The following is a 144,179-nucleotide window of genomic DNA, read 5'->3' on the forward strand; positions in this document are numbered from 1 at the left end:
GCTCAAAGTGATCAAAGAATGATAGACCAGCCCTGATTCATTTGTTACTTGCGTAGCTCGATGAAAACAAGCAGGACAGGCTTCCCTACAAAGTGGAGTGTTCACCATGTCCATATGAAGAAGGCAGGCTGGAAGGTTTATTTGTGACAAACTGTTTTTGTAACCAATTCAACACCTTCCGGCTGAGGCTTGTATTTTACCATCTCAGAGTTACAGAATGTACACATGTATGGCATTCATATTAAGATTGCTGGGTACAAAAGGGGGTGTATCAACAGACAAATAAATTTTTCGTAAAAGAAAAAGCTAAAATAGTCCGCCGAAGCTGAAGTGGACCAGTTGATTACAATGGTGACTAGACATGAGAAGGTATCAGGTTGTATGCAGCTCGTAGCACAACATGACAGTTTTGTTTGTTTGTTTGTTTGTTGTTTTACGCCGCACTCAGCAATATTCAAGCTATATGACGGCGGTCTGTAAATAATTGAGTCTGGACCAGACAATCCAGAGATTGACATCATGAGCATCGATCCACGCAATTGGGATTGATGACATGCATCAACCAAGTCAGCGAGTACAGGACTTGCCATACTGTAACACGTAGCCACATGACAAATAACGAAACAGGTCTTAATACAACAGAAAAGACCACTGATCTACACCATCATTGAAGGTAGGAATTTCCATCACTGTCGCCCACATGACGGCATTATGACAGCATGGGGCTGGTAACGGACTTAACCTGGGTGTGTCAAGCACTTATACTACTTGGCCATCTCAACCACTTGGCTGGCTTAAAGGCAAAATTATTCACTTCCCTCCTGAGTAGAAGTTAGACATGTTCAGAGGAGGGCACATTGTCACATGACACAACATTGATGTAATCAGGTATGTTCACGTATTGATTGTTACATTGTCACCTGGAATGACGTAGATATAAACAGGTATATATTCACATATTGAGTGTTACATTGTATTACCTGACACAATATAGGGCCACACATTTTTTATTTTCGTCTCACAAGCCTGCCGCCCCTACTGAAATGCAGCTGGGAAAGAAATAAATGAAACAAAAATATATTTATTTTATTGTTTCCTGCTAGTAATATAGACCTTCATATAAAAAATAAAATGTTGTATATAAATTTCATGTCTACATCACTATCAGTGATTCAAGAAGCCAGCTGCAGTTTTAACTCCATGGGAGAATGACTTTTATATAAATAAATATATTATTGACTTAACTCTTTATTTTCATTTTGACCGAAAATTTTGTCAAAAAGCTGGAATAAATCTGTGAAACAAAATAAAAAAAGAGTGGCCTAGATGTAATCAGGTCTATTCACATAGTGATTGTTACATTGTGTTACCTGGCATCATATATAAACCGGTATTGTCACAAATAGAGAGTTACTAAGGTCATCTGACTATGACGCCTATATAAACATACAGAAACAAGAGGGAGGTGAATACTACTGTACGATAGTTGAGTACTTGTTAGGCGACCTGTATAAGGCTCAAATGTTGAGAGTATAGACTAATATTGATATGACAAAATAATTATATAATATGATTATGAAAAAAATGTTACAAGTGACGCAACGATATTCAGTATCAAGACTCCTGTACTCAAGGCCTCTTGTAGCAGGCTGATGTTTGCACTATGACCAGAGATAGTCTGTCATGATTAATTCGACTGAAACTGCAAGGGCGTCCCGTGGCCCAGTTTCCAGCCCAATCTATATGCTGGCATAGTAATACATGTGAAGTAGTCAGTGCACGAAATACTTACAATACAGGCCACAAGAAGTCCTTGTTTAATGGAGGAGGCTTATGAAGATAAAGTTATGAAAGTCAAGGTGCAGTGCCCTGTGTATTATGACACACTAAATGTTCGCAGTCTAGTTTTAACAACACTTCAGTACCTTACAGGAGCGAAAAAAACACCTCCAAAAAAACTTTCACCAGGACATTTCAAAATATTCATATTCATATTCATATTAAATTTCCTCAATTAGTACGCTTTTTTCAGTCTTAATATTTTCTCTGCAAACCTGACCCATTATTTTGGCACATGTATAGACCAATTAACAAATGGGTCTGGCTAAAGAGGATTACAACTGGTATTTTGTTCCAATCTAACAATGAACACAAACATAGTTTGATTACACATTTTCATTTTGATAATAAAAATAATAAAAAATATGATATTATCATCAAATGGAATTACAAAAATAGATACTATATATGACACAATGAAATCTCAGCTCCCCTCTCGCCCACAGCCTCCGGAATACTGCCAGAACAATGTGTATCTCCGTCAATGCCTACCTGAGTTAATGAGCTTACACACAATTAAATACTAAGGTAAGTATTGATACAGTATATGACAATACTGATTAAGTAGAAAACAAGACAAAAATAAATAATAACTTGTCCTATATAAGGTAATTGTTCTCTTGAGGATCAGTTCTATAGTTTCATGACATTGCTTTGAAAGAAATCGTCAGATCTTGACAAACTAAAGCCAGTAGAAGGCGATTCTATCAAAATATTTCATGAGAAAACAACATAATAAATTTCTATTGTTAATGAAATATTGCATTCAGCTCAGGTTGAATCTGTTTTAAGCTGGTCACAATGTGGTCTGTAAGTGTGTCTCAAACTGGATCGAGCAACATGCTTGGAGACTAATATCAACTGTATGAGTATTTAACACTGTGACACACAGGTGCAATGATGCTACAACCCTCTACAGCTGCAGGGACTACAAAGTATCCACTCTCATCATCTCAAACAAATCGCAACAATCATTCTGTATGACATTCTTATTGAAAACTCCAGGAAATAAATGTCTTGTGTAAACAAAGGCTTACTACTTGTCTTATAACAAAGTTCACATCTGAATCAGTTATGGGTCAGGATGAAGATCAGAGTTGTGTTAATCTGTTCAAAAGCAAACTTCCTCATGCATGGGCCGGCTTGGAAAAGAGTTTATTTCATGAACAGTATGCCATCCTCCCTCTTAGGCCATCAGTCCTTTTGGTCCTAAGTACTGAAAGATCTCCTTTAAGTCCCTCAGTGTTCAAAGATGCCCTTTAAAGCCATAAGTGCTCAAACACCCCCTTTAAGGCCCTCAGTGTTCAAAGATGTCCTTTAAAGCCATGTGCTCAAACACCCCCTTTAAGGCCCTCAAGGTTCAAAGATCTCATTTAAGGCCATAAGTGCTCAAACACCCCCTTTAAGGCCCTCAGTGTTTAGAGATTTCTTTAAAGGCCATAAGTGCTCAAAGATCTTCTTTAAGACCTTCAGTGATCAAAGATTCCCTTTCAGGGCATCAGTGCTCAAACACCTCCTTTCAGGTCCATAAGGCTTATTAAATATGTTGGGTGCATCAAACCTACATCTCCATAGAGTCGATCTACAGGATGTAGCTGCTGGTAATCCAATACAGGTGTAAGGTTTGTTTGCCTCCAACTGTTGTCCCTGTTTGCCCCAACACTGAGACCTCAACCAATGTCCCCACACCAACTACCAGGTAGGACAATGTGGATGTGCAGGACTTTGGAGTAGATTTATTAACTGAATCTTCATGGTCCCATTATAATGCCATTGACAGTCATATTACAGATCAACGTAACATATGTATAAAAGAAACTCTCTCTATAAAGAGGATATGTAAAATACTTAACATTGTTACATAATTTTGCAACAGCTTAAGTGTAAGAAATAGCATCATTGAACATAACATTATTAACAATTAGGTAGGGTAGGGTAACGTGAGGCTAAGGCATAAATTATACTTAAGATCTTAACCTACAATACTAATTCCCAGTGTCTCCAACAAGTCTGGTATCATATGAAAGTTCATATGGATAACAGTCACAGTTCATGGCAGTTTGGGGTACACACAAAATCCAAGAAAAAGATTAAATGTTCATTGATACCGAAGTGACAGTTTGACAGTCCTCTCCCATCAAGATAACATCAGATTTTTGTTGGAAGAAACTAAGTCATTAACAAACAAGACTTCACATGCAAACATGCTTGGTCACCATAGTTGTGTGGTCACTGCCTTGCAAGCTGGCCCTTGTTGATAGAGATTCATAACATTGTACAGTTTACCAGTGGATTTGTCAAACAGTCCTGTCACTGTCTCATCCATTTTACTCATAAACATAACCAACCCAGAGCTTCAGCATTGTGAGAAGTGAATGAGTGAGTGAGTTTGGATTTATGCCACTTTTAGCAATATTCCAGCACTATCACGGTGGGGACACCAGAAAAGGGCTTCATACATTGTCCCCATGCCTTGTGAGACAGAGGGTCTACCGCACCACTTTGAAAAGTATTTAAACTGTCCCAGCATGGTATATCAGCTTGAAAGTCCAAACTGTCACATTAGATATATGTTTACCACTTTGTTCAAATACACAGTCATTGTGCTGACAGACCAACAGTCCCAATAAGAGTGAATTCAGGATTTGAAACCCACACCGGATTATCTTAGTGGCTAAGGGATGCTTTCCCCAGGCCAATGTTTCTCATAAAATATGGTAAACTATTCATTACTATGGCACATAGACATATACTAGAATACAGAAACACACCAGGCCAACAACCCCACTGTTCCTGATACACACACCAGCATGTACAATCTATTCCCCCTCGGAACCCACACATACTGAACATGGATATCTATTTGAAAGAAAATATATTTTCTTAGTGAACATTCCCATATGTTAAGTAGACTCTCCTGTCTAGGAAACAACCCTTTGGAACACAAGAGTAATTTTTGTTTCAGACCATACTTCAGAAAAAATAAATAAGCATCATGGATTTCAACTATATGTCACAAAGCAGAAAACTTCTTTTGAAAACAAAGTTTAAAAACAAAACTGATTCATAAACTGAATGAGGTAATAATTAACATGAATAGAATAATGTATTAATAATGACACGTATAACATAGCTTGCACAGCCATCTTGTTTCAAAATTATTTACAACCTTAAAACAATCAGCCTCAGATCATATTCTAATATACTTCATCGTGGACACATTTAAGTTTGTTGAACAATATGAAATGCACCTCCCTTTATAAAACCCATGAAAACATAACCCTCTGAACATATTCCAGTGGAGTTCACCGTGAACACATTCAAGGAGTTCAGGTGACAAACATGAAGGGCTCCACCTATGATAAAACCTATTAACAGTTGATCAGTAAAATGAACTTCAGCAGAACATGTAAGCCCTGTTTCTGCCGGAAGAAGAAGGCCACACCACTGTACAATGAGAGTGCCCAACAGGCCCATGGCTAGCTGGTCGACTCTTTCTTCACTATAGAGACTATTTGTTCATGGAGCTCATACAGCTCTGTGATTTTATTTCCCAGCTGATTTTGTACTGAAAGGAGTTCCCTGGTGTCTGTGTCCTGGTTGACCTTGGTGTTGTTCAGAAGTCTCTGCAGGTCCTGGACCTTCAGGGACAGGCTGTGGTTCTCCTCCTCCAGGTTCTGTTGAAAACAATGCACAGGACGCGAATTCAGAATATTGGAGAATACACAAGACCTAAGATTTGAGTGGGTCTGTTGGCTGACTGCGAGGATCTGAGTGGGTCTATGGCTGAGTGCTAGGACCTGAGTGGGTCTATGGCTGAGTGCTAGGACCTGAGTGGGTCTATGACTGAGTGGGTCTATGGCTGAGTGCTAGGACCTGAGTGGGTCTATGGCTGAGTGCTAGGACCTGAGAGGGTCTATGACTGAGTGGGTCTATGGCTGAGTGCTAGGACCTGAGTGGGTCTATGGCTGAGTGCTAGGACCTGAGTGGGTCTATGACTGAGTGGGTCTATGGCTGAGTGCTAGGACCTGAGTGGGTCTATGGCTGAGTGCTAGGACCTGAGTGGGTCTATGGCTGAGTGCTAGGACCTGAGTGGGTCTATGGCTGAGTGCTAGGACCTGAGTGGGTCTATGGCTGAGTGCTAGGACCTGAGTGGGTCTATGACTGAGTGCTAGGACCTGAGTGGGTCTATGGCTGAGTGGGTCTATGGCTAAGTGGGTCTATGACTGAGTGCTAGGACCTGAGTGGGTCTATGACTGAGTGTGAGGACCTGAGTGGGTCTATGGCTGAGTGCTAGGACCTGAGTGGGTCTATGGCTGAGTGCTAGGACCTGAGTGGGTCTATTGGCTGACTGCGAGGACCTGAGTGGGTCTATGGCCGAGTGCTAGGACCTGAGTGGGTCTATGGCTGAGTGCTAGGACCTGAGCGGGTCTATGACTGAGTGCCAGGACCTGAGTGGGTCTATGGGTCAGTGCTAGGACCTGAGTGGGTCTATGACTGAGTTCTAGGACCTGAGTGGGTCTATAGCTGAGTGCTAGGACCTGAGTGGGTCTATGGCTGAGTGCTAGGATTTGAGTGGGTCTATGACTGAGTGCTAGGACCTGAGTGGGTCTATGGCTGAGTGCTAGGACCTGAGTGGGGCTATGGCTGAGTGCTAGGACCTGAGTGGGTCTATGACTGAGTGCTAGGACCTGAGTGGGTCTATGGCTGAGTGCTAGAACCTGAGTGGGTCTATGGCTGAGTGCTAGGACCTGAGTGGGTCTATGGCTGAGTGCTAGGACCTGAGTGGGTCTATGACTGAGTGGGTCTATGGCTGAGTGCTAAGACCCTAGTGGGTCTATGGCTGAGCGCAAAGACCTGGATAGGAGGAATTGCATAACCCAAGAGAATGCTCAAAGTAAGATATTGTGAGTTCCCTTTCCTGTGAATTGATTCAAGCATCATAAGTCAAATCACAGATCCAGTTAAAGTACACAAAGATCACACAAGACTCACCAAGGCAGAGTATAACCATACACTAGCACAGCCAGAACATCATACCATCTCCAGAACCATCTGTGTGCTATCAGTGTTAAATGAAGGCCCATTGAGTTATATTGTTAAGTACAAGGCCTCCCTACGACTACACATACCTGTATTCAAGCCTCCCTACCATAACACGCACCTGTATACAAGCTTCCCTACGACTACACGTACCTGTATACAAGCCTCCCTACCATAACACGCACCTGTATACAAGCCTCCCTACCATAACACGCACCTGTATACAAGCTTCCCTACGACTACACGTACCTGTATACAAGCCTCCCTACCATAACACGCACCTGTATTCAAGCCTCCCTACCATAACACGCACCTGCATACAAGCTTCCCTACAACTACACGTACCTGTATACAAGCCTCCCTACCATAACACGCACCTGTATACAAGCCTCCCTACCATAACACACACCTGTATACAAGCTTCCCTACGACTACATGTACCTGTATACAAGCCTCCCTACCATAACACGCACCTGTATACAAGCTTCCCTATGACTACCATACCTGTATACAAGTCTCCCTACGACTATGCTTACCTGTATATGAGTCTCTCTACGACTAGAAGCACCTGTATACAAGCCTCCCTACGACTACACATACCTGTATACAAGTCTCTCTATGACTACACGTACCTGTATACGAGTCTCTCTACGACTACACGTACCTGTATACAAGTCTCTCTAGACTACACATACCTGTATACAAGTCTCTCTACGACTACAAGTACCTGTATACGAATCTCTCTACGACTACAAGTACCTGTATACGAGTCTCTCTACGACTACACATACCTGTATACAAGTCTCTCTACGACTACACGTACCTAGATACAAGTCTCTCTACGACTACACGTACCTGTATACGAGCCTCCCTACGACTACACGTACCTTTATACAAGTCTCTCTATGACTACACGTACCTGTATACGAGTCTCTCTACGACTACACGTACCTGTATACAAGTCTCTCTACGACTACAAGTACCTGTATACGAATCTCTCTACGACTACAAGTACCTGTATACGAGTCTCTCTACGACTACACATACCTGTATACAAGTCTCTCTACGACTACACGTACCTAGATACAAGTCTCTCTACGACTACACGTACCTGTATACGAGCCTCCCTACGACTACACGTACCTGTATACAAGTCTCTCTATGACTACACGTACCTAGATACAAGTCTCTCTATGACCACACATACCTGTATACGAGTCTCTCTACGACTACACGTACCTGGATACAAGTCTCTCTACGACCACACATACCTGTATACGAGTCTCTCTACGACTACACGTACCTAGATACAAGTCTCTCTATGACTACACGTACCTGTATACAAGCCTCCCTACGACTACACGTACATAGATACAAGTCTCTCTATGACTACACGTACCTAGATACAAGTCTCTCTATGACTACACGTACCTGTATACGAGCCTCCCTACGACTACACGTACCTAGATACAAGTCTCTCTATGACTACACGTACCTAGATACAAGTCTCTCTATGACTACACGTACCTAGATACAAGTCTCTCTATGACTACACGTACCTGTATACGAGCCTCCCTACGACTACACGTACCTGTATACAAGTCTCTCTATGACTACACGTACCTGTATACGAGCCTCCCTACGACTACACGTACCTGTATACGAGTCTATCTATGACTACACGTACCTAGATACAAGTCTCTCTATGACTACACCTACCTAGATACAAGTCTCTCTATGACTACACGTACCTAGATACAAGTCTCTCTATGACTACACGTACCTGTATACGAGTCTATCTATGACTACACGTACCTAGATACAAGTCTCTCTATGACTACACGTACCTGTATACGAGCCTGCAGGGCAGTTGAGTTGGTCTCCTTATTGGACAGATCCTCTACCTGTTGGCGGAGTATTCCCAACTCCTGTGGATGAATGGAAATCTTGTAGGAGGCGAAGAAAGTAATATCCGTAATATTGTCACAGTTTACCAGTAGGGATTCTTTATTTTAGAACCATATTTAATTTTTGTTTTTACTTCTTTTTACTGAAGCGTAACTTTCAAAACAATTAGTGAGTCGTTAATGTGGCATACAAAATTGTGTTTTCACAAAAAAAGCTTCATTAAAGGACTTAGAATTATGTGTGGGACACAGTACATGATAGTTGTGGTCCGGGTTTTACAAAAGGAAGCACTGAATAAAATCAACCTCATTAAAATCAGATCTTACTTCTTGCTACTGCTAAACAAAGACTTCAGGACATCCCATTACAGGTCATGTCTGAACAACCTTTTGCAAACTTTGACTGACCAATTAATTGTCTAACATGAAGTTGACATAAGCTTTTTCAAGCTTCACAACACTATAGTTTCAAACTGGCGACTTCCATTCCAGACCAATCTTTGAACAATAGACTCAAAATTAGAATATAGAACGAAAAAAAATTCTGGAATGTCTAACAGATTGCCTAGGTTGTATGGCAGTACTTCCCATGGAATATGAAATGTCTCTTCCGTTTCAAATGTTTATCCCATTGAAGTGGGCGATAGACGATGTTTTTGACAGAATCGTTTGTACAGCCTGTAAGTGTCGTTTGTAATACCCTGTGTTAACCTTTTGAGGTTACATGATTAGAAAACACATTCCGACTGTCACTTTCACGATCTGGTAAGTGATGCTCTGATTAGTGAGATGAAAGGTCATTCTGCAGTGACATGTAATGGGATGTCCTCAGATCTTTGTTTGATGATAGCAAGACATTTTAACTAGACTGTGAATAATTCAATTCATTAAGTCTACGTACCTTGTCTTTAATAGAGTTGTCTCCCCTTAGTTGCTCGACCTGTGCCTGCACCTGCTGCACTTCCTCTTCCAACACTTCCGCCCGATCATCAGCACCGCCACCGCCTTTCTGGTCCATCTCCGCCACCTGTAACACAACAACATCATACAGCATCCTGCCTAGCCATGGACGTGTCTGTACACAATAGTAATCTGCCTATCCAAGGATGTGTCTGTACACAACAGCATCACACCAAGCCAAGGACGTGTCTGAACACAATAGCATCACACCAAGCCAAGGACGTGTCTGTACACAACAGCATCACACCAAGCCAAGGACGTGTCTGTACACAATAGCATCAAACAGCATCACATCTAGTCAAGGACGTGTCTGTACACAATAGCATCACACCAAGCCAAGGACGTGTCTGTACACAATAGCATCACACCAAGCCAAGGTCGTGTCTGTACACAATAGCATCAAACAGCATCACACCAAGCCAAGGACGTGTCTGTACACAATAGCATCACACCAAGCCAAGGACATGTCTGTACACAATAGCATCAAACAGCATCACATCCAGTCAAGGACGTGTCTGTACACAATAGCATCACACCAAGCCAAGGACGTGTCTGTACACAATAGCATCAAACAGCATCACACCAAGCCAAGGACGTGTCTGTACACAATAGCATCAAACAGCATCACACCAAGCCAAGGACGTGTCTGAACACAATAGCATCACACCAAGCCAAGGACGTGTCTGTACACAATAGCATCACACCAAGCCAAGGACGTGTCTGTACACAATAGCATCAAACAGCTCCACATCTAGTCAAGGACGTGTCTGTACACAATAGCATCACACCAAGCCAAGGTCGTGTCTGTACACAATAGCATAAACGGCATCACATCTAGTCAAGGACGTGTCTGTACACAATAGCATCACACCAAGCCAAGGACGTGTCTGTACACAATAGCATCACACCAAGCCAAGGACGTGTCTGTACACAATAGCATCAAACAGCATCACATCTAGTCAAGGACGTGTCTGTACACAATAGCATCACACCAAGCCAAGGACGTGTCTGTACACAATAGCATCACACCAAGCCAAGGACGTGTCTGTACACAATAGCATCAAACAGCATCACACCAAGCCAAGGACGTGTCTGTACACAATAGCATCAAACAGCATCACACCAAGCCAAGGACGTGTCTGAACACAATAGCATCACACCAAGCCAAGGACGTGTCTGTACACAATAGCATCACACCAAGCCAAGGACGTGTCTGTACACAATAGCATCAAACAGCATCACATCTAGTCAAGGACGTGTCTGTACACAATAGCATCACACCAAGCCAAGGTCGTGTCTGTACACAATAGCATCAAACAGCATCACATCTAGTCAAGGACGTGTCTGTACACAATAGCATCACACCAAGCCAAGGACGTGTCTGTACACAATAGCATCACACCAAGCCAAGGACGTGTCTGTACACAATAGCATCACACCAAGCCAAGGACGTGTCTGTACACAATAGCATCACACCAAGCCAAGGACGTGTTTGTACACAATAGCATCAAACAGCATCACATCTAGTCAAGGACGTGTCTGTACACAATATCATCACTATTCTTTCCTTGTTTAACATAGACACAAGTTGGCTTCAATATCTTGTTTGGGAGAGACCATGTAGCAATAAAAATCTTGGCATATGGTTCAAAACAAAAAAATATTGTTGAGGGTTTGATCACAAAATTGAATTGTAATTGTAAGAATGTCTCGTGTGTTTGTTGTTTACCGCTGCACTCAGCAATATTCCAGCTACATGACGGCGGTTGTCAGTATGTGGTTGACCTTAGCATCATGATGTAAGACTCAACATAGAGCATGCTGCTCCTGGTTTTAACACATACACTGTTCTTGTCAGGCCTAAGGGACAATACATGAACAAACAAACCACTGTATCAAATTGCATAAAACATAAAACATAATTATACAACCAATCTGACCCCTTCAACATCAATTTTAAACAAATATCAAAGGTATCAAAATTTTAAAAAATAAGTCTTAAGAACTACTTCTTACAAATGCAAGATGTTGTTGAATGTCCCAGAACTTACCATCATATCTGTGTGGCTGGGGCAGTGAGGGACAGGGTGAGATGTATGTGTGGTATGTGTGTTGTGTGTGGAAGTGTGACAGTGTGGCGGTGTGACAGTGTGAGAGAAGTAAACAAGCCATGTCCGAGGAGTGTGGTGTGTTGTCCCTGGGTCAACCCTTCAGAATATTGTCAACACACTCACTCTCCAAGAAGGGGAAGTAACCCTGTGGTGATTGTCAATTTTCAATATTTGGAAATACTAAATGTTTACAATTTTGTGGAAATATCAGATTTTGTTCCTTTGGACATTTTGGAGGTTTTTCCCAGCTTTGGATTGACTTACAACTAAACAAAAGGACCTGCTTTCCTAGGAATGCTACCACCTTTCCTGGGAATGCTAGAACCTAGCTACTGCAGCATGTTAACTCTGCCTGTATGTATTTTCAATGCTGTCTGTGATGCACAGTGCCCGATGTGACTGTTCCGTCATCAGTACAACTGGAGAACACAATCAGAGTAGTGTTTTAGTGCCCTGCACAATAACATACAGTGCAACTATCCGAACCTGATTTCTAGCAGATATTAAAACCATGGACTCTGACCATGATCTAAGGAAACTGAACCATTTTCTTAAAGATTTCAGGTTTGTGAAATGTTTTCCCAGGTTTCATCATGAGTGAGCGAGTGAATGAGTATGGCTACGCTGCTTTTAGCAATATTCCAGCAATATCACGGCGGGGGACACCAGAAATAGGCTTCACACACTGTACCCATGTCGGGAATCGAACCTGAGTCTTCGGCGTGATGAGCAAACGCTTTAACCACTAGGCTACCCGACTGCCCCGGTTTCATCAAGAGAGCATGTCTGTGTATACATGAATGTAAATGATTTGTAGACTGTACAGAGACAGCTTGTTAACACAAACCCTTTAGGACATCTGTAGTGTTGATGTTATACAATCTTGTCACCATCCATGTCAATGTTTTACACTTATTGCTTTATAAATACATTCAAAATAGTTAAGGGTGTAACTGCCTGTAGTTTTATTCAAATTCCTTCACCACCAACGATACGTCTTTTCTGAAATATCAATGACGTTTATAAGACTTGCATCTTGGTCTGTAATTAAGTAATTATCCTCGATCTGTCAAATACTGAGGGTCACTCTCAGAATGCCTGATTCTTTACGCTGGGATACACTGTGCTGAGTGTCGCATGTCAACATGGAGATGTCGTTGTGTTTGCATGTAGGAGATCTCACAGCTCACGATGACCAATCAATATCCAGTGATCAATATCCCACAATGCACCACTCCACACTACATTGGAGTTAATCCTGACGTAAAGGCGTAAAGTAGCTGTCGTTGTCAGGTATTATACTTTCATGTGACAGGTATGACGGAGTGGATGGCATGAGTACCTTGACAGGTCTTAGATAGATCAATAGGACAATAAGTACCTGTAGAAGTAAACCGTACTTGACCAGATTGGGCGCTTCTACATGGTAGCTTACTGTGAGTGAGTGAGTTAAGTGAGTTGTGTGAGTTGTGTTTCGTGACTTGTGTTTATTGATTGACTTGTGATTATTGATTGAGTTGTGTTTATTGACTTGTGTTTTAGAGTCAGGTTTAGTGAGTTAAGTGAGTGAGTCTTGTTTAGTGAGTGATTTGTGTTAATGAGTGCATTGTGTTTAGTGAGTTGTGTAAATGAGTGAATTGTGTGTTGTGAGTTGTGTTAATGAGGAAATTGTGTGTTGTGTTAATGAGTGAATTGTGTGTAGTGAGTTATGTTTATGAATGAATTGTGTTCGTTAGTTGTGTTAATGAGTGAATTGTGTTAATGAGTGAATTGTGTGTAGTGAGTTGTGTAAATGAGTGAATTGTGTGTTGTGAGTTGTGTTAATGAGTGAATTGTGTGTTGTGAGTTGTGTTAATGAGGAAATTGTGTGTTGTGTTCATGAGTGAATTGTGTGTAGTGAGTTATGTTTATGAATGAATTGTGTTCGTTAGTTGTGTTAATGAGTGAATTGTGTTAATGAGTGAATTGTGTGTAGTGAGTTGTGTAAATGAGTGAATTGTGTGTTGTGAGTTGTGTAAATGAGTGAATTGTGTGTTGTGAGTTGTGTTAATGAGTGAATTGTGTGTAGTGAGTTGTGTAAATGAGTGAATTGTGTGTTGTGAGTTGTGTTAATGAGTGAATTGTGTGTTGTGAGTTGTGTTAATGAGGAAATTGTGTGTTGTGTTAATGAGTGAATTGTGTGTAGTGAGTTATGTTTATGAATGAATTGTGTTCGTTAGTTGTGTTAATGAGTGAATTGTGTGTAATGAGTTGAGTTAATGAGTGCATTGTGTTTAGTGAGTTGTGTAAATGAGTGAATTGTGTGTTGTGAGTTGTGTTAATGAGTGAATTGTGTGTTGTGTTAATGAGTGAATTGTGTGTAGTGAGTTGTGTTTAGTGAGTGAGTTGTGTTTTGTGAGTACTTCAGACAGCTCAGAGCTTACTATGCAGGGATGCAGTTGTAGATATTGACACAGCGGTGAAACCCACTATATGGGTATGATGCTGCCAAGGATAACAATCACTGGGAAACAATTCATGGTAGACATCTGTCAATTTATTGGTCTTCATAAATGATGTATAAGCAAAGTGAAAACATGTCTTGCTTTCCATGAAACAAAATACACATGATTAGGGTATCTAATCATTGACATTTCATTTTGCAACAGTGTTTGTACGGCATTCCTGGAAGCTATCTACACTCAACAAGATCAGTCAGATGAGCAATGGCTGGTATTACAGACACAACACACAGGAGTCGGCCAGGAGTTACCTCCCTCTACATCTGTGAACACAAGACTGACAAGAACAAGCAAAGCCTGCCTGACCTGGTATGTTCGACAAGATTCTCAATAAATTAAGATGAAAGTGGAAGTGTTTTGATACTCCCACACTGCAGGAGGAAAATGGATGATATTTTTTGTCAGTGCTTTATTTTCTTAATACTTGATGAAATGATTTTATTCATTTTCAGAAGAGATCTTATACGAACATAAGATCTCTGTTTTCAGAACTAGGTGTAACATTTATAATTGTCTCCTCCAAGTTGGACTGCTCGTCTTGGTGACAACATGCTACTTGACAAGACACACAAAGTAGGTAGGGAGGGGTAGCTAAATCAAGATAGTTTTTTACATGCAAGGTGAGCAGGTTATTGATGCACACAATAACCTCAACTGTCACTGGAGGAGCTAACAAGAGGAAGTCACAGATACAATGTGATTTAAGGTACAAGAAAATGTTTAGAAACAGACTCTACTGTCAATCCATATTAGTTTACAGATGAAGGTGTCCACTGCCAAATGATTATTATTAATATTTTACACATATACATTATATGTGAATTATGTTGTAAGTAGGGCTGTCAAAAAAGATCGATAATCGGAATTATCATTGATGGAAAAAAATATTTACAATTATCAACATAAAATTTGTGTCATCAATAATACCTTACTTAAACTACTGTAGTGAAATAAAGTTTAGATTTTCCAAAGCAGGCTTGTTATTGTCAATAAGGTCAATTGTCTCTTACTCTCCATGCTAAATGCAGTTTGGTGTTGTTCTGGAAACTTGTCCAGACTTGCACTCGGAAGCGTTTAACCTAGTCTCCGAAATGACATGTGAACGTTCTAGGTGCATACACGTCACCAACTACTGCATGGTAGAAACATCATTAAATCTTTCTACCACTGCACAAATAGCTGATCATCTTCCCAGCTGATTGACAGGATGAACTGAAACAGGCCCTAGTGCTACATAGCTCACCTATCATGAATATTTAAATGTTTTGATATACACTTTGATATTGTAATCATAAATGTTAAAGCACAAATCTTGTTGCACCGGTAGTTTTAGGCCACACCCGAAATAGTTTTGTTTTGGAATGCGACTGGGCTTAGTGTATCTAGGAAAATTGATATTTGCAAAAAAAATCACAATCAATTTTCAGACAATACTTGCACTTTAAGGCCTCCAAGCATGCCCAGAATCTATTTTTTATTCTTTTTGGATTATGCCTTGAAAAATTATGTCCCTTTAGAAAATCTCCCACGCGGGGATGGATCAATTTATATGAAATTGGGAGGTTCCACGTACACTGCTATTCCAGTCAAAGGGAAATAACTCATACCTTCCTTCCAAAATTCCTTCCACAAGAAAAGAAATGTGGGACTGAGTGAGTGTTAGTTGTTACATAACTAGCGTGATAATGTGAAATATTATCAACAGCATTTCTACCTCTTGCCTTGTCAACCAATTGCAGCATTTCACACAGGTTTAAACTGTGAGTGAGTGAGAGAGCAAGTGAGCGAGTGAGGTTTTATGCAGGTTTCAGCATTTTAAAACAGACTGTGATGACGTACATGTATACTAGAGACTGAGTAACATTCCACACTGAAATGTGTGTGTCTGTCATGTACAAAGACACTGAGCCTGACTTTCCGATCCGTTAAGTCACCTCTTATGACCAGCATCGGTTGCTAGGGACCAATTCAAACTCAGAATCCCTATGGTACACACTCACATAAATGAACATACTACTGACTTACAGTGTGTATTCAAAGCCCATGATGTGATGGGCATCAACATCAGGATTTACATATTGTACCTATGTGGGCGTAGATCATAGGAAAGAGGAGAGAATGAAAAAATCATCAACTGCAGGGTGAGAAATTGGCACTGGCACTAGTCCTTGCCAAACTGCCCAATAGTTAAGGTATCATAAGGCCTAGTAGATATTTGCCATTTTTAGGGTGTTGCTATATATTATCATTATAAGGACTAGTGGACTAAAAATGTTAGTTTCTACCGCTGTCAAGCAGTCCCACCACCCTAGAAACTATGATAGACACACAAAAGTGTTTTCTGACACCAGTTCTAAAGTTAGTTTTTTTCACATCCCTTGATACAAATATGGTTAGGAGTGCAATATTTCTGTCAATATTGTTCCTGGCAACTGCATCAGTCCAAGGGAGGTAACTCACCTTCTTCTTCATGACGGAGTTGTCCTCCCTGTATGCTGCCAGCTGTTTCTGCCATTCCTCCACATTGGAGGTGCTCTCCTGCAGTGCTGCTGTCAGACGCGCGTTGTTGTTCTTCAGGGTCTGGAGCTCTACCTCCCACTTCTTAGCATTACTGGAACTGAAACAACGACACAGATAGTTCACAGCTACAGCCTGTACACAATCCATGCCAGATCAGGGCAGATCAGAGCTTGATAGCATAAGCATTGATCCATGAAGTCCAATTTCATTAAAATCAGATCTTAGTTCTCGCTGTCGCTAAACAAAGATCTGAGGACATCCCATTAAGGGTCACGTCAGAACGTCCTTTCATCAAACCAATCAGAGCGTCGCTTACCAGATCATGAAAGTGACAGTCGGAAGGTGTTTTCTAATCATGCAACCACGAAATATTTAACACAGAGTATTCAGAACGACAGTTACGTGTTTTATGATTATATCCATACAATCCAGAATATTCTTCTTATCACTTTTAATTTTTTTAATCGAGACTACGTCAAAATATGTTTCAAAGCGTAGTTGCCAGGTTGAAACTAGTGTCGTAAAGCTCGAAAAAGCTGCCTTCTGATTGGCTAATGTCTATTTCTTGTCAGTCATTTCATTGGTCGGTCAAAATTTTGCGAAAGGTCATTCTGACATGACCCGTAATGGGATCTCCTCGGATCTTTGTTTAGCGGTAGCGAAAACTTAGATGTGATTTTAATGAGATTGCATGAAGTCGGGTACAAGGACACGAAACCTGCCAGAGCACACAGCATTACCACCAGATCCTCACTTTCACTAAGCATCGGGTACTGGGGACCTCTTCTGCCCAACTGGGGTACAATGATGGAACTATTGATGTGAACACCAGATCCTCACTGCACAAAGGATTGAATATTTGGTCTGTTTTTCTTCATTATTTATTTGTTTATAAGTAAACGTCATCATTTCAGAGATATGTATGTGTACTTTGTCCACAGATATGAGAATGAAAAGTTCAAAAAAAGGAAGAAAAAAAGAGAGTTAAATATTATGCAAATTTTAGCAATCACCTAGCCATACCTGGGGACAAGATACTTCTCATATCATACCCATATGGGATTTGAACCTAGGTCAGCCGTGAGCAGCCACAGCTACCCCACTCGACTACCCAACACCTTTTATTACACTAGTCTCCAGATGCCTGAGACCCTCTCACCTTTGAGCAAGTGCAAGTTTGAGTCTGTCGTTTTCATACTTGAGCTGTGCCTCTGTGGCACTGGCTTGAGGAAGATTGTTGCTGCCCTGGGTGAACGAGTTCCGGCGCTCACGTAAGCTGCCCACATCACCCTGCTGCCAAATACACAACACATCCAATAACAACCTTGTCCTTTCTCAGAAAAGCTTATTTCCAAAGCTAAGAACATTCAGTATTCAATATAGAAACAACAACTCTTCATCAGAATATTCAGTGAAGGGTTTTTTGTCTACTCTGAATGTTTAACAGAAAATACAGCTATGACTACACTAATAATGGTTATATAAAACTAATAAATTTGTGCCTTATAAATTGTACCTATTGTTCAGATTAGAATAATTTCTTCTCGTACATTTAATGAATACCATTTATCAGAAAGGCATAACTGGAATTAATCATTAGATATTCATCAGACTTAGGTTACTGCTGTATGGCCATCTATTGATTAAAAGACACAAGGAAGGGAAGCAACTCTTTTAACCTTAGTTGAATTAACTATAGTAACATGGAACTGAGTTACAGTACTGTCTGTGCGTGATTAGGTCAACTGTCAAAATAGGTATCAATTTCCCAGACACCTGTTGCTGGACTAACAAATTTGTCTTTATTTAAGTAGAGAGACTCTTTTGTGTTTAATGACTTGGTCAGCAACAAATCAGGTCAATCTAACAGTCATCATGCCTTGACTATGTCAAAGTTGTAGTTATCAATCCATTTACCAAAGACGTGATCATGAATCCCAACAGGGTGACAAGCATGGGACACTGGGAACCTATTCTACACTGGAATCCCCCCACATGGAGACAAGCATGGGGTACTGGGGACCTATTCTACACTGGAATCCCCCCACATGGAGACAAGCATGGGACACTGGGAACCTATTCTACACTGGAATCCCCCCACATGGAGACAAGCATGGGATACTGGGGATGTATTCTACACTGGAATCAACAGGGAGACAAGCATGGGGTACTGAGGACCTATACTACACTGGAATCCCCTCACATGGAGACAAGCATGGGGTACTGGGGATGTATTCTATACTGGAATCAAGAGGGAGACAAGCATGGGGTACTGGGGACCTATACTACACTGGAATCCCCCCACATGGAGACAAGCATGGGATACTGGGGATGTATTCTACACTGGAATCAACAGGGAGACAAGCATGGGGTACTGAGGACCTATACTACACTGGAATCCCCCCACATGGAGACAAGCATGGGATACTGGGGATGTATTCTACACTGGAATCCACACAGGGAGGCAAGCATGGGATACTGGGAATGTATTCTACACTGAAATCCACACAGGGAGACAAGCATGGGATACTGGGGATGTATTCTACACTGGAATCCACACAGGGAGACAAGCATGGGGTACTGGGGACCTATACTACACTGGAATCCCCGCACATGGAGACAAGCATGGGATACTGGGGATGTATTCTACACTGGAATCCACACAGGGAGACAAGCATGGGCACTGGGGATGTATTCTACACTGAAATCCACACAGGGAGACAAGCATGGGATACTGGGGATGTATTCTACACTGGAATCCACACAGCGAGACAAGCATGGGCACTGGGGAGCTATTCTACACTGGAATTCCCATTGGGACAAATATGTGATGCTGGGGATCTATACTGTCCTGGATTCCCAAGAGAGAGAGTACCTTGGGATTCAGGGGCTGTGGTCTGTCTTAGGAATATGGTCAGTCTAGGTCCCCAGTACCCCATGCTTGTCACCCTGTGGGGGGGTCCTCAGAGGTATAGGTCCCCAGTTACCCATGCTTGTCACCCTGTGGGGAGTCCAGAGAGGTATAGGTCCCCAGTAACCCATGCTTGTCACCCTGTGGGGAGGATGGGGAAGTATAGGTCCCAAGTAACCCATGCTTGTCACCCTGTGGGGAGTCCAGAGAGGTATAGGTCCCCAGTAACCCATGCTTGTCACCCTGTGGGGAGTACGGGGAAGTATAGGTCCCCAGTAACCCATGCTTGTCACCCTGTGGGAAGTCCAGAGAGGTATAGGTCCCCAGTAAGCCATGCTTGTCACCCTGTGGGGAGTCCAGAGAGGTATAGGTCCCCAGTAACCCATGCTTGTCACCCTGTGGGGAGTCCAGAGAGGTATAGGTCCCCAGTAACCCATGCTTGTCACCCTGTGGGGAGTCCAGAGAGGTATAGGTCCCCAGTAACCCATGCTTGTCACCCTGTGGGGAGGACGGGGAAGTATAGGTCCCCAGTAACCCATGCTTGTCACCCTGTGGGGAGTACGGGGAAGTATAGGTCCCCAGTAACCAATGCTTGTCACCCTGTGGGAAGTCCAGAGAGGTATAGGTCCCCAGTAAGCCATGCTTGTCACCCTGTGGGGAGTACGGGGAAGTATAGGTCCCCAGTAACCAATGCTTGTCACCCTGTGGGAAGTCCAGAGAGGTATAGGTCCCCAGTAAGCCATGCTTGTCACCCTGTGGGGAGTCCAGAGAGGTATAGGTCCCCAGTAACCCATGCTTGTCTCCCTGTGGGAAGTACGGGGAAGTATAGGTCCCCAGTAACCCATGTTTGTCTCCCTGTGGAGTTTTGGAAGTCCAGGGAAGTATAGGTCCCCAGTAACCCATGTTTGTCTCCCTGTGGGGAGTACGGGGAAGTATAGGTCCCCAGTAACCCATGCTTGTCTCCCTGTGGGAAGTACGGGGATGTATAGGTCCCCAGTAACCCATGTTTGTCTCCCTGTGGGTAGTACGGGGAAGTATAGGTCCCCAGTAACCCATGCTTGTCTCCCTGTGGGGAGTACGGGGATGTATAGGTCCCCAGTAACCCATGCTTGTCTCCCTGTGGGGAGTACGGGGATGTATAGGTCCCCAGTAACCCATGCTTGTCTCCCTGTGGGGAGTACGGGGAAGTAACCCATGCTTGTCTCCCTGTGGGGGGTACGGGGATGTATAGGTCCCCAGTAACCCATGCTTGTCTCCCTGTGGGGAGTACGGGGATGTATAGGTCCCCAGTAACCCATGATTGTCTCCCTGTGGGGAGTACGGGGATGTATAGGTCCCCAGTAACCCATGCTTGTCTCCCTGTGGGGAGTACGGGGATGTATAGGTCCCCAGTAACCCATGCTTGTCTCCCTTTGGGGAGTAAGGGGAAGTATAGGTCCCCAATAACCCATGCTTGTCTCCCTGTGGGGAGTACGGGGAAGTATAGGTCCTCAGTAACCCATGCTTGTCTCCCTGTGGGGAGTACGGGGAAGTATAGGTCCCCAGTAACCCATGCTTGTCTCCCTGTGGGGAGTACGGGGAAGTATAGGTCCCCAATAACCAATGCTTGTCTCCCTGTGGGGAGTACGGGGAAGTATAGGTCCTCAGTAACCCATGCTTGTCTCCCTGTGGGAAGTACGGGGATGTATAGGTCCCCAGTAACCCATGTTTGCCTCCCTGTGGGTAGTACGGGGAAGTATAGGTCCCCAGTAACCCATGCTTGTCTCCCTGTGGGGAGTACGGGGATGTATAGGTCCCCAGTAACCCATGCTTGTCTCCCTGTGGGGAGTACGGGGAAGTATAGGTCCCCAGTAACCCATGCTTGTCTCCCTGTGGGGAGTACGGGGAAGTAACCCATGCTTGTCTCCCTGTGGGGAGTACGGGGATGTATAGGTCCCCAGTAACCCATGCTTGTCTCCCTGTGGGGAGTACGGGGATGTATAGGTCCCCAGTAACCCATGATTGTCTCCCTGTGGGGAGTACGGGGATGTATAGGTCCCCAGTAACCCATGCTTGTCTCCCTGTTGGGAGTACGGGGATGTATAGGTCCCCAGTAACCCATGCTTGTCTCCCTGTGGGGAGTAAGGGGAAGTATAGGTCCCCAATAACCCATGCTTGTCTCCCTGTGGGGAGTACGGGGAAGTATAGGTCCTCAGTAACCCATGCTTGTCTCCCTGTTGGGAGTGTGGGGAGTGTGGGGAGTACGGGGAAGTCTGGGGTCCTATTCTGCCCCTCCATGGGTCCCTCTAGGCTGACCACTGTATGACTGGGTCTCATACCGGTAATGAAGATAGGCTGTTGGTCCTCTGATGAAGGAACTGGCGGTGTTGGGACGGTTGTGGTGGGGAGGAGTTGTTGGCGTCGACGGTGCCGTTGATTTCACAGCCTCCTGACTGAAGTTGGTGCTGAACAGCACTTCTTGTCAGGTCCTTGATTTCTTTGAACTTCTCAATGAACTGAAAGACAGGCATAACAACTGAAGTGACCCTAGGACCATGTGTCAGTATAGTCAGGATAATATACTACACAACTTGACAGGGATAATCAGACTGAAGTGACCCAAGGACCATGTGTCAGTATAGTCAGGATAATATACTACACACCTTGACAGGCATAATAACTGAAGTGACCAAAGGACCATGTGTCAGTATAGTAGTCAGGATAATATACTACACACCTCTTGACAGGGATAATCAGACTGAAGTGACCAAAGGACCATGTGTCAGTATAGTCAGGATAATATACTACACAACTTGACAGGGATAATCAGACTGAAGTGACCCAAGGACCATGTATCAGTATAGTCAGGATAATATACTACACACCTTGACAGGGATAATCAGACTGAAGTGACCCTAGGACCATGTGTCAGTATAGTCAGGATAATATACTACACACCTTGACAGGGATAATCAGACTGAAGTGACCCTAGGACCATGTGTCAGTATAGTCAGCATTATATACTACACACCTTGACAGGGATAATCAGACTGAAGTGACCCAAGGACCATGTGTCAGTATAGTCAGGATAATATACTACACACCTTTTGACAGGGATAATCAGATATGTCATTCCATTTAAATATACACGATACATATTATGAGAGTTATTCTTAATTTTATGTTTCACAGACTTATTCCAACTTTTCCACACAAGGAAAGTGGAAATAAAAACAAAAATAAATAACTATGTCAATTAATCATTTATATAAAAGTCATTCTGCCGTGGTGTTAAACTGGCTTCTAGAATCACTGATAGTGATGTAGACAAAGAATTTAAATATACATAAATTCTTTATTGTGTTAGAGGGTCTATATTACTAGCGGGAGACATAATAAAGATAGATATTTATATGTTTAATTTATTTTGTGGACCAGCTGCTTTTCAGTAAGGGGGAGGGGAGAAGCCACAAGGACAGCCACAGTTCAAAAGCAGGCCTCGAAGTTTTTTACCAAGTAGCTATATGGCTACATATACTTTTTCCAGGTAGCCACTGGTAAAATCAAGAAGTCGAGCCAATATTGTAGGTAGCAAACAAAATTTGAAATTATCTTTTAAAGGCATTTTAATCAAATTCCTATCATAATATGTACAAGTCATCAATAGCTTTAGTCTTGGAATCGTATATTAGCCATGCATACTGAATTAGACATTCTTTGTTTAATTGTCTTTTCGCAGCAGCCAATTTTCATTTACTTTTGAATGTCACCAGCATGGACGTTTTTTTCCCCATGTCTTTGTTTGTGTCCATCAGCTCGGACAGCATCAACCATCACTGTTACTACTTCCAAAGTTACTGTCATCATCGTTTACACTCACAACTTTCAGTGCTATGATTGTTTTTTGTTGTGTGAAGATAGAAAAGTATTTTGCAGTAAAACAGAACGGTCTACGCATGTCAGAAGTTCAAACTCGATGCACTGCACACAGTAAAATTACTTAGCATAACAGAATTCTTGCAGTGCTTCATGGAGTTATTGGAATGTTCATTGACACAGACGGTGAGTGCAGTTATACAAGTTCCATAATGCAATTGGAAAAACTGGCAATTGAGAAAAACGGCGTGCAAATGTCATGTTATTTACTTCTGTCTACTAATGTGAAGCAATAAGATTCAGTTGCCACAAGATATTTTTTCAAGGTAGTCATTTGACGACCTCAGATTTTTTTGTAGTAAACAAACAGAAATTTACGTCGCATTGGCAACTATTTTAGTCGCAACTTTGAGGCCTGTAAAGCTATTTTTCAGATTTGGTTATGATACAAAAGATTGTAAAAATTTGGTAAAATATCCAGTTGCCATTTGTCTCTAGCAAAATCATTGTAATGGTTACAATTTTCTAAGAGAATGAAATGCACTTTAAGAATGGTTCCTGCAGCCTTAGGCTTCTGGTGGCGCAACTGCCGCCTGTAGCATATTTAGACGTGTTTCCCAAAATAAAAGTACACTCAGAGCTTCTAAGCATGCCTTGTACGACTAGTTTGCTTGGAAGAAGGGCATGTTTATTCACCATGTTAACTGAAAAAAAAAACTGTGGCCAAGATGCAAAACCAAATAGGGTGTTCTTCCTTCCACAGACTTGTTAAAGTAACACGGCTGCAAGTAATTACTCCTACAAGGGGACCTTCCTCAAGACTCGTTCAGTCATGGAGACATGCCGAGGGCAACGCCTCCCACTCAACAAAAGTATCCTATTATAAAGAAAGCGAAGGGCGACATTGAACTTGATGAGCGAGAGATTCATTCACAGTGTGTGGAGTTCTCATTACACTTCTAAATGTTTAATTAACTGAAAGAATTTAATGGAGAGATTAGGTTTATAGACAGAAGAATCTGCCAGTGGTGTTCAAATCTATTGTTTGCCCTGCTGAAAGTCCTTGCTTCCCCCCTAGGGACTTGCTGTTGGTGCCAAAGTGGTCATCTCAAAAATATAAAAAACACATATAATTTCTACAGAAGGATCTGCCAAATTTCCATAGTCACAAAGAACAGCTTTAGTGGTTGAAACTTGCTTCAGTTACCATAAAAAGAAACATGTCAGCATACTGATTTGGAATATTTATCTCAAATTGAAATAATTCATATCAGTAACTTGACACACATTCCCCTGACAGATGTATTTACTGTGGACATGGTGCAAATACTTTCACTCTTGTCCTAATGGCTAGCTATGTCCCCAATGTCGTGTGTAAACACACAGAGTGACCTCCCCTGTAAATACTCTCACTCTGTGAAGTCAAGAAGGTCCAGTGCTTCATTAACTCTTCAAACAACCAGCTTGACAGTTCAGGACTAAGACTGGCAACAGCACATCCCCAACAGAACAAGTTTCCTGAACAAACACCACTTACATTCAAAGACTACTGGTGGAAACAAATGGTCACTATCTGAAGCTAGCTTGCCGTTTGTAGTCAGGCCATTCAGACCACCTGTGTTTGGCCCAATGACGTGGGTTGGTGGGACAGTGGTTCAAGCATTTACTGATCATGCAAAATACCCAGGTTCAATTCCTGGTTTGGGTGTACAGGGGTGAGAACCTATTCTTGGTGTCCTCCATCACGTGATGTGAAACTCACCAAGTAAAATAAGACATACCGTATTTGACATAATAAGCGCCCAGGGCGCTCTCAAAATTAGAAATAGGGGGCTCTTATTAGAATATATATTTTTGAGTTCAAAAAGCGTATCTTTCGTGGTTTATGCTGAAATGTTTATAAACGACCGATATATTTTTCAAGAATTTAATTTCCCATAATTAAGGGTGCATATAACAAACGTATTATGCATGAATAAATAGTCTTGTGTACATTTATCAATCAGAAGGGGTGCTAATTGGGATTGTTCACTAGCCAGTATATTAGCAAATATCGTGGGCGCTTATTACGTCGAATACAGTACTTCATTTGGGTCCAGCAAGTGGTGGCATGTGGTCTTGTTAGGTATGTGACTTAGTTCGACTGCTCACATCTAGCTGTGAGTGAGTGAGTGAGTGAGTTTGGTTTTACGCCGCTTTTAGCAATATTCCAGCAATATCACGGCGGCAGTCACCAGAAATGGGCTTCACACATTGTACCCATGTCGGGATTCGAACCCGGGTCTTCGGCGTGACGAGTGAACGCTTTAACCACTAGGCTACTCGACCGCCCCACATCTAGCTGTGAATGGGTACATGGTCGGATGCAATGGTTACAGGCAGCTTGGGTTAAGGTGCATGGTCAAGGTTCACACAGGCTTGAAAAGGCCTTCAATTAAGGTCCCTTTTGAAAAGCCTTGATTTTCTGTGTCATCCTTGAAAAGTCTTGAACATCCAAAAAATAGCTTGAAAAGCCCAAAATGACTTATATATAATAGTATTATAATTCATGACAAAGTTAATCTATTTTAATTGTTGTTTGCGAAAATAATTCTTCCTGGAAAATTTGTGATGTTCATACCTCTTTTTAGGTTTTATGACTAATATATACATGTAGTATGTTAGAATTAAAAAATATTAACAGACTGAGGCTAATAACCAACCCAAAGAAGCCTTGAAAAGCCTTGAATTTTAGTGCTCCAGATCTGTATTAACCTTGCAAGGAGCTGATCCATTAATTATTATTAACTAATAAGCAACTAATTCTTATCATTCGCACAGTACAATAACAGAATATAGGTTTTAACAAGTGTTGGATATAAATGGTTAATCTGGCAATAACTGGTCACATATAAATCATGACCGATGAGTTAGATTAATAGTTTCACCACAACTGTCGACTACAATTGATCTTGAAAACATTGCAGAAGTTTCACAAACTCAAGAGCCACTGTTTGCTATACAGAGATTCTCCCTCAGAATTGACCACAAAAACAATGTGACTGGTCCTGTAATGCTCGGAGTTAGGACACCCCAGTGTCTGACAAATCAGGCTGTTAGAGCAGATGCAAATACAGTGACGACAAAAGTGCCTGTATCTTGCTATATTAGGATCAGTTCCAAAAATGACTTTCTATTTCTGTCTTGCACCATCAAGGGAAGTGGTTTTGACAATATATACTCCTCAGGAACAGAAGGTCCAAGTGCCAGGACTATTGTTTGTTTGGTGTGTAATGCATACAGCCATATGATGGCGGACTGTAAATAATCAAGTCTGGACCAGACAATTCAGTGATTCATATTGTGAACAACAATAGTGCCAAGGGCACTGTAGCTCCCCTGAATATGTAGTCAATAGTTTGAAAGACAGACTCCTAAAAAGGGAGCTGTCAGTATTACCTTAAAATCGTTTCTGTATAAATACTGAGGACTAAAAACTAACACTCAAATCTAATGTTTGGAACAAAACATGATGCATATGTTCAGGGGAGATGTTTACAGAGCCTTAGTATTTGAGAGAATTTAAGAGCATGGCTAAAATAAAGTCCAGCTTTAAAATATCCCAAAATATGGAACATATATGTTGAGCCGTACTACTAGCTACACATATTCCAACTTTCATTCCATTTTGAACAAAAATGACTGAATAATGATAATAGCTTTTTCAAAATGTGGCCATATTGAAAATCGAATTCGAGCATGTCTAAACTGAAAAGGTAAAATCAATGTCAAACTATAAAATATCTTGAAAAACGGAACATATGAACCCACTACTAACTACACATTATACCACATTTCATAAAAGTTTGAAGAGAAATGGACTTGTAAAGATACGGGTTAGAATAGGTCTTCAGCAACCCATGCTTGCCGTAAAAGGTGACAAGGCTTGTCGTAAGGAGCGACAAACAGGATCGGGTGGTCAGGCTCGCTGACTTGGTTGATGCATGTCATTGTATCCCAGTTGCCTGGATTGATGCTTATGATGTCAAACACCAGACAATCCAGACTTGATTATTTACAGACTGATGTCATATAGCTGGATAATTGCTGAGCGCTGCATTAAACAACAAACAAACAAATTGAAGAGAAATGGCTGAGTAATGACCAGAAGAAGTTTCAGCTTGCAGTGTGCAATTTAAAATTAAAAATAATGATAAAACTGGAACACATATGGTGAGCCTCACAACTAACTAACCAGATGAATTTCATTCCATTTTGAACAAAACATATGTGAAGTTGGACACCAGATGCCTGACAAACAGGCCATGCATGTCTTAAACTCACTTGACTTTCAGTCAGGTGAGCTAAAAATTAAAAAAGTCTTTTTTGGGGTGTATATCAAAAAAAGAAATCTTAAAAAATATCTTTTTTATGTTTTTTTCACACACAAAAAATCACACATAAAAACATGGTCCTATAGATACCCAAATAAAAAATGTACCTTGCCAAGATCGGCTTCTGTTGGAAAGCCCAAGCCATATACTGTATTTGCTCTTGCATCTGACCACTGGCCAAACTTCTGGGAGGTCTTGGTGAATGTCAAGTTGGGGGTGATGGTACTGTTGACAATAGCCTGGAACAACAACACAAGGCACACACTAAATACATGGGCTACACAAGCTTCCTGCACACGGGACACTACCCTCCAGCTTCAGGAGCTACTCCATCAAGTGTTATTCTAGGGGTAAATAAGAATTGACTTCATTATTTTGTGAAGGTATAAATGTATAAACGGGCGTAAAAACTGTGTATTGTGTATTGTGTGCGTAGCAGATTTATGCAAAGCGTGCAGGGACGTTCATAACATATAAAAACATTTAAGTCAAGATGCGACTGCTTATTTAATCATTAATATATGACAACTATGCGATAAATCGCACAGGACAACGCAGAATGAAGAATGATTGATGGCACGATTAAACATTGTTCTATCATGACTCATTTCTGGAGATTTGAACATTCACTTGCAACTTGATGATGTCGTAAAGGGGACAATGTTATTTGTGAGAGGGAAGTGTTGGTGAGTTGTTCCCAAAGATGTAGCTGGGCCACGTAGATTATAAACACAATGGCCGAACAATCAAACCCAAAAGTGGGACAGACATGACAATCGGTTTTGGGAGAAAAGGTACAGATAAACAACATGCAAATTGTGAAAATGTCCGGGAAATAACCAACTTAACACCCTGTTCATAAAATGGACTTTACCGAAATTGCCAAGGTCGGATTGTATTCAGGGAGTCATCATTATTTAAATACGGGTATATATTTTTAATGCTTGTACGTGTTTTAACATCCTTAAAGAGGATGTACATCAGTGAAGTGTTTTATTGTACGATAATCAACTTCCCCTTGTTGTTTATTTCTTAAACATAATGAAACTATAGACAATACAAAATCAGTAACATCATTCACAGCAATGATCCAACAAAAGCCCTCACCATTCTAGTATCAGCCAATCAGGAAACAGTAGTCCGTTATTTGGCTGGCCTAATTTTTCTTCAGTTTATGGAAACAAATGCAAAGGGATTTCCTTGGTTATCCAATCAAAACTGCCATGGAGTCATTTACAATTTATTTATTACAGGATATTTGCTTAATAACTGTTATGCTTTCCAAAATCAGTGACCATTCTAAAAATTTATACAAATTCTTAAATTGGGAACTAGTGAGTGAAGTAAACCATTGGTTGACATGACCTGTTATCCCACTGCTGGAGTAATGTATAACACCCCATCAGCCAGGTGAAACATTGTAACAAATTGAGCCTCATTGTATCAAACATGCAAGGAATACTGCATGATTTCAAATATAACCTGAATATTACAAAGATGTTCACGATTTTTGGAGTATGTAGAGGCAAACAATCCCTAGTCCAATGGCTGTCATAAAAGTTCATAGAAGTGAATATAACAAATGTTATATTTGTGATAACACTTTTTTAGTAAAGTACAGATTCTTGTACTTTTTTGTGATGAGTTCCGTCCGGGATTCGAACCCAACGAAGTGAATATTGATATGAAAAAACGGATGTTGACTATCAACTTACAACAAAGCTGTTTGCCTTGACATATGACTTGACACAAACAACCATGAATTGATTAAGTCAAATAACAACTAGAACCTTACTCATAAACATAGTTGTCATGGCAACCAAATTGAGTTTGTAATTACCTGAGTTTTCAATTCACACATTCAAGTGCGTCAAAAAAATGACAAAATAAGTGTGGCATGGCCTCCCAAGAGGGCCTGTCTTTAGTACAGGTGTCCTTGTAGAGGTTTCCATGCAGTTGTACACGTTTTGTTGCAATGAAGATAAATATGAAACAAACCATGATACTGGAAGGGTGATAACATACGACCTATTGAGTTTTTGAAGTAATTCCAGTTTCATCCTAAGGAGGGATGAGAATGGATATTTTCCTTTTCAACTTCTTTTCAATGGAGCATGCTCCATAATTTTGAGGGGTTTATGGTAGTTCATCAGAATTTAACAAAATTGAGGTCACTAAAATTCGCCGATCTGCCGAAGATTCCCATCCCTGCCTGAAGCAGACAGATTTTATATTTTTCGTGGTCTTCCAGATTTTGTTGAGAAAAATCCTTATAGGAAGGTTGGAAAATAAAATAAAAGATATTTTAGATGATTTGTTTTGTTCTGCAAAATCAATATTTGAATATAATACCATTTGTGCAGTGTGAGTCTTAAACAGATCAGACATCTATAGGCACATCGTAGAGTCGCAACTTATTGGGAATGGCATCATTCCTCAATGTGCTGGCTTCATGATCTGAGCTGTTTAACAGGAGAAGTCCGTACAGGGCAGGAAAAGGTGACAGGGTATTAAAAGGAGTGACTAGTTCCTGGAGCCATGACATCATTCCTCAATATTTGGTTTCGTAAACCGAGTTGTTTTACAGATGTAAAAAGAACATCATGATTAGATTAAGCTCAAATCTCAATCTAGGGTCAAAAAAGAAAATACACGAAGAAAAGAATCATATGCTATTATGCATATCACGTAATGAATGGTTATACAATGGAAATGAATAAATGCTACGTCGTTGAGGGAGGATTTGCGAACAACCGTAGTGCAGTTAGAACTTTTGTCCGAACGGGATGCCAACGAGGGAGCAGTCGAAGGAGCGACAACCATCGTAGACACATTAGCATCTGAGAGAGGGTGGCAAGGACCAGTCAGGTATCTGAGGTGACCGGCACTGTTGTAAGAGATGAAGACGCAGGCTGATCGGTAATCTCTTCAGTTAAAAAGCTGTCAGACACCCCATCATCGGCCATAGATAGTACAGGTATTTAGGCGGCTATGGGGACAGCAGTAGACACGTACGGTGGCAGAGGAAGGCTTGTAGATCGATGAGTGACAACTGACCACATTTTCGGATTCTTCACATCTTGAGACTTGTTGTCCCAGTCACGGGATTTTGAGTGGCATGATGACATTTGTGGAGAGATATGGAAAATGGAAAATGCAGCCTCTAGAAGGTGCTTGCTATCCACACAGCGTGATTCAAGGCAGCACCATCTGTGACAATCACAACACTGTCCATGTGGGTCCGAGGTCCAATAGGTACGTCGACATTGTTAACAAGCAGGACACAGATTATCTGTCGCTTTTTCCTTCATCTTTCCCATTCCCCTTAGCGTGGTATAAGAACGGCTGCTAATGATCAAGCACATTACCATGGCGTGGCGATGAGATAGAATGAGTGAGTGAGTGAGTGAGTATGGTTTTACGCCGCTTTTAGCAATATTCAAGCAATATCACGGCGGCAGTCACCAGAAATGGGCTTCACACATGGTACCCATGTCGGGAATCGAACCCGGGTCTTCGGCGTGACGAGTGAACGCTTTAACCACTAGGCTACCCGACCGCCCCACATCTAGCTGTGAATGGGTACATGGTTGGATGCAATGGTTACAGGCAGCTTGGGTTAAGGTGCATGGTCAAGGTTCACACAGGCTTGAAAAGGCCTTCAATTAAGGTCCCTTTTGAAAAGCCTTGATTTTCTGTGTCATCCTTGAAAAGTCTTGAACATCCCCAAAATAGCTTGAAAAGCCCCAAATGACTAATATATAATAGTATTATAATTCATGACAAAGTTAATCTATTTTAATTGAGAAAGAATGAAGTGACAGACAAAGGAGGCACGTGATCAGGTTGTGTAGGTCGCTATGCACGGAATTACGTGTGTGACCCATTTGTTTGGGAGGTGACCATATTGATGATGGGGTGTGTTCGGGTGGATTGATTTTTAGAAGCTGGAAACTGTTCAAGCACGTTTCCACATAGGATCAAAGAGGAAAGAAGAAATGCATAGTGTGAGATAGGATAAGTTTAAAAATATGCTGTTTTAGATTTTTCTTTCAATTTCGGTTCGGATGAAACAGTCCCCTTTAGTTTGGTAAAGAAAACACTGTGGGTCAGGAAACCACGGCCTTGTGAATTTCTTCCCCTTACATGTGCACGTGCTCAACGAAACCCTCGCAGTCATGTTTTCTTCATATGAATTGATGTGTACGTATTCAGGAATACAATTATTGGATGAATTGATTATGTTGGAATTTAATAATGGTATTAGATGCTCACAGACAAAATGAAATGCATATGTATTATTATGATGAGTTTGGATAGGGTTTTCTCATTTTGTTTCCGATGACACAACATATCACATAGCAATTTAAGGGAATATCCTATGCAGACTTCAATGAATAAATTTGAATAAATGGCCTCTGCTCTAGATGGTTCTGAGATGAGATGAGTGAGACTAATTTGACAACATGTCAACGTACCGTGTACACTGGGATGGGTATTGGCCTGCCTTTCGCATTGCAATTTATGAGATGCCAACGATTCATGTATTGAATTGGTTTCAGATGCTGCTGTTAAAGTCAAATATTCAATGATACATGAATTCAGTTATGGGTGTCACTGACAGGAAATTGTAGTACATGCATACATAAATAGATTCAAAAACTATCATGATATATCAATAAAATAAAATTAATTATTATGTATGTATATACATAAAAATACCTATGTGGCCTGGCAATTAATCAATTAACATGCAATATATGAACTCGGCTGATCTATTAAATGTTAATAGTTGAATTATTGCCTTCACATTATTCAATCTTACCATGATATTTAAAACAAATGTAAACCTGTCCGGGGCGATGAATTATTAATTTAGTACTTATAATCTTAAATTTGTATCGATACAGCATCGGCATAAAAAATTAACAAATTCATCAATATCGCAATACACGATGACATCCCTAAATTCAGTGTTTGAATTTAAGCATGGAACTCACAGGGTCATTAACTTAAAATTACAGATTTAGTGGCCCCATTCTACAGCATAAAATCTCAAGGATCCAAGACATTTACAAACAGTGTTAATTGTGAAAGGAAGTTTTTCAATAATATTTTTCTGTGACACCATGTCATGTGGCTGATGCAATAAAAATAACACGAAGGCTTATTTTCAAGGTTCCAACTTAAGATACTACTATAGCGGTAGTGGATATACATATAAATACTGTGTAGATCCTGCCCAGTCCGAGACAAGAGGTGCCACTCCCGGAGGTGCGAGGCTACTGGTAGACCCGGTTCTCGCCATCACTGAGGGCCCAGATATACTCAGGTTGGAAAACAACACAGGATTAGCACAGGTTTTGTTCACCAGACTAAAGTTTGTATAATGGCTTATGATCAGGCCTTGGACTTTGGTGGTGTAATCTGGGTAATACCTGAATTACCTATTCTCCCTGCAGGTGATCGAGCATACATTAGGGAGGGGGCAGTAGGAGGGAGGCTGGAGATCATGAGTCTGTCTCGCAGTCCCTGGTGAACCATAATTTTATTTTCCCTTCTGCCATGCCCTTACTATAATCACATATGTGACCCATCAGGTTAAAAGGGACCTTACTGGTGCTAGGATACAAATGTGATGTGACATCAGAAAAACGCTTCATGTCAACTTACTTCAGTGAAGATTGCCATGTGTGTGGACTGTACAAATATGTCTAATTTCTCTCTCGTTAGTTTGTAGTGAGTGAGTGAGTGAATGAGTTGGGTTTAACGCCAATTTTAACAGTATTCCAGTTATACCACTTATTGTGGGAGGAAAGCCTGAAGTGATGCAGGTCTCAGACGTTTACCACTTCGGTGAAACCCACGAGCACGGGTATGGTGCTGACAAACCTAGAATCATAATCGGGGCGAACCAGGATTCGAACCCACAATCTTAAGTTTCTGGCGTGCCCAAGGGATGCAACTCTGCATAGCGAATCGTGGCGCCTTAGACGACTGGGCCACCCGTGGCCCCCGTTAGTTTGAAATGTAATAAAAACATTATTTCAAAACCATTCAGCATATATGTCCAAAAACTGCAATTATAACACAAACAGTTGGAAATTGAGCCCAAATGTTTGATGGCATGTATCTCTGTAATAAATATGAAATTGAATGAATTGTATTTTGGTGTGCCGAAGATACTGTAGTTTAAAATATTATGACAAGTCAAAATGTATTGTTTTCACCCATAAGGTCCCTTAAGGGTAGATGACAGAAGATACATCAAGAATATTATGAAATTACAAACTTTATTGCATATTCAAATTGTAAAATTTTATGCAAGTTCTCATGTCTCCTGGTCTTCTATACATGTATCATTTACAAACCCTGTATAAACTATGATATATGATCTGTCCAAGCTACGAACATGCCCATAATGTAATTTTGTTATTATTTTTTAATTTGATCTTTGGCTGGCCTAAATGGAATAACTATATCTGGCTATACAATTATGCAAAATGTAAAAACTATCCATGCACACTCTACGTATGGCATTGAAATGTATAATATGATGGGAAATGTAATAAAGAAAAACGGGGAAAAAAAGAGTGAAAAAAAGAGAAAAAGATACATCAAGGAGGGGGCAAAATAAAAGTACATGTACCTTGAAAAAACCTGCTGATACATCATGCTTGTCCTATAGCTCAGTTTGAGTCCTACCTTTGTGCCTTCCACACTGATGATCCTGTAGGTGTCTCTTGCCGAGTCATAGTAGTATGCAACGCTCACCGCTGTCTTGCTAGCCGGAATCCAATTTTTCTTAGTTTCGGGGTCAATTTGGAACACATGTGCCTTTGTTGCAAATATAGGCTGTTCCCTGAAAAAAAGATGACATCACCATCAATGGTGGGTACACACACTGACACAGCTCTTTTCTTTCAGAAAGAAACAACTTTTTCTCATAAATTACATTTCTTAAACAGATGTTGGTAATACATGATAGATTATCATCAGATAACATGGTCTGCAGGGTAGCCTAGTGGTTAGAGCGTTTGCTCGTCATGCCAAAGACTGATTCAACTCCCCTAACAATCACAATCAGATATCAAGATAAGCTTTTGGTTATTTAGGTACTTTAGGGTGGGGTTTGGTTTTGATCGGGTATCCACAAGTTTTAGAGGGTATTCAAATTTGTTTTATCCACCTGTTTCTTGACATCGGGTATTTTAACCTATTCGGTGACAATCCCTCTAAATCATTTAACATTACATGAATAGCAGTATACTATGGGTGAAACTATACACTGATATTCCGATGCATCGCGATACTTGACCCACGATACAATATACAATAAACCTGGGCCCGTTTATCGATACGCCACGATACGAAACGCCAATCTCAAGTACAGCGTTTCCTCGCTATTGTGCCTTTCAATAAACCGTGAACTTGGTTATAGCGTGTGGTAACGCATGGCTCCCAAAAACGTACTTACATTTTTAAGGTTTTACACTGACAAATGTTTTTCCCCATCTCAATAAACATTATCAGCTGATCACCGCAAGCACATAACACCGGAAATACCAGTCAGCAAAAAAGAACTGAAGTATGCAATTCAATACCATCATTATGCTATCTTGTTATTAAAACGTGTTCATTGTATATATGGACATGTGTTTGTAATATATTTTATTAATTTTATTTAAAATTTCATTTAATTTTGTTTTCATTAAGTTAGGTGAAATCATGTGTGAAGAGATACAGCAACCATGGTCAGATTACCGCTTTTGATGATTGAAACGAACTAAAGAATGGATATATATATTAAAATGCCATACTTTGACTCGTTAAAAGTCATATTTGTGGCAATTTGGCTAATATATGTTAGCATAACATTTTCGCAATCTAAATACCTGTCGTGCGGGAAGTCCCTACGGTGACTGGTCAAATTGTTCCATACATAAAAATATCCTGCAACAGCAATCACCAGTACCAAAATGCTACGCTTGTGGTTTTTATAATTTTAAATACATATATAGTAAAAGCTGCAACTACAGTAACACGATATTGGAATATATTATTCCTGATAAAACAATAATTTCAGATACATTATCTCGACCATTGCATAAAAATTCTTTGAAGTTGTATCACTGGTGAAGTACATTAATTATTTTCTGGTGATTGAACTTTGAATTGTTTTGAAGGAAAGTTAGAGAAAGTTCCACTTTGAAGCTTAACAACTTCAGTAGTCTTGTTATTATAAAATAATTTTGACTGTTCCAAAATCATGAAAGGTTTAATCTTGACATGCTTTAAGTCTTGTTTTTGTATCATTGCGTATCGAGACACGTATCGTATCGTGACCAGAATATCGAGATGCGTATAGTATCGTGACCTTCCTGTATCGTTGCAGCCCTACAGTATACCCTTCTGTGTCTGCTTGCACCCCTGTTTCTGAGAAGCCATTACTGTTGGTAAAACCTAGAATTGTAAGGTGCTATTTTTTAAATCACCAATCAGCGACTTTTTAAGATACACTGACGAGGCACAATGTGCTTTTCAATTGGCATCTATCGGTCTGATCCTACACAAGATGGTGCTGAGACACCCACTCACATCACCAGCAATGCTGTAACTAGATATGACAAAGTAAACATTGGGAAATCAGTCTGTCAAAAAAAAAAGTTCCAGTCAACCGCCTCTCAAACACATACCTGGGTCTCTTCATCCTAAACAGTTTCAAATATATTTGAACAAAATCACACCAACATAGCTGTCCCCTAGTAAGTAAAGGACAGTCCACCAATGTCCAGTCCCTATGAGTGACCTTCACAAATGCTAGCATACATACACTCCAAGCAATCCAGGTGCACAGGGAATGTCCACCCTTAAACCCCTACCGTGACCCCCATCCCCCCTGACTCTGCCCCTCCCGACAGGAATGTAGAAAGGTGGGAGGTGACTGTAGGGTCACGGGTGAGTGGTCACTGATCAAACACACACAAGGCCACACAAGGCCCCTTGTTTAATCAAGACTTGCACATGAAATTGAGTAGGTAGCAAAAGGATTAGGAGTTATAATCAATGTATACTTGTAGGCCTAAGGCTACTCACTGTGTACTGGCTGGCTGCAGCATTGACACATTCATAGTAATGGCTAGTCAGACATAGGGACATCACAACAGATTATGATTCCTGTCCAAATTGTATGTCAAGGATGATAGGTTCTTACCGACCAGTTTAATAAGCAAAATGACTGAAGGTTTTTGTACGTCATGGATACACATATAGTATGTCACAGCAAATGGTAATATGCAGGTATTGTCAAGTCCTGACACTGTCAGAGAGTACTACACACAAATGAGTAAAGTATTACAGTTAACTTGGAGTCATAGAAATCCTACCCAAACTAGATTACACTTTAATAAAGTGAGTGAGTGAATATGGTTTTACGCCGCTTTTAGCAATATTCCAGAAATATCACGGCGGGGGACACCAGAAATGGGCTTCACACATTGTACACTTTAATAAAAAATAGATTATACCTTAATAAATAGTTAATGAATCCATCAATCCTATCGAAATGAGGTGAGGTGAATGGGGTTAATATCACGTCCAAGATTATGTGCATGCACGTGTGTGTGTGTACGAGTGTGTGTGTGTGTGTGTGTGTACGAGTGTGTGTGTACGAGTGTGTGTGTGTGTGTGTGTACGAGTGTGTGTACGAGTGTGTGTGTATGTACGAGTGTGTGTGTGTGTATGTACGTGTGTGTGTGTGTGTTTGTGCGTGTGCGTGTGTCTGCTTGTGCTTAATTTATACTAATAGTGCTAGCCCACTGAGATACCATGCCTCAGTTTAACATGAATACCCCACTCAGACACAGTATACTAACTCCGAGCCGACCAGTCCTTGTTTTAGCCCCTTAATGCCGAGCGCAAAGCAGTATAACAATAAGTACCAACTTTTAACGTCTTTTGGTACAACACGACTGGGGAAAGAATCCCCAACCTTCCGCTCTCCGGGCAGACTCTCTACCACTAGACCATGGAGGCAGTCTCCTAACAAAATGTAAAAAGAAAAAGAAGAAAAGACACTAATTTTGTGTCCCACCAAATACAAACTTGTACAAAAAGACCCCATGTCTTCCATTTTTAATTTATACAAGTGAAAAGATAAGCAGGTAAAACCTGGTTAAAAAAAACTTGTTCATGTTGGCTTCCATCAGCCACAGGTACCTTGTGTTAACAGAAGTAAGGATTGATGGGGTTATTTCTTCGTTTCAGAATATTTGTGATAAATCCTGGTCCATGGCTGGCAAGGAAAATAGGATAAAATAGAAATATGAGATTTTTTACCTCTGCTGATAAGATATCTGAATGCGTTGCCATGACTGAAGTGTTTGTCAAATTGGTCTCAGTGGACATTGAAAAAAAGTGGTTATGTATCCGCTGACCAAAAAAGAAAAAAAAAAGAAAAAAAAAAGAAAAAGAGAAAATAAAATAAAGGAATTTAGAAACCAATATTTCTTTATTTCCTCAACGGCAAACTTTCGTGTTAATCACATCATATTTCGCATTAAATATGATAAACTGTAATATAAACATGACCAGCTTTTTAAACACAAATATGTTAACATATTCAGATAACCTACATGTTTGAATCAAGGCCACGTTCCACAAAGCAATCATAGCGACTGTCGTGAGTCAATGATAAAGTATGGGAGCTACAATTGCTATAGTGCTTAGATCACTGTGTGTCATGGGACCCTGGGCACAAGGAAGTTAATATGTCTTCAGCAGGAAAATCAAGTCTCCCTTTAGAAGTAAAGTACAACCATATTTCATCTATTTCTGGTTTCAGTTAATTCTCAGTCTACGAACCAAAACATTGATCTCTTCACAGGCCTCTGATCAGTAGTTGCCAAAGTAATTTACAATCTTATAAAATTCTGATTACTGGTTTACGATAGTAAAATAGGGCAAACAAAATTCTGTCAACATAACACACATTTCTAAGTGTTGAGTTACAACACTTGACATAGCCCAGCTGCACTCAGGCGTGACACATTGTTCCCTGTGCTCACGTACAATGAACAGCAGATATTGCCTCTCATTACAGGTGAACAGAACACATGGACACTGTCATTGGAGACACAGAACTTAAGAGTTGCATGTCCAGAGGACATTCAAGCCGAATCAATATTCCATTCCATACACTTGTTACTCTGTCTACCCAGTATCATTCCGGGCATGTATGACTGCTTTAAGTTAGTTCACAGATTCAGAGTTCAGAAGTGCTTGCAGCTTGAGTTTTGATATTTGAATGAGTTGGCATTAATGATGCTTTGAACAAGTTTTTCAATCATCACTACACTTAACAGCTTAATGTTGGATCTAATCCACAAATATCGCATGTGACACTCTGACGAAACCCACAAGCACATGTATGGTGCTGACTACAAATCTTAATCCTGGTAGCCATCCCACAACAGCAGATCCTGGTATGACCAAGGGACGCATCTCTTTACATTTCATATTTGAGAGAACTGAGAAGTTACAATGTTGACAGCATTTAAAAGTAAATAGAGCACTACATGCACTATCAACTGATTACAATATAACAGAAGTTATTTCATTATTTTGTTCTAGCCTGTAATACTACACTTTCTGGAAAACAATACACATGTCAAGACAATACACATGTCAAGACAATACATGTATGACACATGAGCTGGTGAGGTGAAACAGGCAGGCAAGGTAACAACAAGTACTATCTCAGCGTTAGAAATTGGCACTGGTCCTATAGTCCTTGCCAAACTGCCCAATGGTTAAGGTATCATAAGGACTAGTAGAAATTTGCCATTTTTAAGGGTTTTGCTATATGATATCATTATAAGGACTAGTGGACTAAAAATGTAAGTTTCTACCGCTGCCACCTTTCAACATCTTATGATATGATAGGGCCAGGGATTGAACCACACTATACACCAGACCACAGAGGTGGTCGTACAATGCAGGAACTATCTATGTCATTGCTGAATTCCTCCTCAGACTAAAACATTGAAAGTCATGGTGTCCTTCCTTGTCATATCCTCAATGTACTGCATTTGAAATATTCAGTGGGGAGCACCTCGGATTTTATCCAAAAAATCAGTTGTCCTCATAAATTCCTGAAAAACATGATTTTGATGCAGAACAAATTGCTCCCACTCCCAGAATATCAAAGGGTTGGTCCCTTAGTCCTCATGAAAAAAACCTTACAATTTAGTCAGGGGGGCCCTTCATTCATATACTCCTGCAGCAAATCTCAAGGACCACTTCAATGTTGAAAACAGCTTAGTAACCTGAAGTATCCATAAATACAAGTCATCATCAGACACTTGTATATTTCAGAGAATAGTGTTTTATGATTCCTACCAAATATCAAGTCAGTATGATATAAGCCGTATATTGATTCATGGCCCTAACTAGCCTATGTATTATTCTCAGACCAGGCGACTGTGTGTTTGTGTGGCCATCTGATATTTTAAGTGAAGAAACATGTTATTGATCTCAGCGTCAGCTGAAATAAACCTGTTCTGAATACATCGGAATGTCAAACATGCTTTTGTGATCTGAATACATTTATGCAAATATCACATCTCCTCAACCACTAAAAGCTACTTATTTTGTTTAACTTTAAAAAATAGGCGGTGAAAAGTCATAAAAGAACATTGTTTCCTTGACTTTATACTTCCAGTATTTTTTATCCCGCTGCTGTGAATCATAAAAAAAACCTAACAGGCAAAGCATAAAACTATGAATGAGGGCCTCTCACGACACTAGTATATAATGCTATAAGAAACAAGGTGTGAAACATTAGAGGGACTCTGGCAGACGTTCAGCGGAACAGTTAAAGTGTGCAGGAATGTCCACAGTAACACTGACAAGAAAGAGAGGACAATGTATTGATCCAAACTGTGTGAATCTAGGCCTAGAGGAACACAAAGTGCAGAGGCTGCCAAGCCTAGGAAGGCAACAGTATTAAAACTTGGGTTTTGAAAATTACGGTGAATGTCAGAATATATTTTTTCACAGACACCAGAAGTGGACACCACTGGTCATATTCAACTAGTCCACAGTTCATTTTGGACTAGTGGTAAAGTGATGGGATTTTTGAAGAAAACAATTGGTCACTTTAGATTTTCACTAGTCTCAGACTAACAGAGTAATGCCATTTTCAATTCCAGCCAGTTTATTGGTAGGGTAAATTTAGATTAAATTGATAATGGTTATTGTGTTAGGACTGGCAAAGTGTCTTTTTTGTTTAATCAACTTAGGACCAAACTGTAATCATTTTAGTTAAGAATTGTGCAGTGTTTCATTTTTAAATTTGACAAAAGGTCCTTCTTGAGTTTTAGAATTTTCACTGATCTGGAAAGTGATGGAGACATTGTTTTTGACAATGCATGGTCTTCAGATAATCTCACCAACCATATTTTTACTGTCATGACCCTGAATAAAAGAAAGTCACTGTTTAAGAATTAACTTTTGATGTCTATCTAATTAAGGTTTGTTAACTAGTGGCAATGAGAACTACAAGAATACAAATAGTGCCCCTACCAAGACTGATCAAGTACCTACATCATCATTAAGTCACCTTTTGACCAATCATGACATAGCTATGTGAAAGAGAATGGATTACCAAAGACAAATCACCTCATTAAGTGATCCGACATTAAAGAAGTATAAGTGAAATGATAAGCAGAGACGGATGAGATCGCACCATTGGGTGACACAAAGTCAATAATGTCAAATACCTCCCTGTCATACAGCTGTGACAAGGAATGCGGAGTCTACTTGCTATTATATCGATGACACAACCACATACAGGGAACCCTGTTGTATAGTGCTCTGCTATTATGTATAGCTACTGATGCTGAACCATATCAGGACACAGTAAACAGAATCTGACATTTAATGGCTGGAGTCACTAAAGGTTAAATCTTACCCAAGTCTGGTGAAACAATTGCCAATTCCTCCTTTAATGAGGCACTGAGTCAATGGGAGGAAGTAGTTATCATATCAAGGATAAAACATTGTTTCAAAAACCTTTTCCCATAAAACATGATAGACACGTAGCCTCAATGAAACATCATAACTTGTTAATTCCAGACATCTGAAAACAAACTAATGTCTAATGAGCAGGTATACACAGCATATCACTGGGAGTTCACATAACTTCGTGTTTTAAGTTGTAACCATTAACACAAAACATGGCAGATCACATTGTGTCATTAAATAATGTTGAAAAGGACACTTATCATTGCACCTGTGATTTTTCCTAAGAAAACAATGTTTTGTATCATCAACTCAATTATACACCCTAAAGCGCTTTACCTCATCTTGTAGTAAATCCGGGTCGGTCCAACCATCAATTGTATGATCCGCAGGAGTGTAGCATGAGAATGTCAAACTAATGATAGTGGAAGCCAACAGGTCAGCTTCCACATTGCTCTCAAGTAGATTCCCACCCGAATATGTCGCCAGTCAAATATAGACCACACTGAATTCAACACCACACAGAAACCGAAAATAAATAGATAAAAGCTGAGAAGAAATAACTACAGCTGACATTGCAGCAGCGCTGCAGATGAAGGCATCCCCGGGATTTCCATGTGGAAGACCTTCCACAGATACACTGCCTTAGGGATGCTAATTATCGAATAAGATCGCTGAGATGCTGTAAGTGGGATTTTTCTCGCATGGCTTCCCTGGGGCGCTCTGTCCGAGAGAGTGCATGGTGTCATTATCATGAAGTATTAGTGTCCGACATGAGGAGCCATGTTCCACCTGAGGGGGCACTCAATAAGGAACGGACTTTCACTCTGTGTGAGTTCATTAGAGTATGAACCTTCATAGAGTGAGGGCCAAACTGTATGAACTCACACAAAGTGAAAGTAAAATGTTATCATTTCTTATATCACTATTTTTTACCTTGAAGGATGTAGATCTATACACCCTCTTATTTAGTACATGTGACTTCATGTTTACACTGACAGCCATACAACAATGACCTGTATCGCTGAATGAAGTAGTTCCTCGAAAGGAGAAGTGACATGAGTGTATGTATGCTCACAGTGACATCTTTTGTAGTTTGCAGATATATTCAAATAATATCATTGTTAGATGAGAGAGGTCTGTTTAGAACTAGCTCAGTAAATCAGTCACAACGACAGCGTGTCATAATGCATTTACATCAAGTACAAGATGTCAAAATGTCCGACATGATAAACGTGAAGGGAGAGATTTCCGAAGTTGTTGATGAACCTGGGACAATTACAAGTGTTAGTCATCATTGATCAATGGACCATTCATTGAAAGGTGATTCCCAAGGTGTTAAATAGATACCAAATTAAATACATAGTCTGCTGTTGACTGTCACTGTGAGTCTAGACACGGAGTGAGTCGATATGTACTACGATACTTTGAATGTGCATTTCTTCATTTTGATCTCTAGGACTGGTCCCAGCGAGGATATCCTCCAAAGGGCATGCAATCAAACTCTCTGACTTATCCCAATGTATGCAAAACTGCTAAGTTCAAGATTAAAGGGTCTAAATGATCAGCAACAAGGCTCAATCTGTATATACTCATGCTAGGGAATTCCCAGGGGTTTCCCCAGGAATGTGGAAGTAGTCCATAAGTGTTGACATCATTTCAAAAATACAGTCACGTGAAAAACGCATGGGCGTCAAAAGGTGTCGTTCATATACTTATGAACTTCAACTTTGTGGTCATGTGATCGATCTCCTCTTTCAATGAAAAAGCTGTGTATAGTGTAAACTTCACATTAAAAAAATGACTTGCAGTTGTTGTTGTATAGTGTACTGGCTGTAGTATAGTGATCACCAATATTGTTTTAAAAAAATTCCTATTAAGTAGGAACATTTGAAGACACCAAAACAATATGAACTCCTTTGGTTGATACATATACATACAGGGTTTGCCCTAGACATTAAAAATTGGGAGTCATTATGACCCCCAACTTTTCAGATTAGGAGTCATTCATCAATTTTGGGGAGTCATATTAACTAATCTCAGAATCTCGCTATCAGGATGAAAAATTAAGTAAACATAAACAAGGTAAGATTTTAACTTTTTATATTCTTCATTATTTTAACTGTAACATAAATATCTTTGATTCACAAAGTCAAGTATATTGGGCCTAATAGTCGATAAATCTTTTTTTACACTATGAATCATAAATAACTTCTATTCTAATCTTTTTGGAAACTGTGAAAAGTGCAACGTAAATCGTGATAGGTACTAGGCAGAGCATGTATACTGTTGTGTTGGTCGTCTACCACCTGCGACTCGACCTTCGTTAACTCTTTCAACACCAGTCAAACAGAAGTGTTTACTGCTGGGACACCGAGTTCCCAGAGACTCTTGTGTGATAGATGAAGCCAACATTTATCAAAGAAAATACCTGCTTGTAAAATATATTTGCCACTACATGTTATACACCATTTGAAAGGTCTGATCCTATGGTTTATAAATATGAAAGTTATGTTTTTCACATTATATAAAATAATGCATTTACAACTTAATTAAGTTCGTTGTAAATAAAAAAATGTAAGCAAATACGTTGTTAACATCCAGATTAAGGACCAAGGAAGCGAAAACTTGACGATTTTCGGCAAATATAAGATTTCATAAAATCCACTTACCTATTTCTGTTTTATTTTCATTGTTTACGTAATTGGAAAATCATTTTAAAAAGAATTATACCCATTTCCCGATAACAGCGGCTGTCCGCTCAGTAACAAGAAGAAATACCCCCGTTTTCGAGGCTTCGTATGAATAACACGTTCGTCGAAGAATGGCAAATGACACATCGCTAGAAAGCTTATTCCTTTATCTACACGCTCGTAACATCGGCTGGTTTTTTTCGTAGTTATAACAAGTGATTTCATTGGAATAAAATTGATTTCCAATGACGCTTTCTTGCCGAAATCTGCTACAAGTTTCGCGATTGGTCAATTTTGAGCACGTGACCTAAGGCAGCCAGTCAAATTACAGCTGTGATACCAAGCTCGTGTTTGATAAATTTCAGAAGTTGGCGAAAGGTTTTTGTTAAATCGTTATTCTGAACGTTTTAAGCAGGAAATCACGATACATATTAAAAATATGGAACTTCGTGAATGTATCGTGCTAGGTTATGAGCTGTGACAAAGATTTTTCACGCATATATTTTTGCATTAAACATCGTGTCCGAGCCGAGAATTCAAGGCGACGAAAGCTGAGATGTCTTATATTACACGCGATCGCACAAAAAGATGGAAATAATAACTTAGATGTAAGCTTGATTACTTTTAGATATATTTTTGTTGATTTTATTTATTACTTTGTATAATATATTTAAAGATTTGTTTAACACGCCTTTATTTTGCTCTTTGACATGTTCGATGTGGACCCGTTGTCGAAATGTGTGTCCGAGAATTTTATTTTCAACAACATCGCGGGGAAATAGTGAATATTTATTTAATTTATCGATAAAAAATTATAAATTGAAATGGAATACGTATTTCAGACATTGTGAAATGTGATAGATTTAATAAATGAATGATATTACAGGTAGGTCCATAAAAATATATACTATTTTGACGTGACTACGGCTTGGCCGGTTAACCCGCTTACGGTGTCTGGGGACTCATGTTTCTTGGCCGAAAACCGGCCTACGGTGTTGAAAGAGTTAACCGCTGATCATCTATAACGCTCATCAATTATTTGGACCCCGAAGGTAGCGTTGTAACGAGGGATCACTGTATTTTCTTTCTGACAAACGGAAAGGTCCCAGTTTACTAATTGTAATGGCTGTTTCATTGCGTCAACACTGACGCAGTAGTAAATATTTTTAGCGTATTTTCAATTATTTATGCGTCAAATACGCAGGTTTTCTGCGTTAGGGCGAACCCTGCATTGTAACATATATATATATATCTTGGACATAAGTTAGTATTCAGGTAATCATTGAACTTCAAATACCATTTCATTTACAGCTATAGATATTATATCATAGATGCTAGAGCAATAAAAATGTTATATGATTTTGAGATTACCGTATTCGACATAATAAGCGCCCAGGGCACTGTCAAAATTAGAAATAGGGGGCTCTTATTAGAATATAATTTTGGTGAGATTAAAAACGAGGTTGAAAGATTGTAAATTTTGTGATTTATGCTGACAGCCTGAAATGATATGAAAGAAGAATCTGTGTATATTATACACGATAGATATATTTTCGAGAATTAAATTGCCCATAATTAAGGGTGCATATACCAAACGAGTGCGTATTATACACCATTAAATAAGTCTTGTGTACATTGATCAATCAGAAAGGGTGCTAACTGGGATTGTTCACTAGCCATTACATTAGCAAATAACGCCGTGGGCGCTTATTAGAGGGGGGCGCTTATTATGTTGAATACGGTAATCATATCAAACTAATAGAGTTCATGCTGGTTCATTGTTTCTACTATTTCTGACCTTTGGGGACTTATTTTGCAATCTGACCTACTATCAGCTAGATCATGCCGACATATTAGAAGCATCGAACAAACAAAGTGTTCCATTACAATGATTACTTCTTGAGTTTTCCTCATTTCATCAAACACACAACGGCTTCAACTGTCAGCAGAGAACCCGACAGAGCATCCCAGCCACCATTACGTGTAATCTTCAAAGATCTGCCAGTCTACATCACTTTGACACCATCATATTTATAGCCCCTCTTCAACGGCTACTGATCGCACAGACATGTTTCTCACAGGTCAACTTCCAGTTCAGTGATCAAAGGCAGCTAAGTTTAGTATCTATAACAAAAGACCTGTACCAAGTCTAGATAGTCTGAGATGAACTGGACACATCAGTCACAACCCCAATGTGCCTGTTAACTGACAAGTCAGTTGATCCATATTGCGATAAGGTCTCTCAGGTGGCAGATCAAAGCTTACAGTGACTTCAAGGTCACCTGAGTAGGGGGACAGTCTCACAGAGAAGATGTCCGTCCTTAAACTTAAGACATATGTCTTCATTCAGAGGCATTTAGAAGTTGGTGTGATGAAGAAAGACGAGTTCTATGGATGAACAACTTCTTTATTACAATTAGTGCAATTAGTTACAATTAGTGCGACGTTTCGGTGTAGATCCTAACACCTTTTTCACTTGCTTGATAAAGGTGTTAGGATCTACACCGAAAGGCCGCACTAATTGTAATAATGAAGTTGTTCATTCATAGAACTCGTCTTACTTTAAAGACATATGGGCTGATATCTATACCCCACTCCCCAGTCCCCTCCTCCTTGGCCATCAAACATCCTCTTCAGCCATCAAACAAACTTCAAAGACACTCCTCTGGTAAGACTGGACCTTTCCTGCTATCCAATAAGGGACTCTTTACATCCCCACCAAGCTCAACATTGACTTGATTGGTCTACTCTAGGAGCGTCTTGTTTCAGAGCTGTAGATAAGCTTTTGGTTATTTGGGTATTTTACCCAGGGTTTGATTTTGATTTGGCATCCACAAGTTTTAGAGGGTATTCAAATTTTTTTAGTGACCTGTTTCTTTACATTCGGGTATTTAACTTTAAATATGTTTCGTAACAATCCCTATATATCATTTAATACAATGTGAAAAGTAGTATACCTAGTTCTCTCCGGGAAGCCATTTTTGTAGGAAAGGCGCTATTGTTTTAATTACCAATCAGCGACTAATTAAGATACAACATGAACATTGACTAGGCACATTGTTTGTCGCAGAAGCTTTTCAGAATGTAACTGTCAGTAAGTGAATCTGGCAATCGTCTGATACACAATACACAAAAAGTTGTAATAGATGTTATTGTTTTATCAAATAGTTGTTATATACACATTTATTTATTTGAATAGCGTATTTATAGTTTTCATTGTGTATTTGATATGCTAGAATTTGATTTGTCTGCGTATTTCAGTTTATGTAATGCGTACCTTACGCAAATACGCAGCTTATCTCGAGCTCTGTTGTTTCTTAACCTTTTCTTCATCACCCTCATTTCATGACTTTGGCTCTAGCATTTATTCAATACACCTCCTGATTTATTACCCAAAGTCCCTGAGGGCTTCCTTCAACTACTGGTGCTGAAGACATCATTTTGAGGAGCCTTGCACACCCATTTCCATAAGAACCAGTCGAGCTAGTTTTTGAATAAATAATTGTCATGTAAGATTGATAGCTCCACAAAATGTTACCCTTATTACTTAAAGTGCTGATGATAAATATTTTTACAAAAAACTCACATCATAGAACTATCGATATGTTTAATCATTATCATAGCAGACTCATCAATATTACAGTTTCAGAATAGTCCTCCCAACTCAGACTTTCCTGACTTGTCAGTCTCAATATCAAATATATCTACCAGAAAGCAGTAAAAGCCTCATAGTGTTGCATGCAGTCCAGACTCCCATCAATCCAATGTCGATCACAAACAGTTTGACCAGACAGTACAGTTCCAGAGACCAGTGAAGCATCAAATCTACTTTCATCACTGGAGAGCTTCGATGTGTCTCGCCATTTAGATAGCCATGCTATAAATGTCATTAAGATGTTATACACATATTGGTGTCAACGTAGAGGGACTGGGCTAATAAGTCATAGATAGGGTCGAGTGAGTGAGTGAGTGAGTGAGTGAGTGAGTGAGTGAGTGAGTGAGTGAGTGAGTGAGTGAGTGAGTGAGTGAGTGAGTGTAACAAGGCTTGAAACTTTAAAGTTAGTCATTAAATATTTCAATTTTTTACCTACAAGGGCAAACATATCAGGGTCCATAAAAATCATATGTGCTCTTGGGGTCATACTGCACCCCGAAACAACAGTGTATTGTTTCTGTCATCCTGACAGCATTGTTGATGTCATTCAACTCTAATTTTGACATGAGGTCGGAATGACGCCACACTACAAACAACGTCAAAACTGAAGATTGTTGACGTCGTTCGACAAATTGTAGCTCCGCTGCTGTTGCAACTTGCTGTCCTTATGGATAAACACTAAAATTTGTCTTTGTATGTAGACATCTTCATCGGTAATAAATAGAACAACATATTCATGTTCATGTCATACTATGTTTACGACACTTGTGTCGTAAACATAATATGACATGAACACTCATATAATATCCTCTATATATGATTGGCAATTGTGTCTTTACTCTTAAGCTCATACAATATGCAATCACAAAGTCTATGGAATAAAACACAAAACTTGCACACAAATGATAAAAGGGAAACTAATGATTAAACTGAAAGGGTCATACACATCTAAGTGACTTCTTTTAAGCTGAATCGATCTGAAACCCTTGGTTACTAACAAATAGCTTACAATGATGTCCCTGGGCTGCCTGTCAGAAAAAGACATGTTAACAAGGAGGTTACCGGTCTTAGAGGTCAAGGACAGCCATTGTAACTAGCATAAACGTGAACTGCATGGGGATTTTCAGAAAGAACACGGAAAATGCTCACCCACAAGAAGTCTGTGTCAAGAACTAAGGAGTAAAATATGGAAAGTTTGTCCTTCAACATGTTCAACCTTAAACTTCATCCATCCATCCATCCATCCATTCATTCATTCATTCATTCATCCCGTGAAGATCCGGGGTAGATTAGGTCTTCAGCAACCCATGCTTGCCGTGAAAGGCGACAACCATATTTTCTGGAGTTCGCTTCACATACGATTTCGCCGAAATTAATTAAAGCAATATTAAAAGGAATTTATAAATAAATTTATGAAATAAGTTACAAACATAAGTCCAGATATACATAGAACACTTTTTATAGCCAGACTGTGTAACTATATGATTAATTTGCGTGCTTCAGTATGGATTTGTTGACATGGTATTTCCGGGGTTACATGCTCACGGTAATGTCTTTCTGTTGGGGAAAAAAAGACATTAAATCTCATTTATTGCGTGTATAACGCACACCCCCTTCTACACAACTGTGTTTATTGGGAAAAAAAGTGTGCACTATACTCAAGAAAAATACGGTATGCTTGTTGTAAGAGGCGACTAACGGGATCTTGTGGTCAGACTCGCTAACTTGGTTGAAGCATGTCATCGTATCCCAATTGCGCCGATTGATGCTCATGATATCAATCACTGTATTGTCTGGTCCGGACTCAACAAACAAATGAACATTCATTCATTCATTCATTCAAGAAAAAGGTAATAATTTGTAATTATGTCTTTACCCCTCAGCTCACACAACACACAGTCACAAAGTCTAGGGAATACAACACAAAACAATGTTCATTCGCACACAAATAATCACAACTGAAAATAACATCTTAAACTGAAAGGGTCATCCATATCGCTGTCATCTCTTTTAAGCTTAGCATCCAAAATTCTCTTGGAAAGCCCGAAGTTATGTAAACCTGAATTCAAACCCACAAACATAGGTTCCCGCAGGCCTGCCCAAAGGACACAATGCTGCACAGCAGATTGCAGCTCCTTAGACAACAGGGCCACCCGTCCTCCTTTGTTTATGTCAGAGTGTTCGGTTTAATAAATTTTGGGGGAATATTGATGGCAGAGTGTATGTTTGATGAAGAGTAGACCTAATGTGAAAGCTCATTAATGCTAAATGATATATTAAACTCAGCAACCAGTTGGGCTAAGGACAGTCAAAAACTGAACTCTTCAATGATCACATATATGTACTGCACGTATCGTCAGCATCACATGCACTGTAGCTTTAGTCTGTCCTCCAGGCACCCTCAAGAATAAACTAAAATTGAATAGACTCAAATCAGAATGATTTAGCAAGTCTAGATTGCCTCAGCTCTGAAGCATTGATCTGGGCTCCATTGGATTTTTACTTTTTTATTTTGTAGATATCAATTGATAAATAAGACAACTTTATTTCTGGGACTAAATGTCGGCCTAATGTCAGGTGTCTTGCAACTAATCCCAGGTATTAAGTTCGGATTCAAATGTAACATGTTTTGGGTAATCTTTATGGACTACATTTTCATCTCATGAACATGGTTAACATCAGAGGTAAACGCACACAAAAGCCTAAAAACCTGTTCCTTCAACAAATATAATTTATATTAAGTCTCAAGAAGCTGAGATTCCTTAAGGAAGGTTGCTTTCAGAATCTACACTGATTCAGATGCTGTTGTCTTTCACAGCTTCTATAAAAGTCAGACATAAAACATTCCCAGTAAAAAATAAAAAAGGTTCCATTTCACATTAAGTTCTCAAACAGCTTTTCAACAGAAAATATTAGCAAAACAAAATGTCATTTGAACTGTTTAAACGATACATGTCAAGATCTGCTGTGACATTTAAGTGTTCACAGTGAGACCAAGTGAGAAAGATGGCATGTGAGCGTCACCCCTTCCCAGCCCACCCACAGACGGCAAGAGCAGCAGGCACACGCTGACATTGCTTATGACCTTCACAAATAACCAGCATGATGTCCCATACAACAAACAAGGCAATTATTCTTGTTCAGGGTAATAAAAAGGAAACATGAAACTTTACTGCAAATATAATTATCTTTACAAAATTAGATAGGAAATACCAAGTGAGCAACACAGTTTTAATCAATGGATCCAGTCAGTGCACAAGGGAAAAAATGTAAGAAAGCATGAAACTTGTTGAAAACAAAAACAACTTATTAACCTGAACTGTGTTTACTCATTATCATCTTTCTGAGGCAAGAGAGTTAACTGACTTTAAAAGTCCAGTTTCCACCCTTGCCTAACTAGGATGGAATTCCTGGGCATGATCGTAGCGCCACCAGTGGTTAGTATGAGTTATGTCCCTTCTAAGCCTCTCCTATGGACCAATCAGATTCCACCTCTCACATCACTTCCATTTGTTTCAAACAAAATGGCAGCGCCCAGTCAAGATGATCTGATCAATAATCAAGATCTATATTGTGATAAAATGGGTCTTTAAATTAACATCGCATAGTGCATCAAATCACACGAGCACCTTAATTAAAGATATGAAAAGATTTAGAAAATATCTGTCCACATGTTTTGCAAATTCTGCAATCGACCGAAATCTGCTCAACAGTTTTTTAACCGGATTTCGATTTTGTTGCGCGATTTTGATTGGACTGTGCATCGACTCGTTAGTCCAGCCATAATGTAACTGCATAATACCAGCCTAGTTTGGCAAAAGTGGAAACTGGACTTTTATAGTCAGTTAAAGGGGCACTGATCTAACGGACTGGTTGTTGCCTTTGTTATTGTTTTTCCCCCGTGAGTACCCGGATGATACGCAACGCAACTGAGCGTGACCAGAGACTGGGGTACCGTCTGCAAGGACAGCTAAATAAACTTGGAGGCTGGAGGCAATATTTGTTTTACGCATTTTTGAACACTGATTGGTTAACTGTGATCTATAAAGATTTCGACAAAGGGCGCATGTTAATTCATTTCTTCAGCCTAAACAAACAGACAAAAAGAACAAGGGAGCTCATCGGATGTCGTCATTTGGAAATACCCCAGATGGTTATAGTTTAATACTAAAACAGTATCCATGCAGTGAAAGCATTTTCGGATTTCGGCTTGCGTCGATAATACGATTACTACTCCCTTGTTGTCATCCACGTTTTCTCGTATAACCCTACACTTGTGTATTTGTCGTCATTCACTTGATGCTCAGTTAATGAATTTATTACAGGTACAATTAGTGGTAGCACCACTTATATTACCTGACAAAGATTCCCATTTGGCATTTATTGTGTCTGGGGTAATTATTCAATCTAAATCCAGGTTTGAAGTGAGGTGAAATGTGTGTTATGTAATATGCACGTGGCAGCCCAGCAGGGGAAGAAGGATCGGTTGATTTACTTTCTTTGTAAATCAACTAATCGTTCCTAGTCATCAAAGGATTAAGAGAAAATACGTTGATTGATTAATCACTGTTATCTTGCACAGTGGATATGTCAAGAGTGAGTGTTTACATGTCTAGGTTTACTAAAACAAAGGGAATACACTCATATCATGGCGCGAAGTGCCGATGTAAAAACAACATACTTTGTTCAAAGGGTTAACTGATAATACGTTGATTGATTGATCATTGTCTTCTTTCACTCAATGGAATTTTTAGGAACCGTGGACGCTATGAAAATAGTTGTCACGTGGGCTTTCTCAGCCGACCATTGAGACTTGACACCTATGTAAAACACCTGAAACATATATATCTTTTAAAATATTTGATTGTTACTAAGACACGTGACATCGAATAAGTTTCTTTGTACAGCTGCAGACGAGTGGGATATTGTTCCTTTGTGTGGATATTCACGGATACATTCCTCGAACAAGGAAGCTGCCTAAAACTTATACACATAAATTTGGTAGGTTGTAATTATGATATCTGCATTTTGTTTTCCTTCATTTGAACCGATTCGTTCTTGTTTCTCTACGTCTTGGTTGGGAAATTCTTCAATGCGCGATAGACGTTGTTGTCACAGGTCTTTTCCTTTGTAAGCGTGTAAATATTACCGTCAATTTGTAAAATGTGATTCTCTCAGGCAATTTATAAAATGTGTAAATATTTCAGTCATTCTGACTAAAAAATCTGTCCAGATTGATCAAGACGATCAAAAGGGCCTACAAACATCACAACAGATTATTATGTAGGATTAAAAGCCAAACAACTTAGAAATGTACTTTTCAACGTTACATTTTCAGTCTCTTGGTGATGACATTAAAAATCAAAATGTTTGGAATTCGTTGTCATAATAATACAGATGGAAATGTTTTTCAGTCACTTTGTAAAATAACTGAATATTTAGATGTTTAATAAATTTGTTACACATTTGACAGTAAAAAAATATACACACTATAAAAAAAGCATATGCTCGGTGAAATATATACTTTATGTTGCAAGTCAAAATAGTGTAAACGAAAATCGCAAAATTACCAAGCAAGTGACTTATCAAAACTTCGTCACCATTACTGATGCTACTCACAAAGATACCTACATTTCCTTATTATCTCGAAAACTGTATTTCATTTTGTTGATCAATGTGACCATACGCCCTCATTACTACCCATAAAAGTGACTAATGCGCTTACGAATGGCACAGCAGAGGTCGCGAACTAGATACTACATCCGGGTATTCACTGGGAAAAAACAATAACAAAGGCAACAACCAGTCCCGGGGAATTGCGTTAGATCAGTGCCCCTTTAACTCCCTTGCCTCGGGAAGATGACTCATTATATACCGTAAGATGTTACTTAATGAATATGGCAGAATCCTTGTTGGCTCAATGATCTGATATCGGTACGCTTTTCTCAAACATCTAGTGCCTGTTGTTCCTGGTAGCAATCACAATGGATTGCGATCCCTACAGGGATGTAGATATTTGCAAGTCCTGAGAATTCTCAGTACTAGAATTTGGGAGTCCTTGGCATAACATGGGGTGCCCAGGGTGACCACTGTACCAACAACCAGGGCTGGCCCCAAAAGTCGATAATCAGAATTATCATTGATGGGAAAAAATATTAATGATTCTCGATATGAAAATTGTGTCATCGATGATTGTGATGAAATAAAGTTTAGAATTACCAAAACAGACTTGTTATTGCCAATAATGTTAATCGCTGTAGATAGAAAGTAACTGTTTTTGTTATGTCTCAAATTTCCACAAATTAATCCCTGCATAAATGTGCCACTACTTACCAGTGGAGTTGATTTCATTGGGAATTTATTTTCTGTGTATTTACTCAAAAATACTTCTCTGATATTTATTGATATTTGATTGATATTTGGTTAACGAATACCAATCTCTATGATCTGTATCGAAAGCCAGCCCAACCAACAACAAACAAGCATGAAATACTGAGGTGTATCCCTCACCAATAAGACATGTTCGGATGAGTGCAAGGCAAGAAATATTGCACATTTTTCAAGATCTGCTCGAGAAATGAGCACTACCGCCATTTGCAGTCTTAGTCAAAATTGTTGACATGGAAACTCAAACAATAAAGTTTTCAAAAATCCCAAACTATCAAAAGGCACCAGTTCACCACTAGACCTATCTATGTGCCAAGGTTGGTTAAGATATCTCTCATGATTTTTTAGTAGTGTTCCAGAAACAAAACGTGATGGATGGAAGGACAGAAGAACGGACGGACAGCACCCATTCCTATTCTTGGCGGGTGATAATAAATCACTTTGTATGTGTAATGACTTAAGCTTTTTATGGAATCGTTGTGTAATGTTTGAATCGATGTGAAGAATCTCTGTCATGGACTGTCCAAACATTGACTGTATTTCTCATGAGAACAGAAATATTACATAAGTCTTACCTACATAAGATTAATTTAGCCTCTGTCATTCCAACATCCATACTCATTTTGGCCAATGGGACTCGCAGTTAATATTATTTGCTTCCACTCCCCAGTTTTAGGCATCTAGGATGTGATATATTGCGTCCGGTAAGTCCCCCCAACCCTAGCTACTTCTGGTTTACATATAAAATTAACTCACATTTCATCCGGCTCCATGACCACATCGGTTTGGTATACAACCATGATGAAACTCAGATCCTTGGATAAGTTGAAGTCAGCTTTCTTGAGGCCAACAGGAGACAGGTCACCAGGCAACTGTCTGCCTGTCGATGGCTGTCTGGGATGTCCAGGCAACTGTCTGCCAGTGAATGGCCGTCTGAGATGTTGTGGGAAGACCTGTCTGTCACACACTGTCAGTTACGCAACTGTCACAAGCAAAGGCGAAATGTTTTCCCGTCTGCCCTGCTGCACCATCTGGTCTGCAGAGATCTGGGACGCTGTTTGAGAATGAACTGGTAAAGTGTCCCACTTTCCGGTCTATTTTTTGTAAGAGTAAAGGTGCATCAAGCATTAAATCAAATTTGTCCAAATTAGTCCACAAGTGATGTCGTTGGAAGCTCTAGGCATGTCTTCAAGTCATATGTATTCAGAGAGATTCACAGACTTCTTTCTATGTCATGATGGTACATGAACAGCAATCCAAATATTTTTTTAATAATAGTTGATGAAATTTACAAATAGGAAATAAAGGCTTCCTACACTTTTTAATGTGTGATGAAATTCTGGAATATGGTCTGCATATAGACTGAGGTAGCTGTTTTCAAGTATCCAGCAAGTAGGTCGAAGACATGTCAATCACTTTGTCCCAGAAGCAAACGTAGTTCAATTTCCTCTCTCTAATTCGCAAATGTTTGCAAATATGTTGAGCACTTTAGCCAGGTGGTCTCTTGTGACACTTTTTTGTAACACTGTTTGGGATATAATGGACCAAACAGCAACTCACCTCCACACCTGTCCAAATTGCAGTGAGTAGTCCAAACGTTTGGAGTGTTAGGCTCTGTCCTGTCACTGGCACACTGCCACACCACCAACCAGATCACTCGGTGTAAAAAAGAAGCGACAGAGACAAGTGAGTACCCGTCTTGCCCCGTCCAACTCAATGGTCACACCACCGACCAGATCACTGGGTGTAAAGGAAAAGATAAGGTCAAGTGAACACCCCTGTCTTGCCCCGTCCAACACAATGCAGATTTTACACAGCAGATATTTGATCTGGATAATCACCAATATTCACAAGCTGAAACTAATTTCCACAGAAAACAAAACTCCAAGCTTGTCACTGGCAATACTCCCAAGACAGAGTGGTGTCTGCATGGTCTAAATGTAGACAGTCAGGATCACAGAAGTTGACCAAGACTTGAGTAATATCTGTATTTTGGCCCACTGGCACGTTCCCGCCAGTTATGTTTGTACACAGTGGAGGTGGAGCTCTCGCTTGACACACTTCTGTCTTTACATTTTAGGCCAACGTAAATGATAGCAGATTCCAGGGCACTGTCAACAAGACTGCAAGCCAAGGATACCTGATATTATTCTGTTTCCTTTCCCTATTACTGAAGTAAAACAAGACAGGTTTGCCCACTCCTGATTGGCTGGGTATTGTTAGATAATGAACGAAACATGTCAAAACCGCCTCTAATTTCGCCTGTCCTGCACGCTTTGATCTCATGCCATATATTCCTTTGATGGATCATTAAGGACCAAGAGACTGATCTAACTTGTTGTAGCAGGTAATTTAGATAACCATACACAGGTAAAGCAAGTGCCATTCAAGATGAGCATATGTTTGCATATAATCAGAAGTAGTGGCAGTTGGAAAATTGTCTTGAGTTATAGGGACCTGATACCAGCCCGGGTGTCCTCCTGCCATGATAGTTCATGACCTTATAAGCAGAAGGAGAAATCACACTCAACACACTTCTGTCTGTCACCTTAGTGCCAAGAGTCAATGAGCACAGGCGAAGACAGAGGATTATATCTAGGCTACAGTAGCACCACTACACGATAATGTGCTGATTGCTGGAGAAGGCGTGCAAATATGACGGACACTCATAGATGTTCTTTCTGAATGCCCTGCTTCATAATACAAATAGAATAGATAACATAACTTCAGATGGTATGACATCCATGCAGGTAAACACTGCTTGAAGCCAGCTTGTTCTCCTGTTGATATAAAAGAAGTAGGTTGAAGAATGTATCCTTGTACACCTGTCTGGCACACCTGCCTGAGTGACAACTGCCATGCTACGTCTCTACGTACATTTGTCCACAGCGACCATACTTACATTGCCCACCACACGGGCGGGTCCTCCTCACAAATGGGCAACATAGGACTAAAGCTCAAATCATCAGGCCTCAAAGATTCCACCATAAAATCATATGATTAAAGTTATTAAAGCCATAGGTTAAATGACACCACGCCAGACCAAATCTGGGGATCAATACACATGACTTTATAAGTTAATAGTTTTCACATACAACAAAGGTAATGATCTGAAGGAAAATAAAAATATTATCAATGTTTTGTTAATTACCCTGCTTGAATCACATGGAAGATACACATACAGTCAAGTCTGGTTAATCCCACATGGTTGGTTGCTTATTATGATTATGTCAGACTAACTGAGTACGTGGGATAAACGAAAATATGTAGTATCAATGTTTGTGATCCAAAGAGGGACCCGTGAAGATTCGGGGTAGAATAGGTCTTCAGCAACCCATGCTTGCCGTAAAAGGTGACTATGCTTGTCGTAAAAGGCGACTAACAGGATCGGGTGGTCAGGCACGCTGACTTGGTTGATACATGTCATCGATCGCAATTGCGTGGATTGATGCTCATGATATCAATCACTGGATAGTCTGGTACAGACTCGATTATTTACAGACCGCCGTCATATAGCTGGAATATTGCTGAGTGCGGCGTTAAGCAACCAACCAACCAACCAACAACGTGATCCAAAGACGGACAACTACATGATAGATAACGATACTTATATGTTGTAATAAATTTTTTATAAAGAATATAATCATATTGTTATGTAATATTGTTAGGGGAATATGTTTTCTAATCATGCAACCGCTAAAGCTGAACACAGGGTATTCCGAACTACTGTTAGGGGCTGTACGACTGATTTAAAATACTTTTGAAAGTGTAGTCTAGAATGATAGTATGAAACAAGTGACACAAAGCTATGTGCATTGTGATATGCAGCCACTAGCCGACTTGTCTCTCATCAAAACACGGGCTGTGTACTCGCGGGCAGATGACCACAGAGTATGCTGATCACTGTATCAGGCTAATGAGATTGACTAATGAATGATTTCGGTAATTTGTTGCAAATTAGGTGTGTCGGAGTTGGAGAGCGAAACTGTCAGATTAACAGGTCTCAATAGAAATGACTTAATTGGTTCCCATCAATTGTGTTGGATAAAGTTGATTGTCAGATTAACGAGACTTGACTGTATTTCCTTCAGCATCGTGAGGTATTTCATGTTGTGATCTAAAATGACAATTTTTCAACTATATTACTATCATAAATTGTTACCCTATTTTCTTGTGTATACTTCACACTTCTATATATAGTGCACACTCTTATTTAGAATTCAGTATATGGAAATTGGAAATTAATAACTATCTGAACATACAATGCCCAGTCAAAATCTTAGTCTGTGTAAGTGTCATAAGTCACTTATAAACGTCACTTATGTCAGATATAGCACTGAGATCGTGTTTCCCAACTCACATACTTTATCCCAGACTTACGTCAGATAAAGCGCTGAGATCGTGTTTCCTCACATACTTTATCCCAGACTTATGTCAGATATAGCGCTGAGATCGTGTTTCCTAACTCACATACTTTATCCCAGACTTAAGTCAGATATAGCACTGAGATCGTGTTTCCTCACATACTTTATCCCAGACTTACGTCAGATATAGCGCTGATATCGTGTTTCCTCACATACTTTATCCCAGACTTACGTCAGATATAGCACTGAGATCGTGTTTCCTAACTCACATACTTTATCCCAGACTTACATCAGATATAGCACTGAGATCGTGTTTCCTCACATACTTTATCCCAGACTTACGACAGATATAGCGCTGAGATCGTGTTTCCTCACATACTTTATCCCAGATTTATGTCAGATATAGCACTGAGGTCGTGTTTCCTAACTCACATACTTTATCCCAGACTTACGTCAGATATAGCGCTGAGATCGTGTTTCCTAACTCACATACTTTATCCCAGACTTATGTCAGATATAGCACTGAGGTCGTGTTTCCTAACTCACATACTTTATCCCAGACTTACGTCAGATATAGGGCTGAGATCGTGTTTTCTAACTCACATACTTTATCCCAGACTTATGTCAGATATAGCACTGAGATCGTGTTTCCTCACATACTTTATCCCAGACTTACGTCAGATATAGCGCTGAGATCGTGTTTCCTAACTCACATACTTTATCCCAGACTTACGTCAGATATAGCACTGAGATCGTGTTTCCTAACTCACATACTTTATCCCAGACTTACGTCAGATATAGCGCTGAGATCGTGTTTCCTCACATACTTTATCCCAGACTTACGTCAGATATAGCGCTGAGATCGTGTTTCCTCACATACTTTATCCCAGACTTATGTCAGATACAGCACTGAGATCGTGTTTCCTCACATACTTTATCCCAGACTTACGTCAGATATAGCGCTGAGATCGTGTTTCCCAACTCACATACTTTATCCCAGATTTACGTCAGATATAGCGCTGAGATAGTGTTTCCTCACAGACTTTATCCCAGACTTACGTCAGATATAGCGCTGAGATCGTGTTTCCTAACTCACATACATTATCCCAGACTTACGTCAGATATCGAGCTGAGATCGTGTTTCCTAACTCACATACTTTATCCCAGACTTACGACAGATATAGCACTGAGGTCGTGTTTCCTCACATACTTTATCCCAGATTTACGTCAGATATCGCGCTGAGATCGTGTTTCCTCACATACTTTATACCAGATTTACGTCAGATATAGCACTGAGATCGTGTTTCCCAACTCACATACTTTATCCCAGATTTACGTCAGATATAGCGCTGAGATCGTGTTTCCCAACTCACATACTTTATCCCAGATTGACGTCTGATATAGCGCTGAGATCGTGTTTCCCAACTCACATACTTTATCAAAGATTTACGTCAGATATAGCGCTGAGATCGTGTTTCCTCACATACTTTATCCCAGACTTACGACAGATATAGCGCTGAGATCGTGTTTCCTCACATACTTTATCCCAGACTTACGTCAGATATAGCGCTGAGATCGTGTTTCCTAACTCACATACTTTATCCCAGACTTACGACAGATATAGCACTGAGATCGTGTTTCCTAACTCACATACTTTATCCCAGACTTACGTCAGATATAGCACTGAGATCGTGTTTCCTCACATACTTTATCCCAGACTTACGACAGATATAGCGCTGAGATCGTGTTTCCTCACATACTTTATCCCAGATTTACGACAGATATAGCAGAGATCGTGTTTCCTAAATCACATACTTTATCCCAGACTTACGTCAGATATCGCGCTGAGATCGTGTTTCCTCACATACTTTATACCAGATTTATGTCAGATATAGCGCTGAGATCGTGTTTCCTCACATACTTTATCCCAGACTTACGTCAGATATAGCACTGAGATCGTGTTTCCTAACTCACAGACTTTATCCCAGACTTACGTCAGATATCGCGCTGAGATCGTGTTTCCTCACATACTTTATCCCAGACTTACGACAGATATAGCACTGAGATCGTGTTTCCCAACTCACATACTTTATCCCAGACTTACGACAGATATAGCGCTTAGATCGTGTTTCCTCACATACTTTATCCCAGATTTACGACAGATATAGCAGAGATCGTGTTTCCTAAATCACATACTTTATCCCAGATTTACGACAGATATAGCACTGAGATCGTGTTTCCCAACTCACATACTTTATCCCAGACTTATGTCAGATATAGCGCTGAGATCGTGTTTCCTCACATACTTTATCCCAGACTTATGTCAGATATAGCGCTGAGATCGTGTTTCCTAACTCACAGACTTTATCCCAGACTTACGTCAGATATAGTGCTGAGATCGTGTTTCCTCACATACTTTATCCCAGACTTACGTCAGATATAGCGCTGAGATCGTGTTTCCTAACTCACATACTTTATCCCCGACTTACGACAGATACAACAGCACTGAGATCGTGTTTCCTCACATACTTTATCCCAGATTTACGACAGATATAGCACTGAGATCGTGTTTCCTAACTCACATACTTTTTCCCAGACTTACGTCAGATATAGCACTGAGATCGTGTTTCCTCACATACTTTATACCAGATTTACGACAGATATAGCGCTGAGATCGTGTTTCCTCACATACTTTATCCCAGACTTACGTCAGATATAGCGCTGAGATCGTGTTTCCTCACATACTTTATCCCAGACTTATGTCAGATATAGCGCTGAGATCGTGTTTCCTCACATACTTTATCCCAGACTTACGTCAGATATAGCACTGAGATCGTGTTTCCTAACTCACAGACTTTATCCCAGACTTACGTCAGATATAGCGCTGAGATCGTGTTTCCTCACATACTTTATCCCAGACTTACGACAGATATAGCGCTGAGATCGTGTTTCCTCACATACTTTATCCCAGACTTACGTCAGATATAGCGCTGAGATCGTGTTTCCTAACTCACATACTTTATCCCAGACTTACGACAGATATAGCACTGAGATCGTGTTTCCTAACTCACATACTTTATCCCAGACTTACGTCAGATATAGCACTGAGATCGTGTTTCCTCACATACTTTATCCCAGACTTACGTCAGATATAGCACTGAGGTCGTGTTTCCTCACATACTTTATCCCAGACTTACGTCAGATATCGCGCTGAGATCGTGTTTCCTCACATACTTTATACCAGATTTATGTCAGATATAGCGCTGAGATCGTGTTTCCTCACATACTTTATCCCAGACTTACGTCAGATATAGCACTGAGATCGTGTTTCCTAACTCACAGACTTTATCCCAGACTTACGTCAGATATCGCGCTGAGATCGTGTTTCCTCACATACTTTATCCCAGACTTACGACAGATATAGCACTGAGATCGTGTTTCCCAACTCACATACTTTATCCCAGACTTACGACAGATATAGCGCTGAGATCGTGTTTCCTCACATACTTTATCCCAGATTTACGACAGATATAGCAGAGATCGTGTTTCCTAAATCACATACTTTATCCCAGATTTACGACAGATATAGCACTGAGATCGTGTTTCCCAACTCACATACTTTATCCCAGACTTATGTCAGATATAGCGCTGAGATCGTGTTTCCTCACATACTTTATCCCAGACTTATGTCAGATATAGCGCTGAGATCGTGTTTCCTAACTCACAGACTTTATCCCAGACTTACGTCAGATATAGTGCTGAGATCGTGTTTCCTCACATACTTTATCCCAGACTTACGTCAGATATAGCGCTGAGATCGTGTTTCCTAACTCACATACTTTATCCCAGACTTACGACAGATACAACAGCACTGAGATCGTGTTTCCTCACATACTTTATCCCAGATTTACGACAGATATAGCACTGAGATCGTGTTTCCTAACTCACATACTTTTTCCCAGACTTACGTCAGATATAGCACTGAGATCGTGTTTCCTCACATACTTTATACCAGATTTACGACAGATATAGCGCTGAGATCGTGTTTCCTCACATACTTTATCCCAGACTTACGTCAGATATAGCGCTGAGATCGTGTTTCCTCACATACTTTATCCCAGACTTATGTCAGATATAGCGCTGAGATCGTGTTTCCTCACATACTTTATCCCAGACTTACGTCAGATATAGCACTGAGATCGTGTTTCCTAACTCACAGACTTTATCCCAGACTTACGTCAGATATAGCGCTGAGATCGTGTTTCCTCACATACTTTATCCCAGACTTACGTCAGATATAGCGCTGAGATCGTGTTTCCTCACATACTTTATCCCAGATTTACGACAGATATAGCACTGAGATCGAGTTTCCTAACTCACATACTTTATCCCAGACTTACGTCAGATATAGCACTGAGATCGTGTTTCCTCACATACTTTATCCCAGACTTATGTCAGATATAGCACTGAGATCATGTTTCCTCACATACTTTATCCCAGACTTACGTCAGATATAGCACTGAGATCGTGTTTCCTCACATACTTTATACCAGATTTACGTCAGATATAGCGCTGAGATCGTGTTTCCTAACTCACAGACTTTATCCCAGATTTACGTCAGATATAGCACTGAGATCGAGTTTCCTAACTCACATACTTTATCCCAGACTTACGTCAGATATAGCACTGAGATCGTGTTTCCTCACATACTTTATCCCAGACTTACGTCAGATATAGCACTGAGGTCGTGTTTCCTAACTCACAGACTTTATCCCAGATTTACGTCAGATATAGCACTGAGATCGTGTTTCCTAACTCACATACTTTATCCCAGACTTACGTCAGATACACCGTTCAGATCACGGTCCCTAACAAACCTTGCATTGGGAACTATACAGTGACAATGGATTACTAGTGACATTTAGGTGATATGCTACCTTCTTAACATCTTAATATTAATTCATCATTTTAAACTAAACCACATATGACCATAAAAACAAAGAATTCAAACAACCTGAAAAAGGTAGTATTATGTTACAACACCATGTCTTGCAGGTAGTTTATTCAGACAACGGAAGTTCCCAAAAGGAATGGCTTAATCTCACCTCTTCACACAGAGCGCTGTGGAGCTGGTGAGTGTCATTAAACGAGCCTGCCGGCCACTGTTTGTAGGCCTGTAGCTCTGGACTAGGAGTCTGCTCCCTTCTTTGGGGCTGTCTGTGTACATGACTGCCTAGCGAGATACGGAAATGTGTCTAAAGCACACAGACTTCGGGGAGGCGAAGATGGGCATACATGCTTTCTTGATTCAAGATTGCACCGTCTTATTCCAGGGAAGTGGGAGATTGTGGGAATGTAAGCCACGAGCAGTATTTCAAAGCGAACTTGGCAAATTTGTGGTTTTTCAAACACTGAAAGAACACTTGTCATCAACTGTCCAACACATCAACAAAGAAATTGCTTTTCCAGGCTGCCTGTACAACAATGACAGTTTTGTTTGTGGAATCAAAAAAGTTGAAACAGGTTGAAAACAAACATGGGTCTGTCTAATGCCAACTGTAACAGGCCATGCTGCTCTCAACAATGTAGAACAAACACCTATGTACACCATTATATAATAGAAGATACCCTACCTCATATTCCCTGATCATGTTCTGCAGCACGTAAGGCATTGTGTGCACACACTCAAAGAAATTTCAAGGCTATGCAATACATGTAACAGGTTAGAAATCACATTCTTAGTCAAACTGTGTTTCCTGTAGAATTCATATGAGCAAATTATTGTAAAGGTGTAAAAGGCCCTAAAAAGCATAATTTAAAAACATATCTGCTGTTTCCAAATCAAATATTTGCACCTACCCAAGTGTTTGAACAGTGAAAAGCTGAAAGAATATAGAAGCTGTTTTAACCAATAAAGCGTAGTCAGCAGTAAAGGATCATAACAATCTACAGCTGAGCAATTCAAAATGAAGAAAAGCTTGGTTCTTCTTTGTACATGACTTTGAAGATAAACTGATCCCAAATAAAACAAATATGGACATTTTTCTGCTGGGTGCTGACTTATTTCATTACCATAAAAACCCTAATGAGGTGTGGTGAAATGAAATAGGGTTTAACATTGCGTCTAAAATTATTGCACTTTATAGCGTGTGCGTGTGTCCGGACTAATGCCGATTATATACTGCTAGCCTACCGAGATACCATGCTGCACTTAAACATGAATACAGTATACTGACTCCGAGTCGACTGCTTGTTCACCCCCTAAACGAAGAGCGCCAGACAGGGTAACAACAAGTGCCATCTTTTAACGTCTTTTGGTAAGACACCACCGGGTATTGAACCCCATGGCCTTCTGCTCTCTGGGCTGATGCTCTACCACTAGATCATGGAGGCGGTCAATATATTATCACATCCAAAACACAATGTCAAATATTCCCCACATCTCTGACTCTCCCATCTTGAATTATCATGCTAGGCTATTGCTAAATCTACGTAATGCCCTACTCATTCCCTATATTACTTCACCTGACGATGAACAAGATGAAGATGTCACTTTGAAAAAATACCTGCATAGACGTTATGGTTACTATTTGACCACCTGTGGCTTCTAAAAATAAAATCTGTAAACCAAGTTACAAAACCCCTGTACAAGCAGGACAATGGGATAACCCATGTGCCTGCATCCACCTTGTTTGGACCCATTTGCAGATTATCTCCCTTTGTTTCCTGTACTCTATACTTTGTTGCGTTACCATTAACCTGACCCTACTTATGAAATCCTTGTATTTGGAATCATAACACTGAACCATTCTGGGCCTGGTTCCACAAAGCGATTGTAGCGCTACGACTGTCGTAAGCCGTTGCTAAAGAATGTGACTTACGACCATCTTAGCACCATGATCGCTTTGTGGAACGGGGCCCTGAGCTGTAATTGCCAGGCAGTCCACTCCATGGTCCATGAAAGCTGTTCACCGAACTCCTACAGCTCTGATCATATGCCCTTCATAATACACATGATATACAGTCTATATATCCTGACACTGATATAGAGGAGTGGACATAAATCACGATCCTGAGAGGCTGGTAAACAGCAGGATCAAATGGTTCTCTCTCATCATGGAAACAGCTATAAACAATGCCCTACTAAATGCAGTGTCTAGCAAATGATTCACACTTCTAAGTTCTATGTACAGCACTGGTGGAAGAAATAGAAGTATCACCAAGAAATATGGAAGAAGAAAAAAGGCACTGAGGAGTAATCTAGTAATTGACTACAATCTCTGATCAGGACATGAGTGAACTCTCACAGTCACTCAGGACTGCTGTGACGTCCTGACACAATGGCTGACTATTACTTTTGAAACATTTGAACCCACCTGGTCTGCACAATGTGAGTAAAATTTATTTTGTTCTCATGAATATGGATAAAACTTTAACTAATCATTAAGGTTGTATCCCTTTTGATGACTTGAATGCCTTGTTTTTCAAATTCTGTTTTGAGAATTAAAAAAAACCAGTTATCAAATTTTTTGTTTAAATAAAGTGAAAAAGACCAGAAGATTTCTGGGTTCCAATTCCATTGAACAACAGTTTCCAATCAATGAGATTGCAACACGCTGATTCATTTTACAAAAAAAAGGAAAATGAGAATCATGAACTGCAAATTATGTTTTTCCAAACATGAGTATTTAATCCTGTAAGAAACAAGACGCTACTTGCCCAATGAGGAAAGATCTTGGCAGGGGAGTCATCTGATGCAGCCACGTCGTGGACGGAATGTTCTGGAAACTGATCATCTTGATCACAACGGTCAATATCGATGTCAGAGGTCAGCGGCTGATAGTGATCTCAAGGAGATCATGTCACTTCCTTCAATATTTCACCCATTGTGGATAACACTGTCATCATGGACAGATAACTTCGGGATCAGGCGGATTTAGTCAGACCTCTGTCAACATCATTGACACCAATGTGTGATCTGGTGTTCCAGATATGTAGAAATACTGCTACAACATTTGGAAGGAATAACAGTCAGTTATCCCATGAGCCAAGAAGAGACTAAGTCTGCTTCATTATTCCTTTTGCTAACACAGTAAGGGTTTTGTTTGCAAACTGTCTTAGTTTTCACTATTGATCACAAGGTTGCAGAATTCCTCTTGCTTCCTATCTATCACATCCATGTGGACTCCTTATCCTCAAAGGTAACATGAATGATGTTTATAGAAATCGGACCCTCAGATCTACATCATTGTTTTACAGGAACTAACATCAGTCATCGTAACAAGCTTGTATCATTAAGAAAATGGTCTCTGTCACGAAATCCAAACATTTCTATTCAACAGAAGGGTTCTAGATAATCAGCTCTGGGGGAGATGATAGAAACTACATCCACGTGGAATAATGGCATCATAAAAGTCACTGATAAACAGAGACATGACACAGACATGTTTCACGGATGAACACAGGACCAACAGATTCCGTATAAGGATCCCAGGCTTTCTCCTAGTGAAACTACTGTCTCATCCAAGTTCCTCGGCACTTGTGCCTGGCTATCAATGACCGGACAAACAAAGAATCTCATTAATAATATCAGAACACTTGACTTGTCCACACAATTTATAACTTATTCTTAGTCATGTTTATCTGTGTATAAACATTAGCTCTTCATAAAGTTCACATTGGGTCAATATTAATTGCTTTGCAGCTGACAGGCTTCCTTTCTCCGGCATGGTGGTCACAGAATGAAATGGTCATTTCACAGTTTGGCGGATTTACATTTTCATCTGTAGTAAATCCACTGGTCCAATCAAATTGAAAAACAACCCAAACAATCAAATGTGCATGGATCCGGTTGTCCTTCACAACATATTACGTCCAATGCAATTGCAAACTTTCAAACTTGTTTTACCAACCATTGGAAGATTATTATCAGACCATTACTCCAGTCTTTCAAAATATTACCAGCACTCTTCAATATCGCCTTGCTTCAAGAGCTGTTCCCTTTTGTACAAGAGAAGTAAGATCACATGAATATATATAACCTATCAGGAAGTATCCTCACAAGCTTCAGTCTCCATCTCCATGTGGTAATCAGAGATTCATCCCATCAACAGATCTCACCAAGATAGGGAACCAGCAACCTTCAGTAAAATGGCCGTCTCAGGCCATCATGGACAGTGCACCGAATGCAATATGTCCCTGTAGTTGCTGTAAGTTCTGAGAGGTACTGTCAGATGCCAGCAGCCCAGCCTCTTGCTGTATCTCCCCCAGGTCTGGACTGATACACTTCATATACACTCAAGGGGATATTACGAACAGAACACATGGGGCTTCCTCTTGCAATATCTTTGGCAGATATGATGACAGTTTTAAAGATAATGACCCAACTGTTTGCTCACTTTTCAGGAGCATCTGACTTAATAGATGTGCCACAGCTAAACGACTCATTCAAGGTTTGACTGGACGCAACAAGTGTTAATAATTGTGTAATGACAGATTGACTGAACACAGGGGTGTTTTGACATACTGACACTAACATCTGTTTCGTAACTAAAAACATCAGTCTCCATTACTGTGCCACTGGAACAACTTGAAATTATTTGAAAAAACAAACATTCGGCGGTCTCATGAACCGCTGATGTTACAGTTTGGAATAAAATGAATAAATAAAAAAATCATAATTAACCAGAGACTGAATGAGTGACTGAGGCATGAACTGTAACATATATCAAGCACCTGCTAGACAGATGAATGATGACCCAGCTGACAGACTATTTCATGAAGGGAAGTGTGCTGTAACCATGGTAACTACAGGTAAACATGAGGTCTCGTACATCACTTTTCAATATTCAAACTTTTCACAACATGTGACTTAAGTATCAACAAGTGATACATCATCTGTACTTAGCGTATCATCAAGCACTTCCAGGATGCTGGCTGTAATCATGGCAACAGGAACAATGTTTGTGTTACTCCATCAATGTCCTTTCACTTTACTGCCATGATGCGATGCAAATATAGTAAAAATACATTTACACCCAAGATAGCCTGTCTCACAGTCCCTGAACCATATTATTTTCTCTTTTGCCCAGCCCTTACTGTAATGCTTAAAGCCCTAAATAATGGTTTTCCATTTTCTCCCACCTCACTGGGACTCCTTTTCAATTTAAACGGAGTTGTTTGTTTCTATCAAAATTACATTTTCAGAGACTAAGTGTTAGCCTAACCCCCAGATGTGTTCAACTAAGAGCATATTATATTAAAACCAGACTTCCTCAACACTTTTGACAGACAGAAACGGCTAAAGTGAGACTTCCGCTAATTGGTTTACAGATTCAGTTGACCCTGAAATAATGAAAAGGATAAATAACCGTAAAAACAACTATTTTCTCATTCCATTGAAAGCAAAAACTGGTGTTCCCCACAAACGACTAATGCAAACAATATGTTTTAGTTATTTGATTGTTGTTTAACGTCGCACAAAGTAATATTCCAGCTATATGACGACAGTAATAATCGAGTCTGGACCAGACAATCCAGTGATTGACATCATGAGCATCAATCAAGGGCAATTGGGATACGATGACATGCATCAACCAAGTCAGCGAGCCCGACAACCCCATCCCGTTAGTCGCCACTTGCGACAAGCATAGTCGCTTTTTACGGCAAGCATTGGTTGCTGAAGACCTATTCTACCCCAGATCTTTTCGGGATCGTATAATAGGTTAAATTGCAAGAACAAAACACAACTGACTAGGCTCCAGTGGCAACATATATAACTTTAACATTGAAGATGCCCAAAAAGTCCTCATTAACCTTGTGTCTGTGATGTGGTAGCCATTTCCATTGAGGCCAAGGTGTTGTCGCTGAGCATTATGGTGCTCATTAAGTGTGTGATTAATAAAAATACGCAAAAGTTCATGAACACACAATCTTATCAAATCGCATGTCATGACAGATGAAATATAACCATTTAAAAATCATAGGTGTTTCTTAACTTCTTTTGAGGGGTATACATAAATACATTTGAGTTGGCAGACATAAGTTTTCTAAGTGACCTGAATGGTGGGACTGCCTACTCAGACTTTCAAAGTCCCCTTATATATAATAATGCAATCCATCAATACATTTTTTGTTCACACGTCTTTTCCCATCAAACTTACGTCAGCATCAGATGTATTTGCTTCACCACTGATAACGCCTGATAATATTGGTATCTATTACTGTGATGAAAAACCTGGCAGAGACAGGCAACTAACATAAAAAAAATTGTCTCCCATGTTATCAGTGTGAGGGCCATTAGCTGCCGATTCATGGTCAGAGGAGGAAACTATTTCCAGCCTCAAACAAGAACTCATACAGAGATATCAAGATGTTTCTATCCACATGGGCCCAACTGCAGGACATCAAACAGTGGTTTATGAACCAGTACAGATTAATCGCCCACAACGTCGGTAATCTAATGACGGATTTCCTGTAATAGTCCCAGCAATTAAGCTCATCCTTGTCTGGGCACTGCACGCTTAAAATTTCAACCACAAATCTGTCATGCAAGATCGCATCAGCATGCTCCATCTGCTGAATACGTAATTACAATTATTTTAAATATTTCTCAAGTCACATAATCGGACATATAACATTGAGCATGTCTTGACATAACTGACCTGCCACATATACCTGCGTGTTGTTGAAACACTCGGACTGCAAATATGTATAATTGTTTCATGGATGGTACATTGTATGATGAAGACAGTAAGTAGCCATTGCTTAAAGGTTTCTTTTGTTTGTTTGTTGTTTAACGCCGCACTCAGCAATATTCCAGCTATATGACGGCGGTCTGTAAATAATCGAGTCTGGACCAGACAATCCAGTGATTGACATCCTGAGCATCGATCCACGCAATTGGGATGGATGACATGTATCAACCAAGTCAGCGAGCCTGACCACCCGATCCCGTTAATCGCCTTTTAAGACAAGCATAGTCGCCTTTTACGGCAAGTATGGGTTGCTGAAGACCTATTCTACCCCCCCGGAATCTTCACGGGTCATTAAAGGTTTCTACCAGCTTTGATCACCACACAACAAAAGTCTTCTGCTTGAGAACAATGTCATTGGTCTGGAGTAGTCTGTGCAGAAATAGAACTGTTGACTGTGATTGGTATTCTTCACATGTATCATTTCTAATTAATTGTCCGCAAATATGACTCCTCTCAAGATTTCCATCTCGTTATTGGGATTCCACAACAAGCAAAGAATGGCTTCTTCAAAGATTATTGTTTAAGATCAGATAGGTAGATCAACTATTGAACCAAGAATGTTCATATATTTAAGAGTGAAGTGACTTGGAGTATGTGCTCATGCTGTTGGTTCCAAATGACATTTGTGGACATTGACTACAGTTGGGGACCCCAGTACCTCAAACCTCGTGGGACTGTGTTGTAACTTCTAGATATTCGAGTGAGTGAGTGAGTGAGTGAGTATGGTTTTACGCCGCTTTTAGCAATATTCCAGCAATATCACAGTGGGAGACACCAGAAATGGGCTTCACACATTGTACCCATGTCGGGAATCGAATAGTTTGAATAGTTTTATGTAAATACGCAGGTTATCTATAGCTGTGTCGAGGTACTTGAGATAGCGAGGCATGGACACCAAGACAAATCAAGTAACAATCTTATAGATCCATAGCAATATGACTGCATACATGATAAATTAAGAACACAACATGTGAATGCGATGACAAATTGAAATTTGTTTTTCAGGGAATGATCAATAACAAATGAATAACAACTGAATTGTTCACACTCACCTACCGGTATCTCTTAATTTGCAAAAAGTGTGATAATCTTTCGTCCGAAATTAATTTTTATTTTGTGTATCATTTGACAAAAATATTAAAGTGTCACTCTCACCTCAATGTTGTCAATTCACTGCTTGGAAACGGTTACCTCACATGGCTTGATTACTTTAAGTTTAACCTTTTAGTGTAACCTGCAGGAACTGCTGCCATTTTGTTACTCATATCAACTCACTCTATTAGTGGTCAGTAAAGATTACCATCTACAATTGGATTAAAAGATCAGTACAGAATTGGTTGTACAATTGGTTCCAGCTGCAATTTACTTTTTACAGCTATGTTAGATGATTGTGCAAGGAAAAGTACCAGATATGTACAAGAGAATTGCTCAACGCTCTGTGAAATGCTTATTTGTGCTTCTCAAAACGGAAAGACTTCCGCCCGTATAATCCCCCCTCCAAAGTTTTTTATGTTTACATTGCTGCTCGATCCTTTTAATCATATATATTTTTAAGGATGGATAGAATTACCCTCAAAACTGTTAATGTGGCAAATGCATACAAAATTCTATCGAAATAGCGCTAGCGCTATGTATGTTTATCTCTAATTTAAGATAAGCGGTCAAATTTACATGAATTTATATAGTAAGGTGACTGTGACTGGAGAATAGGTTTGATACTGATACATTCAAAATAACAACGGGGTCTGACTGTACTCAGTAACACCAGCCAATCTGAAAACACATCTTGTTTTTCACTAAATTCAACTATGCAACAAAGTAAAGTCATGCAAGTTGTGGTTCGAGGTATTTGTACATTATATCCAGGGCACACTAATCCCCGCACTTGTTATTCACATAGACATCCACTCCGGATAAGGCTGACATGCCGTGACATAAATGAACTATCGTCTAACACCGTTATCAAGCATGGCTTAGTCAAATAACTGAACTATCGTCTAACACCGTTATCAAGCATGGCTTAGTCAAATAACTGAACTATCGTCTAACACCGTTATCAAGCATGGCTTAGTCAAATAACTGAACTATCGTCTAACACCGTTATCAAGCATGGCTTAGTCAAATAACTGAACTATCGTCTAACACTGTTATCAAGCATGGCTTAGTGAAATAACTGAACTATCGACAAACACCGTCATCAAGCATGGCTTAGTGAAATAACTGAACTATCGTCTAACCCCGTTATCAAGCATGGCTTAGTCAAATAACTGAACTATCATCTGACACCGTTATCAAGCATGGCTTAGTCAAATAACTGAACTATCGTCTAACACCATTATCAAGCCGTAGCTTAGTGAAATAACCGAACTATCATCTCACACCGTTATCAAGCCTGGCTTAGTTAAATAACTAAACTATCATCTACTACTGTTATCAGCCAAGGCTCCATGAAATAACAGAACTATCATCTACTACTGTTATCAGCCAAGGCTCCATGAAATAACAGAACTATCATCTACTACTGTTATCAGCCAAGGCTCCATGAAATAACAGAACTATCATCTACTACTGTTATCAGCCAAGGCTCCATGAAATAACAGAACTATTGTATAATACTGTTATCAGCCAAGGCTCCATGAAATAACTGTACTATCGTCTAATACCGTTATCAGCCAAGGCTCCATGAAATAACAGAACTATCATCTACTACTGTTATCAGCCAAGGCTCCATGAAATAACAGAACTATTGTCTAATACCGTTATCAGCCAAGGCTCCATGAAATAACAGAACTATCATCTAATACTGTTATTAGCCAAGGCTCCATGAAATAACAGAACTATCGTATAATACTGTTATCAGCCAAGGCTCCATGAAATAACAGAACTATCATATAATAATGTTATCAGCCAAGGCTTAATGAAATAACAGAACTATCGTATAATACTGTTATCAGCAATGGCTCCATGACATAACTGTACTATCGTCTAATAGTTTAAAATCAATCAAGGCTGTTTGAATTATTCAGCCCTGCTTCAATGTGTTCATGGACTGGACAATATTCACGACAACTTACAATCAGCAATAGATTCTCATACTTGTCATGAATGACAAAGGGGATGTCACCCTAATTATTCACTTTCTTATTTCGTGGATTTGTCATGTGAGTTTTACAACGCTTTTAGCTGCAGACAAGCCATGCCCAAGCAATGGCTTCATATATTGTAGCCATGTGGTGCATTAAACCCAGGCTGTCAGTGTCATGAGAGAATGTCATAACCACGTGGCAACCTGAATATCCCTCTCCTGGATAGTTTGTTTGTTGTTTAACCCCGCACTCAGCAATATTCCAGCTATTATGAGCCTGTAAATAATTAGTTATGGACCAGACAATCCAGTAATTGACATCATGAGCGTCGATGCACACAAGTGGGATAAGATGACATGCATCAACCAAGTCAGAGAGCCTGACCAACCGATCCCGTTAGTTGCCTCTTACAACAAACATTGTCGCCTTTTACAGCAAGCATGGGTTGTTGAAGATCTATTCTACCCCGGATCTTCACAGGTCCTATTGCAGATGTGAAGCAGTGTACCTTATAATTGCAGAATAAAAGTCAATTGTCAAGGACACTAATTTCTGTTACAACAAAAAGTGAAGAAATTCCAATTTTTGAAAGGTCGTATGTTGCTTATGGCGAATGGTGAATGGGACTATCGCAGCTGTAACATTCTTTCAACTATGTCGTCATTGCATGGTAACTTCTTTGCATGATGTCACAACACTGCATGATATCATCGGAATGTCACTTCACTTTTGGGAAACAGGCACATGCTCATGTTTTTATCCATTTCCTCTAAACTTAGCACCATTGTACCACAATTGTGTAGATCGATGCTCAGGATGTCAATAACTAGATTGTCTGGTTCAGAACAGCATCATATAGCTGAGTGCAGCATTAAACAACAAACAGACATAAAATTACTCCTCGTACACATAGTAATTATAATGTGTTCTCAAATATGAACATTTTATCCATATGTCGTTAAAATATCGAAACAATTGAAATACTATTAATTATACATTTTTAGCCAATTTTGTAACAACCTTGAGTGATATCCCTACATCTATCTAAAAGTGTGAATTTTGCATAAAATGTTATAAAGTGAACCATGTGTAAAATAATCTAACCATACCCCCTTATTTTTTCAATTAGAAATCATCCTGGTTTTAGATAATACTTGCTTTAGAAAAAGATAAATGCTCTTAAAATACAGCCATCCTTATTAATAACTCTCCTCTACAGGCGGTTTCATCCATATTGCCAATATCTCCTTCACAAATAGGGTATTTTATTTCTGCCTAAATCAAACAGAGTGTCAAATCCAAAATTAAACCCAATCCCCCATGAAATAAGCTTGTAATATAATCATCATCGGCCATTGCAGCTGAAAGTGGGACCACAAACACAAACTTTCTTTGACACTAATGTACAGATACGACAGCGCTTATTACATCCACGTCTTCATCTCACTGGCAAAGTTTGGATGAGCCTGTCATTTTTAGACAACACCACATGAAGTTAATGGTAACCACAGTATCATATCATGTAATCATGGCGAGCTCTTTATAGAATCCTGTAGATCAATACTTCATGCTATCGTTTCACCCTGACAGAAGTATCTGATGCTAACAGTTTTAGAGTGGACAAATCTATCCAGCGGTTTCATGAGCTCCAATCTCATTAAAAACAGATCTTAGTTCTCGCTACCGATAAACAAAGATCTGAGGACATCCCGTTACAGGTCACGTCAGGCTGACCTTGCGCAAACTTTGACCGAACTTTGACCGACCAATGTAATAACCAATCGGAAGGCAGCTTTCTCCAGCTTTACGGCACTAATTTCAAATTTGTGACTACGCTTCGAAACATATTTTGACAAATTCTCCATTACAAATTTGAAACCTGAACAAAAGAACATTCTGGAATGGCTAATAGATAGTCTAGATTGTATGGATTCGGTCGTTAAACCCGTAACTATCGTTCGGAATACCCTGTGTTAAAGTTTTTGTGGTTGCATGATTAGAAACTATCGTTTGGAATACCCTGTGTTAAAGTTTTTGTGGTTGCATGATTAGAAATCACATTCCGACTGTCACTTTCATAATCTGGTAAGTGACGCTCTGAATGGTCGGATGAAAGGTCGTTCTGACGTGACCCAAAATGGGATGTCTTCAGATCTTTGTTTAGCGGTAGCGAGAACTAAGGTCTGATTTTAATGAGACTGCATGAGCTCACCAGTATCATGTGATCTATCACAAGTTCAGCGGTAGAAACTAACACTTTTTGACTTGCCACTAGTCCTTATACATGTTATAATGATAACATTTCACATAACCCATAAAAATGGCAAATTTCTACTAATCTGTAACTATTGGGCAGTTTGGCAAGGACTACAGGACTAGTGCCAATTTCTGAAGTTTAATATACCCTTTTACATATATACACAGAAATGACGTACATTTTGAATGACACATGGAGGAAATGAATCCCAACTGTATTTCTTTATCATCAGCAAAAAGAAGAGAAAGTCCATTGCATTGCGAAATAATGTTATAACACAAATATGACTTCATGCTTATTAAACCTGTTTGATTTACGAGAAATAAAAACGTATTCCTTTTACCTTATGTGCTGACATTGTTCGACACTAACACCGGTCCGCTGATCCGAGTCTAGTATATTTTCTTTAGGACCAGCAAAATTCAATAAATGCTGGTCTGGTGGACTGGTGTTATTTTGGGGATGAACACAGTAATTTAAGTTGTACCTGTGTGGGACAGTGGTTGCTTCTTGGTTTGTTTTTCATTCTATGAAGTAACCTTTTAAAACCCTTGTTGGGGAGCACCATTGCATCTAGTAGAGATCCAAAAGGACCAGCTGGCACTTTGGACCACTGACAATTCTTGATCACTGTCAAACACTGGCTGACCTACTTTAAATCAACCTTCTGCATTTTCCTATCCTGGTAGCATTAGTAAGGCTGAAGGTGTTGTTAGTGGATCCAAGACCAGCCTATTCACAGAACCCGAGTTCCGTTGCACACTTGTGAAGCATTAACCTCTTACAGATTTTGTACAGTCCACAGTGTCTGGTGTTTCAAGGTTTGTCAGTACCATACCCATACCCAAGGTGGCAAACATCTAAGACTTTCATTAAAACATTCTGTCCTTCCTCCCAAATCAAGCTGATGTCCTGTGACATAACTGAAATACTGTTAAACTGTTAAACCTCACTCACTCACTCGTACATTGTGAGGCTGATGTATCCTACCTTGCTGCCAAGCATACATCTGTGGTAGGAGAGAAGGGAGAGAGTCTCTGTGTGTTGTTGCAGGTATTGGAGGATTACCTCTTTGGTGAAACGTGTGAGCATGGGAGTGGTGCTGACAAACCAACAATCACAATCAGGGCTAAATCTGGGACTCGAACACATGACTACAGGAGTCTGCCCAAAGGGACACAACTCTGTACAGCATGATGTCTTTGACACACTGTTCCACGTGTACAAAAACTGCTTGTGCCTGGTCCTCATTGCAATCTGATACACCTCTCGAAAGCTGATACATGTCACATATATTTGCCATTATCAAATGAAGCATGGAGGTTTATTTCTTATGTTACATGTCGACTCCCAAATTAAAACAATAAGTTAACCGTGAAATCTATATGCGAAAGAATTCAGTGTGAAACCAACAAAACCCAGAAATGTGATGCAGTTACCGAATATATTACATGATTAAATAGGTTTACAAATCAATACAAATTACTGCAAAGTAAATTACACTGGCAGTACACAAAAGAATGGCAGTGAATTCAATGGCTGTGTACAATTACAATGACAGTATGAAATATAGCAGTGATATTGATAGCAGCACTAAAGTCAGACATGATAATATTCACCTAGCAGCCATCTTCCCGAGGCAAGAGAGTTAAATGACTATAAAAGTCCAGTTCCCACCCTTGCCGAACTAGGCTAGTATTATGGAGTTACATTTTGGCTGGACTAACGAGTCTATGCATAGTCCAATCAAAATCGCGCACCAAAATCAAAATCCCCTTCGTAAACTGTCATGCAGATTGCGGTCGATTGTAGGATTTGCAAAGCATGTGCACCGCCAACTCGTTGTCAGCAGATATTTTCCAAATCTTTTCATGTTTTTAATTGAGATGCTCACGTGATTTGATGCATTTTGGCGATGTAAGACCCGTTTTATCACAATATAGATCTTGATTATCAATCAGATCGTCCTGACTCGGCGCCACCATTTTGTGTGAAGCAAGTGATGCGAGAGGTAGAATCTGATTAGTCCATAGGAGAGGCTAAGAAGGGACATAACTGGTAATAGCCACTGGTGGCCCTACGATCAAGCACAGTAATTCCAGCCTAGTCCGGCAAGGGTGGAAACTGGACTTTTAAAGTCAGTTAACTCTCTTGCCTTGGGAAGATGCCTAGCAGCAACAGTGTTCAAGCATCCAAAACAGGCCAAGGCAGGATATCCAGGGTGAAAATATGATCCCACAACTGCTGGTCTTGATGTAATGTAAGATGAGAGAGGCATGCGCACAGGCCTCAAAGTTTAATTTTATAACTAGTAGCCATATGGCTACAAGTACTTTTTTCCAGGTAGCCACTGATAAAATCAACAAGACAAGCCTAAATTTTAGGTAGCCAAAAACATTTTAAATTATCTTTTAGCAAATAACTATAATAATATGTATACAAGTCATAGCACCTAAGGCTTGAAACTGTATATTAGTCGAAACTGTATTTTTGTTATTTGTGTTATTTGTGACTCGAACAATGACACAATTTATTTTACTAGATGACATAGGTATATCCTTGCTTATCCAATGACCATTGTCAACTAAAATAAAATAGCATAACAATCTGCCATTAACAGATTTCTAGGTCTTCGACAACGTGTGTTTACATCATAACTGAATATATTCAAAGTGATAAGACATTGAAAGCGAATACCGGTATTGTAAATGGTGTTACAGTTTCATTATGCAACGAATATTGTTCCAGGTTCACTCTTTTGTTAAATTAGCAACAGTTATATAATTTATTTCCTGTCAAAGGCGCTCAGTAACATGAAGAAATACCTCCGTTTTTGAAACTTCGTATCAATAACACTTTTGTTAAAGACTGTCATATGACACGCTGCTAGAAAGTTTGTTTTTTCATCTACATGGTCGTAACATGCTATTTTATTGGATAAAAATTGGTTCCTAATGTCGCTTTCTTGTCGATATCTGCTAAAAGGTTCATGATTGGTCAAATTTGAGCATGTGACCTAAGGAAGTCAATCAAATTACAGCTGTGGTACTGTCCTTGTGTGTGATGAATTTCAGACTTTGACTTTTGTTAAATCTTGTTATTCCTAACGTTTTTAGGCAGGAAATCGCGATCTATATTAAAATATGGAACTTCATGGATGTACCATGCTAGGTTACGAGCTGTGACATAGATTTTTCATGCATACATTTTGGCATACAAACATCGTGTTCGAGCCAAGAAATCGCAGCGACGACAGCCGAGATGTCATTTGACATAATGGTACATTAAACACGATGGCACGAAAAGAAGGAAATAACAACTGTAAGTAACAATGTAAGTTTGACAACTTTTAGAAATATTTTTGTTGATTGTATTTATTACTTTGTATAATATAGTTAAAGATTTGCTTGAAATGTCTTTATTTTGCTCTTTGACATTTTGATGTGGACCCGTTGTCAAAGTGTGTGTCCGAGAATTATATTTTCAATAACACTGCTGGGAAATAGTGGATATTTTTTTAGTCTATCGAAAAAATAATATAAATTGAAATGGAATACATATTTCAGACATTGTGAAATGTGATAGATTCAATAAATGCATGATAAATGCAGGTAGGTTCATAAATATTTTTTTTTACTATTTTACTCAATTATGGCTTGGTCGGTTTACCGGCCTACGGTGTCTGGGGACTCAAGGCTTCTTGGCTGGTGTACCGGCCGACGATGTTGAACGAGTTTACGTAACTGCATCCCTCGTAATGCTGCATTAAGCTACGGGAATGTTAATGAAACAAGACAATGAGTACGGTATATGCGTTTCACTGCGGCTGTGAAAACATTGGCGATCAAGAAAATGGCGTCGCAAATGTCAATCCAATTATTTATGTTTGTGTCAACAGAATTTAGTCACAAGATATTTTTCAAGGTAGCCATTTGGCGCCCTCTGAATTTTAGTCAGCAGACAAAAGGATATTTTGGTCGCATTGGCGACCGCTTTAGTTGCAACTTTGAGGCCTGGAGCAAGTCCACTTCTGTGGTCTCATTGAAATACATTCTAGAAAGTTCCATACCATGCTGGAGTGGTTTATAGCTATTCTAGAGATTCCTGATTACACATGACTCCAAAAGCATTAAAATATAGAACTTCCACACCACTGCTTATATTATATAGTAATACATTCATGACAACTAATTATTGTTAAAACACAATGCTATGAACTTCAACTGAATCTCAACAGAAACAATGTAATACAATTACAACATTGTTTAACAATACATTACACTACCATATAATACTTGAAAAGCATCTTTTTGTCATTATTTGTCTGTGTTTTGTTCTTATATATCCTCCCATCATGTGTTTTTGTTCATAATCTGTTTTCAGGCAGCCATTTTGAATTGATATTCTTGCAATACACGACAAGATATGACGTTACGACCGAGTCAATGACAACCAAGAACTTTGTTTTTTGCTCAGACTGACAATTTGCTGCGATTCAAGTTCAACAAGGTAAGCAGAAACAAGCATTGGTAGACATTACCTTTTGCATGTGTGTATACTTATGTCAAATTTTCTAGTTTCAAAAAATGTAATTTTTGATATAATCATAGGTTGAAAATTCTAATGGAACATGTTGTCTGCATGTTTACACTTGGCTTATCACATGATACTGCTCACAATTTTTTTAATGTATGGAAAGTTAGCTGGGCCATTTCTTATTTTTGTGAAATTTGAAATGTGCGATGTCAAAAGAAAGCCAAATGTAAGGTATTTTATTTTACAGGTTTTGACGAATGATCAGCCGACTGAGAGAGGAAAACACCACCCACGTTCCAAGACCCTAGATATGGCTTATAAAGCTGTACTTGATGGAATGTCAGTGAGGAAGGCTGCACTATCTTTCTCTGTTCCGTTTGCGATCTTCCCTGAAATCGGAATAGACTGTCTGAAATCTGGTCCTGAACCTCTGCTATCAGTTGAGGAGGAGAGACGGTTATTCAAGTATGGAGGTAGCCACTCTTGCCACTCATTTAGCCATTCCTCTTGGCAAGCCATTGCCCATGCAGTGGTTCTATAATTTCATCAAGCGTTCGCCGGATCTGAGAGTTAAAAAAAAGTGCTCCCTTGAACTTCAGCGTGCCAAGGCAACATCAAAGGAGACAGTCAGCCACAACTTCTAGGAACTTGAAAACATCCTTGAGAAGTACGACTTGACAGTCACATCGCATCTATAAAGTAGATGACAAGGGGGTAGTGGAGCTTCACATCCCATCCTGCATTGTGTCATCCAACCACGACAAAACGTATGCCATCACCAATCCCAAGTCAAATACCCATCCATACTCGGATGTGGTAGCGCTGAAGGGACACCAATATCGCCATGTTTTGTTTCCAAGCGAAAACGAATGCGTGAGGAGCTAATGGAGGGGTCACCACATGGAGCGGCAGAAACAGTCTCTGATTCCTGATGGTTGAATTCCAGAGTTTTTTGTTATTACCTGGAGCACCACTTTCTGAAACACGCTGTTGCCATGTCTACTGACCGTCCATTCTCATTCTTTATGATGGACATAGGCCCCATGTATCTCTACCATTGATAGACTAGACGTCAACATAATATTATTCTGTTTGTCTTGCCAGCATATACATCCCATGTCTTGCAGCCTATAGATGTCGGATGTTTTGGTCCGTTTTGCAGGGTTTACAACAACCTTAGACACAAATTCATGCCCTGGCTCTGTAAGCAGACATTCAGTGTGTCATTTGGCCTGCCAAGCCTACGCATTATCATTGACTCCAGCAAATCTCCAGGCCTCTTTCAAGGCATGTGGCGTTTATCGTTTTGACACACTGGCTTCTAACTTCACCCCTTCAACTGTTTTACAAGAGGACCAATCATAAGGTCCTGTGATGAAGGAGGTAGAAGTCGGACAGCAAGACTGTACAGAACATTCAAATATACAAGAAGACAGTGTAGCATTCTTCAGCAGAAGACAAAATATTCTAATGAAAAAATCACAGCCGACAAAGAAAAGGAAAGTCATCAGTGCAATCGTAGGGGGCAAGGCAATTATGGAGAACTTGGTTCTGGTGAAAATCATTGAACACCAGTCAAAAAGGGAAAGGTTGGAATGAGGCACAATAAACCTGACCCCAAGTCATGCACATCAGACGTAGTCTCGCGCCGTCGCGACATCGAATCTGCTGAGTCAAATGACGAAGTTGACGCTAACGAACTATGCTTCCAGTGCCACACATTCCATCCCGAGGAACCTCGAGGATGCGAGTAAATTATGTTTGTGTCGTGGGCCCAGTGCAAGCACCCTTCTTGTCACCACTGGGTACATTTGAAAGTGTGTACCCCTGTGAAGGTAGTACGTGTGCACTCTGAGTTCAGGTGTCCTTGTCACGATGAAAAACAATGAATTAATAGGACACCTGGGACATGTACTTTCTGCATAGTATTTGAAACATCTAGGATGGTTGGGATTGGGGCCGTTTTATTATTCACCAGTACAACTATCATGTAACTTGTACATATATTTGTAAACTTACTCATTTTACAGATCACTTGCGACAACAATAAAATTTGTAGCCCTCCAGGGGCACCAAATTTGCTCAAGAGAGATCACTTCTGGTCTGCCAATCATCTGACCAAAATCCAAAGACGTCATTTTTAAGAAGTTTGTTTTGGTAGCTGAAGCGATTGGCTGATCGCTTCATTTTACAAGTGAAAAAACAAATACGATTTGTGCCAAATATCAATTAAAATCAAGTTAACCGGTAACATTTAGGTTCCATATTTATCTATCCAATGTTAGGGCATGGCAATGTTTCTTTATTATAAGGTCCGAAGCCCGAGTTTAGTTAAATTGTGTTGGGTCTAGTAAGATCTGCTAAAAAATACCATATGATAACACTAAATTGTACAAGAAATAATGGGAAAGTCAAGTTCGAGCTAGGGGACTCAAAAGCTTTAAGCACAGACTGATATTACAGCTACCAGACAGCGAGCTGTAGAGTAGGACCTCTTTATCTTGAACCTATGCTCCAGTCCTGATCACCTCTCTAAATAAAAACATTTAAATTTGCCTGCTTAGCTCTAATTTGAGATAAATGTGCACTATTTCAACCCTGGGACTCAGGCTCAACTTTGACTAAAATTTCCTAGATATATCTGGTACGCTTCCTTGCATCTAACAACCAATTCTGCACTTTTTTTTCAATAGAATTGTAAATGGTAATCTTTATTGACAAATAAAACAATAGTTTTCTTGACTGAAACGCTAAAGAAAAAGGAAAATTCACTCAGTTTGAAGATGTAGAGGAAGCTGTTTTAAAATAGTCTGAATCAGTGAGGAATTCTGATGACCCAATGAATGGCATTGTGATTAACAAGGCTGTTGATCTGGCGAAGAGATACTAGGGGTGAAACGATACATCAAGGCACTGGTGCATCGTGAGTTTTCATGTGATGATATATTTTCTTCTGTATAGATACAAGATGATATACTTGCTAAAATATATTACTTACTACTTGTTCAGTGACTTCACCCCCACCTACCCCCACCCCAGCGATTTTGTCAGTCAAATATCATAAAATGTATTGTAATTACTGTTTCGAGTTCACTACTAAAAATAGACACTACAAATATGTGTCTACATCTAGCTTTCTTTTGAACCTACTCCGTAATATTTATAGTCAATATGTTTCTACATTATTTGACGTAAATATGCGCATCTTGATAAGTAGCGTATCGGTACCATGCTTTATCTTCTTTAGGCTAATGCCAGAAAAAAAAACATTTAAATTTAAAAAGGCTTCAGTGCCATTTGTCATCACATACACATGTTGTGTTCTTCATTTCTCATGCATGCAATCATATTGCTTTGGATCTATAATACTGCTACTTGATCTGTCTGGCTGTCCATTAGGTTGTTTGGAACCAAATCTACCCAGGAATACCTATAAGAGAACAGTCTAGGACTAGACGTAGCAATTTGTTCCATGTGTAAAACAGAGCCCTGATTCTGATAACTTGGTTATATTATATAATAATCTGCTTGATTGTTTCAGTTCTACATGACAATATATGGTTGAGCACACAAACATGTTAGTGAGTGAGTGAGTTGGGTTTAACGCTGCTTTAAACAGTATTCCAGTTATATCGCGGCGTGTCAGCTTAATGTGGGAGGAAAGCCCAAAGTGATGCAGTTCTCAGACGTTTACCACTTCGGTGAAACCCACGAGCACGAGTATGTTGCTGACAAACCTAGAAACAAAATCAGAGCAAACCGGGATTCAAACCCACAATCATAGGTTTTTGGCGTGCCTAAGGAACACAGCTCTGCACAGCGATAATCGCGGTGCCTTAGACGATTGTGCCACCCATGCCCCCAACATGTTAGTATATGAATGACTTCATCACACTTGAAAGACACTGCCTACCTGCAGTTGTACTCTAGCATGGTAATAATAACAGTGTTGAAGTCAGTTGGAATCTATTTTCACATAGAACCAAACAGTTCATTTGCAGACTTGAGTAGTCTACACTTCCAGTATGCCAAATGAAATTGTAAAACAAAATGTTGTAAAGAATGTGTTGATGTTAGTCTTTCATGCGGGAAATCGTACATGCACGAAAACTGATACCTTGATATACAGGACTGACTTACCCATGTCAATTACTTGATGTAAGTTATTTATGTAACATTTCTATAGCACATGTGCCGACAACATAACAGCTCACCAGCCTACCGTTAATTGCCAGAGCATGTGAACTATACATACAGGCCGGACATTTCAGTACAATTGTCAGATGGTTTGAATTGTCATTACATGTATGCACCAAAATCCATTTTACAATTGGATGCATACAGGTATACCTTTTGAGTATATAAGTAAACATATTCATTTATGCTTGCATGACATCAGAGACCATATACCGATATATGGTCTCGGATAACATATAAACATATTTGTTAGTATTAAATATAGAAAAATAGTATATCATGATACAGAAAACAAAAGTGTGCAAGAATTCTTAAAAAAGGTTACCATTCTGCACCACTTCCCGTAAATGTTTGTCCGCAGCCTGTGCAATTTATCTTGCATAAACATCCAAATATTTCGTCTGCTATGATTCCTGTCAAAACAGGACACTTGCAGTTTACTCAAGATTGTATAGTTGTATAGAGAATACAATTACTGTCGCTTATGATATATTTCTACAAAGATCTGTATCTAATTTTAAGGCTATTGATCGGATAATCATTTACAAAAAGTCGTATACATCATGACAATGTCGAAACGAAAATGAGTGTAACAAGTTTTGAGTAGTGACCCAAAACCGGACAATAAAATTGAACAGGTGCTCCTTCCAAACACGTTTTATACAGTCATCGTTCGAGGAGCGCATTCATTTGCTGAAAAAGACACATCGTTAAATATTTGAAAGTACGTTTGCTTTTTCACTTACCCAAGGCTCATCTTTAAGTCATTGTTTTGCCTCAATTTGTTATTTTTATTCAGTTTACATTCCGTGTAACCGGAAGTCAAATGAATGACGGGTAAAGCGTGATCTCGCATAATCTCGCTCGCTCCAGGAAGCTTTGTCTGCCATTATTGCTTCAGGCAAATTGTATTATATTCCAGTTTATTTACTAAATTAGGCGAATTTGAATTGTTTATCGCGTGAAACCATTATAGTAAACCACAGTGGGATTCACAGAAAGATATGGCAACGGCCGCATTATCGCCTGGGCCGTCTGGATCTGCAGGTTTGTGTCTGAAATTAAGAGCTGAATGAGTGTAAACACAGAACTGACATGAACACGATCACAAAATCAGCATCCTGTCCGGTCATATCGAAATATAAGATGATATACACGCTTGAATCAAATATATTGATATGATACGTCTCTCGGACTTTCGCCGTATCAACTCAGTGTGTTCGATACACCTCTATTATGCTTATCAAGGCTAGCCTCAGAGAAGTGTAAAATGGTCAACATGGCTTAATTACCATACTATCACACATCAGCAGGATATCAGTTAAGTGAAGACCAGTGACCTAATCATCAATTTACTATTCATTAAAAAGATCCAATAACACGTTTACCATACAACTGAAAAAAATATTATCAAGGACAACACATGTTATGACATCCTCCAGTTATCTCTTTTCTCTCATATGAATTAGTTTTTGCTTGAATGTTTAATGTGAAAAAAGAAAGACAATGGAAATGTTTGATAGGTTATTATGTTCATTATTGATACATCTACTGTTTTCACAAGAGTAAAAATGCTTTGAAAGAGACAAACCTATAAAATAAAAATAACCAGTTAAAAAAAATGTAATATATGCCTTTTGCTATCCATATCCAATGATGCATTTTCTTAAGAATGTAAACAGAACTATGTGTAGCAAAGTAAAATTGTGTTCTTCGATATGGAAATGTTTGATGTCTTGAATGACAAAACATTACAAACAGGTGTAAGCACTTTCATCATGTTCATGCTGAAATCAACATAGTGCTTACTAACCAGGAGCATAGCATGTCCTTTGTAAATTTTACTCAATGAAGGTTACGAGGATAGTAGTAGGGTTTGAGCATGTTGAGTTCACTATCCCCAATACTTAAAAAAAAGATTTGTTGCCCCAAAATGCCATTTCTTTGGATCAAGAAGACAAATTATTGATAAGACATTTCTTAGATATATTAGCTTTTGTTAGAACAGTAAAATTCATTAAAATTACTGGTAATGAAAGTTTATTATATCTTGTGATTTGACCGCACTGTGTAAGCTTCATTATTGTTGTTATTATATTTCTATGCACCTTTCTGGCATGTGCATATTCACAGGACCATACTTTGGGCAATATGAAGTTTCTGTTTGTGTGATCATCTAAAATAAGTTAGCTTCTAGTTGTAGCCTTCTATATCATGAATACAATTAAGCATGAAACTGAAAGTCAAGGGTCAAGTCAACCCAAATGTTAAAGTTAAAACTTTAAGGGTTCCCTAGATTGTTATATCATTGAGAAGACCTCAAGGACCCAAACACTGCATAGTACACTGACATGGTTGAAGCTGGCTAGTCTTTGATTTTTAATTAGCGGTCATGTCATGTTAATACTTGAGGAATGTTTAGGGGTTCCCTTGATTCAAGTACTATTCCAGAAAATGTAAAGGATCCAAGGATCCTCCTTGGTAAGTTAATGTTTAGCACTGTTTTAAAAATAGTTGCTTTCACATACATTATAGTTACAAGATCACATCCACAGTATACGCCTGCAATCTGAACAGTATGTTGTCATTTTAGTTGTGATACAATTGCATGGAGAGTTTGATTATTTGATTTTTGTTCCTTAAGCATGTTAAGTATTGTAAGGACTCTTATATTTTATCAATGTTGAGAGGGCTACTGTGGTTGCAGGAAGTAATATGTGAGTGTTTGCAAGTTTTTACTACTAATTTCCATTTTCAGGCACACCTGATAGTGGTAAAGGATCCAGGAAAAGAAACCGAGGAAAAGAGTAAGTTTTTCATCACATGTGCCATCCTTTTGGTGTAAACATTTCAGGAAAAAAATTAATTTATTATGTAATGTATAATTGTTTAACAACATGTGTTGAGAACAAATATGCATAATATTGCAAAAATTGTAACTCAGTTTGATTATAAAAAATCCTTGTTAGGTGATATCTGTAAAAGGTCATGGTTTCCTTAGACCTTTTTATCCAGATTTTTTGTGTTGAACATTGTTGAAGCAAGATCCATTTCAAATCATTTGACAAGAACAGCTTTTGTTTTTTTTAAAGAAATTCCAACAGCATTGTCGGGATAATAAAGCACTGAATCCTGATGACTTGACATAAATAAATCTTTGCGTTGTGTATTTAAATCTTAAGTAGGCTTGATATACGAAACTGGGAGTTTTTTACTTAAAATTTTTGATGAGATGGGGATGGGCCTGCTTCTTTCTTTGCATGTGTAATACAAATGTTTCCTGTCATGATATGCTTGCCCAATATATGTCAACTCACCATATAAACCACAACAGATTAGGTAGATCTGTACTATACATGAATCTCAGTTACGGAAGCATTTATGAAACAAACAAAAATACAAGAAATTGTCCACATTTAGCTTGTCGTTTTCAACTTCTTTTTTCACACATTTACTATTGGATATGACAACAAAAAATTATCCGCTGAAAGTTGTTTACTGAGTTTGTGTGAACCATTATTTAATGTGTTTACTGTTGTAGGTCTGATGATGAAGACAGCCAGGGAGGATCTTTCGGCAACAATCTGGAGCAAGCTGATAAAGAGAGGTTTGCTAGGTTTGTATCTGACAAGTGTTGTACGCTTTCTGTGCATGACTTGTAGGTGGCCTCTTAGCTCTATAGAATAGAATAATGTGTTCCAATATTGAAATATTCTGAAGTCTTTTTAACTATTCCCCAACTAATACTAATTACTAATACTAGAGATGCTAGTTCCCAAATATTTGTACTATGGCATGTTTTATGAATTATTAGATCATATGCTGAATATGCATTGATAGGTACAGTTGAGCCCCCTTGTATCAAACTACTGGGGACCTGAGAAATAGACCTTATTACTGCCTGACCTAGCCGTCAGACAACAGAATGCAAACGTACAACATTATTCCGTTACTCAGACCTATCAACCGTTTCTTGTGTTTCATGTTACCAGCTGTATCATGTTTCAGTCATTATCGTTATCATGGTTATACATGACATAAATTTAAACTTGTCCTAAGTTGTGTTTTTCAAACATTTTGAGTTCAACTTATGAGGGTAAATGTAAACATCTTTGTAGCCCTTGGGACTGTAAATTGAGTTTGAGACAACAGAATTTGAATAGAGTGTGAGTTTGACACTGCCAGGGTTGGAAACATCCAAGATCGAGACGATGGGGTTTAACATTCAATATTGGTTTTCTGGAAGGCATCTGAATTTTTTGTTCATGTGATGAGAAGTCCAGTGTATTTTACTCCTGGTTTATGAAGATAAAGATGGAATGAATGGATTGGTTGGGGACAAGGTTAAACACCTTGATGATAAATCTGTTTTGATACCAGCACTCCAGATACTATTTTGAACCATTGAGCATGTTGAGTATTTACTCACTACTTATCATTCACATTGTGTATTGATAGTTTTCTTTGGGGACCAGCGATAGAAACTAACAAGTTTTAGTTTAGTTCACTCGTCCTTATACTGATAACATACAGCAAAACCCTTAAAAATGGCAAAATTTCTTCTGGTCCTAATGGTATCTTAACTGTTGGGCATTTTGACAAGGACTATATAACTGGTGCCAATTTCTAATACTGGGGACTCAGTATGTTTTTAACCCTTTGTGACAAGTCTATTGGGCATTTTTACACCAGTGTATAAACATTTTTCTTAACAATTCTGCCTAAAATGCTGTTTCAGGTGACTTCTAATTTGTATCTGTTGGTGGGCCCAAGTCGCATAAACTCACAGCAGCGATATGAATGTGTAATAAACAATAGCCAGATGCATTATCCATGTATGTGCAATGCCCACATTTGATCAGTTAATAAAGATCTGAAAAGAAATACAATGTACAGGTATGCAGGATAAATTGGGTAATTACGCTGAGTGTTGTTTTGCTGTTAGACTTTTGAGATTGTTCATGCATATATGTACACAAGCAATGAATTGGGTATTGGGGATTTAGTTAGTGTATTTTATGTAAATCCATATCTTACCTGGAGCTCTGTTACTTTGGCAGGTCAAATGTGAACACTGGAATATATGTTTTATCTGTTACATAGTGTTTCTTGAAATGATGTTGATTCTTTTATGGTTCAGCCTGAGTTGTTTTATGATTATAAATTTTATTGTTTAGTGGATTTTCTAGTTCCAGATGCTAGAGGTTAAGCACACATGGTTTTGAGGTCAAATACAAAGAAAGCGAAAGGTGTAAACTTGGTATCACAAGTTCAGTATTACATATCAGTATGGTTGTTTTATTTTCTTTAAGGGCTTGATTTCAATTAAGATTTAAACAAAGGCAAAGTTTGTCAGCATTATTTTTCCAAACTGTTTGCTGTCTCTTTCTCTTTCATTTTTGTTTTATCATCAGTTGACTTATCTGATAGCTGAGATAAGAGGGGGTTAAATGTGTATTTATTTGTAATCTCTGATCCAACACATATGGTACTAATTCTCTGGATTGCTTTGGACTGTCTGAGGAGAAATGGTTCTTCGTAGATTTGCTGTATTGATGTGTTCAGACGATGGACTTCGGCATGTGTTAACTAACCCTGAAGCATGATCCCTCCGGCTGTCAGAGTACACTGTCCCTAATAATGCTTTCCATGGGTAGATGTAGATAGGCTGTTGCAGAATGAACAGACAGGCCTTGTTAGTCATTATTGTGCTGTCGAGAAATAAACGGAAATGCCACCCTATTTTATTTCAATATATAAGTATTGTGTTGGAAATCGATGGAACCATACTTGTTGAACATTTGAATTGCTTAAAAGCAATGTGCAGACTTGTTCACCCATGCAAGGAATTAACAATTTGTATTTCTAATATTGATTAATAGGAGCATATTGAAACAGTTACGATCAGTATGTCAATTTCTTCTTTTCTTTTGCCATTTCCCTCAAATAAATCTCATGTAGGACTCCGAAAAACTATCTGATTGATAGGTTTCCCTTGTAGACCAGACAAAGATATTGACTTTTGGAAACTAGCTTTAAAGTAAATGATTTTCAGAAAATTGCAGTGAAAGCATTTTTCTTTATTTTCGACAGTACTTAGTGTTAGTGGTACAGATGCATCCTAGTTTGAACATCCTTTGCAAATTAGTTATGGTCCCATATTTCTCATGGCATGATGGGCAAATCTGGTGCAACTTGGTGATAATCAAGATGTCTTTAAATCTGTTATGTCATGTACCATGTATGAATGACTCTCTCACATCTTCATATTGCTGTACATGTAACATTGCTTGGACCAGATGAAAGGTGAAGCTGCCTATTAATCAACAAGCTATGAGAAATTAAGGATTTTGTATAATTCATAATTGTGATTATTGAGAAGGATCTTTTAAAAGTTACACATTTAAGAAAAGAAAATCAAGCAAAACATGACTCGTTAACCTTGCACAGAAACTTCAAAGCAGTCAGCTTATTGTTCACCTGACGTACTGTCAGCAATCTATGATGTCCTTGTTCTGTTCAGTGTGACATCATTTCACTTCAACTGACCAACCATCATTGACAATGATGTACAATTGCTTAAATGTACATGCGGAAATATCGGAAAGCTGTACTCAAGCTTTCTTACCTTATTTGTAATATATTTGTTTTTTGTTCACACAAAAAAGTATGTTCAAACATTTTACTAACTTAGAAGCTGTTACTTTCTGTTTAATGCTTCAACTAAACACTGAGTAACAATTGTTCATCTGACCTATGTTGAAGTTATGAAATATTATATTTTTGTCGTGATGTGTAAACCTGACTGAATGTCAGTATCCTAGCAGGGGTAGACACCATTCTTCATATCTAACTGGTCCAGACTAATGTGTAATGTGAAATAACTAGAACAAGAGTCTGGGACTAGTGGATGGCATGCTCCAGGCATGTCCCTTGAGCATGGTACATGTAGCCGACCCCTGCTGTAGGCAGCAGTGTGCATGGGGGCATGTCGGGATGATGCATGGGTATACTTGTAGTTTAGAACTTTACCACCTTTGTCCAAATTAACAAATATTTTAAAACTCATATTATTGTCCTCATATCCACCTGGAAGAAAGTGAATCAGTTTTGTAACATTCAATTGTAATGATATTATTTGTCTTCTGACACAGATATGTGATAAAAGGTAAACATGCCCAAACAGTCAAATAATAAGTTAATAATCACTGATACAGCCTGAGATATAATTGACAGATTCAGAGAATAAAGAAATATGTAATTTAACAGGACAGGGACTTCTATAATGTTTGTATTGTTCCATTTTTACAGAAGATGAATGTCATGCTCATGATTGTATGTCACACTGTAAGCATGCAGGGGTGGAAATGTGAGCATCCAGTGAAAGGTGTATATTAACTCGGAAAACAGTGATGTTTCTAAATGAAATATGACTTAATGTTTTATTGGACATTGACTTCTACTCCAGGCCATAAAACTGTATGAAAGTTATTACTGTTATCCTTACATCAGATAGGCCCTGTTATGCACCACAGAAAGAAAGAAAATTCATGATAGCCCGTATGAAAGTTTATCAATATTTATGTAGGTCATTTTGCATCTCACTTGAGCTTACATTTCTAACCATTGAATGCTTGCCTGAAATAATAAGCAGACCGCTACATTTGTGAATAATGTGCGTAGTACGCTACTTGCCAGAGAGAGTCACTGTGAGATCGAACGGCGGCGGCGGAACAAGATGACAGCTTACATCAACGAACTATGTGACATGGTGCCCACCTGCAGCACCCTGGCCCGGAAACCAGACAAGCTGACCATTCTCAGAATGGCAGTGTCACACATGAAGACACTAAGAGGTAATTCTCACTCTGAAGGGCTAGAATTTATTTTTCAGGATAAAGTGGATTGAAAGTGTTATCAATGGGTTAATATAGTGGAATTGTTTTGTATAATAAATGTACACATGTAACTGTTTATTTGTAATAAAACATGATAGTGTACCTTTCCTTTAGGGCTCAGACTGGTAACTCGGGTATTAGGTCGGGTGGGTCACTATAGCCACTGCAGTGGTTACACTTCAAGTCACTAATGTTTGTATTTCTTTCTGATGATGCCCACATTCCCTTTGACTTGTATATGTTTGAGTAAAGATAAAGTTCAGTCAACTTTAGTTTACGTATGATCTGATCGTGTGATACATGTATCTTAATAGTTTTTCCCAGAAATTTTGTTGCCAACTCTTGAGACCTACAGTGGGTACCCAGGTAGGGTTGGGTTATAGGGGGTCGGGTATCCGGGTAGTAAATTTGGACTCATTCCAGCCCTATTTACGTCTACTCTGTCAGTTTGTAGAATGTCATGTTGGCGTTTGTGTTTTCATGGGTGATAATGAGTGAGGAATGTTTTCAGGCACTGGCAACACTAACACAGATGGATCGTACAAGCCATCATTCTTGACAGACCAGGAGTTGAAACATCTTATTCTCGAGGTAATCTATTTGTCATACGTGTATGGTCAATACCGGTTCTTGGTTTTCAGGATTGTACTGTTACTCATCCCTAAACCTGGCCTCCAGTTAAACACAGTTAAGTCCAAAAAAAACTTTTTCCGAAGGCTCCTTTAAGGGTAAAGGAGTGAAAACCAAAATGATACCAAAGTTACAGGGTTATCTCAATACTAATGAATTAAGTAAGATAATTTACAGAGAAAAGTTGGGCTAATATATTCTGTATGCTTTACAAACGAGTACAGAGAGGGAAAACGTTAGATTTATAGGACGCTTCAAGAACTCACAAAACATCGGCTCAAGGAGCAATTAGCAGAAAGACTTATGAAGTTAAAATTAAGGTTGAACATAACTATTCAGTTAAGTTATAGTTAATAATAACTTTTAACTGTTAGGTAAAGCTATACATACATTTTGGTACCCCACCCCCACATCACACTAAAAGTAAACTTTCAGATTTTCAACAGAAGTCCTCTTGACTGTCAACTATTCATTTATAGTTGTATCCCTGATAGCACTTTGGATTTTCCTGATGCAACTCATGACATATCTTGGTTTCCTTATTCATCCGTCCAAGTCAGAGTTGAATCCTACTCAGAAGTGAGTTTATAAATGACGTCAACATTGCTGGAAGTTACATAAACAGTACCGGAAGTGACATGTACGGATGACTCTTCATTAAGATCTGAAGCAGTCCAAGGATGTGAGAATATGATTCTACTAGACTTACTGCCGACTATACAAGGGAGTTACAAGCGGCGGAACTCACCGTTCCCACTAGTTAATTCTGGCAATGATGTAATAAAAGTAGACGATTTGTAAGAATTACCAAAACAATAGTTATCATTGTTAATAATTCTAACAATACTACATCTATTACATCAGACTTACTCCCTCCCACCTCACCAATCATCTGTCGCTAGTGAGGATTTTCCCGCCTTTGCACATGGGAGAGGTAGTCCAACGTGCTGTTAGGGATACGACTGATAATGTTTAGATGACAGTGAAGAGGACTCTGTTGAAAATCTGAAAGTTGTAGTGTGATCGCAGCCAAAATACAGGATTATGGCAATGATGTAATAGAGGTAGTATTCTTTGAATTATTGACAATGATAACTATTGTTTTGATGATCCCCAACTTCAGTATAGTCATTTTAGTCCAGTTTTGGAGCTTGTATTTTTCAAAACATGTCACATGAATTTTTAATGATAACAATTCTAATCTGTTGATTTGTTTTCAGGCTGCAGATGGGTTCTTGTTTGTTGTGCAGTGTGATACAGGTCGTATTATCTATGTGTCAGACTCCATCACACCTGTCCTCAACCAATCACAGGTAGGGCACAAGCACTAAACCCATGAAGATTTGGTTTAGAATAGGTCTCTAGCAACCCCTGCTTGTTGTAAAAGGCAACTGTGCTTGTTGTAAGGGGCAACTAATGGGATCGGGTAGTCAGACTCACTGACTCGGTTGATGCATGTCATCCTATCCATCGTAGATAGATGCTCATGATGTCAATCACTGGAATGTCTGGTCCAGACTTGATAATGTACAGACCGCTGTCATATAGCTGGAATATTGATGAGTGCGGCAATATAGTTCTAATGGTGACAAAAGCATACTCATGCATACTCCACTCACTTTCTTTTTATAGTCATCTAACTTTTTCAGATTTTAAATGTACTTCTCAAAATAAGTTAAAGAACACCCACAATTGGAAGGCTGTGTGTTGCAATACCCACCAGCCTTAACAGATTAAGTATAGTCATAAAAAAAAATTGGTTGCTCTTTAACTTATTTTGAGTAGTATGTTTACAAAATTACATTGACATGGATGTGACGTTCATGATGATGCAATTCAGTTCATGCACAACTGATTTGGTTTCAGTCTGACTGGTTTGCAAATGTCTTGTATGACCTTGTTCACCCTGATGATGTGGACAAAGTGAGAGAGCAGCTTTCTACAACCGAATCTCAAAACACAGGACGGATCCTAGATCTCAAGAGTAATCTCACTTTTAATTATTTAAATCATCATTCCAAATAAGGGACCCTTTCCACAAGTTGATCTTAGTGCAAAGACGATTGTTACTCCCAAACTTTAACATCCACTTATAACAATCATATCTCTAAGATCAAATGTGGAACAGGACCCAGAGTCTTAATTTTTGTGGATATATTGCTTTTACTTCTACATGCCGAAGGCATACAAGCTTTGTTGTTTTATGAAATAGTATTATTATTGATGTTGTATGTGTATGACCATTATAAATTATATGAAGTGTTTTTCATTTTCAGCCGGTACTGTGAAGAAAGAAGGCCACCAATGTAAGTTTTTCGAATGCCAATTTTTTAATGAGATTTGATGCTGATGTTGGTCAAAGACTATACCTTAGTCCCATTAGCACATCTTTATATCATGCTTATTGAATGAATGGACCCATGAAGATCCGGGGTAGAATAGGTCTTCAGGAACCCATGCTTGCCGCAAACGGCGACTATGCTTGTCATAAGAGGCGACTAATGGGATCGTTGGTCAGGCTAGCTGACTTGGTTGATGCTTGTCATCGTATCCCAATTGCATGGGTCGATGCTCATGATGTCAATCACTGGATTGTCTGGTCAATACTTGATTATTTACATATTGCTGCGGGACCCGAGAAGATTCGGGGTAGAATAAGTCTTCAGCAACCCATGCTTGCCGTAAAAGACAACTATGCTTGTCGTAAAAGGCGACTAACAGGATCAGGTGGTCAGGCTCGCTGACTTGGTTGATGCATGCCATCGATCCCAATTGCGTGGATCGATGCTCATGATATCAATCACTGGATTGTCTGGTCCAGACTCGATTATTTACAGACCGACGTCATATAGCTGAGTTCGGCGTTGAACAACAAATCAAACCAAACCAAAAAACTTGTTGCTTAATACATCTTATGAAATGTATAGGTTTGTGAGCAAAGTCTTCATTGTCGTTTTCAGCATCAATCCGCCTTTGTATGGGGTCTCGTCGTGGCTTCATCTGTCGTATGAAAATGGGCAATGTACAAGTCGACCCAATGACAGCTAATCACACAGTTAGGATACGACAGAGAAACACCTTAGGACCCTCCCATGACGGCAATCATTACTCTGTTGTCCACGTCACAGGATACATCAAGAACTGGCCACCATCAAGTAAGTCCTTTTGTAAAGAGTTATTCATGCACATAGAACAGTGCTGCACAGGTCAAGGGAAACATCTCCGTATTCTCAGCAGACACTTAGAGGAGGATTCCATATAGGCAGACAATCGGAAATAAGTAGTAACATATTTTCTTGAGTATAGTGCACACTTTTAAAAAAAACAACACAGCTGTGTAGAAGGGGGTGCACATTATACACATAATAATGCGTGTATATTGCATGGATACATATATGAGAGAATGGATACATATATCATAAATGCCATACTTTGACTCATTAAAAGTCATATTTGTTATAGTTTGACGATTCTACGTCAACACGTCGTTTTCGCGATCACATGAGTCTCGATGGTGACTGGTCAAACTGGTTCCATGTGAAAAATAATCACGGGCAAAAGCAATCAGCTGCAACTAAAATAACAAGATATTGGAATATATTATTCCTGATAAAAAAAAATAGATTCACATACAATTTTGGCCGATCCTTGCATTAAAATCCTGTAAATTTATGTCATTGGGTGTGTCTTGACCGAATCACCGGTAGATTCCAAGAAAACCTGTGTACAGCTGATTGCTGTTTCCGGCTTAGTTTACGAAAAAATACACAAGGTAATCTTAATCCCTGGATGTAAAACAATGCCTAGCAGAATATTAAATACAATTGAAACGGTAAATCAACATGTCTGGTGATTTTTTATCTCAAATTTCAAATTTGTACTGACCAAGTTTCTCATCACCCGTTCGTTTACTGGAATTCGCTGAAGGGGTATGGTGTAATTTATTTCTGCACATAATATTCGATTATTATTTTTTCAAAATACTGAATCCGTTAGAGGGGGGTGCGCATTATACATGGGTGCGCACTATACTAAAAAAATAAGGTATTTCTTACTGAGGAACAATGGGTGAATGTCTGCTAGTTCCCTGCAGTCAGCGGTAGAAACTAACAGTCTCAGTCCACTTGTCCTTATAATGATAACATATAGCAAAACCCCAACAAATGGCAAATTTCTACGAGTCCTTATGATACCTTTACCATTGAGCAGTTTGGCAAGGACTACAAGACTAGTGCCAATTTCTAACGCTGGCAGTGTGATGATACATATCTAAGCCTTACATTTGGTTCAGTAGGTCTGCAGATGACTCTTTTAACTGCATAAATCATAAATCTCTTATGATGAAGTAGACATAATTAAGACTCTAAACTCTGATTACATACAATTAAGGAATGCTGCGCTGTAATTCATCTCTTTGGCATTGATCATTACCTATGTGTCTTGTGACTTGTTGGTGGATTCCACCCCATGCTAAATGTGTGTTAGTTATTGCGTCTATCGACTGATAATAACCAGTCGCAATAATCGATTAGAAATGCTGGTTACAGGTGTCCAGATAGATCGCCAGGATGGTGATGAGCATGGCGGAAGTCATTGTTGTCTTGTAGCCATTGGTCGCCTCCAGGTAACTAGCACGCCCAACTGCAGTGACATGCTTGGACCTAATGCGTCCTCGGAATTTATATCACGGCACAGTGTAGATGGAAAGTTCACGTTTGTGGACCAAAGGTAAGTGCAATTTGGATATTTATTAGGATGGTTATATTTTGTTCAACATGGTGAAATCATTTGTATCGTTCTAAAAATATGCCTCAGTGGTTTAATTGATAGTGTGTGTGCCCTGAGAGATGGAGGTCAGTCTTTCGATCCCAGAGAAAAGATGTTACTTGTTGTTATCCTGCTTAGCACATGTTAATAAGAGGATTAAAGAAGGACTGGTCAGCTCTGAGTCTGTTTAATGTGTCTGGGTGCAGGGGAGGGGCACGGGTGGACCAGTCGTCTAAGGGGCTGTGATTTCGCTGTGCAGAGTTGCATCCCTTGGGCACGCCAGAAACCTATGATTGTGGGTTCGAATCCCAGTTCGCCCCAATTATGTTTCTAGGTTGTCAGCACCATCCCCGTGCTTGTGGGTTCACCGAAGTGGTAAACATCTGAAAACTGCATCACTCCGGGCTTTGCTCCCACATTAAGCTGACATGCCGTGCGTGATATAACTGGAATACTGTTAAAAGTGGAGATAAACCCAACTCACTCACTCACTTGGTGGGGTATCCATGTTAACTGCAGCATGGTATCATGAGTGGGCTAGCACTATAAAATCCAAAATTTGTGCTTCATTGGTGTTATAGGATAGGTATCTGAAAGGAATCTACAGGGTTTGTAATGTGATAGACACATTGACATAATGGTTTTTGACTGTACTAAATATGTTTTCAATTTTCAGAGTAACAGCTGTGCTGGGTTATCAGCCTCAAGAGCTGCTAGGAAAGTCTGCCTTTGATTTCTACCATCCTGAGGATCAAGCTCATATGAAAGACACATTTGATCAAGGTAGTTCATCATAGGAATGCAAATAATTTGAATTACACTTTCATTTGATCCTTTTGAAGGAATATTCAACTTTCACTCAGCTGGAAAGATTGATGGTAGGAGCAGTTATTAGCAATATCGAACTAACAAGGATATGGTTTTGTGGCAACACTGATGCTGTCTCCTAAATGTTGACATGAAACCATGCATTGTGGGAGATAGCAGCTGGGATTGTGTGTTGAGGGCAAGTAAACTCAACATAGCAACGTTGCAGATTTTAGTACTTTAGGGCATACTTAATCACAAATTCTTGACCAAAGTTAAATTTGAAATTGCCTTCTAAACGAAAAAATCTGTCACTGGCAATAAAACAGCCCTGGTGTTCGAGGCACTGCAAAATTTGATTGGATGTATGGGGCTCTGTCTGCCAGCTTCCGCCTTGGATTATTTAATTGCACAACAGACTTTTCTGTCGCTCATCCGTGTCCACATCTTATGTCAACCTGCGCATTATTAGTAACAAGACCTGTGAAGATTCAGGGTAGAATAGGTCAGCAACCCATGCTTGCCGTAAGAGGTGACTAACGGGATCGGGTGGTCATGTTCGCTGACTTGGTTGATGTCATTGTATCCCAATTGTGTAGACTGATGCTCATGATGTCAATCACTGGATTGTCTGGTCCCGACTCAATTATTTACAGACCACCGTCATATAGCTTGAATATTGCAGAATGAGGCATTAAACAACAAACAAACAGACAAGCAAATAATAGTAACAACATTGAGGATGCGTTCAGTTGTCTACTCAGGGTAATAATCCCTGGCAGCCATTCATTGTGTGGAATAGGAGCTCTTGTGCTCAAACAGGATGGTAGTCATAAAAATCAGGTTTCAGATTGTTTATTGTTATTTAATTATTCACAATGTCAAGATCAAATGTCACTTTCAGCAGTGTATGCAATGTTGTTATTCTTGTAGGAATAACAAAAATAGCTGAAATATTATATGTACAGCAGCTAAGAAATACAAGATAGTTAGACACGGCAAACAGTTCTACATATCTGACAATGAAATCATTTATCATGCACAGCTGTGGTGGTAGCTTTAGGCCACGCCCCCTAATAAGTTGTTTTGGAAGCTGATTATGGAGGGCATGATTTCACTTGAACATTTAAATACTTTTTATGAATATTATGAATTTCTCTCTCTGAAATTGACTAAATGTAACGAGGAATCTTGATTTTCACAACAAAATCGCAATCATTTCTTTTCAGTTTACTTGCTCTTTAATATTCAAAGGTTCATCCCTGAATTTACCTGTTATCCAGTCTGTTTGGTTGTGGATCTTCGTCCTGTCTAAATCACAACACATGAATATTATGTAGAATAGGATCCAGTATAAAAGAAACACCATGGCAAACAAATCATGTTTAATCTAAAAACATCCATCTTTCTTTGCACTTTTTTGATGGCTAATGTATCTAGCTGTGTATGTGTGTTTGTACACTGCTATATGTTATTGTAACTACGGGAGGATGAGCAGTGTTTGAAATAAAAAACAAATTCACAGGCTGGCATCAGGACCCACAAACTTCTGAAGCTGCAGGCCTTGACTAAACTCTTCAGGCCCTCATTTTAAAAAAGACCTGCAGCTTATTGTGATAGATAAATAGACACATAAATTAACTGCAGGCCTTAAGGACCCATACAAATTTGAAACTATGGGCCCGATACAAAATATACCTTCCATGGGCTTACAGGCAGAACTCATTTCGAACTTGTTAAAGCATGACATCTGTTGTGTCCCTCTACTGTAGTTATGCTGTATGTGTCTGTCTTCCAGTGCTGAAGTTGAAAGGGCAAGTGATGTCGATCATGTACAGATTCCGAGCCTCAAACCGAGACTGGGTGTGGCTCCGCACCAGTAGCTTCAGCTTCCAGAACCCCTACACTGACGAAGTCGAGTACATTGTCTGCACAAACTCATCAGCAAAGTGAGTAACAGGACCCTTGTGACAGTTAGTGGGAAGAACAGGTTTTCAGGGTGGGGTAGGCTGGGTGGGGACTGCCTGGTTCAGAATCAAGTGTTTTGAGGCCACCATGAAAAAACACTGAAGAAAAATTCATTCACTGTAAAAGTAGAGTATCCTACTCTTTGTGCTGGACATTATTTAGTAGTCAGTGTTAATGTGTTCTCTCCGGGCGGTTGGGTAGCCTAGTGGTTAAAGCGTTTGCTCGTCACGTCAAGACCCTGTTTCGATTCCCAACGTGTACAATGTGTGAAACCCATTTCAGGTGTCCCCCGCCGTGATATTGGTGGAATATTGCTAAAAGCCGCGTAAAACCATACTCACTCACTAATGTGCTCTCACTTTGTGTACTGGAATGTCGAACGGTTACATACTTGTTTGAACAATCAAAACAACAACGAAAAAACACCACCCACACTATGTTTTCAAAAGCCATTGCCTTAGAACCAGTTCTTTCTTCTTCCTTTTTTTTTAAGCCTTATGTGTGTTGAAATCACAGTTTGGAAGTGAAATCCTGCACCATTTCATTCTGAGAGTTGCACCAAGTTGTTGATAACCAAATTAATCTGTCTGTGTAGGAGTGTCCAGCAAGGTCCCTCCGCTGCAATTCCGAACCCAGGTGATCAGTCTGCGGAACCCACTCCAACCATCAACACATATCCTGCCAACCGCACCATGCCGACAGACATCAGGAAGGATTACAATGAGGCCCCGTCTTATCCCTCCGACACCAGCCGTTTTATTGCCCCTGATGTGTACTCCCAATACCAGCAGCCCACAATTAGGTACCCCAGTCATTCTTCCAGCATGGGTCTGTCCCAGACCTCCACAGTGCCTTCTGTAGGACCGGGGATCATGAGGAGGAGCCCCGCCCAACCGGCTGGCTGGTCAGGTGCATATTCCAGAGAGGTGAGTTCAGACTATTCTGTCATACAGACCCTGAAACACATATATCCAATACAGCCCATACAAGTCTAGGACAGTTGGCAAGCCTTACTGCAGTTCCAGGAAGTGGAGAACATACAATTTCTGTTCGATAGTGAGAGTTGGGGCGTATGATTTGATTGTAGATTCTGGCTCACAAGAGATTCTTCTCTGTGTCATGGCTGACTGTTCTGTCATCGTGACCTGGGAACATTATGTTGTTAATTTCATTGGTGCTGGAAATATAGCACTGCCCTGACATTACAAAGATTAGCAGGTACTCACAATAATGGTTGCCCACTTTTCATGTTTTGTTATGGATCATTAACATGACATACATAAATATTTGCCCTTATGTTTTTTCTGCTATTTGGGCATGTTATAGTTAGACTTATGAGTGATATGATGGTTTGGGTGTTTACAAGATAATAATTGACTGATCATTCACTAGCCCACCTAAACTTCTTGTAATAATGTATTATGAAACCATGGCTAGACATGACTAGACATGATGTTTAGATTAAAAAATACTTAATGTCATGGCTAATGTTATAACTGAAAAGAACTTTAAATACAGTGATAGGAAGACCAAAGATTTTGTATCTCCTATAACTAATGTTCATTTCAAGGCGAGTTCATGTTGAGTTGATGTGATTTAATGTAATATTTCTCATGATACGAAACTATGGCTTTGTAAATGTGCAGAGTGGACCAGACTACATCGGGGCTGGAGCAGGAGCTCCCCAGGGCTACAGTCAGATCAGCCCCAACACCAACTCACCAGGTAAGGCCTCCCGGCTCTCTCAGCATGCTCTCCCCACCTCTCTACATCTCCGCTAGACGTCCAACCCCAGTCTGTCATCCTTAGTGCATTGTGTCATGTTTGTAGTCAGTACCTAGCCTATACTTGTATTACTCTACTTAGTTCTTATACCATTCTCTAAACTCATCACCAACAGCCCAAACTATTGAAGGTGTGTACTAATGATGCAGTCTGTGACTTTAACCACTGGTCTCGACGCCTGAGTCATGTAAAATTATTTCAGTCTAGTACATGTAATAAGTTATGCAAATATACATCCACTAAGATCTACTGAAGATGATGTCAAGTGACATGTTAGGGCAAGTAGACTCAAAAGATGTTGGAACAGACTGTAACAGCACACCAAATGGTCACTGACTGTTGAGCTAAAAGGTGATGCATGCCTCCTCTCCATCATTTACCACCTATGATAAAACCACAATTCACTGTGCAGTGTTGCATGCCAGGATTGTGGATACGAATCCATGCATCGTGGGGACTCGGGGCAGAATGTGTCTTTAGCACTCCATTGCTGGTCGTAAGAGGCGACAAACGTTCTTCCTTGAAAAGTGCTTCAAATTAAGTCCAAAGATCTGTAGGAACCCTGAATTTAAATACCGTTCAATTTCTGTTGTTTATGAGTCACAATATGGCTGAAATATTGACGATGTGACTTTATGCATTAACTCGTTCACTCACTGTTATTTACGGCCTATAACTGAAACAACTTGCAGACCTGTTTACTTCCCCCTAAGGAATTAAGATTTGTATCGGACATCAAACTTTTTGAATCCCTGATCTATTGTAGAGATCTAGACCTTATCTGATCTTCAACAACTATGTGGAGAAAAATCCCATATTTTCTATCTGTCCCTTTGCCATGTTCGAAATTGTTTCCAAATCATTAAGTGATACACACAAGGCTGACTTACTGGCAATCTCATTAAAATAAGATCTTAGTTCTCACTCTCGCTAAACAATGATCTGAGGACATCCCATTACAGGTCACGTCAGAACGAATTTTCACGAACTTTGACCAACCACTGAAATGAGTAACAAGAAGTCGACATCAGCCAATTAGAAAGTGGCTTTCTCCAGCTTTACGGCATTTGTTTCAACCTGGTGACTTCCATTTCAGACTACCCTTGATAATTATGTTTACACAGTTATCGATTAAAATTTTGAAAACTGAACAAATGAACATTCCGGAATGTCTAATATATGGTTTATAATGTATGGCAGTGCTTCCCACGTACTTTGCAACGCCTCTTCCGTTCATATAGGCGATGATTTTGACGGAATCAGTCGTACGGGCCGTAACTGTTGTTCAGAATACCCTGTGTTAACGTTTTCGAGGTTGCATGATTAGAAAATCACTTTCATGATCTGGTAAGTGACGATCTGATTGGTGGGATGAAAGGTCGTTCTGACGTGACCCATGATGGGATGTCCTCAGATCATTGTTTAGCGATTGCTGGAACTAAGATCTGATTTTAATGAGATTGACTTACAGGAAAACTCTTTGTGTATAGAACATATAACCATTCACGTGGATGTTGCTGAAAGCATTGTTGATGCTATTTGTTCCTTGTGTTTGACAGTGCTGCAGTCTGTTGTAATGTCCTTGTGTGTTGTGACAGTGTCTCTGTTTGGAACGTCTCATGTTTCAGACCTACGGGATGGCATTAACTGTGATGGGGACATTTTATTTCACTGAAAACAAGTGTTGATAAAAGATATTGACGTTTAAGTGAAGTGCAATAATCAAAACCGAATTTGCAGTGGCAACTCATTTATTAGATGGAACAGCTCAAGTACATTTTGTCAGTTGTTATTCAACCTTTAATTATATTGATCATCGTTGATTGTTTGGCATTTAATATATCTATGCATGTCAATGTGCACGTTTTGTAGAACAGTCTTTCTAGAAATAGCATCCTGCAGTTTTAGGCTGACAGCTTTATGAAACGTATAAAGGATATTGATATCAGAGCATGGTAATGTCTTTACTCCTGTCAAGTATTGAGTCATACTCTGCTTTCCGATATCTGCATGAACATTTTCTTTGTATATCAGTAATTCATTTACCTACCTGAGATTGGAAATTATTTCTTCTTGTTGTAACCGATGTTGAGTATAGTGAAATTTTCTCTTTTCTTTCATTTCATGTAAATGGAATATCAGTTATTTGTGTTAAATCTCAGTCTGAATTTAACTGTTCTGTTATATTTTCTGTGATAATTTTTCTTCTTATCGATAACACAAAGTTAACATGATTAAGTTAACAGTACCTGAAGGCTGACATTAGTCATTTGGAAGATGGTGGCAAAATATAGATTACACTTCTAGTCTTAAGAAGGAAAATTTTCCAGAAAGCCCTTACTGTTGTGATCATAGTATTCTTATAGGTTTGTGCCCAGCCTTACGTGCCAATAAATCAAAAGGTATGTTTGAAAACTTGAATACAGTGAGTGTTTATGTAATGCTGCACTTCCACCAGTATTGAGCTATTGCATCTATTGCTGTAGTGGGTCCCAGCACCGGTAGTGCCATCCCAGCAGGTGCCCCATCCTGTCAACACCTCGCTTATCGGTCCTCCTCCACAGGAAACCCCACCCTCTGGGGACAGTGGCAGCAGGGGACGTCCGGTGATGTGGCAGCAGCGGCGCAGGCAGCAGCAGTGCAACAGCAGGCGCAGCAGCAGGCACAGCAACAGGCACAGCAACAGGCACAGCAGCAACAGGCACAGCAGCATCAAGGACAGGAGGAGTTCAGTGACGTGTTCAGAATGCTGGATCAACCGGCCTCAGAATTCAACGACTTGGGAATGTTCCCCAACTTTACAGAATGAATGCAAGGGATTTGGGGAATTTCTAGGGACTGTATGAACAAAGTGGGAGCCTGATGGTCGACACATGGGTACCAGTGAATTGGAAGACAGTATTCATTGAGAGTATTGTGTGCAGTGTTGCCATCCATGTGGATGAAATGGGAAAATATTTTTGTTTGGACAAATTGAACATTTCAAAGTTGGTCACATGGTAACTAGCAGTACTGAATATCTTCAATCTGGGTAACACATGGCAGCGTTTCTGTGGTGATATATTAAAGTAATTTATTTATGAAAGTGAAGATTGCTGGTGATAACTTATTAAGGTGATATGAAATAAGCATTACTGGTTCCTCTTTTGCACCAATTTACAGATGATTTTGTTGTATGGTACAATGAGATACCATGAAATTGTGTAGCCTCTCTCAAGAGAAGGTTGGCAATGATCGAAAAAAAGTGACTGACATTCAGTGAAGACAGTATCATATCAAGAAGTTCTGAAATGACTAAAAAAAATTATTTGAGATAGGGCTGTATTATTTTGAAATGCTTCATAATGACATCTCTATCATTAGAAATAAGTGGCTAATTGAGAAACTATTTGATACAATGTCATGAAAGAGTTTTGTTATCTTTTTGAAAATTGTTTTCTGGTTCTGATTATTTTGATTATATGTTTACTTTTAATGGTTTGCTTCTTGATGCTAATGAATACATCATACTCAATGTTTGTTCTATTTTTGGAAATGTTTCCCAATGTGGTTTGTCTTTTTAGAGAAATGCGAGGAAATACTTGTTGATTGTTCATTTAAAGGTTTTATTAACTCGCACAATCCAGTTTTATGGAGTCAGAAAATTCCTTGTTACCTTTATATCACATTAATGGAAAGGCAGTTTTGGGGAAATGTTTATTTAATATGATTTGAACAATCAATACGCATAATTTCTGATCACATAATGCCAGATGGTGACCCTCTCTTATGCTGTTAATAAGAGTCACACAGAATGGGCATGTGATGCACATGGATGTAAAGAATCGACAGTCATCTACAGTCACAGACCTTTTAAGCTTGTCGTCTAAATCAGTGTTGTTTAATTCTGTTGAAATATTTATCCCACCTATATTTAGTGTTATACATTTTATTTCTCTAGCGAGAGAAAGGTGTATGTCAGTATTCAATATTTAATTTGAAAACATGTTTTATCTGTTTTACATTGTATGATTTGACTATTGCTAAACGATATGATTTGTTCACAGGCACTTCACTGCAAGTAGTTTGTACTGTCAAGACAAATGTTAAAGGTATTGAAGGAAAAGGGATGTGTTTCAGTGCAACTGGGCTATGGTTGCAGGCACTGTATTGCCCCTGAATATAGCCAGAGTATCTGACAAGGGGCTTTAGTGGCTATCTTGCCCAAATGAGATTGACCAAAACATCCCTTTTAGCCCTGAACTAACCACAGGTGTATTGTTAGAGTCAAAATGTGGACATATTCCATCTGAGATGGAGTGAGTGAGTAAAGGGTGCTTTAAGCCGCATCAGCAATATTCCAGCTATTCGTGGCTAGCATCTGAGATGGATAACAATTTCCTGATAGCTAGAAAGACATTTTGGGGGTTATTTATATTATTGTTTTATTGCAAGTAAAACGTACAATGGTAGAATATAACCAGGACAAACTGTATTGGTATCCTGAAGATTATGTGGCAACATTGTAGGTGTGCAATCTCAAATATTATGTGATTTTTTAAGAAAGCTTTAATAGAATTGACCACAACAATTCATGTGAAACATGTAGACAGTGTTTATAGTATTTTGTATCATCTATTGAAGTTGGAGTATATTTTTGTACTTGTTTCTGTTTGGATTAGAAATGTTTTTAAGTGCATTTACCCTCATTTATCACCATTTATAGAAGCATGCAGTACAAGCTTGGACTCCGACAAGGACGTTTGTTTGAATTGTTGTTGTTGCACATGATACCATATTGGATAGTATGTGCCATTTATATATATTTTATGCAATTTAGATATATATGCTATGGATATTTACAATATTATATTTTGCATTACATACAAGCTACATTATATCACAATCTGTCATGTTTGGCTCATTTTCTTGCAAGCCACCCTTTATTTCATCACTGCGTTGATTCTTTTCTCAGACAAATGTTGCATATGGGATTATGCAGCATGGCTGCTTAAAGTACTATTTTATATTTGAGGAGCTTGTCTTAAGCTATATGCATACTGCCTATTTTGGGGTCTTAAAGATACACTTACCTCCATTGTCTTTACATGCCAACAAAATAGTTGTTTGTTCAGGTCCTCCTCCATTGGAACTGCCTGTAGAATGTCTGTCTGTAGTTTTTATCGTTAGGACTTGTCTCATGGCTGCTGTTCAGAGCACAAAATTAATCAAAACATAACAGTGGCTGTTGGGAAGATTTGACATAATTTCATGTGATTTAACAGGTTGTACAAATACTGCACTTTATATATCCTGGAAGAGTGGTTAGTGTAGTGGGTAACTGTGAGGAATATGTGATGAGAGATGTGTAACATGGATGTGTTGGATGAGCTGAAATGTCCGACATGGCCTCCTCACAGCAAATGGTAATCATTGTAAAAAAAACTAGCAGCCCTCATCAGATCAGATAAATGTGGCACAGTCAGAATGGCAACATGTCATATCAACATGAGCAGTTTGCAGTTCCACACCAACAAATGGCACCAACCGAGATGCACGTCAGATTTATAGTGCTAGCCCACTGACATACCATGCTGTAGTTTAACATGGATACCCACTCTGTGTACTGACTCCAGTCCTTGTTTTGCCCACTTAAAGCTGGGAACCAGGTAGAGTAACAAGAACCATCTTTTAAGTCATTTTGTATGATATGGCAACCTGCTCTTGTCCGGGCAGACACTACAGTAGGTAGGGCTGGGGTTTGACAGCACATTGTACAAGCCAACGCTGAGTATACCCTGCTGTGATATGGCTGGAATATTGGTAGTACAAGGGGCATAAAAGTAACTCACTCACTCATTATGGCATGAAGCATTTGATGCCGACATGTTCAGCTTGTCTTGTACTTCCATGTTATCATGTGTGTTGTTTTTGTTATTGGTTGTACTGGGTTGTATCCGTCTTCAGTAGCGTCTAGTCACAATGTTGTACAGGTTGTCCTAAGTGCTCCTCACCTTTAGCTGGTTTTAGTAATGTAAATAGAAGAAGGGTAGAGATTATAAAGTTTATGGTTATTTGATGGAGTTCTATGAATTAGTGCTTATAGTATCATCAGAATTTTACTTTGTTGATCAGTTAATTCTCCACTACTCAGGATTTTAAACTGAGTTGAATATGAACATATCAATTGAATTGATATTACCAAACTTTCACATACGGTTTTGTGGTTAATGCAGAAAGAAAATTGTCACCTTTGACTCTGAGTGACAAAATTCTACATGATCCACATTGATGGAGTGAAAAATAAATTCTTTCCATTGTAGCCAAAATTGTCCCCTTCGACACTGCATTAGTATGAAAATTAGACCTCATTTTTTCATATACATCACAGTGTATATATTGTTTCTGTACATATGACTCATTTACACTGAGAAGTTCTTTATGTGTATCATACACAGCCCAACTAGGAGCCTGGAACTCTGTGTCACCTAGAGTTAAGGAGCTCACACCTTTGTCTTATAGTAAGCCCATAATAAAGGCATGTTATTCTGTTTTAATGTCTCAAGTCTTCAGATCTCACCCTATCCTGTTTTCTATGGGGCAGCATGTATCTGACTCATGGAATCAGCGTAATTAACCATGTCTGCATTATATAACACTGCTTCGGACAACTGTTGCCTTGTGACAACCTAGCAGTACTGAAGTTTCGAGAATTCTGTAAGTGATATTCATTCTTTGACAAGGATAATGGAATTAAATAAATGAATTGATACAAAGTATCCAATAAGTGTGTAATCTCAGTTGAATGTCGGACAATTGCACATACACATGCAGACTATGATAACGAGAATGACAAAGCATTCAGTTTGAGTGTAATTTTGAACATAGCTGTAGCGTTAGTGTGGGGGACATGCCTCTGTTGGAGTAATCTTGTGAGTTATGTGATCCGAGAAGTTTGGTGTTACTTCTCACCATTATCATACTGTCTTCATGTAGTCATATCGTCTCTTTCTCTTAATAAAACACTGGCTGTGGAAGAAACCTTCTGTTGTTTGTATTCTGAAGTCATTCACCAATGATCAACTGTAGGAAGATCACACCCAGGAAGCTATGGTTACTGAAGATGTAACAGGAACAATTTCCTGAAGGTGTAACAGCGGAAAGGAATTCCTGAACACCATACAAAAGCATCAAAATAAAATAACCATGGATTTTTCAAAATTATGCATGACAATTGCAATGATGTACACTTTCTCAATATTACCTTTGATGACCCTGAAACTGTTCATGTATTCCATGTGTAAGAAATTCGTCACATATTCACAGTACACGTGGGACCCAGTCAAATTATATACAGTAACTCTATGCAATGTTTTAAACTGAAAAGAAACCGTTTACTGGCAATCTGAAAATGAGCGGTTGTGTGCCATTTGGAATGCCTAAAACCGGAATTGCACAAAGCGTTGTTGCAAAATGATTTGGTGTTCATCTAACACCATACGGCCCATACTCTGGGGTCTGAACCAACATACTGTACCCGTAAAGGTCCGGGGTAGAATGGGTCTTTAGCAACCCATACTTGCCGTATAAAGCGACTATGCTTGTAAGAGGCACCCGGATCGGGTGCATGGTCAGGCTCGCTGACCTGGTTGATGCCCCTATTTCACCGTAAAAAGGCTACTATGCTTGTTGTAAGAGGCGACTGACGGGGATCGGGTGGTCAGGCTCGCTGACTTGGTTGATTGCATGCCATCGATCTCAATTGCGAGGATCGATGCTCATGATGTCAATCACTGGATTGTCTGGTCCAGACTCGGTTATTTACAGACCGCCGTCATATAGCTGGAATAGTGCTGAGTGCGGCGTTAAACAAACAAACCGTACAGCGTGTGATTCAAAGGAACACTGGTCGTGTTGGAAATTGAGAAAGACGTTCAGGAAGATGTTAAAACACAGATTTCAAGGCTGAAAGGGGATAAATGTTGACGTGAGGAAAGGGGTTCTTAATTGTTGTTTGGTACAAATGACTAATCCTATCCAAGAACATGTACCATTTGTGTTTGAAAAGATGAATGTTGTTTCAACCAAGGGATAAATGGATGCCTATATAGCCTGTGGCAATAGAATAAAAGTTACAATGAAGAGTGGTATCAGAGCTTTGGACTTTGAAGGACCTGAAGAAGCAGGGATGGCATGATGGGTGTCGTTCCTGCGAAAAAAGACGAAAACGTCTACATCCTTACTTTTTATGTGATGTACATTGATCTCACCGTGCCAGTATTCGAATTATTTTTCAAATTCAGATATATAAAGCGTGTGTTTGTTTTCTCAGTAGCTAACCCAATTGTTATCTCCCAATTTCAGTTGTGAATAATATTTTTGTTATTTGTTCATTTCACTGTACTGTTAATTTCACTATCGATGTTTATCATATCTTGAATTGTGACACCTTTTTTTTTCTTCTCGCATATAATGATCTCACACATTCACAAACAAAAGGACAGCTGATAGAAAACAATCAAACATGCGCTCAAGTATGCGATACATTTGATAGAAACTGTGATCAAGCATTGTACGCTGGTGAGTAAATGAATGATCTCGTACACCGCAATATTGCAACCGAATGACGGTTATATGGACCAGGAATTGGACACACTTAATTGTAAGTGTATAATCCACGCCCTCCGGGTACAGTGACACGATCGGCCGGGCGACTTAGTTTGCCTCCCCGCTCGTTAACCATCAAGACACCATTCATGCCCACGCCATGATATAACTGTAATGCTGTTAAAAGCGGCGTTAAACCCAACTCACTCACCATTCATGCCCAGGAGTCATTGTGTACAATCACCTCATGTTGAAGACAAACATACCACTCTACTGATGCTTGCAGTGGTTGGAAGGTTTCTGTGCTTGAAAACCTAATTATTGTCGCATCAGCAACTGTTTATTAGCAGAGAATATATATCAAAGAGAATATATATCTTACAATGACTGTAAAAGATATGATGATAATTCGAAATAATGTATACTCTGCAAATAAAGAAGCGCAAAAGTAGTACAATCGTAAATATCTGACAGAGTATTACCGACATCCCTACAAAATGAATACCAACATGAGCTGGTCAATTCTGCGTGGATTGGGATTGATTTGTGTGAACAGAATGAGGTACCGCAGAAATTTGGTGAAAAGATGGAAAAACCGCCAAAACACAACCACGACTGACGGAAGCCAAACGCAACAACGCCTGTTTTTTCCACGTCGCACAATAAGATTGGAACCGTTGTCAGACATACGACACAACACGTGACCTTCCCAGATCCGGTCGACTACGTATCACTACTAGAGCACAGGATAGATGGATACGGCTACGTTACTCACTATACGTGAAGGAACCACCACGGCCACCTCTACAACTACGGCAATACCAGGAGTGCGAAGGATATCAGACCAGACAGCGAGGAACCGTTCACGCGCTGAAGGTATTCGCGCTAGACAGTCAGTTCGAGGTGTCATTTTGACGGACCTGCATCGTCGGCTGCGACGTCAATGGTGTCACGATCACAGAGCATGGCCACAACTGCGAAGGAGACAGGTTTGGTTCAGTGACGTTTTTCAGTCACGTTTTATGCCCCGCGAGGCAGAGTGGGTGAACATTCCCGATGCCACAATTCTGGATCTAATTGCTTCCATGGGACGACCATGCCAGTCAATTTGGACTCAGTGGTAGCCATCCAAGACATTGGGAACAGATGACCTTCACCTCGAACATCTACTGTTCCATATGTGCCATATAGAACCTGGGTCAAGGACAATGCTGTGTGCCAATTTTGAACAATCGATTACCATTTATTGATTATTATTATTTGGTGGATTTGGTGGATTGATGTCATCGTACCTCGACGGGGTGGCTGCTGCTTCCAATATCGAACGCTGGTTTGTCTAACCTAGATTCGATCATTGCAGGCCCCCGTCTTTTCGATGGACTATTGCTGGGGCGGCGTTAAACAACAAATAAACAACAGTACCATTGGCTTGAACATCATTAGTAACGTGGACAGCTGTTTTTTCGGACGAGGAACGTCCGTCTACATCCGTACAGTCCTCTATGATTCCTTATTCCAGAAACATGTTAAATCCGGACGTTGCACTGGGGTTGTCATCGTCCGGATAATCGGGGTTTTAGTTAGCATACACTAAACATTGGATGTATCCATCGTTTTGCCGAACGCTGCAGTCATGGTTTGCCTGTCTACCATTGTCCATTAATGATAAAGGACAAGATGGGTACACTATTTATCGATTGTCAGAACATTATTTCATGGCTTGACTTCAACTTTCCAATAGTCAACTGTCCCTTCATGTCCAGCAATATTCCAGCAGCTCCAGCCTTTGGTGTTTACATTTCACAACTTTTGAGATACAATCGAGCATGCTCTTTCTACCAAGATTTCAAAGTGTGTCATACAACTCTTGCTCGGATCTTGCTTCATCAAGGTTACACCATTCAAGGCCCCAATAAAGCTTTCAAAACGTTTTATGGTAGACATGTGGAGGACTATTCCAAATTTAACGCATCAGTGACAAAAATGATATCCGATGCAAATCCCTATTTTGACTTTTACCATATGATGCCGTTATTTTTTCAGGTGAACAATTGATTTTCCTTTGCATGTGTTTGTTACAGGTGCCACCGGTGGGGAAGAATACGCTCACCTTTTCGCGAACACCTGGTTACATTACTATTTGATAGTGATTCATACACACATGCTCATGATACAGTCGGAATCGTGCAGTCGACTCGGCTTAATGCCGAGGTTTCTTGTAGATATGGAAAGGGTTTTGTCCCTTTATTTTCCAAGGTGGCATCGATTGTTATAAATGGTTTTAAATATTTTCAGCCCTAAGAAGAAACACGAAAGTGCCACATCGAATCAATTATTTGTTTGAAGGAATTTCCCCACCCGTTTTCACCCAAATTATTAATAATATCTATTTTGTGTAGTGATCGTCTGAACCCACAAAGGTTACCAATATTACCTATGTTGGCTACAAATATCTGTTAAAAATTCAAAACGTTCATTTTGGAAAATTAGCAGTGTAGTGGTATTTGATAAAAAGACTAAAAAGAGAATTGTTTCTCGGACATTGGCGCGTCACTCCAAATTCTGTGCGTCTGTCACTTTTATTGCCAATAAAACATTCTTCAAATGTCCTGCATAATATAAACCGGGCTGTTATCTATGTTCGACGACTGACGTTGAATTAACGCCCGACTTCTGTGTTCTAAGGACCGCCTCCATGGTCTAGAGGTAGAGCGTCCGCCCGGAGAGCGGAAGGTCCGGAGTTCGATCCCCGATCGCGTCATACCAAAAGACGTTAAAAGATGGTACTTGTTGTTACCCTGTCTGGCGCTCGGCATTAAGGGGCTAAAACAAGGACTGGTCGGCTCTGAGTCAGTATACTGTGTCTGAGTGGGGTATTCATGTTAAACTGCGGCATGGTATCTCAGTGAGCTAGCACTATAAATCGGCATCAGTCCGGATTAGTACAAGCAGCCACACAAACACACACACGTACATGCACGTCGCTATATAAGTGCAATAATCTTGGACGCGACGTTAAACCCCATTTCACCTCACCTCTGTGTTCTAAGCTGTGTCAGTTGATACCTTTTGTGGGGAAAGATATACAGTGTTCTTTCTCATCACTATTATTTTCGATAAAAATATATAATAAAAGCCTTATACCTCCCAACTCGCTTTTGAGAAACATTATTTTTTATGCGTCCTAAGAAGGTCCGAGTAAAATATATGTTGTATCTATTTAGTTCAGGATAATTAGAAGGTTGCGCTAGACGTTCAACTGTTTTTTCTCAAATACGGGCATATACGATTAGTAACTCTGAACATTTTTCAGGGTAATTTCAGGTGTTTTTTTCATACTTGGTGCATTTATTTGAAAAAGTGTATTTTCCGAGCTCCGAGAATTTATTGTCCAGAACACGTTTTACAGAACTCTGTGGATGCTGAGATTTTGTTTTTCTCCCAAAACATGAAATTATGAAAATTAAGAATAGTATGCGGAAACTCTAAACAGAGAGTGAGTGGGTTGGGTTTAACGCCGCCTTTAACGGTATTGCTGGTTCTGACAAACCTAAAAACATATTTGGGGCGAACCGGGATTCGAACCCTCAATCATAGGTTTCTGGTGCGCCTTAGACGACTGGACCACCCGTGCCCCCGAAAATCTAAACAAAAAGCGGAACGAAATTAGTGTGTCGGATTCATAACATTTATCTAAGGATTAGAGTTACAAATTGTATGAAACTGTTAAGCGTAGCTTAGCGACTATTTGTGACTGTAGTCCTTCGATACATGCACACAATAAAGAAAGCAATTCTTATCATTACAAAGATAGTTACAAACACATGCAAGGGCAAGTCAAATGTTCACCTGAAAACAACACGGGAACACAATGTTCATGTCAAAATATGGAATTGCATCGGATATAATTTCCCTCATTGTTGCGTTCCGGTATCATCATTAATTGACATTGATTCATAGACTCATGCTTATGATATAGTCGGAATAGTACAATGGACTCGCTCCTGTTACAAATACATGAAAGGGCAAGTCAACTACTCACATGCAAAAACAAACCATGGGAAGACAATGTTCAAGTGAAAATAAGTAATTGTATCGGACATCATTTCCGTCATTGATGTACTCCACGTGCCTCAAATATCGAAAACACATATGAAAACAAATAACATGTCACGTGTGGGCAATGTAATAAGGGGCGGTCGGATAGGCTGGTGGTTAAAGCGTTCGCTCGTCACGAAGAAGACCCGGGTTCGATTCCCGACATGGGTACAATGTGTGAAGCCCATTTCTGGTGTCCCCCGCTGGAATATTGCTAAAAGCGGCGTTAAACCATACTCACTCTCTAATGTAAATAATCAGCGAAATACTGCCAGTGCTTATCGCTTCATGTTATTCTCTCGAAATTTTTCGTAATAAACTGTAAATTTCTCATTTGACTCGTCAATCGAGACTGTTCGTTTCGCAAAGCGTCATTTTTGTAACTTGACCAGCGTGTATTCTTTCGATTCCAACAGCGGTCTTGCAGTTTCAAGAATATTTTTTGTTAAAGTTAAGTTTGTGTTTAATAATACCCCTATGTTGGATACAGAATTTTCGTGACCCTAAATATATTTTGTTACTTTTTTAAATATTTTTTTATGAGTCACTTCCGGTATGAGGAAGGATATGCGCTCGACTGTATATGATTATAATATGGTCTTTATGAACAATGTAATATTTCACTGGCCCGTTTTGACTGAGAAAAAAATGTCCGTACACACAAAACGTTTTTTTCTGTAGAGTTTGAAATTAGTCAGTAATAGAATCTTACATAATCACAAAGTAATGCCAACTGAATATTTATAGTCCTCAGCTAGTGAGTGAGTGAGTTGGGTTAAACGCCGCTTTAAACAGTATTCCAGTCATATCACGGCGTGTCAGCTTAATGTGGAGGAAAGCCCGAAGTGATGCAGGTCTCATACGTTTACCACTTCGGTGAACCCACGAGCACGGGCATGGTGATTCGAACCCACAATCATAGGTTTCTGGCGTGCCCAAGGGACGCAACTCTGCACAGCGCCTTAGGCAACTGGGCTACCCAGTCCTTAGCTACCAAACATGGAGAATAATCATGACATACATATGCCACAGAATACTCATAATAGTAAGGGATTAAAATGATTCTAAGGAAAATAATTTATGGATGTCAACTTCTTTATATGAGGAACAATACGTTTCGGAGTATATGCGTACTCCTTCATTAGGCGAATGAATGCTATGAGACAGAGAGCATATATATGTACAGGTAAGAACAACAAAAGTAATAAGATAACAAAAGGTGGAAACTTAACAAGGGAAGCCAACAGATAATTGGCGCTGATAGGTCGTTAGCAATAGACAAAGGAAGCCAACACTTTACTGCGTTTACTTGGTTTGAATTACCTCTACTGTGTACAAGTGCAGAGATTCAGCTGCTTATGAAAAAGGAAAAACGTTTAAGAAATGTTTTCTTTTTGCGCACAGTGTCTCGCCCCAAACATTTCTTTTGTTGTTGACCGAGTATGATTGATAAATGCTGTGATAGTTGTAACAAGTCTGTCATGGATTAAATTCATTCACGACAACAGATGGGGTGTGTTAAAGGTTGCCAAGCAACTAAAAATTTTGTTGTTGTAAAACAACAGTTCTATTAACACCACAATATTGGTGCTGAATGTTCTGTTTAACACAAGAATATGCTAACATTCCAGGAAATCCAACTTGGGCTTACTTATTAACAAAATATATCGCAAATGTAAGATTACGAAATTGGATATTTCAAAAAGTACTTGTCAAGCTGTCATTTACTCTTCTCTTAATGTGCCATATGCTCAACTGTAACATGAAAATGCAACAGAATAAAAAAAATACTTAAAAGATATCCAATTAATGTGACGCACCTTAAAATAGAGTTTCAGCTTACATTTAAAATGCAAAAAATGGATTAAAGAAATGTCACCCTGGGGAAAATTGTATTTAATACACTAAAATTGGTAAATTGGTCAACCTCCAAGGAGGAGTGTTCATCGCCCGCTTGAAGACCAAAGATTTTACATCAGAATGACAGCATTCTGTAATCCAGTTGCACTTTCAGTTGAAGGAATGCCACTATCCCATTATCTACATGCTTCAACTTTAGTAAACGGCTCCGCCCGTTTCACATCAACACCTTCCCGAGTTCAACACTTTCATTTTGACGCCAAGAGTGTGTCTAAATTAAAAAAAACAACTTTTATGTAAGTCACCAGAAATAAGATCCAGGCACTAACAGATTTTTAGCACATATCTTCAAAGCCCAATGCACAAATTCAACAGAGGCGTGGCGGACACGGCGTACCGTCCTTCCGTACCATTCACTTCACACACGAAACCGCCCGTGCGTCAAATACTCTCACATACCAATTAGTGTTACTTTTTGTATTAGGGGGTACTGATCTGTTCTGCAGTTCGAGCAAATCGGCATAACTTACTGGATTACTAAAATGCTCGTTTTCGTGTTTCTTAGTAAGGTTGAAATCTTCCACATCATCAACGTCAGCGTCAATTTGAGTGAGTGAGTGAGTATGGTTTTTACGCCGCTTTTAGCAATAGTCCAGCAATATCATGGAGGGGGACACCAGAAATGGGCTTCACACATTGTACCCATGTCGGGAATCGAACCCGGGTCTTCGGCGTGAAGAGCGAACGCTTTAACCACCCGACCGCAATATTCCAACTATATGACGGCGGTCTGTAAATAATCGAGTCTGGACCAGACAATCCAGTGATTGATATCATGAGCATCGATCCTCGTAATTGGGATACGGTGACTTGCATGAACCAAGTCAGCGAGCCTGACCATCCGCCTTTTACGACAAGCATAGTCGCCTTTTATGGCAAGCATGGGTTGCTGAGGACCTATTCGTTCGCGAAACTACACGGGTCCTTTTTGGGTAAGCATGCCAAAGTGTTTGTACATGTGATTATCATGCATGATAACAAACAAACAAACATGTTTATGAACGCGTTAATATCAATTCGATTACTGGATCTCACCAAACACGCAAACATCTAAATTGTGCGCTATGCATTATTGTGCAGTTACTTTTTCCTGTTAGTATATATATTCAAATATTTTCTGCGTCATGTTGAGGTTGAAAGCAGGGACAATTTTTATGTAACACGTGTCAAATTTCAACAATATTTCTCCATCTATGACAATGAATGTATTATGAAACACTAGTATTGTATAACACTGGTGCGATGCACAGTTATATGTACGTCAGACAAAGCTCCGCGAACAGCTGCGATACATACACAATCGCTCATGACACAATCGAGATTTCTTGTTGCTATGGAAAGGGTTTTGTCACTTATATTTTCCGGAGATTCATTTTTTTCTTATGCCATTGTTGAACCTTTTATGTGAAAAAATACTATTAATGTAAAATATTTACATTGAGGGTTGCAGATTAAACCTTGTTACAACTCTTAATGTAAAAAATACTCTTAATGGATTTTGTTACATTAGGGGTTGAAGTGACGATACTATTTGTTTTGAAATTTAGGGTTATCACTTTGAGATAATACTTATCGGACAGTCATGAAAGTTCACATTGTTACGTGTCGATTCCCAACTTGAAACAATATGTTAATCCAGAAATCCGTGCGTTAAAGAACTTAGGGTGAAACCAACAAACAACCAACAAGTGGTATACAATCAACAAATGTATTACAAAATTCACTAAGTTTACAAATCAATAAAAATTACTGCACATCAATTACAATGGCAGTAAACAATAAAACGGTAGTACAGTATTCAATGCCAATATATAATATGATGGCAGTGGTCACTATAAAATACAAAAATACAGTGGTGACAGCAAAAGTCAGTGATAATAATATATATTCATCCAGCGGAAACAGCAGTCAAGCTTCCGTAATGGGCTTGGCAAGGAATCAGGGATGAACCGTTCTACGGTCTATTTATAGTGCATTCTATTTGCAGTTATTACTCCAAAGGGCGGTAGGGAAGCCTAGTGGTTAAAGCGTTCGCTCTTCACGCCGGAAACCCGGGTTCGATTCCCGACATGAGTACAAAGTGTGAAGCCCATTTCTAGTGTCCCCCGCCGTGATATTGCTGTTGCTAAAAGCGGCGTGGAACAATACTCACTCACTTAACTTTGCGGTGTTTTGGCGGCTTCGTTCGCCCTAGTATCGTTTTGATAACGTTTGTAACGTTGGGGTCAAATCCAAATTTCAAGTGTAAAATCATTGCCCGGCATTTTATTTACTGTATGGTCGTAAATATACAACCCAGTGGGATTCCGAAATGGTCTCAGCAACCCATGCTTGTCGAATTTACCACTCTAGTCCTCTGAAAACTAAACTGAAATATAATGATCACGCAGTTGATTTCACTCTAATTATACACAGAATGTCTGGCTTTTACATGTGCACATGGCGCAACGTTAACATCTAGCAACGTTAGACTGAAAAGAAACACCAACACGTGAAGCATAGTCCTCATTAAGTGGATCGGGTGGTCAGGCTCGGTGACTTTGTTGGCAGCGTGTCATTGTACCCGACGACGTGGATCGTTGCTCATAATATCAATCACAGTTATCTATGAACAACCGATTATTTACAGGACGCCGTCATGTATCTGCAATATTGCTGAAACAACAAACAAACCTTTGAGAAAAGCAAGTGTACAAATGTCGCAACACTAGTTACTGAGTAACTCAGAGACTATCAGAAAGTTAATCAAGTACGTAGGGTGATGCCCATTATTAGGAATAATATTTAAAGATTCAACTGTAAATGAGCAGCCCCATGCCCACATTGCAAGAACGTTTGCTCCTGTGTTACTGTAACCAACCTGATGCCACGTTACATACGGGCGGGGCAGACATAGACAGGCCAAGTACAGGCAGACCCAGGGTAACTACGTCCAATGAAGACCGGTACTTGCGTACTTTGCATCTACGTAATCGATTCCTGATAGTGACGCACAAAGAAATAACGGCTTACAGACCTTACAGAGGACAGCTATTTACAGCGCAATGTGGTTGTTAGAGATTGATGGCATGGATCGTCATGTTCGACACCGACCACACCCTCCAGCCAACCGACAAGAAAAATGGCGACGTATCCCACGTGACGTCATCAGACGACTGACATTTTATGTGCATGTCTTGTAGCAGGGGATGGCCATACACGCTATTGATGTGACGTGTCAATGAACAATTTTAGATGTGTGTGCCCTTTGTCCATTGCATTGAAAACGTTTTTCTACCCTACCCCAATTCGGGCAACTGTCATGCCAATATCGGATACTGCATGACATTTTACATTAAATTTCGTTTAGATATTGATCTTTTGAATACATTTTAGTTCATGCATATATCTATGTGGTTTTTAAACTGGAATAATGTAAAACTAGGGTTAAGTTTTTCGGGCCATCGGTGTGACAAGCGAACGATGCAACCACTAAGCTACCCAACCTCCCCTATTGTGCAAGAAATCAACAGGGATGTTTTTCCTCTCAAATCCGGGGCGGTCGGGTAGCCTAGTGGTTAAAGCGTTCGCTCGTCACGACGAAGACTCGGGTTCGATTCTTGACATAGGTACAATGTATGAGCCCATTTCTGGTGCCCCCCGCCTTGATATTGCTGGAATATTGCTAAAGGCGGCGTGGAACAAAACTCACTCACTCCTCTCAAGTCCTTATAGGTTTGACACACAAGTAGACACACACAGGAACAAGCGGGTCATGGTCTTAAATGCCATGACACTGAATGCGGAGTAAATCATTTCTTTTTCTGTTAAACCCAATGCAAACCTTACGTTCGTTTCAACTGTTACTATTAAATTTGATAGATATTGCTCTTGTCGTAATTGTCTTATGAAAATGATTTAAGTATCATAGCGTAAACTATTAAATAGTGTAGATGTCCACATCAATTGCCCCTTGTCGGAAAACTATATGTTTAGCAATGTTGACATATTAACAGAACGCACTATACAATATGTTTAGCAATGTTGACATATGAACAGAACGCACGATACAATATGTTAGCAATGATGACATATTAACAGAACGCACTATACAATATGCTCAGCAATTTTGACATATTAACAGAACGCACGACACAATATATTTAGCAATGTTGACATATTAACGGAACGCACTATACAATATGTTTAGTAATGTTGACATATTAACAGAACGCACTATACGATATGTTAGAAATGTTGACATATTAACAGAACGCACTATACAATATGTTCAGTAGTGTTGACATATTAACAGAACGCACGATACTAAAACTTAGCTATGTTGACATATTAACAGAACGGACGATACTATATGTTAGCAATTTTGACATTTTAACAGAACGCACAATACTTTATGTTAGAAATGTTGACATATTAACAGAACGCACTATACTACATGTTTAGCAATGTTGATATATTAACAGAACGCCCTGTATTATTTGTTTAGCAATGTTGACGTATTAACAGAAAACGTTAAACAATATGTTTAGTAATGCTATCATGTTAACAGACCGCACTGTACTATATGTTTAGCAATGCTGACATATTTGCAAAGTGTATTCTAAACACAACCATTTGTTGAAAACTTAGCCAGTAATACCGAAACATAGAACAAAGGACGTTATACTCCACGTTTATCTTCAAATGAGGTTCTAAAAGGGCTGCAATTTTCTTACTGCGAAAACATGACATAATTTTATTCGTAGGAAGTGGCATTGTTTCTCAAACAAGGCAAACAGTGATTGTTCAAAGTGACGACAATTCGGGAGTCCTTTCAAAGGCAGGCGCGGACCTGTCATCAACACACACGCCGTGTCACAGGTGACAAGTGCACGTCACGTGACTTTTACAACATGTCTACAGATAGTTATCTTATGCAATGCACTCATCAACCCATTCTTTCTCGTCCTTATCCTCCGGAGGTCGCGAGACAAACATTGTTCAGGTATTTAGCTCGCCAGGGGTTAACGTTCAAATGGGCAAGTGATAAGTGGTGTGCTGTGGGAGGTGGATTTTTGAAGCGTGGCAAATTCCGAAACAGGATGCGACGTTACAAGGCGTCACTTCTAATTAATATCTATGACAACGGAGACATAGCGAGGTTGTATTTCGTTTTAGCTGCTTGTGCCTAATATTGAATGTATGGGGATGTTCACAGAGACGTACACGCAGCGTATTAGTCAATGTGTGATTTTGAATGGAGGCAAATTGTTGTTAAGAATGTACGGTTAACCGCCAATTTATTTTATTTATGTGTATTTAGGAGAACACTCAAACTGACAGACTAACATATAGTCTCTGAAATGAACATATCGTACAGAAAAAACAGTTGCTCAGTTATCTTAATAAAAATATAATAAAAAGGGAGCCCAGTGATTCTCTTCATATTGCAGTAATCTAGACTTGCCAAACATTATAGACTTGCATGGGCTGTAGTTGATGTATTTGTATCAGGGTCTGTAAGACAGACTATCAAACTGACGAATGTCGGAGACAATTTCGACTAGTGTGAAATCCACAAGTTTCTTTGTTTGTGTGTTGTTTAACGCCGCAATCAGCAATCTTTCATCTATTTGATCTTTAAAACAATCGAGACTGGATTAGACAATCCAGTGAGTGACATCATGAGCATTAAACTACGCAATCCGGAAACGATGGCATGCATCAACCAAGTCAACGAGCCTGACCAGCCACATCCGCTAGTCGCCTCTTACAACAAGCATGGGTTACTGAAGACCAATTCTAACCTGGACATTACGGGGAACCAGAAATCTGAGTATCATACAGTAAACTACGGTTATAACGAACACGCTTATAACGAACTGACGGATATAACGAATTTACTTTTTTGGTCCCGACTATTTGCTGTAGTTATGCTGTATATATGCTTATAACGAACTACGGTTATAACGAACTAAACTTAGTAGTCCCTTTGAGTTCGTTATAACCGTAGTTTACTGTAATTGGAATATATGTTCAAAGAGAATCAAACACATGTGGTAAGCGCTGTCTTTGCCAAATCGATAGTTGGAGGGAACAACTATCATTTTCTCGCTGGACAGTTAAAAAGGGGGATCATACTGTGTGGGGCATAGTACTTCGCATCAGTACTATCATGTTTTGACTTGACTCACACACCTAAAGACACGTCCATTCCTCTTCTGTACTGGATTCCAAAGCCCCATAAAAATCCGTATAAAGTGAGATATATTCCTGGCTGAGCACACGTACCACCCAATCTCTTAAAGATTATTCTTAATCCGTTTCTTTAGATTCACCGAAAGTATTTGAGACAAGTGGAATTAATATTATATTGTCAAACATGGTAAACTTAAAGAAAGACTTCATTCCTTACTAACTGGGGCACTTGATACTTAACGTGGTGTTCATAGTTACATCTGTCTTAAGGGTTTTGAGACAAATCGTCCTAAATGATACCAAATGTCATTTAATGTTAACTCTATATGTTGAGGAGAAGTAATAAAATCAATACAAACATTGTTTCAGTTCATCTGAGATGAACAATTCATTAAACGCCACATGCTTCGCGGAAAGCAGATCGTGGCATTCGTTGCACGTGCAGAAAATGATTCCGACACGTGATGCAGCGCAATTGCCAGTGTTGACTTCGTTCGATGTTCACACCAAACGTAAATACGTTTTAAAATAGTACATGTACTTCACAGTTTACATGAAGAAATCAAAGTTGTGATTTGATTTGCTTAGTTGTTTACGAAAAAAAAGCCAAGGGAGTGGCGATACCCACGTGGCAAGAACTTTTGGTTGCACCAGAGACCATATAATATATTATATGGTCTCTGGTTGCACCCGTGTTGACATGACATAGCATGTCCTATAATGTTTTTAACACACGTTATGAAAACTTAGTCATTGCCAAAACCATTTGGCAATCCGTGGATATATTGGCTGGTTCTCTTGTGTAACTAAACAACACATCATAACTGTCCGCTTTTGAAAACGGCTTAATTCATCTCTCCCTTATCGCACTATAGTAAAATAATACAGATGTCTTTTGAAATGTCATTGGTAGATTTTAAAGCTGTGAAGGATACAGTAGTTACATTAGATAATGACTAATTAGAGGGTTAGTGAATAGTAACAAAACTGTGAACGTACAGTCAATTTTAATTTGCTCTAAAGGTCGAACCCTGCGTTCGTACCATTTGACATAGAAATCCAAGAAATTCAAGAAATTGAAATGGGTAGATATTCTAAACCAGTTGCAACCTTACATCAACGTATTTGGAAATGTAATCAAAATAAATAAGAATAGAAGATGAGTTACATGTTCTCAAAAATGTGACTATTATTCAGATTTAACATCTTGTTTTTGGAAATCGGCCTCAGATGTTTGGGATGGTTATTTACAATGAACACCCAGTGACCAGTTTATTTTCTAATAAGGTCTGGAGAACCAGGCATATTAAAAACCCTAGCTGCATCCATTTAAATAATTTTAAAAAGAAAAACAAACCAATACCAAAATGTGAATCTCGTATATTAATAACGTCATGCCATAGACTTTATTTATTTATTTATTTATTTTATGCAATTAGTGTCCCATGGGCAAATGTCATTTAATGTTAACTCTTTATGTTGAGGAGAGGTAATAAAATCAATACAAACATTGTTTCAGTTCATCTAAGATGAACAATTCATAAAATGCCACATGCTTCGCGGAAAGCAAATCGTGGCATTCGTTGTCATAGACTTTATTTATTTATTTATTTATTTTATGCATCTAGGGTCCCATTGGCCTGTACAGCGGGGTGTTGTTCACCACATGCCTACCTTCTGTGATATTAAGTGTACAACCAGTGACGCTTTAATAACATATCTTCTTCTTTTCTTCACAACCCCGTTGATGCGACATTTACGGCAGACAGGTCAGACAACAGAAGGCCTGAGAGGGGGAGACCCTGTATGACCACGCCCATTGAAGGTCGTTTTTAAACTTTTAAACTTTTACTTATTCCTGTAAACCATGAACACATATTTAAAAACCTTTTAACGTTTGTTTAATAAATTAGAGATAGAGAATTTATGGATCTTAACTTCTTTATTATGAGGAACAAAACGTTTCGGAGTATCTACTTATTCCTTCATCAGGTGAATGAGTGGAAGGATGCACAGCGCATATATGTACATGTAAAAAACAACAAAAGTTATAAGATAACAAAGGTAGAAACTAAACGGAAGCAAGCAGGAATAATTAGGCTTGATAGGGGGTAAATCCGTGAAGATCCGGGGTAGAATCGTCTTCAGCAACCCATGCTTGCTGTAAAAGGCGACTATGCTTGTCGTAAGAGACGACTAACGGGGTCGGGTAGTCAGGCTTGTTGACGGTGTTGATGCTTGTCATCGTATCCCAATAGCGTGGATCGATACTCATGATGTCAATCACTGGATTATCTGGTCCAGATTTGATTATGTACAGACAGCCGTCCTATAGTTGGAATATTGCTGAGAGCGGCGTTAAAGAACAAACAAACAAACAAAACTTCTTAAAACACATGGACTATGTTAGGAGAGCTGCTGTGCGGCGGAGTGCAAACAAACAAAGACTTGCTTTTTAATGCAGATTATGAGAGTGGCAGATGTTACCGTAAGGGCAGGACATGCTTATCCTTTTCGATTTTCAGTGATCCATTCATATAAGTTTCACCGCTGTTTTGCCTTTGGCGACCAATGGAATCGGTTTCAGCAGATGGTCGAGACTTGTTCTCTAACGGTGACGTGTTATATTTATTGAAGCTGTCCATACATGGCTATTTCCCTCCGTCTCCGGTTCCCACATAATCGTGGCACGACACTTCATGCTGCAACTTTGGCAGATAATACACACATGATTATATACAAAGACACATTTTAACGCCGTGTTCAAGATTATTGTACTTATATAGCGACCTGCACATACGTGTGTGTGTGCGTGCGTGCGTGCGTGTACTAGTCAAGTAAACGACAGCTAGAGCTGTTTGACTACAAATATTGGCAATGTGTTTTGCAAATCTCAGGTATCAGTCGTGAAGATGCGCGATACAATATGTTCCTGACATGCTATACTGTCGTTCTATATATAAAAAGCTTGTCTGGGGTAGGCATTGTGGAGTAGCAAGAATCAGCTTGATGTATTAGTCCTTTACATCTCCAGAACGAAATTGTATACTATGAGTATGCTGTCTTCTTTGAGAAATAGCTCTATTTGCATGCCATACAACGTCATCTCATTCTAGTGTTTCTTAGCCTGATTTTTAACTTTTGTGTTTCAGTACACAAACCATCAGTTGAGTCTTTGGAAAGCACCACAGACAGGGTGTTATCGAGTAGGTCCCCAACATCCGAGGGCACTGAGCTGATGATGAGCCAAAAGTTATGGGTGGGTTCGACTAGGCAGCGCTGTCTGGACTGTGTGTTGAGGGGGCAAGGGCACTGAGCTGATGATGAGCCAAAAGTTATGGGTGGGTTCGACTAGGCAGCGCTGTCTGGACTGTGTGTTGAGGGGGCAAGGGCACTGAGCTGATGATGAGCCAAAAGTTATGGGTGGGTTCGACTAGGCAGCGCTGTCTGGACTGTGTGTTGAGGGGGCAAGGGCACTGAGCTGATGATGAGCCAAAAGTTATGGGTGGGTTCGACTAGGCAGCGCTGTCTGGACTGTGTGTTGAGGGGGCAAGGGCACTGAGCTGATGATGAGCCAAAAGTTATGGGTGGGTTCGACTAGGCAGCGCTGTCTGGACTGTGTGTTGAGGGGGCAAGGGCACTGAGCTGATGATGAGCCAAAAGTTATGGGTGGGTTCGACTAGGCAGCGCTGTCTGGACTGTGTGTTGAGGGGGCAAGGGCACTGAGCTGATGATGAGCCAAAAGTTATGGGTGGGTTCGACTAGGCAGCGCTGTCTGGACTGTGTGTTGAGGGGGCAAGGGCACTGAGCTGATGATGAGCCAAAAGTTATGGGTGGGTTCGACTAGGCAGCGCTGTCTGGACTGTGTGTTGAGGGGGCAAGGGCACTGAGCTGATGATGAGCCAAAAGTTATGGGTGGGTTCGACTAGGCAGCGCTGTCTGGACTGTGTGTTGAGGGGGCAAGGGCACTGAGCTGATGATGAGCCAAAAGTTATGGGTGGGTTCGACTAGGCAGCGCTGTCTGGACTGTGTGTTGAGGGGGCAAGGGCACTGAGCTGATGATGAGCCAAAAGTTATGGGTGGGTTCGACTAGGCAGCGCTGTCTGGCCTGTGTGTTGAGGGGGCAAGGGCACTGAGCTGATGATGAGCCAAAAGTTATGGGTGGGTTCGACTAGGCAGCGCTGTCTGGACTGTGTGTTGAGGGGGCAAGGGCACTGAGCTGATGATGAGCCAAAAGTTATGGGTGGGTTCGACTAGGCAGCGCTGTCTGGACTGTGTGTTGAGGGGGCAAGGGCACTGAGCTGATGATGAGCCAAAAGTTATGGGTGGGTTCGACTAGGCAGCGCTGTCTGGACTGTGTGTTGAGGGGGCAAGGGCACTGAACTGATGATGAGCCAAAAGTTATGGGTGGGTTCGACTAGGCAGCGCTGTCTGGACTGTGTGTTGAGGGGGCAAGGGCACTGAGCTGATGATGAGCCAAAAGTTATGGGTGGGTTCGACTAGGCAGCGCTGTCCGGACTGTGTGTTGAGGGGGCAAGGGCACTGAGCTGATGATGAGCCAAAAGTTATGGGTGGGTTCGACTAGGCAGCGCTGTCTGGACTGTGTGTTGAGGGGGCAAGGGCACTGAGCTGATGATGAGCCAAAAGTTATGGGTGGGTTCGACTAGGCAGCGCTGTCTGGACTGTGTGTTGAGGGGGCAAGGGCACTGAACTGATGATGAGCCAAAAGTTATGGGTGGGTTCGACTAGGCAGCGCTGTCTGGACTGTGTGTTGAGGGGGCAAGGGCCCTGAACTGATGATGAGCCAAAAGTTATGGGTGGGTTCGACTAGGCAGCGCTGTCTGCCCTGTGTGTTGAGGGGGCAAGGGCCCTGAACTGATGATGAGCCAAAAGTTATGGGTGGGTTCGACTAGGCAGCGCTGTCTGGCCTGTGTGTTGAGGGGGCAAGGGCACTGAGCTGATGATGAGCCAAAAGTTATGGGTGGGTTCGACTAGGCAGCGCTGTCTGGACTGTGTGTTGAGGGGGCAAGGGCCCTGAACTGATGATGAACCTAACCAGTCTGACTGTGCCAGGATCACCCAAACCTGTTTTGCTGCATTTTCTTATTTTCATCTGTAAATAATAATCATAATAATAATGCATCTTATCCACACAGAAAAACAAACATGTATACAAAATGACGCTGCTCTTGTTTTAGTCAGTACTCCTTCGATGCATGTTGCATTACACGTGCAAAGCCACGGTGCACGACATGGAATCTGTAGTAGGAAATGTATACAAGTTCTTTACACGTGAGAGAGATAGAGGGGAACCATTTAATAATTTAGATGGGCAGCTCTGTGTCTACTATATGAAAAATAAAACATAGACGGTAGGGTACCGGTGTTCTCAATAACAAAACAGGGAAGTAAAAGGGTATTAGACAGCTTTGATAAACTGTTGATGAGGCGCACAGTGCACAAGCTTTATGGGCAAAAGGTACGATGACCGAGGAGTTTCAGGGGAAAATATTCCATCCTGTCTATGAGGTCATATTATGTCCGCACCAGTCATGACTATTTCACCTCGATGAAAACTGGGTGAATAAGAGTAATTTCACTGACCACATGTGGCTGCCGTCAGAAGTACGAAAAGTACCCATGGTACCAGCAGGTAAAGGTAATCGTGTCTTTGTTCTCCACGACGGAACCCGTGATCTGGGGCTAACTGATGGATGTGAGCTAGTCTGAAGGCGACAATGCAGGAATACCTTGCAATGTCGACTTCAGATCATCTGAAAAGAAAGTCCAACTCAAGGAGAAAATTCGCCTGATAAGAAACTAGGAAAGTCCAAGAAAGTTGTCCTGGCGGCAAAACACGGTCATGTTGTCTCAGACATTGTGAGCTCAAACCCATTCACCTTATCTGGATGACTGTATAGGCAAGGCATAACAAAACATTGAAACTCATATGTGTCAATCAACGCAGCTTTTGCTAGAATGAGGCCATGGGTATCATTCGTCACCACTCGCCCCTTACCGTAACCTGCAAGAATACTCGTCCCCCTATCGATAAATGTTATGTGCGAAAATATGACAAACCAATCAAAATGAGCGTGTGACATCAAGTACTTCCGCTAAAGAATCCCTCAGGAATACTGTTTGATTTTACATATCTCTTGCATCTAAACATATACCCAACATACAGTTAAATGTGTTCAATCATACTGTGTAATACCTTAAGTCCCGATGTGTCTTAAATAGCATCTGGAATATATATGACATATGGGAAATATATGTGAATCATTACGCAACGAGTTGACAATTCTTTCAGTTATGCCCGTTTGCGCTTAGACGGAACCCAGTCGCAAAAAATGGCCACGAGAGGGGCACGAGTCGCTATTCGGCTTGTCCCGGAATAACACGAGATGATCACGAAAGCATGGGTATGACAAAAGACTGAAGATTACGTTCTTGAAATAGGGGGTCAGTACCGCCAACGTGACGGCGTAGATGTCAGCCTTGATGAACCAGTTATCATACCTTTGGGTGATAGTACAGATTTAGATACGCCATCATCTGGTCAGATGCTGGCTAAAGAAATCATCTGTTGAACAACACATGCTTCTTGATTAAAAACATTAACCTACTAATACTCATCTCATTTAATAACTTTTAACTATTCAATCATTTTTCCTAGCAAGTAAAATGCAGTACATATCCTAATCGGTACCCCCGTCAACGCAAAACTCAATTAAACCCAATACCAGCAGTATTTTGAGACCACCCCAAACAGATTTTGCACCTATGAGAGTGCACGGGACGGTGTGAGGTCATCACCTCAGGACTGGTGTCAGGTACTCACCTCAGGATGTAGGCCGTTTCACACACGATTGTTGTCTAAGTTTATCACCATTTTATCTGGAAAAGTAGCTTTAGTTAGAATAGGCTAGATTAGGTAGATTTGCGTTATACTGTTTTCATAACCCTATGATTCGTATTGATTGCATGATGTCAGAAAAGCATTCTTCTAGCATTTCCGACACTACTTTAACAGCACTGCAAAGTCATACCAGAAAGGTCTTGCCACACATTACCTATGCGGAATCAAACCCGCTAATACGTTTTTTATAACTTGGCTACCCCAACACCACACCCTCTGATTCACTATAACACCCTGTTCCTTCATTTGTAGTTGAGTGACATCGTTCCAAGTTATTCTCGAAACATTCCACCAGTGTGTTGTTTCAAAAACAGAATACACAAAACTGAAGCCACACCCAAAAGAAATTAAGAACTTTTTACGAGAAAGATAGTAGTTATAGTCCTGGTCACTTGAAATAGAATCGAGAAATATCGCGGGTACGAATCAGCAGCCAGGTGACTGCGAGCGGTTATAATTTGTGTAGCAGGGCGTGGAGTCATCCCCCAGATGACATCCTTACCTTGTCAGCTTGCTGACGGGGTTAACCTCTTTGGTCATGTGGACAAGGCGTCCGACCTCGGTTCAGACGATCCGTGGTTCGAATCCCATCACGGGACTTCCGTAACAGCTTCGTAATCGACTCTTTTGCATTCTTAGCTATTCTTAGCGATTCGTGGCTCCCAAAAATGTCTTGTCCTCAACCCGAAAACATCCCGAAACAGCTACGAATGTCCCGAGTCAACTACGAATCATGAAACAATTAAGTAAGAACAACATTCGGCATATTCGTAACTTAGTCGTAGGTGATTCTAACAATTCGTGCATGATCCGTACATGAATCTTGTTATTCGTACATGTTTCTCAACCCATTCCTGGCATTCTTCATATTTTTCAACCCGATTAACCAGGGAAATTTGCATTATTGGCCGAATCATCACGAATTTCGAAAGTTTCCGATTCGGGGTGATTCGGGATATTCGTGGTCGTAGTGAAAGGGGACATTAGTACCACATGTAGCTGACACGGCGTGATTAAACTCCCCTCCACTCCCCCTTCCCAAACAATGGCTTAATACGCCCATACCAATACACACCATTCCCCAACAATGACACAGATGCACACCTTAAAACTAAGTTCCCGTAAATGACACAGACGCGAACCTCAACACTCCTCTTCCCCCACAATGACACAAACGCTCCCCTACACCCGACTTACCTCACAATGTCACAGACGCCCATCCCCACGTCCCACTTCACCAGCTTCATCAATTATATATTCAGATCCATGTATTATGGTTCAAAGCGACAACAATCTCTCCACAAGACTGTGTGACAAGAAGAATGATTTCGACATCCCAATAGTCAACTTCTCCCTTATGTCGAGCAATACTCCAGTCTTTGATGTTTACATTTCAAAACTCACGAGGTACACTTCCTCTATACTGACACAGACTCACACCCGCCTACATCCCACTTCCCCTATAATGACACAGATTCACACCCCTACACCCCACTTCCCCCACAATGGCACAGACACGCACACCCCTACATCCCAGTTCCCCTATACTGACACAGACTCACACCCCTACACCCCACTTCCCCCATACTGACACAGACTCACACCCGCCTACACCCCACTTCCCCCACAATGGCACAGACACGCACACCCCTACATCCCAGTTCCCCCATACTGACACTGACTCACACCCGCCTACCCCCCACTTCCCCGACAATGACACAGACACGCACATCCATACACCCCACTTCCCCCATACTGACACAGACTCACACACCCATACACCCACTTCCCCCACAATGACACAGACACTCACCCCTACACCCCACTTCCCCCACAATGACACAGACACGCACACCCCTACACCCCACTTCCCCCATACTGACACAGACTCACACCCGCCTACACCCCACTCCCCCACAATGACACAGACACGCACACCCCTACACCCCACTTCCCCCACAATGACACAGACACGCACACCCCTACACCCCACTTCCCCCACAATGACACAGACACGCACACCCCTACACACTACTTCCCCCATACTGACACAGACTCACACCCGCCTACACCCCACTCCCCCCTAATGACACAGACACGCACACCCCTACACCCCACTTCCCCCACAATGACACAGACACGCACACCCCTACACACTACTTCCCCCATACTGACACAGACTCACACCCGCCTACACCCCACTCCCCCCTAATGACACAGACACGCACACCCCTACACCCCACTTCCCCCACAATGACACAGACACGCACACCCCTACACCCCACTTCCCCCACAATGACACAGACTCACACCCGCCTACACCCCACTCCCCCCACAATGACACAGACACGCACACCCCTACACCCCACTTCCCCCACAATGACACAGACTCACACCCTTACACCCCACTTCCCCCACAATGACACAGACACGCACACCCCTACACCCCACTTCCCCCATACTGACACAGACACGCACACCCCTACACCCCACTTCCCCCACAATGACACAGACACGCACACCCCTACACCCCACTTCCCCCACAATGACACAGACACGCACACCCCTACACCCCACTTCCCCCACAATGACACAGACACGCACACCCCTACACCCCACTTCCCCCACAATGACACAGACACGCACACCCCTACACCCCACTTCCCCCACAATGACACAGACTCACACCCGCCTACACCCCACTCCCCCCACAATGACACAGACAAGCACACCCCTACACCCCACTTCCCCGACAATGGCACAGACACGCACACCCCTACACCCTACTTCCCCAATACTGACACAGACACGCACCCGCCTACACCCCACTTCCCCCACAATGACACAGACACGCACCCGCCTACACCCCACTTCCCCCACAATGACACAGACACGCACACCCCTACACACTACTTCCCCCATACTGACACAGACTCACACCCGCCTACACCCCACTCCCCCCTAATGACACAGACACGCACACCCCTACACCCCACTTCCCCCACAATGACACAGACACGCACACCCCTACATCCCACTTCCCCCACAATGACACAGACTCACACCCGCCTACACCCCACTCCCCCCACAATGACACAGACAAGCACACCCCTACACCCCACTTCCCCCACAATGACACAGACTCACACCCGCCTACACCCCACTTCCCCCACAATGACACAGACACGCACACCCCTACACCCCACTTCCCCCACAATGACACAGACTCACACCCCTACACCCCACTTCCCCCACAATGACACAGACACGCACCCGCCTACACCCCACTTCCCCCACAATGACACAGACACGCACACCCCTACACCCCACTTCCCCCACAATGACACAGACACGCACACCCCTACACCCCACTTCCCCCATACTGACACAGACACGCACACCCCTACACCCCACTTCCCCCACAATGACACAGACACGCACACCCCTACACCCCACTTCCCCCATACTGACACAGACTCACACACCCCTACACCCCACTTCCCCCACAATGACACAGACACGCACACCCCTACACCCCACTTCCCCCACAATGACACAGACTCACACCCCTACACCCCACTCCCCCCACAATGACACAGACACGCACACCCCTACACCCCACTTCCCCCACAATGACACAGACACGCACACCCCTACATCCCACTTCCTCCACAATGACACAGACACGCACACCCCTACACCCCATTTCCCCCACAATGACACAGACACGCACACCCCTACACACTACTTCCCCAACAATGGCACAGACACGCACACCCCTACACCCCACTTCCCCCACAATGACACAGACACGCACACCCCTACACCCCATTTCCCCTATACTGACACAGACTCACACCCGCCTACACCCCACTTCCCCTACAATGACACAGACACGCACACCCCTACACCTTACTTCCCCCATACTGACACAGACTCACACCCGCCTACACCCCACTTCCCCAACAATGACACAGACACGCACACCCCTACACCCCACTTCCCCCACAATGACACAGACTCACACCCGCCTACACCCCACTCCCCCCTAATGACACAGACACGCACACCCCTACATCCCACTTCCCCCACAATGACACAGACACGCACACCCCTACACCCCACTTCCCCCACAATGACACAGACACGCACACCCCTACACCCCACTTCCCCCATACTGACACAGACTCACACCCGCCTACACCCCACTTCCCCCACAATGACACAGACACGCACACCCCTACACCCCACTTCTGCCATACTGACACAGACTCACACCCGCCTACACCCCACTTCCCCAACAATGACACAGACACGCACACCCCTACACCCCACTTCCCCCACAATGACACAGACACGCACCCGCCTACACCCCACTTCCCCCACAATGACACAGACACGCACACCCCTACACCCCACTTCCCCCATACCGACACAGACACGCACACCCCTACACCCCACTTCCCCCACAATGACACAGACACGCACACCCCTACACCCCACTTCCCCCACAATGACACAGACTCACACCCGCCTACACCCCACTTCCCCCACAATGACACAGACACGCACACCCCTACACCCCACTTCCCCAACAATGACACAGACACGAACACCCCTACACCCCACTTCCCCCACAATGACACAGACACGCACCCGCCTACACCCCACTTCCCCCACAATGACACAGACACGCACACCCCTACACCCCACTTCCCCCATACCGACACAGACACGCACACCCCTACACCCCACTTCCCCCACAATGACACAGACACGCACACCCCTACACCCCACTTCCCCCACAATGACACAGACACGCACACCCCTACACCCCACTTCCCCCACAATGACACAGACACGCACACCCCTACACCCCACTTCCCCCACAATGACACAGACACGCACCCGCCTACGCCCCACTTCCCCCACAATGACACAGACACGCACACCCCTACACCCCACTTCCCCAACAATGACACAGACACGAACACCCCTACATCCCACTTCCCCGACAATGACACAGACACGCACACCCCTACACCCCACTTCCCCCACAATGACACAGACACGCACCCGCCTACACCCCACTTCCCCCACAATGACACAGACACGCACACCCCTACACACTACTTCCCCCATACTGACACAGACTCACACCCGCCTACACCCCACTCCCCCCTAATGACACAGACACGCACACCCCTACACCCCACTTCCCCCACAATGACACAGACACGCACACCCCTACACCCCACTTCCCCCACAATGACACAGACTCACACCCCTACACCCCACTACCCCCATACTGACACAGAGTCACACCTGCCTACACCCCACTTCCCCCACAATGACACAGACACGCACACCCCTACACCCCACTTCCCCCATACTGACACAGACTCACACCCGCCTACACCCCACTTCCCCCAAATGACACAAACTCACACCCGCCTACACCCCACTTCCCCCACAATGAGACAGACTCACACCCGCCTACACCCCACTTCCCCCATACTGACACAGACACGCACACCCCTACACCCCACTTCCCCCATACTGACACAGACTCACACCCGCCTACACCCTTCTTCCCCCAAATGACACAGACTCACACCCGCCTACACCCCACTTCCCCCACAATGACACAGACTCACACCCGCCTACACCCCACTTCCCCCATACTGACACAGACACGCACACCCCTACACCCCACTTCCCCCATACCGACACAGACTCACACCTGCCTACACCCCGCTTCCCCCACAATGTCACAGATACGCACACACCCATAACCCACTTCCCCTATCATGACACAGATCCACACCCGCCTTTTTCGAATATAAGTGATACACGTAGATATTCGTGATGTAAAAGTCGGTTTATAAGGCGGACAAAACATATGGCATAGGTGTCTTCATGAGATGGAATACATGCATACACGGGGAAAGTATATCGCCCCTTGGTTTTGGTTTAGGTTTTAAATATCGCCCCTTGGTTTTGGTTTAGGTTTTAAATATCAGAAAGAAACCTCGGACGTGCTTTGTGCTTCATATACAGATTCCATGCCTAAACATACGCCTTATTAAATCACGAACAATACATGCGTCGACCCTGCTCGTGCCATTCTCCTAATTACACCATATTGACGAACGAGACAACGAGGACCACAGCGTGTGTCAGCATTGCGTTAGGAGTGGGTTAATGAAAAGCACTTGACGGTTTGACCACATCTTGACTGATTAATTAAAGGCATTGTGTTATGATCACAAATCAAGTGTCGTGCCACCCTGAAACAGACAAATGTCAACAACTGTATCTGCATGAATGAAGAGTGTATATGTATACAAATGGTTATATTCCGATTTAATTAATGTATTTAAAGCGAAGGGTTTGATGTTTGAAACACTTTTCATTACCTCCCCGAAATACAATGCAATGAGTGCCGATACAGTCCAATCGACCTGCAAACTGACACGTTTTAAATTCAAGACCACGACGTGTTTTTTCTTTGTTTGCAAGATGGTAAATACAAGTTATCACAAGTAATTTGTTTATAATGCAAACACTAAAGAAAATATATGCTACGAACATTTTTAAAGCAAACGTTAAATCGAACACGCCAAACACAGTTGCATTTGTAAATACCAGAGGCACACCCAGTTCAGCTGCAGAATCGTGTATACTTTGCATCAAAACACGCTACACCTATTATACATTAAAATCCAAGAGTTCATATATTCAAGCACTGACTCCATGTTCATTTACAGTAAACAAGAAGAAAACTAGATGAAAATGTTATATTTTTTCTGTATTCTTCATTTAATAGAACACATATTTTGTATTAATAGAGGATTGGGAAGGGTATGTTGTCGTTGGGGATGTTGTTGGTAATGATATTGTTGTTGTTGTTGTTGTTGGTGGTGGTGTTGTTGGAAGATTTAGATAACTGAAAGTCTCAATTTGCCAGTATAAACGAAAACCTTACGAATATGTTCTTTATTTCAACGATATTCCTTGTGATGAGGGCGGTCGGGTAGCCTAGTGGTTAAAGCGTTCGCTCGACACGCAGAAGACCCGGGTTCGATTCCCGACATGGTACAATGTGTGAAGCCCACTTCTGGTGTCCCCCGCCGTGATATTGCTGGAATATTTCTAAAAGCGTCATAAAACCATACTCACTCACTAACTTGTGATGATTAAATATATTTAAATTTAGTGAAATAAATAAAGAAAATATTAGTATCAAAATAAAAATAGTGGCGTGGTGCACGTCTTACTCAGCACGGTAATAACATGATCAGTTCATCATTTCAAAGACGCAATCGATTAATACAAGAACTTTGATCAATGGGCGCCTCTAATCCTTACTATTGCTGCGACTATATATATTACTTTGTAAACTCCTCGAACGACCTATTTCCAAAGAAAGCATACCCACTTTCTTGGTTTTAACCCGCTTTCTGAATAACAGTTCAGAACAGAACAGTTTAATTGTCTTCAAACCACCTGCGGTGGTACAAAAGAGGTTAAAAAATAATCATGTACGCATAAATTATTGATGTATGACAAGATGACAGGAAGTCATGCATGGATAATCATATATTTTCTGGTTTGTGTTTTCTTAAAGCCTTAAATATTTCATCGATAAATCTCGATAGTTTCTTAAGTTCTCTAGCGTTTTGACAGGGCAATAAGACCGTTTGTTCTGGTAGGTCTATATTTTAACAGAACCTGGCATCTAAACAAATAATGGAATTCGCTTGCACGTGAAGGAGAGATGCACAGTTCACATACACGAAGTTCTTTCTTTACATAATTCAAGCGACCGGTTTCAATTGGTAAACTATGGTTACATGTTCTGAATTTTAAGATTGTGATATAGATATATTTTGTCAATAAAAGCTATCTTTCACATTTTGGCGTCTCCATCAGATACTTATAAATTATTTATTTACAGGAAATTATTTATTCAGCATTGACTATGGCAACAAAAGTCACCTTAAAAGAGGCAGTGATATTGCTTTGTGAAGTTGAAAAGATGGATATAGTTTATACACACATTTATATTTTAAATACAAGTTATTACTTAAATAATGATAAGAGATCATTTGATATTTTCAAACTATCAGCGCTAAGATAAAGTACAAATAAATTCATGTCACAACACTGTAGAATTGTACTTTGAGTGCTTATTTGATGATGACGAGTATTAGTTTGTTATAGTTTTTATAGTTCGAGTGATTTTCACCCCTTCATATTCACTTTCCACCTCTTAAACCTAATTTCCTTAATAGAGAAATCCCGAGAATCAACGGATTTCTCCGACTGAAACCATGGTTGATATAATGTCGCTAAATCTTTGCATTATTTTCAGTTTTAATTGCACCAAATACACGTTCAGAATAGCCAGTGAAATCCTGGCTCAGAATGAAATGCAACAACAAAAACGTGACGTCATCATAATGGTTTAATTTCAAGAGAGTTAATTACATTTTTAAGGAATTTTAATCAATTTGAAACAAGGCGAATTTGTAGTTTGGGGAACATTTTATCGTCTCCTCTCTTTAGTACGAGTACAATTATTAGAGGGTGTGGCATCTGTCACCCTCCTCACCGTTAGGTAATTTCCCCACGTTACGGTTTGGTTCACGGATGTTAACCCGAACAACTAGTAATGGTTAGAATTTATGTGGATCCCTTAACTGTCCTTCATAAAGTTATTTTATTTAATGTTTATGGACAGTATCTTAATAAAGACATGTCGAGGTTGAAAGTCAGACAAGTTGGTCATTATCAAATTAACCCAGCGGTTATATGAAACTGTTTCGGAACTATTGTTACCAAAGTCAATTAATAGATGATACTTTCTTCTACGTAGATTATAATATCATATACGTAGATGACTTGCGTTAAACCAGCGGTTGGTTTCTCCACAATTGCATGTTAACACACATACTGTACTCATTGCATATACTTGTCTGTTTTTTCCTGACATCACTTCGGGCTTTCCTTCCACATTAAGCTCACGTGCCGCGATATAACTGGAATACTGTAAAAAGCGGCGTTGTCACATGTATAACTTAAAATAACAAGAAAAGAGTGAATTAGAACCGATGTTCAGTTTCGATGACTTGATGTATTAAGTATGTCAGTTGTAAATATGTCAGTACAGAGTACTCAAGTTCCATGATTTGCATACGGAACAATATCAGGCTTTAACGTTCGGGTCAAGGGAGTAGCTCTTGTGTGTCCGAGGAAGGGAGAGGCTGACAGCTCTTTCCAAATCATTTCCTTATAGAATATACCCTGATGATATTGTTACCATAAATCCTGTCTACCCAAATGGCATACAGTTTAGAGTTACCAAAAAAGGTTATTTTCCAAAATATACAAACAACCGCACGTTATTTATCCCGAGCAAATATTGTAGATATTTTTGTATATAATAAAAACGCATTTTAAATAGTTGAATGTACATGTATATTGAACAGTAATATTTTAAATAATTGAATGTTCATCAATGTAAATATCTCTGTACATACTGAGTATATTGTACTGAATGATGTAAAGTAAAGTAAATGGTCTAATAAACCTACAGCATAGCCTATGTTTATTTAAATCTACAGCATAGAGTTATGTTTATTTAAACCTACATCATCTAAAGTCTTTGTAAGGCATTTAGAAGTGATACACAAAAGGAAGAGAATTTATTGATGTCAGCTTCTTTATTATGAGGAACACAACGTTTCGGAGTATATGCTTACTCCTTCCTACATTATATCCTATGTTTATTTAATCCTTCATAATGTCCTGTGTTTATTTAACCCAACAACATATTTAATGTGTATTTTCCACGCGGCATGAAAATACAATATGCCTTGTTCTGACTTTTATCTGATAAGGGTTTAATATTTATCAATAACTCTTAGGAACCCCGTGCGACATGTTCCCAAAAGTACCAGTTATAGAGATTCTTTAAATAAAAAGGATTAATAACATATAGAAGCGAAGTATTTCTCACTTGCTGTAACTGCGGGAGATATTTTGTTTTGATCAGAATTTCTGTTGTCACACTTAGTCATTCCCTAACGAGCGCGAGTTTTCATTGCAATTTTATTCAAAGAGAAGATGTTATGGCTTACGGATATTTCATATAAGAAATATGAATGTGCAAATACATTTAAACGTTAAGAAAAGATAATATTAACAAATAGATGAAAGCATAAACAAATTCGTCTCGACATGCAAGCTTGTCTTCTGACGTGTGTCATTCATTCTCATTATCACCTGCCAGGCACCGCGCGTGACAAACACGAACGACCCATCCCCTCCTTTGACCAATCACAGACGTCCAATTGACTATAAATAAACGTGAGCGATCTCACTTGTCATATCGAGCTCCATCTGTACACAGTGAACATTTGATCACTCATCAATCCTATCTTGACAATCGGAACAAACACTCGGGTGTTTATCTTTGAACTGAATCATCTCCGCCATGATCAACTTCAGCATAGACTTCATCACTGGCCAAAATACAACAGGTCGCAAGGAAGACAACTCCTTCAGCGAGGAGGAGGGTAGCGTCCCATCCCCAATCTCCAGCGACGACGGAGGCGCCCCCTGCTCCAGCTCCCCCCTCGACAAGGATACGGCGGTTGGCCCAACAGCGAGAGACCGTCGACCTGGAGTCAAGCCGACACATTCCTACATCGCTCTTATCTCCATGGCAATCCTCAGCACTGAGGGTAAGAAGATGTTGTTGAGTGACATCTACAGCTACATCATGGACAACTTCCCCTACTACAACAACAAGGACAAGGCGTGGAGGAACAGCATCAGGCACAACCTCTCCCTCAACGAGTGTTTCGTCAAGAGTGGCCGGGCCGACAACGGAAAGGGCAACTACTGGTCCATACATCCAGCATGTATCGACGACTTCTCCCGCGGTGACTTCAGACGCCGTCAAGCCCGTCGTCGTGCCAGAAAGAATAGTCTGAGCCGGGACACGTGCGTGAGTAACCTACCACTCAGCTACAGATACAACCTCGGTTACGTCCCGATGACTCCCTCTACTGTTGGGACGCCTACCTACCGGCCGTGCTACAGCCCTCCGTCCCCTGTGTATGCCACCCAGACAAGCTTCTACTGTCCACCAGTATCTACCGGGGTCACCCAAGGATTGTACGCACCCTACCAGTCACAGCCCTCCGTCTACAGCTCCCCTGCCCCCACCCCCGGACTTGCAGTGTCCTCATCTTGGGGGTGCGACTTATACAGAAGCAAAGACTTCACGCACACTCCCGTGCCTTATACGGAGTAAATGAAATGTCATTTAGACTCAATCGGACGATGATAAACAATTATTTACCCTGAGCGGGCGTTGCGATCTAAGACGATGAAGTGAAAGGTGTATTGCATGACGCGAGAAAGATAATCGATGTTTGGGGTGTTGTTCTTACATTCTAGTGCCTGTGTTGTGAGAACGGTGAGTGTGTAACACCTCTTTGTTTTGTAGTTATATTGTATTTATATTGTTACATCATTATTGAAGATTTTTATTGCTAAGAATGGAGTGTCTTCGTCCAAGCATGTAAATAAAATATTGAAGGAAAACACATCTGGCACTGTCATTTTTCATGTTTCAAAGGCATATGTCTTCTAACCTTGTGCGGCTCATTGTTTGCACCTTCCGATTGACGTATTGTAATTGACGTAGTGACGAGTCGGTGAGGTTTTTTCTATCCATATCCCAGCACATATCATGGTGGGGACAATATGGGCTTCACATTTTTTTACCATGTGGAATCAACCTTGTGACTTCAGTGTGGCGAACGAACACTTTAACCAGTAACCTACCCCGTTCCTTAAAGTAGGAACTAACCTCGGTGAGAATGGTGACTTTCATTTTTCTTATACATATTGAGTTTAGAGTTTAGTTGAACTGTGATTTAACGTCGTGTTCAAGATTACTGCACTTATTTAGCGACACACTTACTCTGCATACTGACTCGGAGCCGCCAAGTCCTTGTATTCTCCCCTTAATGCCGAGCGCCAGGCAGGGTAACAGCAAGTACCACCTTTTAACGTCTTTTGGTATGAAGCGAACGGGAATCGAACACCTACCTTTCGCTCTGAGGTCAGAGGCTCTAGCCGCTAGACCAAGGAGGAGGTCTGTTGAACTAATTTATCATATGATTAAAAATATTGGCAGTTGTTTTTTTTACGTTGATGGACTAAACAGGGGGTAAATATTACTTATTTTGACTTGTACCATATGTTCCCGTGTTTTCTCAGGTGAACAATTGACTTTGCGTGTGTTTGTGACGGGTGCCACCGGTGGGGCAGGATACGCTCACCTTTTCGCGAACACCTGGTATCATTACTATTTGATAGAGATTCATAAACACATGCTCATGATATAGTCGGAATCGTACAATCGACTTAATGCCGATATTTATAGTAGATATGGAAAGGGTTTTGTCGCTTTATGAACACAACGAAGGGCATCTTTAACAGGGACAATAACTAAAAAATAAGTAAGAAAAATATATTATTGTAATGGTTTTATGATTTCCGGCAAAACAAGCACATCACCACAAGTTGTTAACTTTTGAAAAATAATGCCGACAAACATTCACTGAATTTGTTATAGCCTTACACCCCGTGCTGGACACAATCACGATCGAATCTACCGAAACACTGCTCATGAAGCAGTATGACACGGTTCGTCTCGGAGACAACATCTTACATCACAATGGGCCGCATCACATCGCGGCTACACATTTTGCTGTTTATGCAACATTTAGATCATGTTGAAAGTTAGCTGTGGAGAGGGCACCAGGTGTTCACGTCTCCAGATATGAATCAGTTTTATTATCCTTACATTTTATATATCTGGTTGTGAACTCAATATGTTTGGAGTAATCTCACCAAATCAATGGTTTGGAGACATAGGTTTGGAAACGATGTTATCATGAACATTGTTTTGAATGAAATCAGCATCTTCTGATAGTTTATTGTTAAGAATACACAGACTTGGTCCCCTCTCTACTTTACTGAAATTGATAAGGAGACAGTTGATGTTATGGCCACTAATAGTTGAAGGTTTTAAACAGCAATTCATTATGAAACATATAAGTGATCTGTATATAAGAATCAAATCTGTACCTCTCTGCTTGATGACACCATCAACAATTTGTTGCCTTGTATATTCCCGTTTGTTGGGATTCCTATACTTCCATATACTGTCGTAACTGCGTCCTTGGGTTAACTGAACCCTATTACAGTTACCTAACGTACACTCTTCAAAATAAGAAACGCACAGGTAGATTTTTAGTAAATGTATTGTACCTAATAAAGTCGATATATTTAATTTAATATCATAGATACAAATATGAAAGTTTGGAGATCGATAGTCACATGTTGTCGTTGAACAATGGCATTGAAAACTGTTCATTGTCATGTCACATAAGGCCACAAGGTTGCGCTGAACTCAGTATCTCGTGTGACCGCCCCGGGCAGCAATCACGGCTCTGCATCTCCTCGGCACTGACTGGATAAGTGTACGAATTCTGTCCTGCGTCATTCTGCTTGTAACGCGTTGGCCTGTTGCGTGAGCGTCTGCGGCGTGTTCTGACGTTGA

The 144,179-nt window shown here is 40.2% G+C and overlaps 3 protein-coding genes across 12 annotated transcripts; 2 read left to right on the forward strand and 1 right to left on the reverse strand.

The window, feature by feature from the left end:
• Positions 1–1,191: 1,191 nt before the first annotated feature.
• Positions 1,192–85,795, reverse strand: LOC124122061 (homer protein homolog 2-like). Of its 4 annotated transcripts, none has more exons than XM_046485236.2 (9): positions 85,720–85,795; positions 34,726–34,882; positions 28,128–28,259; positions 22,111–22,287; positions 18,041–18,174; positions 16,822–16,978; positions 9,691–9,816; positions 8,730–8,810; positions 1,192–5,516 (listed from the first exon to the last, which is right to left on the reverse strand). In XM_046485236.2, the coding sequence occupies exons 1-9, from the start codon at positions 85,728–85,730 to the stop codon at positions 5,319–5,321; spliced, it is 1,173 nt and encodes a 390-aa protein (XP_046341192.1). In that variant the 5' UTR covers positions 85,731–85,795; the 3' UTR covers positions 1,192–5,318. The 4 variants fall into 4 exon arrangements, with proteins under 4 accessions (XP_046341192.1, XP_046341188.1, XP_046341190.1 ...); XM_046485232.2 differs by lacking the exon at positions 85,720–85,795 and adding an exon at positions 55,534–56,833; XM_046485234.2 differs by lacking the exon at positions 85,720–85,795 and adding an exon at positions 42,382–42,916.
• Positions 85,796–85,817: 22 nt separating this feature from the next.
• LOC124122060 (aryl hydrocarbon receptor nuclear translocator homolog) lies at positions 85,818–109,844 on the forward strand. Of its 7 annotated transcripts, none has more exons than XM_046485225.2 (15): positions 85,818–86,020; positions 87,732–87,780; positions 88,515–88,589; positions 92,657–92,829; positions 93,383–93,462; positions 94,722–94,814; positions 95,368–95,485; positions 95,778–95,807; positions 96,462–96,656; positions 98,034–98,229; positions 98,945–99,051; positions 100,874–101,024; positions 101,639–101,969; positions 102,690–102,768; positions 105,315–109,844. In XM_046485225.2, exons 1-15 carry the CDS (start codon positions 85,978–85,980, stop codon positions 105,635–105,637), a joined length of 2,043 nt encoding a protein of 680 aa, XP_046341181.1. In that variant the 5' UTR covers positions 85,818–85,977; the 3' UTR covers positions 105,638–109,844. The 7 variants fall into 7 exon arrangements, with proteins under 7 accessions (XP_046341181.1, XP_046341184.1, XP_046341183.1 ...); XM_046485228.2 differs by having other exon boundaries at positions 98,049–98,229; XM_046485227.2 differs by having other exon boundaries at positions 92,672–92,829.
• A 31,101-nt stretch (positions 109,845–140,945) lies between these two features.
• On the forward strand, positions 140,946–142,128 carry LOC124122057 (forkhead box protein L2-like). The gene has a single exon (XM_046485220.2). It carries the CDS (start codon positions 141,033–141,035, stop codon positions 141,855–141,857), a length of 825 nt encoding a protein of 274 aa, XP_046341176.1. The 5' UTR covers positions 140,946–141,032; the 3' UTR covers positions 141,858–142,128.
• The last annotated feature ends 2,051 nt before the right edge of the window (positions 142,129–144,179 follow it).

The sequence above is a fragment of the Haliotis rufescens genome, unplaced genomic scaffold (genome assembly GCF_023055435.1).
Source record: "Haliotis rufescens isolate VD_foot unplaced genomic scaffold, xgHalRufe1.0.p SCAF_1, whole genome shotgun sequence".
NCBI classification, from domain to species: Eukaryota; Metazoa; Mollusca; class Gastropoda; order Lepetellida; family Haliotidae; genus Haliotis; species Haliotis rufescens.

Excerpts from the sequence above, each read along its gene's own strand:
- LOC124122061 (XM_046485232.2), bottom strand. The coding sequence starts at position 55,577 with ATGGTTGTATACCAAACCGATGTGGTCATGGAGCCGGATGAAAT. Across the intron at positions 22,288-28,127 it reads CAGAAGCCGATCTTGGCAAG|TTCATTGAGAAGTTCAAAGA; the intron begins GTACATTTTTTA and ends CCTGTCTTTCAG. Across the intron at positions 18,175-22,110 it reads ACAGCCTATCTTCATTACCG|CAGGGTGATGTGGGCAGCTT; the intron begins GTATGAGACCCA and ends TGTATTTGGCAG.
- LOC124122060 (XM_046485225.2), top strand. The coding sequence starts at position 85,978 with ATGGCAACGGCCGCATTATCGCCTGGGCCGTCTGGATCTGCAG. Across the intron at positions 92,830-93,382 it reads ACACATGAAGACACTAAGAG|GCACTGGCAACACTAACACA; the intron begins GTAATTCTCACT and ends GAATGTTTTCAG. Across the intron at positions 101,025-101,638 it reads TGCACAAACTCATCAGCAAA|GAGTGTCCAGCAAGGTCCCT; the intron begins GTGAGTAACAGG and ends CTGTCTGTGTAG.
- LOC124122057 (XM_046485220.2), top strand. The coding sequence starts at position 141,033 with ATGATCAACTTCAGCATAGACTTCATCACTGGCCAAAATACAACAGGT.